Raw genomic sequence first — 103,229 nt, 5'->3', positions numbered from 1 at the left:
GGCTTCGCTTCGCCCGGCCTGGGGACTGCTGTAGCTCCGATAGCCCGCGGGACCGCCATTTTGGGCCTCAACGTCGGCAGTGTTTGGAGTACCCTGCCACCCAGACGACGCTCCGGATGTTCACCCTGCTTCAGCGGGCTGTATGTAAAAGCTTCGCCTACCCGTGAGTTCATCACACCCCATTTCAGGAGGGGCAAAGGTACTGTTTCTGTGTTTTTTCTTTGTTTTGTGTGGACCGGAGAATGGACATTCTATTCCGGCTGTGGAAGTTCTGGACAGCCTAACAGACTGTAACTCCAGTTAACGACACCTACCCCTAGAACTATCTGTCCGTCCCACCCCAGAGACAATTTACTGGATTAAACTGTAAAGACTGAAATGTTCTTTTGGTGTGTCGGACATTGTAAATGATGCGTTGGGACTGTGTCAGCCATTTTAGACTGGATAATTGCTGTGTTAACTTTTACTGTTCTTCTGTATTGTGAGTGCTTTCTCTGTGACTAGGGTGGGTTGTGCGGAGTCGAGGACTCCTAACACTGGGTCCCACCAGTCTGTTTTGATTTATTTTACCTCATTTTATTTCTTTCATTTCTTTGGTCCTGGGGAGGCTCCTTGCTGTTTTCCCTTTGCTCTCCAGGGCCCTGTGGACATTGTTAACCAAGTTTGGTTTTTTTGAGGGCTCTCCAGATAAATAAAAAGAGCCACGTGGTTTAAAAAGTCGTTGTTGAATGCTTTTGTCCGACCCAGGTTGCCTTGGAGTAGGGGCACCTGAGTTATTTGGTTAGGCACAGGACGACGGAGTTAAGTGGGACCGTGCTAGTATTCCGTGTGCAGGTGCTGCTATCATTGCAGGTCCGGGCCTGGAGTCCTCCTTTTGTGCCTACTGTTGCCAGGTAACTAACCCCATTCTTACTGAAGTAAGTGTCCGGGTCAATCGTGCTAGAGGGGGTTACGGACTTAGATCCCACCACCCGCTAGTCGTTCAAGGCAGCCTGTGCGCCCTTCTACCCCTACATAGCAGGGCTAGTAGCCCCTCACAATTGGCGTCACGAACAGGATTCACCCATTGGCTCAGGGTCGTTATAGAGGAGGAATAGAGTTAAGGCAAACATGTCTGAACTAGAAGATTTGAAAAGGAGCTTTGATGAACTACAAGGGAGGCTTGCGGAGTAGGCGGGTGCCTTACAGCAGGCACGAGAAGAACAGAGAGAAGCTCTTTCTCTCACAAGGGCAGTGATTGATCAACAGGCCCAAGCTTTAAAAGCCCCGGCGGCAATCTATGTCCACCGAGACCGCAAACTGGCAGATTTTAGTGGTTGCCCTGGAAAGAGTGGAGATGATTGTGTGGAAGAGTGGATCGCGGCAATGCGGTCTGCGTTCCAAGTCATGAAGGTGCCAGAGGCGGACCGTGTAGAGCTGGTCAAACAACACATAAAAGATGAGGCCAGGGCAACTGTTAAGTTCATGTTGGATGGGGCAGGAGAGTCTGTCGAGGGCATATTTGAGGTTCTCCTTCAAACCTATGGACACAAGGTCCCCATAGGTACCAGGTTGAAGGAGTTCTATGAGAGAAGGCAGATGTCCAGCGAGACAGTCAGAACTTATGCCTATGACCTACAGGAGAAGCTGGCTTTGATTAAGAGGCGAGAACCCAACCGCGTTCCCGACTCAGAGACAGTGTTGAAGGAACAGCTAGTGCTGGGCTTGCGGGATGACCTTTTGAGGCGAGAGATGAAAAGGAGGGTCAAGGAGGAGAAAGGCCTAACCTTCATCGGGCTGCTGCAAGCCGCAGTTGACTGGTCGGAGGAAGAAGAAGCCCAGTCCCCTCTCGCCTCCCAAAGTAGGCTCAGAACTAGAGGTGCGGTGAACGCTGCAGTACCGGCCGAAGATAAACCATCCCCCCTGACCCTGGAGATGCTCCACGAGGAGGTTAGGAAACTTGCTGCTCGTCAAGAAGAGCTGTACTTAGCACTACAGAGCAGGGAAAGAGGGAGCAGCCAACAGAGTGCACAGCGCAGGCGAACACCCCTGAGGGACGGTGAAGGGCGCTATATTTGCTACAGCTGTGGGGAGCCTGGCCACACTAGCCGGCATTGTACCAAAAAGCTAGACGCAGGGGCTCTGGCCCCTATTCCCATAGACCCGGCGCAGGTGGCATTTTCTGGCAATCCAAACGCCAAGGGTGGGGCCAAGAAACACCCCACCACACCGGCCATAGGGCGCCAAGCAGCCGAGTGTCTTCTGACAGAGGTGGAGGAGAGCCTCCAAAGGAGTGCTCTTGGAAGGTGTCGCACAGTCCACCTTAAGATAGGGGGGGTGGACACCACCTGCCTCTGGGACACGGGGTCAAATGTGACGGCTATTACGGAGTCCCATTTCCGTAGGTGTTTTGGGCCACAGGAGTTGAAGTCAGCAGACTGGATTGAGCTCACAGCCGCAAACGGGCTTGATATTCCTGTCTTGGGCTGCTTGGAGGCCGAGGTTGAATGCGCCGGGAGAGTGGTTGGTAAGAAGTGCATTTTTGTACTCACCGACACTCACCCTCAGGTAGACAAAGCTAATGGGCTCCCAGGGATTGTGGGGATGAATGTTATAGAAGACCTCGAAGCGCTCTTTATCGCAGATGGGGGTCGCGTCCACATGGATCCCCACGCTCCAGACGAGACAGAGGCCACCATCCGTCGGTTGATAGCCCGAGCGAGGAAGGAGTTCCCGCGCACAGGTCCGGGTGGCAAAATCGGGTTCGTCAAGGTGGCTGGAAGGGAACCCGTTATCATCCCCCCGACGAGCGAGAAAGTGGTGGAGGGCCGTTGCGGGGTCTCACCTAGGGTTGAGTGCCAAGTGCTGGCAGAGGCGGCAAAAGAGATAGAGCTGCCGCGGGGACTGTTAGTTGCCAACACTATTGCGACAACCAGTGGTGGAAGAATCCCTCTCAGAGTGATGAACACAAGCGAGAGGGCTGTCAAGCTGATGCCAAGAGCCAGGCTTGCCGTTGTAAGCAAACCACGAGCTGTGCTCCCCAAAGAGGTTGTACGGGTAGAGGAGAGAGGGGGGGCACTCGTGGTTAAGCCGCTGGGTCAGGGTGAGAGTATAGCGACAGGCCTGTACAGGCTAACACCCGGGACCTCACGGAGCTACAGCGTCAAAAGCTTTGTCGGCTGTTAGCCCAACACCAAGACATATTCTCGGCAAGCGAAGTCGATTACGGCTACACCACCACGGTGACACACAGTATCCCCACCAAGGCACCCCCAATCAAACAGAGGCACCGAAGGGTCCCACCCCATGTCTTTCAAGAGTTTAAGAGGCATGTTCAGGAGCTCGTTAGCCAGGGGATCCTTAAAGAGAGCTCCAGTCCATGGGCCTCGCCTGCGGTGGTGGTTATTAAGAAAGATGGAAGTGTTCGATTCTGCTGCGATTACAGGCGGCTGAACGAAGTGACGTGCAAAGATGCCTACCCACTTCCCCGCATCGAAGAGTCGTTGGATGCGCTTGGCAATGCGCTGTTATTCTCGACCCTGGACCTGACCGCAGGCTACTTCCAAGTGGCCATGAGCGACGGGAAAAACGGCGGTTACAACACCATTTGGCTTGTTTGAATGGACTCGGATGCCATTTGGCTTGTGCAACGCCCCAGCCACTTTTCAGCGGCTGATGGGTATGGTACTGGGGAACCTCAGTTTTGATATACTCCTTGTCTACCTGGATGACATTATAGTCTTCTCCCGGGACTTTGACAGTCACTGCGAGAGGCTCGAGACAGTGTTTGAACGTTTGAAGCAGCACGGGTTGAAGTTGAAGCCGACCAAATGCTTCCTTCTGCGGCCGGAGGTTAAATTCCTTGGCCACGTGATTTCTGCTAAAGGCGTCCAGGTAGATCAAGAAAAGGTCAAGGCCCTGGAGGCATGGCCGGCTCCAAGGAGCGTGCGAGAGGTGAGGCAGGTGCTTGGATTCATGAGCTACTACAGGCGGTTTGTGCCAAGGTTTGCACAGTTGGCCAAGCCTCTGCATGCCCTGGTTGGGAAAGGGTTGAAAAACACGTCGAGGGGCACCCAGACGTTTGTTTGGACCGGTGAGTGCCAGGAGGCACTGGATGAGCTGAAACGGTGCCTGGTGTCCCCTCCAATCCTGGCCTATCCCAACTTTGGCCTACCCTTCATATTGACCACAGATGGGAGTCTGCACGGACTCGGGGCTGTGCTCAGTCAAAAACAGGAGGGCGTAGAGCGTGTGGTAGCCTACGCGAGTCGGGGGCTGAGAGGCTCCGAGAAGAATGACAAGAATTACAGCGCATTTAAACTGGAACTTCTGGCGCTTAAATGGGCTGTTACCGAGAAATTCAGGGACTACTTGATGTACGCCAGGTTCACGGTAGTCACGGACCATAACCCGCTGCGCTACCTGGCAACGGCTAACCTGGGGGCTGTCGAACAGCAGTGGGTAGCACAACTCGCTGAGTATGACTTTGAGGTGTGTTACAAGCCCGGGCGGCAAAACACGAATGCAGACGTCCTCTCCAGAATCCCTGACCAAGAGGAACCCGAGCAGGAGGACACGGGCAAGGACTTTATCAAAGTGGGCCCAGAAGAAGTGCGTGCGTGTCTGTGGCCTGCTAGGTTGGAGGAGGATGGTAGGGCTGATCTGAAAGCCAGAGTGCAAGCGACTGCTGGGAAAGCTCTTGGTGGGCACAGCTGGGAGGAGGTCGAAGTGGCTCAGAAAAACGACCCGGTCGTCGCGCCCGTGTATCGGGTGGTGGAGAGGGGCACGGAGATGAGCCATGCCGATCTCCACGCGTTAACACCTGACGCGAGGCGGCTTCACCAACAGCTTGACCGCCTTAGGCTTTATAAGGGTGTGCTGTATAGGCATGTCAGCGACCCTCGTGATGGGGAGGAGATCAGGCAGCTCATTGTCCCAGGGGCCTTACAACGTAGGGTATATGAGAACCAGCATGAGCATGGGGGGCATTTCAGTGCAAAGAGCACCCTCGCGGTAATGAGAAGGAGCTATTACTGGCCTACCATGAGTAGAGATGTTCAAGATTGGGTTCAGCAATGCAGGCGGTGTGCATTGGCAAAGGATGTCTTTCCCAACCACAGGGCCCCCATGACCTGCAGCAATGTCACCGCACCCCTGGAGGTCCTTGCTATGGACTATACGGTGCTAGAAAAGTCTTGTGGGGGATACGAAAATGTCCTTGTCCTTACAGACATGTTCACCAGGTTCACCGCTGCCGTCCCCACCAGAAACCAAACTGCTGAGACGACAGCAAATGCTTTGCTGAAACATTGGTTTACCTATTACGGGTGCCCGGCCCGGTTGCACTCCGATCAGGGGAGGAGCTTCGAGGCTAGTGTTATAAAAGAGCTGTGCAGGGCCTATGGGATTGCCAAGAGTCGCACCAGCCCTTACCATCCGCAGGGGAACGCGCAGTGTGAGAGGTTTAATAGGACCATGCACGACATGCTCAGGACACTGCCACCAGAGAAAAAGCGGGATTGGAAAACGTACTTGCCAGAGTTGGTTATGGCCTATAACTCTCGTGAGCACTCTTCCACGGGTTATGCGCCCTTCTATCTCCTGTTCCGGAGGGACGCCAGAATGCCCTTGGACCTCCTGGGAGGGAAAGACATGAGGGAACCAGAGGCGGACAATCTGGACAACTGGGTCCGGGACCACCATGAGAGGCTTAGGACCGCGGTGGAGGTAGCAAGCTCCGCTACTCAGGAGGCTTCTAGGAAGAGGAAGAGGATCTACGACCGGAAGTCCCGCGGCGCCCTGCTTCAGTCCGGTGATTGGGTGCTGTTCGCAACCACAAACCCAGAGGCAGGAATAAGATCCAGGACAAATGGGAACCCAACCCTTATTTGGTGGTGAAACAAAACCACCCTGACATTCCTGTGTTCACGGTCAAGCCAGAGAAGGGTGGCTCGACGAGGGTCGTGCATAGGGATCAGCTCAAATTGTGCACCTTCCAAGCGCCGACATGGCGGCCGAAGCAGGCCAATAGGTTGCCAGCCGAAGTGGAGTCCGATACAGACTTCATGGAGGTTGTTTGTGTTCCACCACTCCCCTGTGGGTCGAACCCGAGCGCTCTCGTTGCCCCAGGGGCGGATGAGGTTGGCGACTGTGTCACCCAGGGGTTGGAGCCGGATTTAGCGGGGGAGGTACAACCAGTTATGGCCCTAAGTGAGCCAGAGGAGAGCGATGAGGCCTCAGAGGCGAGCGATGAGGTGCACGAGGGGCGAGGGGAGGTTTTGCAGTTTGAACGCCCTTTGAGGCGAACCCGAGGGGTACCCCCTGCGAGGTATAGAGATTATGTTACGAAATGAAGCCATGGATTACTGTTATGCTCATTTGCAATGTAATGTGAGTCATATGTGAAAGGTATAGAGTGTTACTGAACATGTGGGTTAATATGTGTTATTCTGTGTTTGTTACAGGGATGAACTGCTTGAGTCGTCGCTGGTGTGGCAGGGTTTAGCTGGGGGGAAATGTGAGGGCACATATTTACGACCCTTAGAAAACGGTCACGGGGTTGTTTACAGCCTGAAGCAGCCAAGAGGAAGTGACGTAGCGTGAAGAGGACGGGCATGCGCAGTGAGAGAGAAGACGAGCGGAGCAAAACAAAACACACGTGTCCGGACGAGAGAGGACGCTAGGAAAGACCCGAACAAAGTGTAAACGAGGGGTTAGCGAGACAGTGTACGGTACCGCAGCGAGTCTAGGCTGGGTTTCCGTCCGTGTATGAACTCTGACTCCGGCTACAGCGGCCTTACGGGTGCAGCGCCGGGGCGAAGCGTCGGCGGAGATAGCGCTAGCAGAGGGGCTAATCGAGAGCTAAGGGCTAGCGGCCGCTCCCCTCCAATCTGCCTCAGTTTCCCGGCGTTACCGGTAGAGTTTGACGGTGAAGAACGTTTAGAAAGCGAGACAGCACGGCCGGCTGTCTGGCGAAGGACCAGCGAGTTTCCGAGAGAGGAATTGGGCGGCTTCGCTTCGCCCGGCCTGGGGACTGCCGTAGCTCCGATAGCCCGCGGGACCGCCATTTTGGGCCTCAACATCGGCGGTGTTTGGAGTACCCTGCCACCCAGACGACGCTCCGGATGTTCACCCTGCTTCAGCGGGCTGTATGTAAAAGCTTCGCCTACCCGTGAGTTCATCACACCCCATTTCAGGAGGGGCAAAGGTACTGTTTCTGTGTTTTTTCTTTGTTTTGTGTGGACCGGAGAATGGACATTCTATTCCGGCTGTGGAAGTTCTGGACAGCCTAACAGACTGTAACTCCAGTTAACGACACCTACCCCTAGAACTATCTGTCCGTCCCACCCCAGAGACAATTTACTGGATTAAACTGTAAAGACTGAAATGTTCTTTTGGTGTGTCGGACATTGTAAATGATGCGTTGGGACTGTGTCAGCCATTTTAGACTGGATAATTGCTGTGTTAACTTTTACTGTTCTTCTGTATTGTGAGTGCTTTCTCTGTGACTAGGGTGGGTTGTGCGGAGTCGAGGACTCCTAACACTGGGTCCCACCAGTCTGTTTTGATTTATTTTACCTCATTTTATTTCTTTCATTTCTTTGGTCCTGGGGAGGCTCCTTGCTGTTTTCCCTTTGCTCTCCAGGGCCCTGTGGACATTGTTAACCAAGTTTGGTTTTTTTGAGGGCTCTCCAGATAAATAAAAAGAGCCACGTGGTTTAAAAAGTCGTTGTTGAATGCTTTTGTCTGACCCAGGTTGCCTTGGAGTAGGGGCACCTGAGTTATTTGGTTAGGCACAGGACGACGGAGTTAAGTGGGACCGTGCTAGTATTCCGTGTGCAGGTGCTGCTATCATTGCAGGTCCGGGCCTGGAGTCCTCCTTTTGTGCCTACTGTTGCCAGGTAACTAACCCCATTCTTACTGAAGTAAGTGTCCGGGTCAATCGTGCTAGAGGGGGTTACGGACTTAGATCCCACCACCCGCTAGTCGTTCAAGGCAGCCTGTGCGCCCTTCTACCCCTACATAGCAGGGCTAGTAACCCCTCACAAATATGCAATTGTCATTGAGGGGAACTCTGTGTGCAGTTGCATCAATTCCTTCTCAATGACAGAAGAAAGTTTATAAGCAGAAAAGACTCCCAAATCATCGCCCCCAGCATGGATTACCAGTATGTCAGGTGGGCTCTGTGTGGATAGCTCCTCATAAAAACGAGGAAGGACTCCCCTCCAGCGCATTCCTTCTTTGCCAAACCACTGGACTTTGGCATTAAGTCCGAAATTTTCTCCGAAAATCTCTTTTGCTTCACCCTCGGCTCGTCTGATGTAGCTGGACCCAATGATCCACACGTTTGTTTCTCTCTGGTCTTCTGGCCTCTTCTTGTCTTTTGGTGTGTTTTCAGAGGTTTTGGTATCACCCAAGGCCAAATTGTTTGTTTTCTGACCTGGGAGTCGGATAGTCCTGGACCAGGGACTTTGTGGGATGCTCTGTGTCACTGCTGTGTTTTCAGAGGTTTTGGTATCATTCAAGGTCGTATCATTTGTTTCCTGAACTTGGAATTGGACCATGCTGGACGAAGAACTTTCTTGGATGCTCGGAGTCACTGCTGTTTCTTTCTTCTCAGAGTCTATTCTCATCCTCTTTCTCTCTGGAGAGTAGCTCTCAGAGTTCTTTTTGCTGCCTTTTGAAATCTGACTGTATCGTCTTTTCAACACATTTTTTTCTTCACAGATAAGTCTTTCTTTCCTTGGTGGAGAGCAGCTGTCAGCGCTTGTCGTGCAATTCTGTGCAGCATAATCTGGGCCTTGCATTGTCTTGAGTGGAAGCTGGACAAGTGCGTTTGTTTCCTGAACTTGGAATTGGACCATGCTTGACGAAGAACTTTCTTGGATGCTCGGACTCACTGCTGTTTCTTTCTTCTCAGTGTCTATTCTCATCCTCTTTCTCTCTGGAGAGTAGCTCTCAGAGTTGTTTTTGCTGCCTTTTGAAATCTGACTGTATCGTCTTTTCAACACATTTTTTTGTTGTTGTTGATTTTTGCCGTGATTACTCTGAGACATGTTGGAGTGTTGATGAAGCGACTGTGTTAAAGATTCAACTGTTACAAAATGTTTCTCAGATGTACCTTTGAATGCTGCAATCTTGAGTGTTGCAAATAAACTGACTAAAAGTTTGGGATCCCTACCCATATTTATAGGTTCCATGCCCTATGACATCATCTTCATGATGATGTCATATAAAATGTTAAAAGCTTTATAAAAATCCAAAAAAAGAATGAAACTATTATCTGTGATTAAATCTGAATGGTCCAAAATATCAATTACCAGTCTTATATTGTTAGTTATGTGTCTGCCCTGTTAATATTATGTATGTAAATTCACACATCATTTGTTAAAAAGGCGAGCTTAACAGTTACAGTAAGGGACAGTGCTCCATACAGCCTGTTAATTGGGTCAGAAACATGGGATGCGGGGCAGCTGGTAAGGATTTGTGTATTTCTGCAAAGTCTGCAAAGTCTGCAAAGTTGTCTTGGCTGATTTCAAAAACTTTGCTCGGTTTACTCATCAGAAGGCTGTAAATTCAGCTCATTGGTCAGATCAAAACGGTCCCCTGGTGTTTCAGTGGCTCAAGCAAGAGCCTGCCTTGCTGAAATGACTTTATTGACAGGTCTGGGAAGAGCTTGACAGGTTGAGCTTGCGGCCGGGGGTTACAGTCAGGGGCCTATTTCCACTAGGTGAGAGTCAGGCAGGCGAGAGCTTCCGATCACTTGGGGTCACTGGAGTTGAGCGAGGGTGGGGTAAAAACTCCCCAAACAGCTGATTCACACAATTCATGTCAATTCGCTCTCTGATTGGTCAAGAGAGTGCCTGCCTCTCTGAAACTGCTTTATTGATCAGTGGTTTTTCTCATAGGTAAACGGTAGGGCCACCTCTATTTTAAATTGCTTTATTAGTGGATCCCTGCTCGGGAGTGGCACTGTGAGTCAGAGAGCCATTTTACCCACACAGGCTGCTTTGTGAAGACCCATTTTTACTTTTCTCGGGGATCCTCGCTCTGGTATGATCACCTCACAGTGAGGTGGAGCGTTTGTAAGGCTAACTTACAACTCTTTTGGATTAAACAAACCAAAAAATGCAATAAAGGGTTGCACCCTCAGAGAGACATGACTCCATTCTCCTTTTGGCAACTTTATTCTCCTCAGTTCAGGTTCGGAGTTTACAGGCAGCATAGCATATCATCAGCAAACATTGCTCTCACGTCTTATTGTTTTTCTTTTTTCTGCGCTTACTGATGGCATCACAAGTCTGAACTCTGACCTCCTGGAACCAATGAACTACAAAAATTAACTGAAACTACAATAATTAACTGAAAATTGTGTCCAAAAATAAAACACCATTAAATAAGATTTTCCAACGATTCAGAAAATCTCAATTTTATAACTACTTTTAGAGCGCAACAAAAGCTTTTCATCAGGGCATGCAGCCTCCATCTCTCCACATCCTCACCATTAAAAGAGCACTGGTGCCATTTTTGTCAAAAAAGTAAACTTTTTGGCTTAAAATTACAACAAACTCAAACTATCACAAACATCCCATTCATCATCCTAGTCCACTGCCATATTTTCATGATCATATAACTTTTGGGAATATGATTATTGATAATTTCCAAGTATCATAATTTTATGACTCATAATATGATTCATGGTTCATAAAAAACTATGACTGCCATTAACTTTTATTACCTCCAAAGTCATAAATCATTTGACAGGGGCCATAAATCACTAGTTTGACACATATTATCCCTCCTGCTGTGCAGTTTCTGTTTTAAATGCATTCATTGTTTCACTGCTTTCCTCCATTTGCACAATATCTCTAAATTTAGAAATATCCTGTCTCAGGGTGATGCTAAAAAAATAGTTCCTTGATTTATTACTTCTAGGCTGGACTAGTTTAATTCATTATTATCAGGAAGTCCTAAAAACCCACTGAAAAGTCTTCAGTTAATCCAAAATTCTGCAGCAAGAGTGCTGACAGGGACTAGAACGAGCATATTTCTCCGATACTGGCTTACCATACGGAAAAGAAATAGAAAAAAACTTATAAAAGACTTGCATCAGATGTGGCCTACTTCATACAGTGAATCATATAAGGCTGATATGATTTACTCATGAAAGTGGCCACTTTCATATATTGTTTTAGTAAGAATCCAAAACATACAAGTTTCATTTACATAATTTTTATAGGGATCTTATATCATTTTTACTGTTGCATGCTTTTCATACAAGTTTCACACGAGACAGATACGAACTTTATAAGATTTATATGTCTTTTCCACATGGGTTCCCTTCATTGGCTTCCTGTTAAATCCAGAATTGAATTTAAAATCCTGCTCCTACAAGGTCTTAAATAATCAGGCCTCATCTTATCCTAATGACCTTATAGTAAGTACCATATCACACAACTCTGGCATATAATCAGGATAAGATCAACAAACACGTGGGCCTGGAAGATTTCTGAAGGAAGTTGTGTCTCAAAATCTAGGGCACATCCTTCCTAGGACCCGGCCTTCGCAGTCTACGTGGGCCGGGTCCTTCGACGACCAAGAAGGCCAGAAGTGCGAGGCTGTGAAGTGGGACATCTAGCCTTCGGATTTGCATCACCGCTGTGTCGGTGGAGTTTAATAAACTCGGCCGTCTGCTCCTTGCTATCTAAAATATAACAGGACACTGCCGTAATTTCTCGACCGTCTCATACTTCTGTTTAATCAGTTTTCTGTTTGACGTTTATTCAGCTGTGTAAAACCCCTGGAGGAACCCACCCAATGGATTAATAACGTTTTATTTAATCTAATCTAATAACTTTGATCTCAGCCAAACCGATTTACTCACAACAAATAAAACACAGAAAAAAGCCAAACAATAACATTTTTAAGTGATCTGAGTGACTTATATATATTGTTTAACCTGAGAAGCGAAAGACGGCCAGGGTCTGAAATTGATGTAGCCAGGAGTCCGCTGTTCTCGCCGGCTCGAGTGACCATTGAACCCCGGCTAGCTATCGAACGGGTGGGTAACAGACGTCTCCAAAAATGTTGGAGCACTTTTGCAAATATGCAATGTCTTGATAAACCAAGCAGATATTTGAAGTTTACACGGCTACTTTCTCGCCTGAAAATATGTTTAAAGTTTATTTTGTGATCCAGAAAGATTAATAAGAGTAATATTAAAACTTAGGCTCTTGACATTTCCAGCAGGTGTCATTGTCAGCAAGCTTCAACCTGACTAACTTACTGGGAGTCCAGTAATTTCTGTGAAGCAACTTGTATTGGATAAGCTGAGATAGTGCTTCAGGTGAGCAAAAATACCATGATGAAACCAGCTTTTTTTCAAGGTTTTTTTTCCCCTTGCTACCTAGCCTGACCTGTCTCCCCAATGTGATGTTTCTGTATTGTATGTACGGTCGGCAAGGTCTGTCATCTCGGTTGTGGGCAACTGCAACCGACAAATAAAGGCTATCTCATCAAACCACTGTGAACATGACATCTTTCGACAGCTCTTCAACAGCTTCCTGTCACGGCGGGGTTCGCTGGCGTAATTTTGAAGCAGACCCAAAAGCAGGACACAGAGGACGAGAAACTGAGATAAACAAAAGGCCAGCATTTATTATGGCTGAAACAAGGTGGCATGACAAAACAGCAGGGACAGTGACTAACTAAACTAGAAGCTAAACTGGAGAAACTAAGACTCTACTATAAACGACAATGACTGCGACAATTCTGACTGTGACAACGTGGTGGCAGGTAACACAGACGACGTGACAATGAACAAAGGGAGATGGAGAGCTTAAATAGACACATGACGTGATCAGGAGAAGTGAAGACACATGAGGACACAGCTGACTCGAATGAAACAATGACAACACAGGGGAGAGTAACACTGGACACACTAACATGAGATACGGACCTTCAAAGGAAAACAGGAAACATGACAGGCACAGACTAGACACTGAACTAGACCTTAGAACAAAACTCTTAACTACAATAACACTCAAACTTAGGATTATAACGTTCAAAACAGGACAACTAAAGACTCTGAAAACAAACCATAATACAGAAAAAAACACAAAAATACAAGAAACTGAAAATGCTAGGTCAAAATGACCCAGAACCATGACACTTCCCTAAATGTCGATACCCTGCAAATAGTTACTGATTTAGCCAAAAGAAGATGGTATCATCAAGCTGTGAAAGGGGGACCAGATTATGGAGTATCTACTCCTTGGTAGATCACGTACATGTATTGTTAAAAAAGACAACAATATTTTTTGGATAAACAGCTCTCCATCACTCTTGTAAAACCAAGCACATGATTCAGTTATCCTCAGAAAAAGAAGCAATTTATAACATCCATTGCAGAAGGACTAACACTCATTTAGCTGAGAACTTAACTCTTTGGAGAGCATCTGAGAATGACTTACAAAAATATATATAAATAAAATGTATCCAGTTGATACAGGACACCTGTCAGAGTTAAAATAACTGATTTGCTGAGATGAAGGGAATGTAAGAGGCACACGTGTTGCTCAACATGAAGTCTAGATAAACTACTTTGAGATTACAACATAAAACATTGATGAAATAAAAATTATTTCAGTTTTCCAAACAAAACTGGCCTCTTGTGTCCATTATGCCCGAGGACAACAGTTGTTTTTGGTACTCTCTGTTTGTAAACATTAACGTTCAAATCGACTCTTGGGACAGTTCATATGAGAATAAACAAAGTAAGATGAATGAAAAGTTGCTACTGATTATTATTTATTTTAAATAAAAAAGCTATAAATGTTGGGATTAATTACTAAAAAATGTTTTAGTTATTTTTGTAGCAGTGGTAGCAGGAGTAGTCTAAAGATGTCCACAGACTTAAAGTCCAACAATAAAAATCTGTATTTCCAAAAGAGGCAGTGGTTATTCATGTAAAGGCATCAAAATAAACAGCATAAAAAGCCAAAATCTAAAAACACTTCAAAAGGTTGCACAGGAGGAAGTCAACATAAGGAGCGACAAGAGAAAGAACTAAAAATCGCCCCCAAAATACTTCACTACAAGAAACACATCTGGCAATGAGCGGTAATTCAAAATGTGTGAAGGATAACAAAGGCGAGAGTATTCAGTGCGGGAAATACGAGCACAAAATAAGGAAAACTAACGAGAGTATAAATAGATATAGAATCACAGCACAAAACAATTCAGTTTAAACTAAAGCTAGCCCCTGGCACACACAAACCTCTGCACCATGGTAAAGCAGAGACTCATGGAGGGGCAAATGTGACCTGATATTTTACATCTTTGTACAGTACTTTCTATATGTTACCAATTTACATCACACTTAAAAGAATGATAGTTTCTAAGTTAAAAATCTTTTTGTAAATTTTCAATCTATAAATCATTAAAGTTTACCTTGAAGATCTTGCTGGATGTAAGCCAAATTCTAAGCCAAATCATTAACATGACCCAGCTCGACACACCTACAAAGTTTTTGTCAGATAAAGAAAGATAACATGCCTACATGCACACAAAAACATAACCTTTCTTTTTGATAGTAAGTGAAACAGTCACGCGCACTTGTCTTTCAGAATATTGCACATTCCCTTTCTGTTGCTTTGCTCAGCATTAACTGACATAATTGCTTCAGGGTGTAACCTGTTCTTTCACAGGTTGATCCTTGTTTCATAGGCTTGAATCATCTGTCTGAGGACAAGACTGAGTTGTTGTCCTTGCACCACCTGGTCAGCTGCTCCACCTAACACCTATAAGCTGATTTATTCCTGTCAGCAATGACTCCAAACACAATAGTGTCACCTGCAAACTTTGAGGTCTGAGACCCTACTCTTCTGGTATGATCCCGATACTCTCATATTAGACTACTAAGATTCTGAATCATTAAACTCCTCAAATTCCTTCAGTATCCACAGGTTCAGGTCATCAGTTTCAGAGCCACAGGCTGTTCAAATACGGACAGCTTTCCCAAGTGGTTAAAAGTAAGAATGACCTACTAAACTTCACCGTTCCATGGTTCATGCTTCGCTGAGCCAGAATTAAATATGTGAAGGTCCACGCTGAATCAAAATCATATAAGTGAATATTTTAAAACGGTCTAAGTGAAGAATTAATAATGGAAATAAATTCATGTCAACACTGTGCAAAAAGGAAGAACTTAAAAGAAAAAAAAAGTTTCTTGCAAATGCAATTAAACCTAATTTAGAAGCAGAGAAGCAAGAACACCGAGCCAGTGTTTAGACATAAGAGACTAAAGGCAGAAAGTTAAATAAAATCCCAACATAGAGTCTTTACTGCACAGTGCAACATCTACATCAATGCTGGCTCATCATCATTTTCCTCTTTTAACTATATGACAGAGCTCTTTTAATCACATAAAATCCTCATGTGAATGTTGCTCAGTCAGCATAAACACAAGAAAGAATTTTCTGAAAGACTAAAAATGAAACGGATGATAAAAAAAAATGATGACAACAGGACGGGTCAGGAGCAGAGTCATCGATGGTGAGGACTAGCTTTCATAAACAGCTTATACATTCATATCCACCCGTTCACTGATAAAAACAATCTGAATTTGTCAGTCTGTACTCCCTGGTGCAGTCTATGTCACTGTCCTCTCACTCTGCATCTGTATTTTCTATACAGGAAACACAAAATGACCACAACAACAGCAGCAGAGGCAAAAACACAAAGCGCAGTGGTTGCAGCATGTGTTGACTCCTCCTGCAACCGATCTGATACAGCTTGTTCACCTGTAGAATACAGTACAATATAGTTACACGACAGGTACACTGAATACAACGTGTTCTGCATACACGGACTTTAAAATTCTGAAACACACTCACCGCTGATTGGCTGTACTCTGATAGGACGGGATTTCTCCATACCACAGGTTGTCGAGATTTCAACTGTGACAACGTCCTTTTCTATCACATCTAAGATGGTCAGTGACACATAGGTATAATTATTCCATTTACAGCTGTATTTTACGCCATTGTCACAGAGTTTGGTGCCATTTGTGTTACGCCAGACATAACTGTGACCAACACAGTCTTCTCCTTCTAAAATCCAATTTATGAAACAGGTTAGAATCACATTTTCTCCAGCGGTAATGTTGACAGTCTCGTTGCACGTCAGTGACACGCCTGGAAGAGAAAAAAGCAATAAGTGATGTTATTCCTTGTTTATTTGTCCCAGTGTCTTAATAGTATAGTACAAGGGATAAAAATACCTTGATCTGATGATACAGTGCTTGGTAAAGCACAAAACACACTCAAACATATCCACAGGCAGAACATCCTGGAAGTGCCACAGTCTTTAGAAACTGGAAAAAAGAAGAAAATATCTGAGTACTTTTAAGTAAAAACATTCTCTACAGGAAAAACTCCAATATAAATATTCTTGTTTCCAAAACGCTGTAAAGACTTACATATAGCTGCTAAGGCTAACATGTTATCCAATCATAGCTTACACCTAGTGCACCAGACCTAAATAATGTTTAACACAGGCTTTCTTTGCATTAGATGCCTGGACATCTATAAAGGCTACACAACAGGGGTTACGCACTTTCTCTGTTAATCTGTTAACATGCTATCAGATGTTGATGATGATGATCAGGGCTGGACTGGGACAAAAAAATCAGCCGGGCATTTTGACTAGAGACGGGCCCACCAGGTATTATAGGAAAAACCATAAAGCCTTTGAATGAAAACAAACGTCGTTGTGACAGTGATGTACACTGTCTTGTTGGTATATATGTATCAGTCTAATAACCTTAAACCTACACCATCCTCCCTATTCTGCTATTCTAAACAGTACTTAGCTGAAACCCAAAGACTTGGTTGAGTTAACCTCCTGAACTATCTACAACACATGGTGGAAACCTGAAATGAAGACAGAGAAGACTAGAGGTGAGACATGATCATTACTGAATATTAAAAAATAATAAATGACAGATTTAGTGATATTTTCATAAACCATTCATTTGCCACATCAATAAACAGCATGGCAGGGCAAAATATTTTTTCTAACATGGCAACCTTTAAAAAGTGAAAGGAGACAGAAAGACAGGTGAGAAAGAATAAAACTTAACCAACTTTTTGATGGCATTTTACACACAGTACTGGTACAGAAAATACTGGCATCATATACAGTACTTACTTCTGAAGAAATTATGTTGGGACCCTCAAAAAATTACTATGTACAATAATGGATTTCTATATATTTGACATCAGATGAAAACTTTGGTTGTAAGATTTGGATAATTATTTGTTAAAAGCTAGAAATTTTAAATGAGAATAAGAAAGAAAAGTATTTCTTTGTGCCCCCCTCTCCCTGTTAATGCCCTACCTGGCCCCCTGGCAACACTTTGCTAGACCCGCCCCTGCACAGTTACCAGCTGTCAGCTACATAAAAAAGGATCCTGGTGTTATTTGTCTCTCAGAAACAGTTCATAACTTCCCTTCAACTCATTCATGTTAACTAAAAGGTAAACCTGTTTCTCAATCACCTGTTCAGCTCTGATGATCCAGTAAGGACATCTCCTGGTTTCATCTTCATGTTTCCCTCTCATCACATAACCAAACCGACATCATGACCAGCAGCTTTACAGCTGTGGCTCCAGCAAACATCAGCTGATACTAGAAATTAATTTTAAATAAATTCTAACAACAGCTGATCAAGTTTAAACGTGCTGCTGTTGTTTACCTCGACATCCGCTGGTTTCCTCTTTCTGGCGCAAAGTGGGAGATAAACAAGCAAGAGAGAAAAGCCGATCAGCTGATCATTGATCAGTTTCATGATTGAAGTAGCAACAGGAGAGGCAGGGGAGAGAATGAGAGGAGAAGAGGCAGCTGATATTGTAAAGACAGAATAAATCCAGCTTTGTGTCTTTTTTTTCCATTCTGAAATCACGTTTATTTTCAGCTCAATACGAAACGAGTAATATTAACTCTGAATACGAGACGATTCAGTTTTTTATGAGACGGTTGCCAACTCTACTAACTAACCTTATGAATAAAATAAAGTTCACTATCAATAACATCACAGCACCCATCCAGCTGTATAGAAACTCTGTCATGCTAGCTAGCACGCAGTACGAGTTATTGTAGCTGACTGTAAAACGTCAGCACAGCGAAAATAAACTAAACTTGGTTTATATCTGACCCAGACAGACTGCAGGTCATAACTTCTTACCTGAAGTTCAGTTCACCTGACAATCGGACCAGCCCCGCTTCGGGTCTCTGCTCCTCCGCCTCCCCTCTCCCTCATCCACCTGCTGCCCTCCACCACTTGCTAATGTTACTGAATCTGTGGAAGCTCCGCCATAGCCACCACCAAACAATTGAGTTATTTTTACACATCTGCCAGCATCTGTCCAATCCACCACCTTTCACTGTTTACACCGTTACGGAAAAAAAGACAACAACAAAAAAACATCGGCCCATAAAAACAAAAATTTGCCTGATGGGCCGATGGTCAGGCCAGCTATGATGATGATAAAATGGCAACAGAAAAAAACAAAAACATAACAATAGAATGCAATAATTTTACAAATAAGACAAGATTTAGACTTTAAAGATGCTGTGAATCAGTGGAAATGTGGGGCTTTCAAACAACCTGCTCTCAACAGTTTCAGTTGTTCTTTCAGCTGGAGACTCTGTGGTGTTTAAGAGTTTGAGAGTTACGATTAGTGAAGATTAAATACAAAAGCAGAATTCAATCCTAAGCTTATTGCACAAATACATTTGATATGCGATCTCCAAGTATGGAGTAAGTGTCCTGTTTTAGGATCATATATTGATTCTTATAGAAAAATAACATTTGTTGTAAAATTGTTTGCTGCCAACAGAAAGAAAGAGGTTTTTAAGAATTTGTATTACTCACTGAAGCTGATCAGGGGAACATGGAGACATTAAACACTGAAAAACTTTGAACCTTCCTACTCTTGCCACAGAGGACAACTCAACTGAAGGGCCAGCTGCATTTCTGAGCTCCTCTGCAGGTCTTGGCTGGACTTTTTCTTATTCTTAAGAACACGACTTTTAGATATTGTTCAGTCTGCTGTAGATAATCTTTGGGCCTGCCATTTCTCAATGACACACTGCACACCATGATTAATCAAGATTAGTTTTGAGCTAGTGGCTCTTTGGGAATCACCCTGTTGGTGCAAAAATACTGTTTTGTGTCTGTCAAACTGTATTGTCTTCACCATTTTTTATTTTTTTGCAACAGGCAGCTAGTAACAAAGTAGCTATACAGAAAATGTATAATGGTTCTTTGTTAATTTTTCTGCATAGACACTGCATTGGTTCTTCCTTGAGTTACGTAGCCTTTTTATCCTTGAATAGGGCGGCGTTTAAGTGGCTTACCAAAAACAAAAATGAATGAAGAAAACAGCCAATCTGAAAAGAAAAACGACAAAAGCTTGGAGAAATTTTGCGCTGTTCAGAAGAAATAATATATATAAATATAAATATAAATATAAATATATATATATATATATATATATTTTTTTTTTTTAAGTCTGGCTCCTTGGAAGCAAAATCTGAAGAAATGAGGGTTGGCTGAATACTATACAGTATATACAGCACTGCCTGACTGAGTTTGCTAATGAACCTCAGAAATAATGTCTCCACCTGACATAATGACATCTGGGTATTTCTTTGCTTTCTATCTTTGCCTTCAGAATCCTCTAAAATGAACCCATATTAAAATGACCCTCTCCTAATTCACTCCTAAAACACGGTGCAATATTAACGTGCCAAAACCCCACACTGTAAATATTTATTGTTTTCTGATTGTATATTTGTACAGCTGATATTGTTTGCAAACTGTTCATATGTACATAGTGCTGCAGAACTGTGCACCTCACCCCCCTTTTCTTTTCCCACATGTCCTCACTGAGTAGGAGCTACTCTGTATCTCACTGACACAATGTGTATAGTGACAATAAAAGGCATTCTACTCTAATTCCAGTGTTTGCCAAACTTCACACTGATGAGCTGTCAGTGAGTCATTAGTGTCATTTGTTAAATCATAGTTTGTTCGTTTGGTTTGGCATTAATACTTCAGTCACATTCCACACTGTACAGTCACTCTAACTGTGACTGTGTTCTGTGGAAATTCAAACAATTGAAGGACTAAGCCAACAGCTCCATTGTAGCTGTCACTATAGTCACTAATACAGTTCAGATTGTAGATGCTGATGAACAACATGGAATAAGTGAACAGAATAATCTCCCCGCTCATTTAGAGTTTTTGTTATGGGATATATTTTTGTACTCTACACCTCCGTATTCCCCTGACAGCTACACCTCTACTGTAAATGAGTACTGGGATTAAGATTTTACAAAACGTCCTACCAAGAATACTTTGGTAGTAGGTATGTGTGCAGTTTATTAGGAATACAGCTTGTCAGAAGATAATTTTGTATTGATCGACTTCTGTGTATTTGCTGTCACAATAAAGAGTTAGCTTACAGCTACAATGGAAAGCCTACAAACTCCAGAGCTCCATCCAAAATAAGTCACTCATGACTTAAAGCTAACATTGATTGTATTAGTTTGGTAGAAAAATCAAAATGACAAAATGTGACAGCATTTAAAGCGTCTTAAACAGTTAGATCAAAGTATTCTTATTCAAATAGTTGAATGAGAATTTCAAATTAAAATTGGAAAAAAACTTTATGTAATGCATACTTTCACTTTTTAGACTTAATATTTTTTCCTATGAACATTCACGTAAAAGTTACTTCTGAAGCTATTAGTTACAGGTTATTTTAGCAGCATCTAAACACATCTACTTACATTAAGCCAATTAACACATGCATGGACATGGATTTAGTTAAAATATATTAAATATATTAAGTGCTTACTTGGCAGAGAGCGTATCTCCTCAGAGAGCATTTGAGAATGAGGCACAAAAAACCAACAAAACAAACGTAACCTATCATATTATCAGTTATCCAACCGTGAGACCACACCCGGGGAACCTGTGAAACTGCCTTCCAAGGTAAGACACTGACTGACAGGAAAACAAAAGGAAGAAGGAAAGTGAGACAGATATGTTGCTTAAAATGTGTCAAAGGTACAAGTGAGCTTGTTTCTGGTTATGCTAAATTAACATTGTGTAAAATGTTTTCTTTTGGAAATAAATAACACCAGGACAGAGCTATGTACACTGTGAAAGGCACCTACTGTGTTTTTTTTGCAGGATGACACCATATTATGTTTTGGTATGTTTGGAGATGTTATGCACTTCTCTGCTGTCTGCTTCAGGCAATACTTAAGGCCCTGGTGGAGTGTTGATCCTCGCTGGATCGTTGTATTTATTCAGGTAGTGTAGCCCTGGTGCTATCCCGGGTATCTTTCCTGTCTTCATACAGACCTTCCTGGACCCCTCCGGCAGAACCAGGCTCAGGGAGGGGCGGGGCCATCTGCTGTGATTGGTTCGGGTGAGAGAAGGAAGACAGGATAACAGACATGCTGTGGAAGACAGACAGAGGTTAATAACAGATATGATTTGATGCAGAGAGGTCTATTAACACATAGTGAGTGAGAAAGGTGACTGGAAAGGAAAAACTCAATGCATCATGGGAATCCCCGGCAGCCTACGTCTATTGCAGCATAACTAAGGGAGGATTCAGGGTCACCTGATCCAGCCCTAACTATATGCTTTAGCAAAAAGGAAAGTTTGAAGCCTAATCTTAAAAGTAGAGATAGTGTCTGTCTCCAAACTGGAAGCTGGTTCCACAGAAGAGGGGCCTGAAAACTGAAGGCTCTCCCTCCCATTCTACTTTTAAATACTCTAGGAACAACAAGTAGGCCTGCAGAGCGAGAGCGAAGTGCTCTAATAGGGTGATCTGGTACTACAAGATCATTAAGATAAGATGGGGCCTGATTATTTAAGACCTTGTATGTGAGGAGCAGGATTTTGAATTCAATTCTGGATTTAACAGGAAGCCAATGAAGAGAAGCCAGAACAGGAGAAATCTGCTCTCTCTTTCTAGTTCCTGTCAGGACTCTTGCTGCAGCATTTTGGATTAGCTGAAGGCTTTTCAGTGAGTTTTTTGGACATCCTGATAATAATGAATTACAGTAGTCCAGCCTGCAAGTAATAAATGCATGAACTAGTTTTTCAGCGTCACTCTGAGACAGGATATTTTTAACTTTAGAGATGTTGCGCAAATGGAAGAAAGCAGTCTTACATATTTGTTTAATATGTGCGTTGAAGGACATGTCCTGGTCAAAAATGACTCCAAGGTTCCTCACAGTGTTACTGGAGGCCAAGGTAATGCCATCCAGGGTAAGAATCGGCTTAGATACCATATTTCTAAGATTTTCAGGGCCGAGTACAATAACCTCGGTTTTATCTGAATTAAGAAGCAGAAAGTTAGCGGCCATCCAGGCCTTTATGTCTTTAAGACGTTCCTGCAGTTTAACTCATTGGTGTGTGTTATCTGGCTTCATGGACAGATAGAGCTGGGTGTCATCTGCAAGCAGCTCTGACTCCTGCATTTGAGTCCCGCCTTGCAATCCTGACAGGAAAGTTTTAATTTGAATGAAAAGAACACCATTCACTTGACTTTTAAATGGGTTTGTTTGTTTGATTTCTTCATCAGAGAAAGTTCACAAAGACTTTGAACTACTTAAATCAAAGATTTCAGAGAACCCGATTAGGTCTTTCTTTGTTGTGTTGTGATGTTATCAACCAGTACTGGCCCAGTTTGACCGTATTCTTAGTGAATTTAAAGGAAATAAATCTGCTCATATAGGCACCTAAGGCTCACCAATCTGGTTGGTAGGGAGGACTGCATCAGAAGTCGGGCTTTCACAGTAATTGGTGCTGAGACAGTCATTACTAAAAGTTACTATGAATACTAATTTGTACTCAAAACAAAAAATGGCCAAAACATATATGTGCTAAAATACATTTCAAAATATGTTATAAATATATTCTAAAATGTATTTTAGCACATATATTTTTTGGCCATTTTTGTATATATTGAAATATATTTCAAAATACAAATGAAAGTTATTTAAAATCATTCATATATACCACACACCCAGCACGCCCCTGCAGGTGGTTTATCCTTCAAGTCCTCTACCAGAGGCCTGGGAGCTTGAGGGTCCTGCGCAGTATCTTAGCTGTTCCCAGGACTGCGCTCTTCTGGACAGAGATCTCCGATGTTGTTCCCGGGATCTGCTGGAGCCACTCGCCTAGCTTGGGAGTCACCGCACCTAGTGCTCCGATTACCACGGGGACCACTGTTACCTTCACCCTCCACATCCTCTCGAGCTCTTCTCTGAGCCCTTGGTATTTCTCCAGCTTCTCGTGTTCCTTCTTCCTGATATTGCTGTCATTCGGAACCGCTACATCGATCACTACGGCCATCTTCTTCTGTTTGTCTACCACCACTATGTCCGGTTGGTTAGCCACCACCATTTTGTCCGTCTGTATCTGGAAGTCCCACAGGATCTTAGCTCGGTCATTCTCCACCACCCTTGGGGGCATCTCCCATTTTGACCTCGGGACTTCCAGGTTATACTCGGCACAGATGTTCCTGTCCACTATGCCGGCAACTTGGTTATGGCGTTCCATGTATGCCTTGCCTGCTAGCATTTTGCACCCTGCTGTTATGTGCTGGATTGTCTCTGGGGCATCTTTACACAGCCTGCACCTGGGGTCTTGCCTGGTGTGATAGACCCCAGCCTCTATGGATCTTGTACTCAGAGCTTGTTCTTGTGCTGCCATGATTAGTGCCTCTGTGCTGTCTTTCAGTCCAGCTTTGTCCAGCCACTGGTAGGATATCTGGATATCAGCCACCTCCTCTATCTGCCAGTGGTACATACCGTGCAGGGGCCTGCCCTTCCATGATGGTTCCTCGTCTCCCTCCTCTTTCTTGGGTTTCTGCTGCCTGAGGTATTCACTGAGCACTCGGTCAGTTGGGGCCATCTTCTCAATGTATTCTTGGATGTTCGTTGTCTCATCCTGGACTGTGGTGCTGACACTCACCAGTCCCCGGCCCCCTTCCTTCCGCTTAGCGTACAGCCTCAGGGTGCTGGACTTGGGGTGAAACCCTCCATGCATGGTAAGGAGCTTTCTTGTCGTTATGTCAGTGGCTTCTATCTCCTCCTTTGGCCAGCCTATTACCCCAGCAGGGTACCTGATCACGGGCAGGGCGTACGTGTTGATGGCCCGGATCTTGTTCTTACCATTCAGCTGACTCCTCAGGACTTGCCTGACCCTCTGCAGGTACTTGGTGGTTGCAGCCTTTCTAGCGTCCTCTTAATGGTTCCCATTTGCCTGCAGGATCCCCAGGTACTTGTAACTGTCCTCTATGTCTGCAATGTTGCCTTCTGGTAGTTCAATCCCCTCAGTTCTGACTACCTTCCCTCTCTTTGGCTCCATTCCATAGTTGGTATCCGTAGCCAGTCTTGTTAATGATCTCACTGAGGGGGTTCAGGCCTATGCAGAACAGCAGTGGGGACAGAGCATCTCCTTGGTAGATCCCGCACTTGATGGTGACTTGTGCTATGGGCTTGGAGTTGGCCTCTAGTGTTGTACGCCACATCCCCATTGAGTTCCTGATGAAGGCTCTTAGGGTCCTGTTGATCTTGTACAATTCTAAGCATTCCAGTATCCAGCTGTGGGGCATTGAGTCATAGGCCTTCTTGTAATCAATCCAGGCAGTGCACAGGTTGGTCAGTCTGGTCTTGCAGTCTCGGCTGACTGTTCTGTCTACCAGTAGCTGGTGTTTTGCGCCTCTGGTATTCTTGCCAATCCCTTTCTGTGCCCCACTCATGTATTGACCCATGTGCCTGTTCATCTTAGCCGATAGGATGCCTGACAGGAGCTTCCATGTAGTACTGAGGCAGGTTATTGGTCGGTAGTTGGATGGGACCGGTCCCTTCTTGGGGTCCTTGGGGATCAGGACCGTTCGACTTTCGGTTAGCCATTCCGGGTGTCTCTCGTTAACTAGCAGCTGGTTCATTTGTGCTGCCAGACGCTCATGGAGTGCAGTCAGCTTCTTCAGCCAGTAGGCGTGAACCATGTCGGGCCCTGGTGCTGTCCAACTCTTCATACTGGAGACCCTTTCTTGGATATCTGCCACTGTAATGGTTACTGGACCCTGTTCAGGGAGGTCGCTATGGTCTGCCCTCAGATCCACTAGCCACTGAGCATTGCCGTTATGGGTTGCGTCCTTCTCCCATATGCTCTTCCAGTATTGCTCCATCTCCAGCCTTGGTGGTGCTGTTCTCTTATTGTTCCCTTGCCACTGAGAGTACACCTTTGCTGGTTCTGTGGAGAACAGCTGGTTTATTCCCCTGCCTTCTATCTCTCTGGTGTACCTCCTCAAGCGGCTGGCCAAGGCTGTGAGTCTTTGCTTGGCAGTTTCCAAGGCCTCAGGTATGGACAGCTTGCTGTATTTCTTATGCACCTTCTTTGTCGCACCTTTCTGCAACTCCGTTAGTTGGCTAACCTCCCTCCGTGCTACTTTGATCTTGCCCTCTAGCCTCCTTCTCCATGGAGGGTACTGCCCCTTGTGGCTGTTCAACTTGTAGCCAAGCATCTCACTGATCACTGCTGCCGTATTGTAGATCAGCTTGTTAGTGTCGGTAATCGTGGTTGTAGGTATTGTCCAACCTATATATATATATATATATATATATATATATATATATATATATATATATATATATATATATATATATATATATATATATATACTCAACAAAAATATAAACGCAACACCTTTGTTACTGCTCCCATTCCCCATGGGATGGACGTAGAGACCTAAAATTCATTCCAGATATACAATATAACCATCCCTCCCAAACAGTGGTCACAAATCAGTCCAAATGTGTGGTAGTGGGCACATCTGCTATATTGAGATAATCCATCCCACCTCACAGGTGTGCCACATCAGGATGCTGATCTGACATCATGAGTAGTGCACAGGTGTACCTCAGACTGCCCACAACAAAAGGCCACCCTGGAATGTGCAGTTTTTTGCGCTATTGGGGGTCTGGGGACCCAGAACCGGTCAGTATCTGGTGTGACCACCATTTGCCTCATGCAGTGCAACACATCGTCGCATGGAGTCTATCAGATTGTCAATTGTGGCCTGTGGAATGTTGGTCCACTCCACTTCAATGGCTGTGCGAGGTTGTTGGATATTCGTGGGAACTGGTACACGCTGTCGTATACGCCGGTCAAGCACATCCCGAACATGCTCAATGGGTGACATGTCCGGTGAGTATGCTGGCCATGCAAGAACTGGGACATTCTCAGCTGCCATCTGCCCTGAACAATGTGAACCATGATTCATCCGTGAAGCACACACCTCTCCAACGTGCCAGACGCCATCGAATGTGAGCATTTGCCCACACAAGTCTGTTACGGCGACGAGCTGGAGTCAGGTCAAGACCCCGATGAGGACGACGGGCATGCAGTTGAGCGTCCCTGAGACGGTTTCTGACAGTTTGTGCAGAAATTGTTTGGTTGTGCAAACCAATTGTTCCAGCAGCTGTCTGGGTGGCTGGTCTCAGACGATCTTGGAGGTGAACCTGCTGGATGTGGAGGTCCTGGGCTGGTGTGGTTACACGAGGTCTGCGGTTGTGAGGCCGGTTGGATGTGCTGCCATATTCTCGGAAACGCCTGTGGAGACGGCTTATGGTTGAGAAATGAACATTCAATGCACGGGCGACAGATCTGGTTGACATTCCTGCTGTCAGCATGCCAATTGCACGCTCCCTCATTGCTTGTGGCATCTGTGGCATTTTGCTGTGAGACAAAACTGCACATTCCAGGGTGGCCTTTTGTTGTGGGCAGTCTGAGGTACACCTGTGCACTACTCATGATGTCAGATCAGCATCCTGATGTGGCACACCTGTGAGGTGGGATGGATTATCTCAATATAGCAGATGTGCCCACTACCACACATTTGGACTGATTTGTGACCACTGTTTGGGAGGGATGGTTATATTGTGTATCTGGAATGAATTTTAGGTCTCTACGTCCATCCCACACTGAAAAAAAGGGACTGGCCATCTCTTGGATTTATGTAAGCATCTTGCATGTATTTAACACAATTACCTCATGTTTTAAAGATAAATGTAACTATATAGTGTAAAAACTACATGATATGCAGAAAGGGTGTATTAAATTGTTCATATCATGTTCAGGTGAAGTAAGTCAATAAGATAGCAACGTTAAATCTCGTGAAACCACGCGTGATTTCATCTTGCGGGCTTTGGATCGTGGTTCAAAAAAGGCATCCATCTCAGTCAAGTCGAGCAGCCAACTCTACGTTTTTGGTATGTCTTGATTTTTTGAATTAATATTTACCATATTTCAGCCAAATGTAGTTAAACGTCTAGAGTGTCGCCATGTAACATGCTAAAAAAGAGCCGTTAGCTTATTTGCTGTTTTATCTGTTGTCAAAGAATTGGCGCTTTTTCATTTGAATTTGTCTTTGGCACAAGAGCCGTAATATCACATTAAACCTAATTACGAGGCACTCATAACATAATTTGGTTTTCTGTGTGAATAGATTTGCCAACTGACTCTTCAGTTACATTGTGTATTTACTGCACCGTGGTGTTAGTGAGATTTTGGACATTGAACAGCTTTAGCTAATATCATTAGCGGCATTATGCTAGCTTACATCCCTACCCCTCCTGCCCTCACCTGCTGTCCTTTTCTTTTTGTTTTTGTTTTTTTTGCTGCACATTGAGAGACGACCTCTATTCTGCATTTCACCAGGAGTCAGCTGATGGATTGTGGGTTCAAGGTGTTATGGTAAGAAAGTATATTCTATTTTCGTTTCTGTAACTTAATTATAATAGGTTTTTTATAATTATTAGGTGCATGCATACTCACCCTATTAATACAACTGAGAAATCCAAAATCTGCCATAGGTTTAACTTATACCTGTATGTATTGTCAGAAAGGTGATTACTGGACTCGCATTAATGCACACTTGAACTAAAATGAGGTTGTAACTTGTGGGTTCTTGGGTTGCAAATCAGAAACAAACATCTTTGGATTTTTTTAATCCCATAAGATCTGGAAACACAGTTTTTATTCAACAAAACATTACTGATTAACCAAGCACAGTGCCTGCTGTTATTTCAAAATTTCAAAATGTTATTTCAGATAAAATGCAGCATTCCAGTGCATCCCAACCATGCCTTTACAGTCAAGGTTTCTGACGGAGCTGAGTTTCTCTCTGACAGTCTGCTGAAAGTGTTTGCAAAGTGATCGGGGGAACAGGGCACAAAGCTAAAGGATGTAGCTGCCATTATGACAGTAAGAACTTTAAAATTCTTTAACTACAAAGTGTATATGTATTGCATTAGGTCAGTAAAAGATTTTTATGCTGCATCCATTGAAACAGTCAACTATTACCTGTGAGTACTGATTCCACTGAAAGGATGCCATTCTTTTTTGTCATGCATTTACTGGCCCACTGAGAAAAAATTATCTTTTTTTAAAAATATATGTTCTGGAAACTATATATCCATAAAGTTGATGTCAAACAGGAATTTTTGCTATTGCTTTGTAGATGCTGGTGTTGCATGTTGACTGGTTTAAAAAGTCAAGTTTTTGTCTGGGATCATTTTCTTCTGTGCTACTGAAAAGTTCACAAATCTCTGTTTTCTTTGTTATAATACTTTAGGATGACATTAATGCTCAAAGGGAGTCTCATCAAAGTGCTCCGCATCTGTGTGAAAGACAATTGCAACATCTTGGTGCAGGAGTTCATGGTGAGTGTTTTATGAGTAGATTGTGGCTTTGCAACATTTAAAAATGCATTTAGTTATCCACTTGATCCTCATTGGACTGGTTAGGACCAGTAGTCCTCTTTAATAATTTGAAGTTCACATGAGGCCTAGTAGTGAACTCGGCCGCCGGCCCTTGAGGCCCCACCCCTACCCCTGTATTAGGGGTCACATCAGTGTGAAAAAACTTTAAATTTGTCATTCTAGTGAACAAAGAAAAATCCCCCCAATATTTACATTAGCTTTTGTTTGAAAAAAAAAAAAAAAAGACCAACTGACCAACAGCTAACCAAATTGTGGGGCTGAAAGTCTAAATTCTAACATCTTCTGAGTGACATAACCTGGATTTCTGATGGGCCGGTGTCTTTCTAACAAAAACTAATGTAAAGCATTTGAAATTATTATGTTTTTCACTCTCTCTTAGAAACTCTGTTAGACCATGAATGGCAGCATGGCAGGCCACTCTTTGGCTATAGCTATTTACTATGGTTTAAATTACTCTAACATTAGAACTGGTAGATTCAAAAGAGATGAGTTTAAAAGGGAATCTTAAAAAAATGTTTTGTGTTTAACCAGGACTTGACTGAGGCCACTGCACAGATTGAGAAAACCACAATGAACATCTGTCTCCAGAGATGCGCCAGGCAATGACTTTTCTGATGTTGGCATCATCATCGAGGGTATAGTAGTTCTTCAAGATCTGGATAACGTGACCTTTGCAGTAGCCATGCTGTTTGGACCTTTTTTATTCCTTCAATATGAGTTACCCATCACAGCTCTGCTACACTTTTGAGGTGATTCAATGGGTGGTAATGGAGTTGGAAGCAACTCAGCTCTCAAGAAAAGCTCACAACTGAGACAAAACTGCTCCTGCAAGGAAAGCTCACTGTTATGCATGCAAGCTGATCAGCTCTAGGTGAGAGGACATTTAAATCTCACACTTGTTCTGCTGCATTTTTGAAGCTCAATTCCAGGAACGGATCGCAGGGTTCATTTTTATATACTCTGCAACTGCCATGAGGACAAGCCGTTTTTGTTGTTGTTGTTTGTTTTTCCTTTTGCTCTGTACAAGTTCTCTGTTTGTCTGTTTGGCAGCATTTTTAAATTTCTCTTTGTATTTTTTCTTTCTTTTACTAGTGAAGAGATGTAGCATGAACAGTTATACAGTCTAAATATCCCATATGGGTCGTGTGAAATGGTATTTTCAGTTTCATTCAGTTGAAGTAAAGAACGTTGAATATTTCTAAGTGTGCTGTTTTGAACCAAGATGTCACAGTATGATCAGTGCTGTAATTTTTGACAGTCACTGTATCAATGTTATTTTTGCGTCTCTTGAATAAAGTTTTTGACCTGCAAGTGCTAATTTCTTTAGTTATTGGGGTAAAATGGGTAGTGTTAATAGGAAGGTGTTTGCCAATTCAGTAACCTAATTTAATGTTAATGGAAACTAACATTTCCTCAAATTGTTTAGTTATAATTGTTGTTTAACTGAATCTTGACGTCAGAGGCCTTAAATAGAATGTTTTGTATTGTTCTTTCCCAACATTTTTCAAAAGAAACAGTCCAATTTCTTTGCTGTGATTGATTCCAGAGAACACGGAAGAACTGACATTATTTAACTGTTGATTTATATAGATTCAGTGGAGGAGTAATGTCAGTTTAATTCTTTACCTACTGTCAATGCAGTGAAATTAGACATTTTGTTTTTAAAGGTTACTGGTGGATGCCAGCAACCATCTTGGAAGAGAACAATACAATCTGTTATAAGGCCTCCATTTGAAAATTGTGTATTTGATACTAGAATATAATAGCAAAATGTAATTTGAAGATAACGTAGTATTTAAGTGACCAAGTAGTATTGGGTAAAAGTTATTGAATCGTGTTGGGATAACGTGAGAAAATTGTGAAGGATTAAAATATTCCAAGAGCTCAAATTACTTCATCAAAACATGTTTAAGTCACATTTTATCAACACAAATTGCACAGGTTTATTGAACATGAATAAATTGTGTTAATTTAACTCAATTGTTTAAGTTGCTGCCAAAGCAAAACATCTGTGTGCAACAAATGTCCACCATTGAATTAAGTAAATCCAACAACATATTTTTTTCAGTGCATGGGGAATGGGAGCAGTAACAAAGGTGTTGCGTTTATATTTTTGTTGAGTGTATATATATATATATATATTAGCACCTTTTAAAAAGCATATCTTAACTAGTCGCTATCCTAAACACAGAGGAATATCTGCACAATATAATGACATTTTCCATTTTTATTGTTAATGCACAACACACACTTATTCCTCTGAACTTAATTTCTGTCATCACACACTTCCAGGAAGTGTAAACAGATAAACGCGTGCTTTAAAGAGTGTCTCAACTCATTGTCCTCACTGCTAAATGACCTGTGATTATAAGACAAGATACAGACACAGTAATCTGGAAAAGACTGTCACTGTTTTCCATTTACTTTTGCTTCCAAGCTCTCGTTTTGTCTTGTGCTTTAAATCAAAGAGTTTCGTCTCGTTTTAGAAGTCCAAACACTTGTTGTTTATTCATCTTGAGCAATAACGTTATGAAAAGAGACAGAGTATCTGCAGTCTTCTTTATCTGCGATTACCTGGTCTATTTCAGTCATTTTAGAGGCCATCAAAATCCATCCAGCAGCATCAGGCAAAATCTACATAACTGATATCTGACAGATGCCAGCTAGAAGATGATCCTGGTATAAATATGGAGAAGTTTCATTAGCACTCACTTGGTAGCACACATGTTAAGAGCTTTGAGAGTTTTACTCAAAATGCTGTATTCGCCGGTGAATTAATAATAATCTGATCTGATCTCGTTCTCGTTGATCTCCTTGAGATCTGAATGACATCAAACTTATTTTTGAAGTTTGCATTTACCCTGTTGTATTAAAAGAATAACTAAAGTTTCTTTTCCATTAGAGAATTTTTTGTTAACCTGTTTACTGGTCTTGATTATGCATCAAGTCAGAATCTGAAATTCATTTTTTTAAAAAAGGACGTAAAAACTCCCACGTTTTACAGCGTCGGCTATGCGGAGGCTGCCAGGCGTCGTATTTACACACCCATGGATGTTTAACTGTATTTATTGTGTACAAATAAATGTGAGATAAAGATAGCTTAAATGGAACAAGACTCTGTTTTAACTCTTAATTCCTGCGTCCACCTGTTTAAAATATATTATTTTAAAATAATGTGTTACATGACTACACAGAAGGATGTTTCAGCTCAGTATATAGCAAATATAAAAAATATAAATAATTCTTAATTTTAAAATAAACATTAATCTGATTATTAAAAAAATTATTGGACAAAAAGTACATGGAAAAAAGAACTCGGTGAAATAGAAAAAATAAAGTTCAATATCTTGAAAATCAAATAGAATACAAGCTTTGTTTTCTTCTTTGTTTTCTGTATTTATCTGTTTGTATAAGACAAACAGTTTATCATAAGTAACTGAAAGTCTTTCGGCTCTTCGAAGAAAAACTGATGGGATCCAACGAATAAACATAACTAAAAACTGCAGCCTCAAAAGTAAAACTCATTTGTTGCTGATAATGAACGCAAATCCAAAGTGCTGTTGTTCCCACCCGAGAGCAGCAGGTGGCAGCAGCACGATACAAAGGAACTGTACTGTACTGGGATTTTTGTTAGTTTTTTTTTTTTCCAAACAAAGAAGCCGTTTTTAACGTAAACTGTTGATTAAAGAGTTTTTTGTTGCAGTTTGACCTTCAGCTGAACTTAATGTTGGGTTTCTATTGATTTTAGAGAAGCTATTCGCTGAGAGGTTGTCATAATTCATGCATGAAAGGGTTAAAGCTTATCCTTTGTTTCATTTTTTAGTGAAACTCTGGTAGAGTAGCTTTGAAACTGATAATTCAGCATATACTAAAAAATAAAAGCCTTTTCTTACAGTATATTTGTGTGTATTTTTTTATTTTGCAATATTTCTAATTACCACACTTAAAAGTGAACAGCCTGTAATGCTATCATGACTCATCACTCAGATGCGTTTTCGTTTGTAAACGCATCTTTTTCTCTCCGTTTTGGCCTTCCGTCTACACTGTGACAGCGTTTTGAAAAAGCTCTCCAAAGCGTATACATTTGACGCCGTTTTCGCGTAGCATTGTGGAAAGCGAACTGGAGCCTTTTTAAAAACAATGATACATTGTAGACTACGTCCACGCGTACCCGGGTATTTCTGAAAACTGAGATTTTTCGTTTTTTTAAGAAATCCCATCCACACCTCAACACCAAAAATGAAGGAAAATGCTGCCAGGAGCATGCCAAAGCAACAGGTGGCGATATATTCCTAACCGTGTAGAAATGTTGGCCAATCAGATGTCTAGACGCCTGGGCGGGAAAGAGTAAACAAAGATGGCGGCGCAGAGAAGCAGAACTGAGTCCTATGTGTGGAGGGACAGTAACTGTCTGTGTATGTAAGGATTTAAACACTACAGAGAGTAAAATTAACAGTATTTTGTCTATGTCCGCCATTGTAGAAATTAATTTCACCGAAACAATAACTTGGCGCACACCTTTGACCCTGCGTTTTCCTTGTCCATAGTAAACGCAAAAACGGAGTTCTTGAAAATCTCCACCCAGGCAGGAATTTTTAAAATTTTCCCTTTTTTAGGAGCCGAAACGTGTGGACGAAAGGTACAAACGCATAGAAAAATCTACGTTTTCAAAAATACCCATACATGTGGACGTAGCCTAGTCAAGTGATGCAATCATGTGATAAATTGTGACAGCCCCGTGAAAGATTAATATCAGTTTGTACATTCTCCAGATAGCTTTTCTTCAAATTCTTTAATTCTCAATCGCTTTTGCAACTTTGTACTTTTGTATTACTTGCAGCAACAACTCCACCTCATTGTTAGTCCATTTAAAAAACTCGTCGTTTTTCCTCGACATTTTGCTGCGACGTTTCAAAGAGCCGGAAAGTAAATAAACGGCAGACAGAAATGAGGCAGGTCGAGTCACCTTGCGTTTCACGCATGCGCAGTACTGGAACGTAAGTGTTTGTTTCAATGTGGACGCACAACTCTGTGAAAACGGTAGTCTGGACACGGAGTGTTTTCAGACGAAAACGCCTTTTTCAAATTTATCCGGGCTAGTGTGACGTAAGATCACAGGCCGTTCCAATGACGTCACATATCACGACACTTCAAAGCACAAAGCCTGCGTTGTCACAGTAACGCATTCTGCGATAGGAGGTCATATATAGGAGTGAACTTGACTCTCACACAGCCTGAACTGTCTGCCTGTCCTCATGTCTGCAGTGCTGCTGTCTCCTGTCACCCTGCATGTTTCTAAGGTTAGTTTTCTCCATATTTATGTTCTTGTAGTTTTTGTCCTCTGGTTTTTGTCCTTGAGGTTTGAATATATATATATATATATATGTATATATGTATATATGTATATATGTATGTATATGTTTTTGTCCTCAGATGAGGTTTGAAGTGTCTGTGTGGTGCAGCTGGTCTGGTCTGTCTCTGTACAGTCGAGGCTGGACCCACCTATAAAAGGTGGAGGCTCACCAGGACATGCACACCTCGCAAGTTCCCGGCTCTCTCGACTCGGTTGAAGACGGGTTTCTTGGAGAAGGGGAGGGCAGTGAGGCACAGTCCCCCGTCCCCCGACGCCCCTCGCGATGCCCCTCCTTCTTCGACTAACCCTCTGCATAGGAGCCGTGAGAGCCAGGAACTTGTGAGTTTTGTTTGTCCACTCAGGCATCATTCATCCCTGGTCTGTAGGAAGTTCCTGTCAGAAGGAGGACGGACAGTGAACATTTTAAGCCCACTCGGCAGCGACAGATGGCCACCCCTTCTTGAGCCTGGTTCTGTCGGAGGTTTCTCCCCGTTAAAAGGGAGTTTTTCCTCCCCACCGTCGCCAAGTGCTTGCTCATAGGGGATTTTTTGGGCTTTTTTTTTTAAAACCAACCGCTGATAAGTTCACTGGCATCAAGTTCAGGACTCTGCAAATATTTAAATGGATAATTCGTCATCAAGTGAGGAATGATCCATTTAAATCATATTTGAGAGTCACATATATTTGTATATAAATATGATCTGTTGGACAATAAGGCAAATCACAGACTAATTTGGACAATTGGGAAAAATTAAATAAATAAAAAAAAATTGGATAAAATGCATGTGTCATTGTTTCATATTGATTTCAAATAACATACCATTTGATTTCAACATATTTTTGTTAGACTTGCAGTGGTGTTATTTTGTTATGATCCTGTTCATTTCAAATCTAAATATAAATCATCTAAATAGAAATGGAAAACTAGAAAAATTAAAAATATAGCTTTACTAATCTGAAAGTTATTTGTCATTGGATCCATCATTTCCACAGTGGAAACACATTATTTCATATTATGTTCAATTCAGTAGTTAAAAGTATAAAATTTAATAATGTCTAGTTTTAGTTTACTTTGTTAATAAACACATTTTTTAGTATTTTAGAAACACTAACATCATACATATCCAAATATGAAGCAATGTTTTAACCCTTGTGCACCCTGGACCAAAAAAAAAAAGGAGGGGGGGTGTCACGCAGATCCCGGCAGCGCGGACCCAGGTCTCGTCGCGAAACAGGGCGCCGGTTCGCGGTGGGGGCACATAGGGGTCAGGCGGACCCCCGGCTATAGTGGGTCTCGTCACAGCGTCGGACAAAGGCACCTAATTGGTTGTAACCCTCCATCGATCGCGTAAGTTACGATGGCAAACCTTGGGGTCTGGAGGGACCCCAAAGCGCCACGGCAACAACTCTCAACTTCACATCATCATCATCATCGTCTCCTTCTCGATAGTGTTCGCGTACACCGGCCTCAGTGAGGACCTCGGACTCTCCGTTCCTCCTCGACCTCCTTCCTCCTTCTCCCCCGTTCTCCTGCTCCCCGCCGGCGAGCGCTTAGCCGGATGGGCCCCGGGTTACGCGTAAACCGGCCCAAGTGGGGACCGCGGGCGCTCCGTGCTCCGTGGGTACTCTGTGACCCCTTAGTGATCATGATGGGGTATTTCGCCACCCCACACCACATTTGTAAGTTACGATGGCAAATACCGGAGCAAACATCTCTCAACTTCGCATAATCATCATCATCATCATCGTCTCCTTCCTCCTTCTCCTTGGTCCTTCTACCCTGCGCTTGCAAATGCTCAGCTTTACAGAGGGTAGTCTTCACGTAAACCGGCCCTCTCCTCAGTTCTCCTGGGCCTCGCTGTTGGACGCTTGGCTTTACAGAGGGCAGAGTTCACGGACACCGGATGGTTTTACCGTGGTTGTAGCTAACGACAAGGCATAAAGATAGTCGCTTGTCCATCCCTAGTGTGGTTATATTAAATATAAGAGAAAGAGAGAACTTTAAGAAATTAATATAACCACTACAGTGACCATCAAAACGATGAAAAAAATATTGCCGTAAACAGTTTATTTTGCGACACCTAGTGTAAAATGAATTGATAGACGTTTTTATATTATCATCTGATATATATATCGTTATATCGAACAGCCCTAATATGAACTTATTTAGAACTTACCAGAATGAAAATGTCTGTAGCCTAAGTAAGGACACTTACTCGGACACTCCCTGCCTCCTAGTCCTCCTTCCTCCTTCTCCTCGGTTCTCCTGTGTCTCGCTGTCGGATGCTTAGCTTTGCAGAGGGCAGTGTTGGCGTAAACCGGCCTCTATGAGGACCTTGGATGCCCCCTGCATCCTAGTCCTCCTACCTCCTGTTCCTCGGTTCTCCTGCTCCTCGCAGGTGAGTGCTTAGCCTCATGGGCCTCGGGTTACGCGTAAACCAGCCTTCGCGAGGACCAGGGATGCTCTCTACTCCATGATTACTATGGGGTCAAAGTGTACCCACCTTGGGGTATTTCGCAACCCCAATGCACATTCGTAAGTTACGATGGCAAACACTGGGGTATAGAGGGACCCCGAACCGCCGGAGGAAACAACTCTCAACATCATCATCATCGTCTCCTTCTCGGCAGTGTTCGCGTAAACGGGCCTAAGTGAGGACCTCTGACTCTCCCTCTCCTGCTTGTGAAGCTAAATTGAGTGTGTGGGCAAAACAACCAATGTGCAACCAGCCCGTTATTTCCACAGCTCGCACCATATTTGCAGCATTGTCAGTTACGATGACTGGAGTTTTGTTTGTAAGCTCCCATTCTTCGATTGCTTTGAACATAATTTCAGATAAATTAGCTGCTGTGTGGCTTGCTTCAGTGGTTCTTGTCTGTAAGACATGAGACACGAGTCGCCACTCCTGGTCGATATGGTGTGAGGTGATAGTCAGGTAGTTATCTGTTGCTCTGGATGTCCAGCTGTCACAGGTTATAGCGACTCTCTCTGCTGACTTGAGTGAGGCTGTAACATCGTGTTTCACTTTTTCATACATGTTTGGGATTACCACTTCACTCAAATGTTTGCGTGTTGGTAAAACATAGCGTGGTTCTAGCGTATTAATGAGGTTTTGGAAGCCATCATTTTCAACAACGCTGTACAGACGTATATCTTTACATATGAAAGTTGCCACAGGCTGGGTTATTTTTTGGGCACGTGGAGAAGTGGATGCCAACTTCACTGCAAATGCCTTTTCGAGTGAGCGTTGCTTGGTGTCGGCCGTTTTTGCTAGCGGGATATCTGGATGATGCCTCGTTAAATGATTTCTGAGATTTGTGGTATTTCCACAGTGCTTTACCTCCATTTTGCACATCTTACATACGGCTTTGCTTTTGTCCGGCTCTTCACTGTCTTCACAGTTCTTAAATCCAAAGTGTTGCCAGACATCTGCCTTTAGGCTCGGTGGCACATTCCCGGGAGTAGCCATGATGGTTCATGCAACCAGGTCACTTAACTCTCGCGTGACTTCCTCACGTTAACCGCTTACAAGTTTCATACGCGGCAAACTACATATGTATAAAAAAAATCGATTTCAGGATTTAATGAATTGATATCGTTTTATTCCAGTTAGAATCGATTTTAATCGATTCATCGATTTTAATCAATGAATCGATTTTTTTAAACCCACCCCTAGTGACAGGTACTCAGAGATAAGGGTGGTCTCTGCTGCCCTCTAGGCCCAACAGACTGTCAAAACAGTTTATTTGTATCTAATTATCATGCAGTTATAAGCATGGTAATTGTATAAAATGTGTGTACAAATATAAGTCTTTAAATACACTTACAAGGGAAATTGCAATGTTTTCTGTTTTGCACAAGAAGCTTTCTTTGACTAGGTAAAAGCTCTCTGAAATGCTAACTGGTTTCTCAGTGGGTATCTTCTCAGCAATAATTGGATTCCTGTCCATCTTGATACTCTCCAGTTTTTTCAGCTTCAAGAGGCAGCCGGGGAAGCGGGTGAATCTGTTATCAGAAAGGCCAATGTGGCGGAGCTCCTCCAGTGCACCAATGGAGGCAGGAAGAGCTTCCAGCTGGTTGAGACCCAGGTTCAGTGTTTGGAGTTTATTCAGGAGGCCGAGCTCGCTTGGGAGGCTTGTGAGACGGTTGTTGCACAGGTTTAAAACCTTAAGGTTCTGCAGGTAGCCGATAGCCACCGGGAGCTCCTCCAGCTAGAAACAATAACACATTTTTTAACAAATGGTGATTTTGGTGCACCAAACATGGACATAATTACAAACCATGGTACAATTTTGAAATGGGCAAACTACAGCTGCCAAAAGGCTAGTGACAGTTAGCGGGTCTCTAAGGTGTCCCCGTATGTTTGTGATTATTTAATGATTGGCTTTTGATGATTAGTACTTTAATCTAGAGATCGTATTTTTAAAAAATGGGCTTAATTTTAAATATTTGGAATATTTAATTATTTAAAATGATTTAAAATAGTGTGAATTGCACTTTTCAGTTAAAGTTATGAAGATGTAATTGCGTGGCAACGCCACAAGCAGGAAGTAGTTGTGAGTGCGATTGGCCGTTGCAACGCTTCTGTACCTCAGACGAAGAAGAGCCTGCAGACCAAACGCAACTCATGTCTCCTGTCTCTACTTTTCTGTATAAAAACAGACCCCATGGAAGGCCTGTAACACCTGTAGCTGATTTGTCCATATTCTTGTTATTTATCTCACTGAAACGCAGCTCTGCCCAGTACTTTGTATTTGCCACTTTGTTTGAAATGAAGAACAAGTACTGCTGCCTACATAACAGGGAATGTATACATTTATACATGAATGTGAGTCCCACAGCCTAAGTAAACCATCTATACACATAATGCTTACATAGCAAATGCTGGCAGCTAATGAGGCCATTCTTGCTTTATATCTGAAATAAAAATCTGACCTTTGACCTTTAACTCGGACTCGAATCATTTCAGGTCTTTCTCAAGCTTTGATGTGATTCTGCAGCCACACACTGATCTATTTCCCACAAACACAGAGAGTTGTGTCAACAATGAGTTTAAAGTGTCACATATTGCAGTTACTCTGCATCATGCATTGCTGACGATGTCGTTTTTGAATAACACACAATCTTACCAGCAGGTGGGGCTGTCTCCATACATATAAGTTCAAGATTACTTTGTGCCAAGAAGACAGGATGGATCCATGCTTTCATGTTGTTTATGTCAAATTCTGACCCCATCAATCTAACATCAGAGCTAAAATTGAGACTAATCAGATTAGATAACAGTTTTTCAATCTTCTATTATCTAATATTGATAGACCTGCAGAATCTTCCTCTTCTTTGGTGACAGAAGTGGCGTCCGGTGTGGTCTTCTGCAGCTGTAGCCAATCTGCTTCAAAGCTTGACGTGTTATGCATTCTGAGATGCTCTTTTGCATTGATTGTAACAAGCTACGTTTTCTTCCCATCAGCTTGAAGCAATCAAATCATTCTTATTTTACACAGAAAACTACCACTGGATATTGTCTCTTTTTCTAGTCTCTGTAAACTAGTGATGGTTATGTGGGAAAATCCCAGTATCAGCAGTTTCTGAAATAGTCCCATGTCATTGTCAAACTCATTTAAATCACCTTTCTTTCCCATTCTGATGCTCTGTTTAATCTTCAGCAGATTATGTTGATCACATCTACACGCTTAAATGTCCTCTGTTGCTGCCATAGGATTGACTGATTCGATTTACTGAGGAAGTGAACAGGTGCATCCAGTTAACTAAATCTCATTACTGTAATAATTTTAAAGGTATAATATTTCATATAAAGTCTTTGTGGGAAACCACTGTGTTCAGAGGTAAGTTTATAATATGTTGTGCCTGCAAAATATCAGGAATGGCCAATGAAAGGAAAGAAAATGAGAGGCAATTTTATGTCTATTAAGGTATTAATATTGTTGTCTGACTAGTGTGTAAGAAAAGTTAAAAAAGAGTCAAAGCAACACTGTGCCACATTGGCATATGTACGTAAACATGCACTTGAATGACATTCTTGGATATAATGATCCAGTAAAAAGAAGAACATCTTGTTAAAATGAATTAGCACCATTATATTATAGACTTTAGAAAATGCATAGCCACAAAAAGCCACTTACTTTGTTATGTTAAACTACAGATAAACACAGAAAACCTGTTTACCTCCTCCATGTTTGATCAAATCTTAGCTTTGCATTTGGTCAGTTCTTTTATTCTCCTGAAAGAGCAGGAAAATTTAGTAAATGAGCCTGAGTCATGTCCCTGTGGAGTGTGAAATACGGGTCAGGAAATGTGAAGCTCACACTGGAGGAAATGGTGCTGACCTAATTGCGTGAGGTACGAGTTTAGATTACGTCCAGTGATTAGAAATATGAGCTGTGTGTTTGTGGGTCCATTTGTGAGCATGAAAGAAAATGGCTACAGCTATACCCTGCAGACAGTAGCATAGCAGTATGGAAGAGTTTAAATTAATAACTTTAATAAATGATGTCATTCTAATATTTATCATTTCATTTCAAACTGTGCAAAAAATATGATCTCATTATTTAAAAAAAAAAAAAGAAAGAAAGAAAGGAAAAACAAAGTTCTGTAGCAAGGCCAGTTTTGCTTAGTATGGTTGGCATTGTTTTACTGAAAAGATCAGAGTTCCATGAAAACGTTGTCAGAATGGAAGCAGATGTTGCTCTAAAACCTGAATTATGCGGTATTAGCAGCGCTGATGCCAAGTAACAGTCTGTTCACGACTTATATTTACTGGGACATCTTATTTAGCACTAGCTAAACAGTTAGCCAAACAGTTAGCTATAAGTTAGCTAGAGGTTCAATGTTTGAAGCTAGTTAAACTAATAGTCTAAAAAATTACTTTTTCTTCAAGAAGAAGTTTGCTGTAAATTAAATCAAAACAAAACATTGTTAATAATTTTTGTGCCCTGCTTATGAATGCTAAATAGGTGCCTTTAACCTCCTAAGACCCAAACTCTTCCACGGCATGCATTTTTAATTTCTCTTTGATATTTGGGCTGATTGGGACCTGATGATTGTAAAAACAAAGAATTACCAGATTTTTTTTTTTTTTTACCTAATTTTTGTTTCTAAGAAAAATGAGAGCCACATATGAGGATATTCGTTTAAAATTTCGATAGAACAGTAGCAGTATAATGTCCTTGTAAGTGGTTATCAGGCCCCTGTAGAGCAAAATTGAGTATTTTGGTCTAAATTACCCAAAATGTGATGTCCACATATGTGGACGCCAGGAGGTTAAGGAACAAACATACCATTCACATTATCACATTGTCAAAAATGGGCTGTTTAAGCCTAGCATAGAGTCATTAATGAGGGTAGGCTAAAGGCAGCAAATCAAACATAGAGTGACAACACATAATCACACCAAAATCTAAACAAAAGCAGCATTTATCATTGACATCATCATCATCATTTGCTAATTTTACAGTGAGGATTTCCCGTCTTTCATCCACTCATTTCCTTCCTTCCTGTCTTCTTTCACAGCTGCTGGACAGCATTTTTAGCTGCTATCCTGTAGAGAACCACAAAGCTTTCAAACATACCATTATCGCCCAAGTGTCTTATCATTGTACAAATGATGAATGAAGGTTTGTAAAAAATCTACTTCTTAAATGTCTGTGTGCAAGACATTTGACGCAGTGAATCTGGTAAACAGAACTTCCGCAACTTGCAGTTAACACAGGATTTTACCACCTAAACCTCAAAAACAAAGCATCACATGCGACACATGTTGGTAAACTGTCACACGTTGCAGTTTCGTCATGTTGTAATGATTTTACTTCCCTTTAAAACTGCTTAGGTAGAACAGTTTCCATTGGAGGGAAAAAAATCCATGAACTGCAAAGGAAAGGAAAACAAATCTAGGGCTGAAGAGACACTTGCGTGAAGCCTCACAAAATTCTCTTGAAGGACCCTGAGCAAATGTATGACTTACATAAATGCCAAAAAGCTCCTATATTTCCTGCTTAGTGAGCTTTAGTAGACTGCAGAATGTTTTAAAATGCCTAAATGATGCCTGAAGGATGCGGTCTTCCTGCTTAGGATCAGACGCGTGGAAGGAGCCACAGGGCTGGGTGAAGGCTCCAGAATTTGTTTTTGGGATTTCTAATTTCCTGCGTGCCTCAGCATACTTCTTTACAAACTGTCCCTTAGGCCTTCTGATCCAAAACAAGAGTAAAGCCTTTTTTGTGCTGCCCGTTTAAGAAAGCTGGCACCGCAGAAGCAGAGGCGTTCAAGTGTTTATCTAAGCCCTGAGTGGACGTGGCTTTGCTTTCCTCCAAACTTTGCGACTGTAGGGTACTTTGCTTCAGGGCTGCCAGTTCAAAGTCTTTACCCATTTGTAAATGTTTGCCTACATCATATTAAAAGAAAAACCTCCTAAGGGCTCTCATTAAATGTTTACTGGGACTGTGGCAGTGTCTTTTGGTGGTTAAATCAATTAGTTATGATGGATAAAATCACTGAATCTGGATTAGTTTGGTATTTGAATGTGTCCAAAATTTAAAAAAAAAAGACAAAGTAATTAGCCCTTACATTTAAGGCCTCTGAATCATTTCCAACACATTATTAAACTCCATGAAGACGTGATAGAAAACACATTTTTACAGCTTGTAGATGATCATTTCTAAATCAAAATAGCAGAATGACTTGTTTCCTTGAAAAAAAGGTAATTTTCTACAGTTATGTGTCTGCAATACCTGACAGGTTCATTTCATAATTCAGAGACAGATTATGTCACCGTAACTATATAGACTGTAAATAAAAATGGACAAAGTAACATGGATGGCATCACCGATTGGTTTGTGGATTACAATTATATTTAATGACATATTTATTTATTTTATTTATTTTTAAACCCAAAGTAACATATTAGGGTACTGTGGGGATATGGATGCTAGCTATCTGCCTTTGTTAATAAAGCAACATGATTTTTTTTCCATCTTTAGTGCTCTTCAAATGTATAGTGGACTTGACATCCCATAATGCCTTGCGAGACGTGCCGTACAGTAATATTATAAACGAAGGAACCATCCATGGTGTTACTTTGGTCATGTGGTATATGGCAGCGGTCCCCAACCATGGACCAGTTTATGTCCAATAATATTTTCACAGATTGGCCTTTAAGGTGTCACAGATAAATACAACAAAATAAAACCAGTACCCAAAAAAAAGAAGATTTATTCATAACGCACGGGAAAAGACCCAGGGGAACTGAGTTAATGATAAAAACAATAAAAAACAATGCTATAAAGCGATAAAACCCCCGAAAACCATAAATTTCACATCCGAGCCTCATCTCTTGGGGCCCGGTACGAAACAACTCACAGACCGGTACCGGTCCGGGGTCTGGGGCCCGCTGGTATATGGTCACCTACTCACCCACTAAACTGGCATCCAAGATGCATCAGCGTTTTAAATGCTACATTACATGTTCATGCAGTAAAAATCTACACCTGTAGTAGCTCACTGGTCACTTTGTTAAGTACACCTGTTCAACTGGTCATCAATTGATGCGTTCAAGCATATAGACATGATCAAAACAACCTGCTGAATTTTAAACTGGACATCAGAATGGGAGAAAAAGGTGATTTAAGTGAGTCTGAACATGACATGGTTGTAGGCTGGTCTGAGTATTTCAGAAATTTCTGATACTGGGATTTTCCCACTCAGCCATCTCTTGGGTTTATGTGAAATGGTCCAGGAAAGAGAAAACAGGAGAATGGCGAGACTGTTTTGAGCTGAAAAGAAATCTGTAATTCAAAAGCCTCTCTGAATGCACAGCATGTCAAACTTTGAAGCAGACCACATCAGGTGTCACTTAAGAACAGAAAACTCAGGCTACAATTCATGGGCTCAACAAAATTGCACAATAAAACATGGAAAAGACTGGAAAATGGTCTAAATAGTTTCAGAATTGGACCTAATTGACATAAAAGCATGAATCTTGCCTTGTATCAGTGGTTCAGGCTGGTGGTTTAATGGTGTGGGAGGTATTCTCTTAACTAAGCACTGCTTAAACACCGCAATCTCTACCTGAGGGTTGTTCCTGATCATGTCCATGCCAGTCAGCTCATCTTCTCATGGCTGCCTCCAGCAGGATAATGCATCATATCAAAAAGCTCAAATCATCTCAAACTGCTTTCTTGAACATGACAATGGCAGATTTGCAGCAGCCAGAAAATTTGTTGTAGTGAAGTGATGCTATCATGTCGACATGGACAGAAATCTCTGAGGAATGTTTCAAACACCTCGTTGAATCTACAGCACAACGAATTAAGTCCCAACCCAATACTAGCAAAGTGTAACTACAAAGTTGATGAATATTTGCTACTGTCTTTAGCAGGGAGATGCTAATACTTTTCTCTCTCTTTTCTCTCCCCCTTTATTAATGGTTGCTTGCCAGTTGGTGTTTAGAACATTTATTTGGTGAAAAACAGATGCTTGGCGTAGCTGTGAGTGGTGTTTCTTTTAGTGTATTGCCTCTTTGAAATTTTTGACTAATGCCGTTTTCACATCTATGAACCATAATTGCCACAAACGAAATTTTCTCATTTATTCCTTTCATACAGAACATTAACTTGACCAGCTTTAAGCGTTGTATAATGAAAATAGATCTAAAACCTGGATGGAAGCAGAAGTCCAGAAAAGCTTTCTAACCTCGTTGTTGGGGAATCCTCATTCTGACTTCATCATTTACAACTTTGCACCCCTACTGTCTTCTTACTGCTAGTCTTTGGAAGTCATTGTAGTATGATGTCATTATTGTCAAGAGCTCAGAGGGGTGACAGGCAGCTGGCCGGTGAGCTTGGGCCCAAAAAGCTGTTTCACATTAGTCCTGCTTGGCCTTCACTTCCACACAACAGCAGAGTGAATCACAGCGCTGGGAATTGAAAGTTGCCGTGCAGACTAATAAATCCCATGGTGAAATGTCTCACCAGTAACTGCATGTCTGTCAAACACATCCAAGTGCAAGATGAAGATAAAAATAATGGTTACCAAACAAGAGCACATGACATCATCAGCTACTATTTTAAATACAAGAAGCCTTCCAGACTAACAGCAATTACCATCTTAACTGCTGCAGAGGCAAAAGACTTGTGATGTACTAACAGCTTGAGCCATCATAGTCTTGTTTTTTTGTTTTGTTTTTTAAAGTCTACAGAAGGAACCTTGAAATCAAGCGGTCACAATGGCAAATCTGGGGTAACGTGTTCACCCGCAGGCTAATAGACTGCTTCTTCTGAGCCAGCTCTCAGCAGGACCTCCACACTGTGCCAGTGCTTTAGTGAAAACTTTGAAGCCCTGTGGATACTGCCCTTATTTGTTGTACTTACAGAGGGGATTAAAGAGGACGAGATCACCCTTCCAACATGAACTGACTGTACTGGACACTGGATGTTGCTTACAGTTCAGAAGCTAAATCTTAAATTGTCCTTCCTGTGATTTCCACTTGCAGAAGTCTTTCATTACTCTTTTTTCCCTTGCCTTAAGGCCAGTGTAGCTATGCATTACCCTTACCACACAGGATATGTTGGTTGTAGACTATGTTTACTATGTATTGTATTTCTATGGACGGACATGATGGCATGCTTGGGATAGAACGAGCACAGACACATGCAAAGGTTTCTGCTTTAACAATAGGTTTTGTTTGGCTGCTTGACTGGTGACATCAGTTGTTTCTGTTTTAGGAGGTGCCTGCAAACGCTGCTGGCCCGTCCTCAGACATGTTACAAACATCGAGTTGTCCCACAGCTCATATGTCCTATATATCTTCCTTGCCCCATAAATATACATTTTCTCTCGTGTCTTCATTGAAATTCCTCCTTGCCACTCTACACCTCCATCTCTTTACTTAAACAATTTAAAATGTATTTTCCTTACTTATTATATTTTATTGCCATTGGATCGGTTTCCTACGAGCCATGTACTGACCTGTCTTTTTGTCAACGCCTTGTGTTTGCTCTGTGGGTGAGATATTTTTATACGACCTCTGGGGTTCCGCTTGTCTCTCTCACGCAGCTTCTTTTTCTAAAATAATTTGGAGGCTGCAAGTAAACTAAAGCTAACATTTAAACCTCCCCCTCTCTCATCACAACTCTTTCACCACCACAAGAGTAGCTGACACCCAGTCCCTAACGGCTGTGCCCCTTTCACGTCTACTTTCAATGCTTGCATGGAGGCAAACGTGTGAGCTTTAATCATAACAAGATGCCTTGCTGCACTATGAATTTGTCTACCATTGAATAAATACAAATTTTGTCCTAATGTCGTCACTGAAATCACTTCAGTACCCTTGGGGGTACTAAAACAGGCATTGTGGTAGTGACCTCTCATGCTAAGGTTATGCTCACCTCCAAGAATTAGCAGTTCAGGTTCACCTGCAGGATGCATGTGCATTTGGTTAATTGTTGTGTCGTGATAACAAATAGCTGTCACTCACACCAAAGCAGTTAACACCCAGTTTATATTAGATTTCATTTCTATTTCACTTATTTTTATTCAATATACAGCTGAAATGTACAAAATGAACATGAGTAGAAAAGCTTGAATCTTGATAAATGCAGAGATCAGTGGTAAGCAGAGAGACAGAGGGAAAAGGGGAGAGCACAGAGGCACAATTCACACACATGGTTCTAGTTAGCAGACTCCTATTAAGGACAGTGTGGTCTGGAAGAAACTTTACATTTCACAGTCGAAGGGCATTTTTAAGACACTTCTACTCACCGCTGAAAGGTCACTTTCAGTCATTTCATTTATGCAGGGGAAATGCTCGCTGTGCCATTGAAGCGAACATTAGAGGGCAACGTCGGGAAAGTTGGAGCGCTAACAAGAGTAGAGGTCAGCAGTGGTTTACATAGTAAAGTAATATATAGCCAAGGGAAGAAAACATGTCCGGGTCTATAAGCACCAGTTTGCCTTAGGAATGTGTTGTAGGTCTGCAGTGGTAGTTGAGCTCTTTAGATTTGTTTTGAATTGGCACAGCAGCTCTGGTAAGTCAGCCCTAGGGTTGGCTGATGATATGTATTTCTAATGCTAATACCACATACATGTTCAGCGTTGTTTTTGAAGTGATTGCATTCACCGTGCTATCTCAAACTACTGGTTAAAAGCTGGTACAGCCAACCTTTGATGGCTGGAAATGGAGCAAAACGCCACTTTGAGATGAACTTCAGAGAAGCTTAAAAAGTGAGACTAGCAGTCTGAATGCAGAGAACTCTGATAGCAGACGTCTTGGGGGAAGGGAGAGATCAGGTGCCTTTGTGTCTGGGTTTCAAGTTCACTGTTTAAAAAAGCTTTCCTTCGCTTTTCCATGCCTGAGTCCAAAGGATCATTAAATTGAAAAAAAAAAAGAAGGTCTAAAGCACTTTCACACTCAGATTCATGGAAAACGAGAAAGCAAGGAAACCTTAGTGTAGGTATGTGGGATCGTGGCCTAAGTGGCTTTTGGTTCTTATCTGAAACAGCAAATCACCTCAAGATTTAAAATCCGTGACTGGCGTTAATGTGAAACAGCCCAAACACAACTCTTAGTCTGACCCTGACCACAGATCAGGTGTCACAACTGCTGGCAGCCTTGTGAATTTACACTATGTGCCTGTGTAAGTCAGTGATGAGGGTGTTTAGCCTTCATGTAACTCCACCCTTGTATGTATATATAAATGAGTTCATGAGTTGCTAACAGCCTGCTAAGCCGATGTTGGCACCAGATGAAAAGAATTGTGTGATCTTAAGTGTTTGCCTGCGGGGGGAGGTCCGAGGGCTGATTACCAGTTTTGTGTCAACTCTTTGGGGCTGTGGTCAATATAAACTGCAGCTTGATACACAAAAACAGACTGAAGACAGATGCTGGGAAGCAGATAAAGCTGGGAACTCACTAGAAAGTAAATCACATTTGATAATGGTGGGCTTTGGGTTCACATTCATAACAACAGATGTCTTTAATTAACTTTTTCTCTCCTTTATAAATCCACTCACTTCAGAATGGGATTTCCAGCTATTCATTGTGGAAGGGAGTGCAGCTGGCCTAAGAAATATCAAAGGCTATCACTGGAGTCATTTTATTGTATGAAGCAAAGCATATAAAACAGGATTTCTTATTAAGATCAAGCCTTCATGTATTTCAGTTTATTCTAAATGACGCCGTTTTAATAAAGTGCATTAATGATTTCAAAGGAACACTTGGGGAAAGGCTTGGGTGAAAAAGACTGATGCTTTGCTCATGTTGTTACATTCAAAGCAGGGAAATTCTGGATTTGCACCCCACCTTGCTGACTACTGCTTTTGCGCCTTTGTCCACTGCCCTTCTACAAATGCATAACTATAAATCTGACTCAAGAGAAAACAATGGAGAAGCCAAGCCAGAATCTTAGGATGGTAAATGTAGCCCTAGCGCATGGCAACGCAAGCCAAAAGCGATGTAATTATTGTTAATGTGCTGACTGGACAGACGGGCTACGGAGAAGATGACTTTCTCTGGAAAATCATGAAAAACGTTGCCATTGTGTACGCACCAGAGGTTTCAGATTTCTTTGGACTGCATTTGAATTTGAAACCTGGTTTGGATCTCATATTTCAGAAACTGTATTTTTGAAAGTTTGTCTTTGCAGCTCAGGAGCTAAGTCACACTGAAAAGCAGAGAGCTAACAGGACCAGCCTGAAATACAACAACACGGGAGGAACAGGAAGTGCTCCTGTGCTCATTACTCTGCCGAAGGAGAAGACCAAAACCAGTTATTAAATACTGGGTGAAATACATGAATCACAAAAGCTGGCATAAAGTGTTTTGTTTAACTATTTGTTTCCAATGAATTCTGCAGTTAAGACGCAACGTTTGCTTGACATGAGCGTATCAACCTTGTTTGGCTTGAAACGACACTTCAAAAGTTATCTTTTTAAAGTCACAAACAGCAGCAGAGCAAACCTGACTGTCACTCGTCATGTCAGCTTCACAGCACCTTATTCACTCACTAACATGTAAAGTTTTGTCTCACATATCCAAACCTCCATTTTCCCTTCCGATTGTCATGACAGACGAATCAGGTCTAAATCAGCACAGAAGTCTTCGATTGCGTTCCCAGGCTCGGCTACACAGGTTTCAGTTGTGGGTACAAAAGAAAACAAGAAATAAGAAGTCCAGTAATAAAAAATAATCAGTTTGCACCGTGGTCTCACAAAAAGAAGTTATACAAAAGTTCATATAAAATCATATTTTGCCATAATTTTGAGACATTTTTTCCTTCACAAATCATTTAAATATAAAAAACAATACAGACTATAAATAGAAAGTACTTTTTTTTACACAAGGCACAGGTACTAGTGGTGTATGTGTCTCTCTCATAGCTGCTGTTCTTCGAACAGTATCTGGGCGTACACTGTGCCACTACGTGATGCCTTGGTCTCTGGAATTGGCTTCACCAGATCCAGCTCTGCGTAGGTCAGGTTCTCCTCCACTATCCTCGGCTAGAGATCAAAGAGGACAGAGAAAAATAATGATGGAGGAGAGGAGAGAGCTAGTTAGCGGTTAGCATGAATATATTACATTGCTAAAGATGCTGTAGGGTTTGGTAAATCACTGGTTTTGGTAACTTGGAGCATGCTGTGTGTAAACACCACCCTGCAGCAGTTCTGGGTTGAGGTAACCTAAAATTTAATTACCTCTTCAAGTATTTTATGACATTACCATACCAAGCTGCCACAGAGCCACTTCATGCCAACAGCAATAAAAGATTGGTTATGTGGCACAGTTTTTCTGGCACCTTTGCCCTTAGACATTCTGCTTAACTGTTCATTTAATTTCAAAGTTATATTTAAAAGTTTTTGTCTGCATTGTCTGGTTTTCCACTCTTTTTTCAGTTCAGTTCAGTCCTTGTACCTCACCTTAAACATGCAAAAAAGGACATTGCTAACTGATAATCAGGCATGAATGGTACTCACCAACACTACTTTTCTTGGTTGAGGTTTTAAAAGTTTCGGTTTGTGTGTTTTGTCTCCAATGGGAACTGCACAAGGGACAAGACAAGTTGTTAACTGAGCCAATAGAAGGTAGATACTGTTGTAACTGGGAATATTTGAAGGTCCCAGTTGCATTGCCATGCTTCCCTACAAAAAAGTTGGGATACAGAATGCAGGGATTTGCAAATAACTCAACCCCAATTCAAAATAGTACAAAGACAACCTAGGAACAAGAAATTTGTTTCAAATGGACAATATGTTTAGGCCTTCGGGGAGAACTGCATTAAAAACAAGGTCATTCTGTAACACATTACATGGATGCAGGAACACTTCTAAAAAACTTCATCATCTTCTGACCTAAAAAAAGATAAGAATCAGTTAACTTGTCAGCACAGTTCAGAGCCACTATCTGTATGGGGAGTGCATTTGTGTATTAGTGTATGGTTAATGGCCCCATTAATTCATTAATTTCTCTCTCCCCAACCAGTTGCGGCAGATGGCCCCCCCCCCACTGAATGAGTACAGATTTTGGAGAGAGATACTATACCATCGCTGAGACATTTTCATGGCAGACATTTTATATCACAGCAAGACAACCCTAAACTACGTTCATCTATCTTATAACAGTGTGGCAACATTGCTTGGTAATAAAAAAGCAGCAAAACCCACTGAAAGCATGTGGTGGAGTAGCTAACATAAAATTACGCAAAATTATTAAGGCACAAAAGACACAAAAGACACAAAAGGAACGCATTTCAGTTTTCAAAGTTACTATAATTTCTGTAATTTGCTGATAATTGTCCTAAAATGTTTCTAAACTAGGAATTCTGGTCATTCTAAAATCTTTTTTAAGACCTAGGCGGAGTGAAAATCCAGAATAACTTTTTTTTTTACCTATCATTGGAAAAATTATCCATAGAATTCCACTTGCTAATTAAGAAGTGAATTTGGTGTGACTCAGCATTGGTTTAAGAGTGGGAACATGTTCCCAGCTAATTTAAGGAAACCGCTCCATAACTAAGTGTATATGTGGAATGCCAGTGTATTTTCATATTTAGAAATCTATGAGAACAACATGAAGTCAGAGCAAACTTTTAAGTTGGGATTTTTCTTACAGTCATGTACAAAGAAACAATCTTCACACAACTCTGTACAGTCCTCTGAAAACATTATGCGCACCCCATGATTTAGCAGCTCGTGGAACCACCTTTAGCTGCGACAACTTGAAGTAATATTTTCTATATGACTTCATCAGTCTCTCGCTTTGATGTGGAGGAATGTTGATCCACTCTTCTTTAGAACGTGGTGACAGTTCATTAAGGTTTGCAGTCTTTTGTTTATGCACAGCTCTCTTAAGGTCCTGCCACAGCATTTACTGTGTGGAAGCCCGGTCTTTAACTGTACAATTACAATTCTTTTCGTTTTCAGCCGTTCTGTTGTATAACTCAATTTTGACAAGCTTTAGCTGTCAGGCAGATGACCTCCATTTGGCTCTAGAATACTGGTATATAGAGTTCATAGTCAACTCAACAAGTGAAAGCTGCTGTAAATAATTATTATAATATGATGTGTTAAATTTGTTTAGATCAGAGGAATAAGGTGTGTTTTAGTTTGGCTTAGCTGTAGGCCTGAGAGTGTGTGTAATTGTTTAGAGAGAAAGGAATTTATGGACACTGGGGGTCTGCCTGCCATAGAAGGAGACAGGAAGCTACAGTTGGGTGTTGCTGATGCTTGTACCTTTAATAAAACTCATAACTGTTATAAACTTAGAAGTAGGTTTGTAGGAGACTCTCCACCTTATCTGTAAATGTAAGACAACAAGAGGCCAATGGCCCAGTGGATGCAGAGTGGTGGTCTCAGTGTTTGTAATATGTTAACTCTGTTTTCTATGTTGTGTAGAGGAATTTGGTGTAGCTCGGGTGAGGAGATTACTTTTATGACCGACAGGAAGTCACGTACGCAGAGACACACACACAGTGCTTTGATTGTTATGACGCACCCACACCCACATGCACACTCACTCACGTGCACTCACATAGACACACGGGTACGCGCACACACAGGCACTCACGTGCTCGTGCATACACACAGAGACACAGAGTTTGCAGTACACCATGGGGGTTTTAGGATGGGGTCGCTTCTATAAAGCTGACTGTAACAAACAAAGGAGTGGAAGATTTGCAGAGGGACACTGGCCTTGCACGTCTCCCCTTCTAGAAGATGCATGCTTAAATGAAGATGAATAAAGGTTTTTGTGAAAATGACTACTGAGGTCCGGTGCCGTCTCTGGATGCCTTGAGGAATAAAAGAACCGGGGTGAAACTGATTTCGTAACACTGCCCAGACCCTGTAGTTACAAAACAAGTCATGACTCTTCCACCACCTTGCTTCACAGCTGGTATGTTTGGTTTTCTTTTGGCCAACATTTCCATATGGTTTAGTCTGTACAAAGGACATTGTTCCAGAAGTCTTATAGTTTGCTCACATGCAGCTTTGCAAACCTAACCTGTGCTCCCATGTTCATTTTAGAGAGAAGGCGCTTTCAGCTGGCAGCCCTTCCAAACTGTCAGAATTTTAACATTTAACATGCTCACAGAGGCTTGTAGAGACTAACATATAGATCTTGCATTTTTGGGAATTTGCTAGGATACTTGTTCCTGGGAATATTGTGATGTGTTACTAAAATGCCAGAATTTCTGCATTTCTAGACGTGGTCACAATTGCTGATCAGTTAATCAAATGTATTTAATGAGCAGAACGTGCCTGCTACCTATCTTCTTAATTCCTATGGGAGCACTAAGGGTCTACTTAGATTTTCACAACTATATGTTCTGCTATTGCAGAAATTATAATATAAATATAATATAAATATCTGTAAGACTAATTTTAAGTATTCACTCAAGTTTTCCAGCATGTTTTAGAAAACATTAAATCAGCAAACTTGTGATTACCTTTTGCCGGTATCTCTGGTGGTATCTCCTCTTGGTAGTCTCGGCTCCTTTTCTTCCTGTATCTCCTCTCCTTCTTTGGTAGAGCAGGAGACACACTGATCACACTGGTGACTGTTTCTCCTGAGCTGTAGTGGAATCACATTAGCAAAGGTTCAGTTTATGTGAGTAATAGTTGTTTTTTTTAATTATTATTACAATTTTGTAGATTTTTTTTAGAGATGGCTTGCTCTTAAACCTTTACCTGTTTTGCGGGCTTTTGACCAAGTGGTAATTGTCTGCAAAGACAATATCGGACTGTTATTTGAAAAAGATGAAATCATAGACAAAAAGAAGAAAACGGCAACGTCAGAAAGAGTTACAAGAAGACTAGACTTTAATGCTGCTGACCTTTTAGCCTCTTCTTCCTATGTATGTACTGGCAGGTCACTGTCACGGTGAACATGCACATGCACAGCAGACCCACTGAGCAGATCAGCACTGCACACAGGTACACATCTGAAAAACACAAACAGGCATGCACCAGTCCAACACTGCAGGAGCCTGTACTGTAACTTTAACTGTGCACAAAAATGTAAATGGAAGAAAAAATGAGAACATGTTTGGCCAAACTATTTCAAGGTACTGGAGTACATCCTTTGGGTTGGGCTATTTTTATCTACCAAGGACTATACAGTGCCAGTTCACCACACAAATGCAAACACACACATTCACAGACTAAAAATATCTGCACTTACCTTCAAACAAGCTCCACAGACTTTCTTTGGCCTTGGTGGCCGGTAGGACATGCACTACAGTGAAAATGAGAGAAAAGAAACACATGAAGTCCGTAGTCATCACTGTGGGTTCCCTGCTGCCTGATTACACACCGGCTCGAGTTTAAATAAAGCTAATTGCAGGAGGACAGGGAGTCTATTTTGGCCTCCTCCCTGCCTGATTTTGTCTCTGATTCACCGTCCACAGTTCAAAGACTAAACATCTTATTGAGTCAGACATTAGTGCAACAGTTATGCATCTTTGCAAACTTTCACCTCACACTCAGACATAATCCAACGTTAAGAAAAGGGCAACCTCTGCACACTTTGGCTAAACACGTCGCCTCAGGCTTGTTTCTTCTCTTACATGGGTTGTTAAGTTTCTCGTCTCCAGACAAAACATCACAATTGACCCAAGTAGCACCGGGCTTTGTGTGGCCAGCATACGTCATTGTATAAAAAGCTTTGAGTGCTCAGGTAGAGTAGAAAATTACTGTATAAGAACAAGTCCATTTAACATTGAACATATTTCTAGTGAGTATTTCCTGAACTTGATGATGGATCATGAAATAAAATGAAATGCATTGATCTATTCCGAAATTAGCATTTATCAGTAACCAGTATTATATCATTAGCGCAGTATTTAGCTTTTAGTTCCAGATTGGTGAATATAAATGTTAAAAAAGTATCTTTTTGTGAGTTCTTTGCAACACTCCATCCAATCAACTGGAAGCTTTTAGAAATTGTTGTTGCTGTGAGTAGCTTACATAAAGCAGCTGAACAAGTGAATTTAATGTCTGTTGACTTGACTAAGTTGATTGATTAGCTAGTAGGCTAATTAACATTAGCTCCATGAGCTAGAAACTTGGTCTCTGGGCCTTCCCAACTTAGCTCATTAAATTAAATAGTGCCAAGTATGTTTGATTTTATGTATGTGAATGTATGTGTAAACATACACACGTACAAAACATATATAGTAGGGGAGACCGGGGATAGTTGTAACATTTTTGACATTTCTGTCTGTAAATTGGAGCTCTTTTAAGGTAGTGGATTCAAAACGTAATGCAAAGTATTTACATGTCTCTGCTATTAAATAGTGCAGCTATTTTCTCTGCAGCACAATTACCCATTGCATGGTGTGGTCTCAAACACAAAGAGTGAAATGTTACAATTAACCCCATAGTCTGGGTTAGTTGTAACATATCCTGGGGTAAAATGTAACACAATGAAATAAGGGTACTAACAAAATATTAACATGTAATCTTTGTTTATTCAACACATGAATGCACTTACATCCATTAATGTAGCTACGTGTGTGTGTGTGTGACAGAATGCAGAAATCTAACTTTTGAACATATTCCAACCCCCCCCCAAAAAAGACAAATTATGGAATTTTCTGCAACTGAATATTTCATTAATTTTGGTTGGTCTTCCTTGAGTTTGGCCTCATTGGCTCAGTGGGCATTATAACCTACAACTCTTGCACCAATTTTGAACATAACAATGAAGCTGAAAAAATGTAGTTGTTCACCAGCATCGCAATTCCATTACTTTTATCATGGCTTCCCTTGGTGTGGTTTGCAAAGTGCTTCAGAAAGATGAGGAAATCTGTTTCTTGCACCCATCCTGATTTATTTCCACTACCAGTACTTCCTACTGGTCCATCTCTGACACAGAGGTCTGCATAATGTATGTGTGGGAACACAAACAGTGGAGGAATTGTGTTGCCAACGGCATTAACCGCATATACAAAAGCGACCAGTGGACCTCTCTCTGCTGATGTCGTTGCCCCAACTTGTTTAATATAAGTTAAAGTAATAGTGTGGTAAGTTGTAACATCTGCATTATTGTTACAACTAACCCAGACTGTTGCTGTTACAACTGACCCAGACTCCTGTAGCCATGAACTAGCTAACATTACAGCCAACGGCTAAAACACTAGCACTAAAGACTTACACAGAAGATATCCCCATAGACATACAAATAACATATGCAGATAATGCTATTAGAAATTGAAATAAAGTAGAAAAACTTACTTTTTGGCATACAAATTACTTTTTTTCGTGTTAAATTGTCTGTGTTTGACAAAATGTGCTGATTTTTCACATGTGATAGCAGAACTGAATTGGGCATGCACAGGATGAGTTACAACTATCCCCGGTCTCCCCTATTCTTGTACAGTATGGGGTTTACTCTTAATCTGTGTAAGTTGATGTAGCTACTGCGTCCATTCGTTCGTGAAATCCTTTATGACGTTTCCTGTTACTGGGTTGGTGATTTGAAGCAAGATGTGAAAAGTAAGGTGAAGATCTGAGTCTGAAACCAAATATTAATTGGCTTGTCGATCACAAGTCAATAGATGATAACTATATCCTGGACATTCTTTTCTGAAAATAAGGATGACTAATTTTTTCAAAATTAACTTAATGTTTTATTCCTTATTAAGTAACTGAGCCCATAAATTAACAAGAAAAGTGCTTGATAAACTCATCTTTGAGGGACATGTTTTGTAATAGATTTCTATAGGACAGGAAGTCCTTTTGAAGTCACAGGTATCGCCCCCTAGTGGCTATTTGAAAGGACACATCTTTAAGGCAGTTCCATCTTGGCTTTCATTTTCAAACCCGGAAGTTACGTCCATATTTGTTTTTACTGTCAGAAAATGTTACACCACCAAAAATTAAAAATAACCATGAATGGAGAATGAATGCATGTGTAATTTGAATCCAAGACGTGCTGTATGTGTCCAAGATGACAGAGAAAACATGTTTCCAATGCTCCACATGAAATTTCACCCCACACACTCACTCATTTCTCCTCCCCATCTCACCACAGGAGTCTTAACACTGCTGTACTTTTGCTGGGCTGGTGGCAGGAAGCTTGTGAAGTGACACCCACCAGTGTATCTTGAAATACTCTAAACCACCAGCAGCTGAGGACAGGCAGGCTCTCCACAGGCTTTCCCACAGGCACACTGGGTAACTGACAAATAAGCAAGTATGGAAATAAGCATACCTCAGATAATCCAGAAGCTAAAATATCTATATGCAATGTGTTCAGAATTTTTAAAATTTTATTTCTTCAGATTTTGGCTTCAGAAAATTCATAAATATTGGAAGAAGCAGCTGTGTGAGACAAAAAATGCACACAATCACAAATTTCACAATTAGAAGATGTCAAGTATGACAGAGTAATAAGAAGTTTACAAGAAAGTCTGAAGTCAGAGAAAAGAGTTTCTGCAAATGCCACATGGTTTAAGATCTGAATTTCTCTAACATGATACCTTTACAGAATGTAAAACTGCAGATGGCACAAATGTTTAAATGCACAAACCAGCCACGCTAGATCCTTCCCAGTCTGCAGTAAGCTGAACTGTGCTTTTCATGCCCTGTGTAGTCATTGAAGAGTTTGGACTGAAGCAGTGGTCCTCAGACTGTTTGTACCTTTGTATTTAGTCACCATCTGTGAACCCACTAATCCTAGACTGACCGTATGTGACCTACATTCTGCTGTTTGGAAACACAGCCGTTGAACTTTAAAAAAAGAAGAAGATTGGATAACTATTGGATTATAACTGTCAGAATCTAAACCTGTGATGAAAATAATAATATCAGACTCACTCTTCTGTCCAACTTCCTTTGACAGTTTCCACTGTTGACCATAGATATATTCATTCTGATACCTCGCGGGCTACTTTTAATGCATGAACAACGATATTAATATACAGCAGTCCCTCGTTTATCGTGGGAGTTACGTTCCAAAAATAACCCGCGACAGGTGAAATCCGTGAAGTAGCCACTTTATTTTTTACAATTATTATAGATGTTTTAAGGCTGTTGTTGTGATTTGGCGCTGTATAAATGAAATTGGATTGAACTGAATGGAGATTAACTCCTAAAGCAATCATCAAATGACCTGTTTGAGCTGCTAATGACCAAAATAATTACAATGAGACCTTCAGTGCTTAATTGTATATCTCTTCCACACCAGTTTCACCTGGTGACAACAAACAACCTCCCACAAATACTCACCAATTGGTCGTGACCAGTGGTCACCAGGGTGTTTCTGACTAGTTTTTAGGCCTGTGTGACTGGAGGTTAGCAATCAGTTCCACAGTTACTGCCAGTAATGTACACTGTACAGTTTGCCTCCTATGTAATATGCCATATTTTATATGGTAACACTAACACTAAAATTTAATTTTCCCTACTATCACCTTTGCTCATGACGAGCATAAAGTAGCATTAGTAAATAATGATAAATAAAACCAAAAGTCTTTGAGATCCAACAACAGCAAAAACGCTTATGAGCCAAAACAGCGTCTCACAGTGAGCTGCTAATTTTCTCAGTCAGATATTTAAAGCAGCCAAAATAAATGGCAGCTGATTTAATATAAATGCAAGCCCTGCCTTCATTGTAAATTATTCACAGGCTCAGTCTTGATAACATCTCTGACATTTATGTGGGTTTTTGTTTTTGCCTCAGGTTCGGTGTAGCTCTGTCAGTGCAGATGCACATGCTGGAATAATCAGAAACTGGATAAATCTAGAGTGCTGTATGCCATAAAACTGCCTTTTATCCTCATATTGAGAATGTCTTCATCCTAGTGCAACTTTTGAAAGGCTCCATCACGCTACAGTGGAAACATTCATCACTCTCCTTTTTTCGTCTCTCAGAGGCTCGGCGTTGTCTTCGGCTGCCAACTGTCTTTCAGAGTTGTGGCTCTTTTTGTGCACCAACAAACCCAACACTGTAAACATCAATACACAGACGTAGACCAGACTGAATAATGATCCTCTGTGACTAAATCCATCACAGAGGATAATTTACTGTATTATAAATGACCAGAGATGAATGTAAGTACACAGCCACATTGTGTGTCTAAACAAAGGTTTGAAAAATGCTTTGAATAATAAACCCTTTAACTTCCTGTTGTCTCTATGAATCTTTTCTTCTAAGAGTCAGTCTGTACACTTGTTCACTGTGTCCCCATGTCCCCTTTATGGACACAAACATAGACATACTTTGTTGGCTTCTTAGTCATATGTCCCCTCATAGAAAGAGCTATAAAAAGATGTTTATGGTTCTAATTTTCATTTTATTTTTCCTTCGTTCCGACTAAACCCATACCACATCCGTGTGCCATGTACCTCTAGTTAGCTCATATGGCCCATATGTTTTACAAAAATACCTAAGAGTACACTTAGTTAATGCCAAGACGAGACCGTGCCCACGTTCTACACTGCCCTAAGTTTTTCTACAAAACCCTGCAGCCTCTCTGGGTGTGTTCTTTTTAGCAGTATTAAGCAGAGTAATCGGGATTTTGTTTGTGTGAGATTGTGGAAACACCTGGTCACCTGATGCTATCCCAGCATAAGAATTCCATGAAATTTGATGAAATAGAAGTAATGGTGAGACTTTACTGAAATGTAATACACGATAAAAGCAGTGGGATTATTCTTCCTAAAAAGGAGAGTTTTTGTTTTTTATGTCAAGTCCACCACACCAGCAGCATTATGAAGCACTGCAGGCAGCCATCAAACTAATGGAATATTTTCTGAGTTTGCCAACGATTCTGAAGTGTGCCAGAGAGGAAAAATGGAGGAAGAAAGACTTTAATAAGTACATGAGTAAGTAGCAGCACCAGGAATCTACAAGTCTGATTAGCAAATTGTGACGAATGTGTAAATAAAACAACTTTTTTTGCTTGAAAGGGCTCCATTCACAGACATATCAAAGCTTGTTAGATGTCACTGGCTAGATGCGAAGAATAGCGCTCCAGAATAGATGAAGTATAACAAAGACAAAAGTCTACATAAGGAAGTTGAATGGACAGCAGAGGCATGAAGAGCCAAGAAGGCAAGCGTTTGTGTTGCATGTGCCTCTGGTTTCTGACTTTCAGTCACTTTTAGGTTAGCTATAAGCAACAGAACTATTAAGATTAATGTTTAGCAAAACATTTTTTCAGAACATTGTTGTTTGCCTTATTACATTACTGTTATAGAGCAATCTTCACCTTTGAGCAGGAAACGTTTCCATTTTATTGGTTCTGATTTATTGACAGCAGTGAGATAAACAGATCGAATCTGAGTACAGTCTATTGTTAAAAAAGAATTCTATCGAACTGCCCTGTATGCTGAAAAGTTTATGCTACTGGGTTTCCAGTGTCTTAAATGCCAAGAGTCTCTGGTCATATGTAACAAGTAAGGCGAGAGTCCACCCTAATGTAACAAAGTGGAGGCAAATGCATGTCGAGAAAACTGCCCAATGCTCATAAAAATTGCAAAAACTCATGGTCTACATCTCAGTCTCTATGGGCCTCAGTTAGTATGTTAAACATGACAGTTTATGACAGCGTGCTTAGAAAAAAGCTGAACAAGTATGGCTTGTTTTGAAAAGGATGCCAGGAGAAACCCTGTTCTCTCTAAAAAGAACAGGACAGCACAGCTTAGCTTTACAAAGCTACACCTGAACAAACCACAAAACTTATGGAACAATTAACTGTGGATAGATGAGACCAAAGTGGAGATGTCTGTCCATAAGGGACAGCACCACGTTTTGTGCAAGCCAAACACAGCATATCAGAACAGCCACCTCATACAAACTATCAAGCACAATGATGGATGGGTAATGATTTGGTTTTTTTCTTTTTCAGCCACAGGACTTCGGCACCCTGCAGTCTCTGAGTCGATTATGAAGTTTTATGTATGCCAAAGCACTCTAGAGTTAATTGTGAGGCTGTGTTTCCAAAGCCAAAACTGGGTCATTGAACAGGGCAATGATCTCAAGCACAGGATCAAATCCTCACAGGAAGTGATGCACAGCTAGGTGGTGGTGAGAGATCATAGAAGGTAAATGACAATCCATGTCTTCAGATGACTATGGATGTAATAACCATTGATGATTGAAAGGGGGCAGAATTCAAGATAAACTTTTCTCTACTGCCAGATGAGTATGTGAAGTGACTACCAATGACACTGAAGAAAACCGGGTCATAAATACATTAGACGGTTACTTTAGCAACCGGAGCGACCAGCCGTCAGCTTCAAAAGCGAAGTGCAAAGAGTTCCAGTGTTCACACTGCTTAAGAAAGAAAAAATAACACATTTTACTGAACTGAAGTCATTTCTAGAGGAAGAGTGGTCGAAATAATAAATTTATACTAACTTTACATTCCAGTATAAAAGGCCTTTAGGTGACTGCTGTGTTTTGGCACTAATAAAAAAAAAACTTCATTTAAATCGAGTCTCATAGAAAATGGTCACTTATCACAGTTACTGCTGCTAAAGGTGCTTCTACAAGCTGTTGAATCATGAGGTGTACTTGCCATGTCCTAATTGCAGTATTGAAAAATGACACAGTAAGCTTCTTTATTATTATCATCACTCAAACCATGATGGAATGGAGCTTCCTTGGATGAAAATAGCTCCCCACATCCTCAACCACAAAAGGTTAAGAGCCCAACACGAGCCTGCTGCCCACTCGACTGTCATTGTAAATGAATATTCAAGCTCTACCTTCCTGAGCACAGCTATCTCTTGTTCCATTTCTGCTGAGTCTCTCTGGGCTTCCTGTCTGTTCTACTTTAGGGAGGGAAACTCAATCTCAAGGCCAGTGTCAACAGCTCTCAATAGGGACTCCGTGTCTGCTTCGCCCCAGACTTGGCCACAAAAGTCACAGCCTGTAGGAATGCATTCATGGAAAATGCGGTGATCAAAATGTAAGGAGGAAGACACCGTATGGTTATAAATTTAAAATGGAACTGTATTCGGATTGTTGCGAGGATAAAACACTCTGACTCAACTAATTATTTCAATAAACTATTATTTTCGGAATGATAATTTCAAGTGCTTTCTGTAGCCATTAGCATTAGTGACACTATTAACGAATACTCTTGCACTCTGAATGTGTATTGTCCACTTTTATCAGACCATGAAGAGTGGACGAGTGTCGACTTGCTAGTGCAGCCAGTAATCTTTTCCCAAACTCTCTTGAACTGTGAATCATAGCTTAGCGACCACAACAAAGCACGAGAGGTCACTCAAGCACTGAATTTCTCCACATGACGAAGCAATGTCCAAAATGTGGTCTGTGGTTTTAGCAGGTTTTTCAAGCAAAAGTGTGTTTACCCTCGCTTACATAGGATACAAATATTAGCAAACTCGGCTAACTAGGTACTGTTTGCAATACTATAACATCCAAGTGTTATTTCAGATGGTAAAGATTACAGGTCATATTACAAAAACAAGTTTATTTTTCTTTATGTCCTTCTTCCCTTCTTCTCTTTGTCACGTCTTTTTTCTTCTTGCCAAGAAAATGTGTTTGGCACAACAGTGCATTCAGATCATGATTCTGCTTGCTAGCACTACCAGACAGGTAAAAGTTTAAAAAAGGTTTTAGGTACATACAGTATATTTTTACATCCTTTGTAGACATAACAGTCTGATCTACCATATTTCTAGAACTAACTCACTGAAACTGATGAAACACGAGTCATTTAGAAACATCAGCGATAACATTTTTATCTTCTAGATGAAACGGTAGCATTAGCTCAATTATTAGCTTCCTTTTCAACAACCAAAACCACGATAACTGATCACAAATCTGAAGGCTGATTTTCTCTACCTGTGCTTGCGATTGAGGTCATATCTAACCCCTTCTACTAAGATCTTATTATTAGACTTTTATGTATGCTACACTTATTATTTACAGTATATTGCTATATTTAGCTTATAGATGTCGCAGGTGAGACAAGAACAAATAAGAGATCAACAGAAACTGCTGAACGGTTTCTGCAAATCTGGCACAAATTAAAAGCAGGGAAGAAAAACTCCTTTTAAAGATGCTTCTGGTTTTTATGAAAGCGAGTGGATTTCTGAGCAGTATCTGGTACCACTGAATGTGTCATCCATTCCATTATGTGAACGTCTCATGTGGTAGCAGTGGAAACCTCACTACTTTCTTGCTGCTCTGTCTCCACGATCATTTAGTCAGTCACAGCCGCAACTTGTTGAGACGGAGGATCGGATCCTTTAATCGGCAGGCTTCTTCACTAACCAATGACATTCCCCCTCCCAAATCTAAAGCAGGATTATGTTTTTGCTCACTAAACCCACTTCAGCAGCCTCCTCAGCCTGATGCATTACATCATCCAGCTATGGTCACACACTACTGCTACTGTTGACACATAATGACCCCTTTAGGTCAAATAGCTATCACAGTTGACATTAACTTGAGTCTCTTAAAGTCTGTAAGTTTATGAATGTCACCAATTTACTTTAAGCCCTTAGTTGGAGGCTTTTGTGACCCCTTCAATTTTCTGCCAGATTCAGTCCAAGGTAGTGACAGTGTTTTGCTGCTGCCAGTGGATTATCTTTGTAGACAAACCTACAACAGCTTAAACATTTTTTTTAGATGAACTATTAACAAACCTGCATTTCTCATTGCTTGTGTTGTGGTTGTAGAGATAGCTGTCAAGCCTCCACCCTCCACTATCAGATTTGAAGACTTTCTAAGAGAAACTGTGCCGTGATGCTGCAAGCCACATACATTCCCAAATGTTTTAGGACAATTTCCACATCCTCCAAAATTTAAAGATCATTTATTTTTCCATCAAATACATTCGACATACTGTAATTTTGCTAATCCTTTATTCCTTAAACATAAGGGGCACTGTGTGTGCCCACTAAAATGGATGGATGTACAAAGTGGGCATTCAATTTCAAACTCTGGATTCACAAATGGTTGCAGAGGAGTCTTTGTGAAAGCATATGCGAAACTGGTTTAACATGCACACGTGTTGAAGTCTACAACTTTTCAAGGATGTAGACTGTAAATGCAGCAATATGCTTTTGTGAACATCACCTAGTGTTTTCAAGTGTAACCATTTCATCTGAAGTTGATTTGGATCTTCAGTGTGGCAGTTTTAACAGGCCACCCAATGTGAAGTTCCAGCCCAGAGTTACACAGTTTCTTAACAAACCACTAACTGAGGAACGACTCAGACGCCTGTGTCTCTGCCTGCTAATGAGTTGCTTGGACCATTTTCTGAATCATTTGAAGTTTATGAATCGCAACTAAATACTAGCTGTTAGCAGTGTCTAATGATAAGTTACTATATTCAGTATAGGACTACCCACTTTTTGCTTCCAAAATTGCATCTGTCTGTCCTATGTATTTATTATGATTATTTCAGGTAACAGTCCCGGGTCTTCTTTCTCATATTTTTAGTGTAATCATGCGGCACATGTTTTAAGTTGGTGAAAGGTCTAGAACACAAACCCAGACTCAGTGTCCGGATAGTTCTACAGTGAAGACATGCTGTTACAATAGCTGCAGTGTGCAGTTCAGTATTGTCTCACTGAAATATGCAAGACCCTCTCTTAAAAGGATGTGATCTAGATGGGAGCATACGTTGCTGTAAAAGCTGGATATTTCAGCACTCATGCTGCCTTTCCAGATATCCAAGAAGCCAGTTCTATAGGCACGTACATCCTTATCAGAGATGCAGGCTCTCCTCTTTGGAATTTTAAACTTTGATTAATCTGACCACAGAACACTCTTCATGTTCAGAAACAGTGATTTCTGCACGTCTGTGGAGTGATTTGCTTGACAGAATCATGTCTGTTTTTAATGCATTGATGCCTGAGGTCTCGAAGACCACAAGCTTCTAATATTGATTTTCAGCCTTGTCACTTGTGCACAGAGATGGATGTTCTCCAGCTTCTGGGTCTTTTGATCATAGTATGTACTGTAGCTCATGAGATATTTAAAGTCTTTGGAATTTGCAGATACATTTGTCAGCTATACACTGATGAACCTGTTCCCATCTTTACTTCTGAGAAACTAAGATGCACTTTTCATACTCAGTAATATTACTGACCTGTTCCCAGTTAAACTTTTTAGCTGCAAAATATCCACTGTTGAAAGTTATTGTTATCCATATGACCTAAAACTGGGTGTTACCATTGGGAACCATAGTTTGGATTGGAGCATCCCTTTGATTAAATCTATAAGCACCACTCTCACATTTACAAAGGTCCATATGTATTGACTCAGTCAATGGATCTGATTCTAATATGGTGGTTTGTAAATCACTTATAAATTATCAAATCTCAAACAGTAACTATAACTACAGGGAAGTTCAAAGATAGCAAACCAAGCCCTCACCTCTGAGCTCAGTAGCAGCAGTGTAGTTGGATGAAGCTTTCCAGCGAGCCTGATGCTTTTTAAACTCCTGCACCCGGCACATGTAGAGCCCCCGGTCCCCCTCGGACACGTTCAAGATAACCAGCTCAAAGATCTTCCCCTGTTTCACCACTGTCAGCTTCATCTTTGGCCATGGGAAACTTTTTGTGTAGTTGCCATAGAAACGCTCCTTCCTCATATTGACACGGGCGATGAGGAGTTCGTCTTCTGGTTGATCTGTGCCCGCCGGTAGAAAGGTCCATTTAACCACAGGTAACGCTGTGTTGCGACGTCGCTGGGAAACAACACAAGTAAGTGTGATATTTTCTCCCTCCTGGGCCACCGTGAAGGGAGAAGGGGTGATGGTGGCGTTGATGGCCAAACACAGATCTGTAGAAACGAGTAAGAATTACAGCATATATTATTTGGACTGTTGGATGCCATTGGCTGCAGGTTGTTTAACAAAAACAATTGTGGCTTCTGTAAAATAATTCAGAATTTAAGTGATTAAGATTAAGTTAACGAACATGGTGCAGAATTCAAGTCTTTGCAGAGATTAGTTGTTCTAATACTTGCTTACTTATGAACACGTTCAAAAAGCCATCTTTAAAGTAAACATTTCAACTTGCACCAATGCATCTGTAATCTTTTAGTAGCAGTATTTCTTTAATGTGCTGTAATATAAAACATCACTTCATGGAATTACGTGCAATTTACAACATTTTAAAACTTTTTTTTGCTGTTTTTTTCTCTGTTAAGCCACTCAGCACTGACCCATGAATCATTCGAGCATAAAGGAGGCACCTGAGCCACTGTTGTTTTTATGTGTAACACCTAAGTAAGTTTAGGCACCTTGGTACCCATAGCAACATAATTTGTTCCCATTTCTTTAGCTAAACCTTGCTTAGCAATGATCTGAAGCAGATGAACGGTGGTTCAACGGTGGCTGTGAATGTTATTAATTTGGACCCAGAACTGACTAATAACGTGAATCTATTGTGAACAACTTTTAAAATGAGACGCTCAAAGTCACTGCATCGCATCAAAAGATCATAAAAGTGCTCTGAAAAAAGTTTTAGTTTTGGGGGGTCAAAGCTGTACCGTTCACAAAAAGTGTAAAAAGTGTCCATATTGTATCAAATGTAAGTGTGGGCAGCCTAGTGTTATTCATCAGTAGAAGAATACATCAGTGCATAGTTGGCTTGAATTTAGCTTTTGATAGTAAATGCACTGAGAAAGAACAGCCATGAGCATCACAAATCAGAGCTAAATATCTACACACTCCACGGTGAGTTTGTGAGTTTGTTGTTGCTCAGCAGCTTTCTTCCCTCTCAAGCTGACAGCAGTGTTGTTTTTGGCAGCTGTGATGACATACGTGGGATGATGGTTGAGGAACAAACTTTACTGCTGCGCGTGTTGTATGGCATTATATATGACACTTCTGCTTTTGTCAACTTTGGGCACATTTCACAATCCCCATTTTCCACGACACGCAAGCGTTTTACTGTCAAACAAGTCGCATGCTTTGAGCGCAGTGCATAATTACAATCAGGGCTTTTCCCCCCAGTTTTGTCTTTTATTTGGTCTTGAGTGACAGAACAAAACAAGGAAAATATAGCTTAGAGACTGTAAAGTGCAGCTGCTGTGATGAGTTACTTAAATCGCCTGAAAAGAATGTGAAGGTGAAACTGTAAAGTCTGTTTTACTTTCAAACACACACACAAGGAAAACCACCAATTTTCACTCTGGAATTCCCTCCAATCTGTGCAAAGATATGCTGCGTTGATAAACTGTGTATTCTATTGATAACACACTCTCTAATCACACAAAGCTGCAGAAACTGGACAAAGACATGCAGTGCTGACTTTGAGTCCACAAACCTTCTGAGATAAACGGGAATATTTTTCACCACCTATTTATCCATCACTCTAAAATCTTTCCCGATTTTGAGATGTTTTCGTCTAAGTTTCTCTGAAAAACAGTGGAAAGCATTTTGTCTCCACCACATCCACTTTGACATGAAGCAAAGTAAACTTTTTCCTACCTGCAAACAGAACTCGGGTCAGGAAAGCCAAGACCACAGAGGAGATCTTCATTTTCCACAACTGCAACCTCCATAAACTCTCAGTTAAATGCATGTGAAGAAAAGAAGCCCCAGGTTTCCTCCTCCTCTTCTTCTCCTGCGCCTCCGCCTCTCCAGCTGAGGCGTGTAACATGACACACTGGACTCTCTGTTTCTAGTCAGAACCTCCCCTAATCCCTCCCACTTATGTCACACTCAGTGGGACCACATTTGGCAGGCTCACATGAGCACATTTGCACATATAGAAACAAGCAGGTGAGCATATGTGTGTGTGTGTGCGTGTGTGTGTGTGGGTGCATGTGCATGCACCATCTCTGGTTCTGGTAGGAGGACTGGGAAATGTAATTTCCTGTGCAGGAAGGAGGGTGGGGAGGGGAGTGTTGTTTAGGTTGACGCTGAGCAAATCACACTTCCAGCTGTGGAGGACAGTAGCCACAGACCTCAATCAGGGCTTTTATTTTAGAACACACACACACACACACATGTGCTGACACAGAAGAAGGAGGGGGAGGGTTGGTTGCAGACTCTGTGTGCGGGAATCTTTGCATTAATTCAATTTTTCCTAAAGCGCTTCACTGGGGCAGTAGTTCGTCCTGCTTTCACAAAGATCCCCAGACACTCGTGTTTAATATTGTGTCTTTGCAGGTCTGTGTGTGTTCATATCTCGAAATTCTGTAATTTTGTGCTGGTAACAAGATCGCCTATGAATTTTTGTACATCAGTCTTTCTGCTTGTTTGCACTGTTGGAACACTTTGCCGGCTTTTATCAAACCTCAGAAAGCAGCGCTAGGATGATCTGGGACATTTCTGATTTGTAGATAAAGGACTGAGGCCTCTTTAAATGCTCCTGGTCTGGCGACAGTTTGACCAGCCTGGATGTTCCTCTGACAAAGACGTCCCCACTTTGCGAAAGCTCTAGAAGCTCCTGGAGTCAAAATGTTGGCCAGTCACAGAATATGCAGTAAAATAAACAAGTACACACATATAAATAATCTAAAGATTTATATTCTCACAAATGTCTAAAGTGTGAATAAAAATATTGCAGTGGTTGAGCCAAAGGGAGAACAAAGCAGACCATCCAACCCAACCCATCAGCTGGCTTTGTTGAGTATGCTGAGAATGATGAGTAAGAGCTTCAAATGTGTGAATCTCTGCTCCATAGAGAGTGATACAGAGTATCAAGTAAACAAGATGCATACATTATTAGAACCATGCCACAACCAGCAGCACATCTCCTTCTAATCTTAATGGAAAAGGTGTAACTTCCAACACTTTCAACTTTTTCCCCCCAACAGTTTCTTTATAAGAACTGAAAGAGCTCAGTCACACTGGCCAGGGCAGTTTAGAAACAAAACAAACAAATGGCTCAAAGACCCTAAAATGGATAAACGGATAAAAGTGGGTCCATTTCTGCAAACAAACCCTTTCACTCACCAGCCCTTTGATTCAGTTCATTGCCTGTTAGCAAACAGACAGAGTATAAGCATACGGTGCAGGTCTATAAATGATATGTTTCTGCAGAGTATTGAATAAATAGGTGAAATGAGAGCTCAATATTCTTATGTTCCAGATGTTCCTAGTTTTCATCTGGGTGAAAGTGCAAAAGTAGTTCAGTGACTGTGTAGTAAACATTGTGACTTCAGGATTGACAACATCTGCATGTTATTACTCCGTGTCTGTGTGTAAGGTTTCCAGGATATTAGACGGGGTTTTTAATGAGTTCTTCATGTGTCTCTGAGCTGGAAAAGGCAATCCCACAAACTTGGCAAAAGACTCAGACTTCTGATTTGGGTGATATGGATCTTATAGTATGGACATGGAAAAATGCCAAAGTAATGGATCTACAAACTGAACACTAACTCTGCTTACAGTGAGTGCAACAATAGAAGACGTTTCACCTTATACATAATCTAAAGTGTTTACAATTTTAATATTGACATGTTATAATAATGATACAGGTCAGATATTCAAAAACAAATGTATCATATGTTATTTTATTTATATTCCTGTGCCTGTGAGAGTTCACTGTGATTATAGTCCAGAGACATGGATGTTAGGGTAACTGGTACCTACAAATTGGCAGATGTAATTGTCTTTCTAAGTTAACCCTGCGACAGGCTAGAGTCCTGTCCACGCTGTAGCACAGTCTCTTCCCTCCTTTGCAACCCTGAACTGGGCAAACCTGGGTGATGTGGTGTGATTAAATTTAAGCAACTAGAATGCCAGAACTCAAGTGAAAGCTCAGAAACAGCATTTCATCATTATAATTTCATTACTTTTTATTATTTGTTATTACCCAGCCACTCGAGTGCAGTACTGAAAGGCTCCACTGTGGTTGTTGGCAAACATCGCCCCCTTGTGGAAAAACTGCCAGCTGCGTCTTTCCGGGTGCGTGGTGTTACATAATTTTTGTGCAGCTTGTGTGTCAGTGGAGCCTATAAATGATCTGAACCTATTTATAAGACCTTTAAAGCACACCAACGTTCCACAGACAAATAAAACACAACAAAAGCACAAAGCCAGTCTTCTTTAGATATTTTTTTTTATGAACATCATTATAACAAATGTTACAGAACAAGTAAAAGAGGTAAAACTCAGTGTTGAAATTCTGCAACAATTCCAACACTGAAAAACAAAAAAAGGCCGCCAGGTTGATGTTTCGCTTTTAGCAGGGTTGACAGCATCGTCACTGTGCCGGACCTCTGTCATCACACGGCCCTGGACACCGCTGCATCAGAACGTTCTGATTGGCTGAGATGGCTCAAAGAATGCAACTGAGGCTGTGGTTGAGAGCAGATAAAATTTAAGGCCATGTGCACCAGTTGATGCAAACATTTCTCTTTTTAAAAACTATTTAGACTCAATCATGTCTTCCTCACTGACATTTATAAAACACAACAGAAGACAGATGAGCTACACTGTGTTTATCTGAGGAGCTTGAAAGAAAGTGAGTGGACTTGTTTCCTTGAAGACGTTTCACCTCTCATCCGAGAAGCTTCTTTAGTACTGAGACCAAATGGTGCAGAGTCCCAGCTATTTAAGCCCTAGTGGGAGTGGGAGTCACATGAGTGGCAGATCTACAGCCATCCCCTCTGTTCAAAGATCACAGTGGACATACATGGCATCTTTCACTCTTTCAAACCATCTGTCCTCTCTGAACATTGGCATCTTTGAAAAATTGACCTTTGACCTTTAAATGCAGCTGAGACAGCTGAGTCTTGTACTGTCAAGGTGGCTCTTCTATGTTGTGCCATGCATTTATGAAGTGGCTGTTGGGTTTCTCCAATGTAGACGTCTGAGCACTCCTTGCTGCACCGCACAGCATAGCATACATTACGTTGTTTAGTTCTAGCAGCTAGATAGTGTGCTGGTAAGACTACATTCCTTTGGAGTGGGAATTACAAGTTCGATTTCCGCCCGGTATACAGTAAGGGTCCTGGCTTGACCCCCCCATGCTAAAAAAACCAAACCCTGGAATGGCACGGCTATGGCTGCAGCTCGGACACAAGCATTACACTATATGTTGTACTGTGTATGTGATAAATCGTGATAAGTCGCTTTGTCCCTGGGATGTACCAGATTTTGCCTGAGGTTGTGGCTGGGTCTGAAGTGCACTGGGGTGCCATGAAGAAGCGTTGTAAGGTTTAAATAGCTCGAATGAAAGGTGAAACGTCTTCAAGTACAGACGCTTTTCTTTCCAAGCTCCTTAGATGACCATGACCTGGATGACTGAGAACCTACACAGACATGCGTTGTGTTTAGTCTTATTGTACACAACTAATTTATGAGGTTAACCACCCTACCTCTGAAAATCTTCTCATGTTGACATCTGTAAGGAAGCAGGGGGGAAAGTTGCACATTTTAAAGATGCGTGATGCATTTAATGTGGCATACTTTTGCATTGAAAGATTATTTTTGCAAGTAGTAAGTGGCTGTAATATAACCTCACAGTCCATCTCACCTTCATTGTTTTGACTCACTTGCTTCCTAATGATGCAGATCTTTGTTATAATGAATACAGCAACTAACAACAGGCCGATCCCACCTCCGATCAAAACATACTTAATATCTGAAAGAACAACCAGAGGAAGCCAAGCAGCCATTAACAAACAAGGTAGTGATGAACGATTGAGTAAAGGAATCCCAGTTAGAAAGTTTAACTATAATTTAGAGAAGTAAAACCAAAATCCCTCACATGAAGACCGCTAGTACTGCTTTTTACTGATAGTCACTAAATGGCTCTCATTTTATAGACAGCTCTCATTCAGCTGTCTACAAAATTAGAGCTCAAATTGAAAGCTAATGCTGAATTACTCTGAACGGGGAATGATTCCTTTGAACTGTGCTTGGAAATAAACAAACCCACGAGACCTGGGTCACTCCAGAAAGCAGTTACACTCATGACTAAACACCTGCGAAGGAACAAAACACAGTTTGGGGAATGCCAGCTCATGTTTGCCCCTCCTGATATTCTGAAGAGTGTGTGTGTGTGTGTGTGTGTGCGCATGTGAAAGAGGAGAAGGAAGAGAGTAGATGTTTGATTTCACAACTTGTTTACTTCTTGTAGGAGTAAAGATCTGAGGGTCACGCTCCTCCTGCAAATTAAATTGCATCATCGGCGTTTGCAATTTGAATCCTGAACATTTCTAGGAAGCATTCAGGGAAATGGGCTACTGCTGGTCAGAGTGAGAAATCCCTCACAGGCAACTTCAACTTTACTGCCAGTTACTGGTACAGATGATCACTGATTCAGAACCAAAATGATGGGAAGATTCAATTGTTTAACATTTGAAATCTGACAAAGATTCAGGTGAATGTGCATGAGAAGTTCAACATACATCAGTAATAGTTCACAATCAACTATTAGGGAGCTGCAAGCATTGCAGTTTATTGTTTTTGGGGCTGCATAGTCACAGACTAGTCTAAAAAGCGCTAACAATGGGCATGTGAGCATCAAAACTGGACCATGGGGCAATGGAAGACTGTGGCCTGGTCTCATGAATCATGTTTTCTTTTACATTATGTGGGTGGCCGGATGCCGGTGCAGATTTGTCTACATTCCCTGCCTGGGGAACACCTGGCACCGATGTGCACCATGGGAAGATTTGGGCAATGTTCTGCTCGGAAACTTTGGGTCCTGCCATCTGTGTGGATGTTACTTTGGCACATAAAACCTACCTAAACATGGTTACAGACCATGTACACATTTTCATGGAAATGGTATTCCCTGTTGGCTGTGGCCTCTTACAGCAGGATAATGCTCCCTGCCACAAAACAAAAATGGTTCAGGAATGGTTTGAGGTGTTGACTTGGTCTCCCCAGATATCATCTTGAGCTTCTCTGGGTAGACAAAAAAGTCTGATCCATGGAGGCCCCACATTGCAACTTACAGGACTTGAAGGATCTGTTGCATATTAGTGGAGATACCACGGCACACCTTCTGGGGTCTAGTGGAATCTATGCCTCAATGGGTCGGGGCTGTTTTGGCAGAAAAAGGAGGACCAACACAATATTAGGCATCAGTGGTCATAATGTTATGCCTGATTGGTGTATGCACCCATGTAATATATGAACTAGAGTAATCAAACAAAACTTTCAGAACTTCGAAAGTTTATGTAAGTGCAGCCAGAGAAGAAGTTCAGTTTCTCTCCAGTTAATATTGCATCAGACTAGAATGCACATCAATGTTTCCATCTTAAATATCAGCTTCAGATGACATATCACTGCGACTGATGCAAAGAGATAAATACTGAAGATTGATCTTAGGCAGATGAGTCTGATTACACACTTGATGAACAGACATAAGTATCATGTCATCACATCCTGCTCATGCTCACAACAGCAACGATGACAGAAGAATCAGCAAAAACACACATTTAGGCTCAATGAAAGCAGCAGAGCATATAACCTGGTCTCCATAACGAGCTGATCTAAACCCATATGGGATAGGTTGGGTTAGACCAGAGTTTAAGAGTGAAGAAAGTGTCCTTCAATTGACATTTGGGAAAGCATTTTAGGTGAAATCCATGTGAATTCTCTTGCGAGAGAATACTGTATTCACACCGGCAGTAAAAAATAAGAAATGGACTAAAAGTCAAGAAGGGGCTTTGTGAAACATCCTTTCGTGTCAATCAAAGATGAGCTGGCCTCAGTTGTGTTTTTTCTTTTTGTTTTGCTTCACCGCTGCAAAGCAGCAGTGAAGCATCAGTAAGCTTCAGTGCTCTCCATGCTCTGTAACTTTGTCACTTGCGTGAATTGAGCTGAATTAGGAGGGCATGAAAATATCAAACGGTGGATGCTGGAATCTTTTTTTGTTTGCACTCTTGTGTTTGCTATATATGGCTATTTTATGATTGAGATATTTAAAAAATAATAATTTTCTGCAATCCCCAAATAGTAGAAATAAAGAAAAGCCACAAAGTGCAGATGTGTCCAGATATTTGACTGGTACTGTAAAATCAAAACAATCTGAATGGGTAGACTGGGTAAATAATTACTGGACAGACTGACTCTTAAATGATTGACTGTGAAATATAAAAAGAATGACACATAATTTAACATCAGTCAGAGAAATCTGCAGGTGTTTTGCGGTCTTTAACTTGAGCTTCAACCATAATCCACCTTAAAATTGTTATGTTGTTATTGTTACCCACCTAATGTTTCTGAATCTGCGCCGTCTCCTCTCACACTTGTCAGCAAAAACTCTGAAAAACATTTTTTTCCAGTGAGATTATTTTCAGGTCACAAAAACAGGCCGCTCAAGACAAACAGGAAGGCAGTAACGCCACAGTGAGGTCGCTTCTATCAGATAAGGCGTCTCAACGTTGTGTGCAGTTTACAAAACAAGCAATTGCACAACATTCATAAATTATGAAGTGTGTTCATGTAAATGCAGTGCTTTAAAAATAACGCTGGAGAATAGGAAATGCATTGAAGGCCAGTCTAGAACTTTGACTTGGGTTTTAACCGTTGAAGATATGAGCTATTGTCTAGCAAGCCTGCAGTGGTTAGAGAGGTTAACCTGACTCCTTCCCTCCTGCTTCAGATAACATAAGCTGAGTGTTATATAACAGATGTACTTTTAACAGAAATGCAGTCATTGATACTAATGTGAGGGGCTACAATGTAGCTTGCCATCACCAGTGTGTGAATGGGTGAATGACTGAATGTAGTGTGAAGCACTTTGGGGTCCTTAGGGACTAAGTAAAGCACTATACAAATGCAGGCCATTTAGCATTTTACTTTAGAACAAAAGGATAAACTTTAAATACCAGATTTATAATAGTCCTTTAAATGTAGTAGGACTACAACATGAACATGATAAAGGCCCGTATGTGCATCAGACAGTTTTTGCATAGCTGACTGATGTTTGTCTATCACCAAATATGTTTCACATTAGTAACAGTTCGGAATTTCCCAGTTATGAATGCCCTTTGTCCTGGCATGGCCTAGGCCTCAGTTTGCTAGATTTGATCTGTTACCTATATTAAAACCACATTTACCACTTTGATTGAAAAACCTTTTTTTTTCCAGCTTAGGCTGAACCAAAGCTCTTATTTCCACAAAAACAATAGAAAAAAAAAACCAATTACTGAGTAATTCTTTTTGTATTTTTGTTTTTAGGGTTCATAAAAGTTCACGAAATGTCAAAGCATAGGTGATTATTACATGCTAGCACTGTAACCAGTCAAAGATAAGTCTGTTGCTTTGCACTAAGTAGCAGGCATAAGTATACAAGCTTGGGCTCCAAAGAAACTACATGGCAGCAGCCAAAATGACAACACTTAGGCTTATCTATATTTTTTTCGGTAGCTGGTTGTGTGCCCATAAGTTTCAGTTACCCAATTCCTTCACAAAGTTTCAGGCCAACAGAAGGAGTGACATACATCATCCCTGTTTGGTGCATTAAAGCTGCAAGACCAGACATGCAAGACCAGACATGGGCAGAGCACAGGAAGAAAACACTGAAATTTATGACACCCCTGAGCCAGGCACTCAGTCTCCAGCTGCTCCTTCAGAGGCCAAAATAAGTGGAATGGTGCTGTGTGAGGTTAAGTATATAACTGCAGCAGAGTGCTGCTGAAACAGAGCACACATGCTCAGCAATTGGCTCTCTTACAGATTGGAACCATGAGTCACATTCAAGGGGCAGCTCTTAGACTCGGTCTGCTGTTACCATAAGCCAGATGATAAATGAGAAGCAAAGGAAATAGATTTTCAGCAGAAACCAGCAAGTGTGGGTTAAATGCCTTGCTGAAGGACACAAGCAGTAGTTGGATGATTGTACGACTGGCTGTTGCTGGGGTCAAACCTGTGACTCGTCAGGAAAAGATCTATGTGTTATTTATCGGTCTATGGCAATTGCTGCTTAACACATCCTGAGTGCTGCAGGACTGAGTAAGATAAAATTTCAAGTGAACAGACTGTATGACCTCTTATATAATGTGCCATATCCAGTAGTTACAGGAGGCACAGTCTGACTGTTCACTAAGGGTTTGACTCAGGTCAAATGGCTGAAAATATTAATACCATGTACATTACAAATTAATATAAAAAAAAACATTGCGTGAATATATCATAAAGGAGTAGATGGAGCAAACAGCAGAATGTGTAAGAGATATTCAGACTGTAATATTTCAAACTGAGACTCAAAGGCTATTTCATGGGCAGAAGTGGGCAATTCCTTCGTTATGTCATTATCAATTAAGTAGGTAAAAGGTTTTTGAGTTAATTTGAAGTATGTTGCTTGCATTTAGAACAGACAACATGTAGTCAAAGGAGCTCTCCATGCAGGTGAAATAAGCCACCCTCAAGTCGTGAAAACAGAAAAAACCCATCTGGGGAAATTGCTACAATATTAGGAGTGGCAAAATCTGTAATTTGGTACATCCTGAGCAAGAAAGAAAGCACTGGTAAACTCAGCAACACAAAAAGAGCTGGACGTCCATGGAAGACAACAGTGGTAGAAGATCGGAGAATCATTTCCATGGTGACGAGAAACCCTTTCACAACAGCCATCTAAGTGAACAGCACTCTGTCTCATCTATGGATGCACCCAGTTAAACAAGCTTGTAAACTTTAGCTGATACCTCAGCACTCCAACTTTCTATCCAAATAAGGTCAATTTTGCCTCCAACAAATACTAAGATGGTAAAGGACGAAGTGCAAAATCAAGAATTCACAACCCATCTTAGCAGTGCACGACTAATAGTTGTCCTGTGGACAGATTCCCCCACCTGAGCTGTAGATCTCTGCAGCTCGTCCAGAGTCACCATGGGCCTCTTGGCTGTATTTCTGATCAGCGCTCTCCTTGTTCGGCCTGTGAGTTTAGGTGGACGGCCTTGTCATGGTATGTTTACAGTTGTGCCATACTCCTTCCATTTCTGAATGATGGCTTGAACAGTGCTCCGTGGGATGTTCAAGGCTTGGGAAATCTTTTTGTAGCCTAAGCCTGCTTTAAATTTCTCAATAGCTTTATCCCTGACCTGTCTGGTGTGTTCTTTGGACTTCATGGTGTTGTTGTTCTCAATATTCTCTTAGACAACCTCTGAGGCCATCACAGAGCAGCTGTGCTTGTACTGACATTAGATTACACACAGGTGCACTCTATTTAGTCACTGGCACTCATCAGGCATGGCACTCATGTCTATGTAACTGACTGCACTCAGACCAAAGGGGGCTGAATAATTACGCACACCCCACTTTTTAGTTATTTATTTGCAAAAAATGTTTGGAATCATGTATGATTTTCGTTCCACTTCTCACATGTGCACCACTTTGTGTTGGTCTTTCACGTGGAATTCCAATAAAATTGATTCATGTTTGTGGCTGTAATGTGACAAAATGTGGAAAAGTTCAAGGGGGCCGAATACTTTTGCAAGCCACTGTAAACAATTCTTGGCCCGCTGATACTAAAGAGCCCAAAGTGTGCCAAGAAAATATCCCCCACACCATTACATATCACTACCTATACCTACACTATTCATGCTGCTGAATCCCTGATTCATGTTGTTTCATAACTCTTTATCTACATCAAATTCTGTTCCTACCATTGTGATGTGGCAGCAGAAAGACTCATCAGACCGGGAAATGTTTCTCCAATCTTCTGTTGTCCAGTTTTGGCGAGCCCAATGCGAGCTGTAGCCTCAGTTTCCTGTCTTAGCTGACAGCAGTGACACTTGGTGTGGTGTGCTGTAGCTTATCTGCTTCAAGGTTTGCATTCAAAGACTTACTGTTGCCTTCCTAGAAGCAGTCTGTCCATTCTCCTTTGATCTCTGATCGAAATACTCTTCACTTCAGCACGTTATCTTAATCAAACTACGCTGTCTGATTAAATACTTGCATTAATAAGCCGCTGAACCTGTTCAGAGAGTATACATGTACAAGTGCATACAAGCATGCATTGTACTCACCAGTTAAAAAGATAATCCTGATTGCTGCCAGCAAACATCCACGTGTCTTAAACACTCTCATCGTTCTTGCTGTCTGCAACACACTCACTGACTTCTTGAATTGCCTTTCAGCCTTTCATACAACAACAAAGCATTTCCTGAGCTTGTGGGCTTCAAAGCTTTGCTGACTAAAAGATTACATCTATCTTCCTTCTTTTGTATGTCACATTTCCCTGTGCATGTTAAATTGACAAATACAACTTCTGGGTGTTATTAGTTGCAGTGTGCTGTATTTCTGTTGCTTTATAATGCAAGTTTGCTACAAAAGTTTCATAAATTCCTCAGATGTGGTCAACAGTCTGTGTTTGTTGTTTGTGCAGTCAATTTGATATTCACACCCGTCTGTTTATTAATGAACATCATTAACTGTGTGGCACTGATCCGTTTGATACGCGTTGGCAGGTATTGTTGGTTGTTTGCGTCGAGAGATGTTGGCACGGTAAGCATGATGTTCCATTGGATTTATTTCTGTCACCAAGATATTACAGGTCAAGGTGTCCGCTCAGACCAAACTGGCACCAGACCAGCATTGACTTGCAGCGTACCATGAAGTCATGAAGTTGTCATGAATATTTTGGTAGAGCCATGGTTTAGCCATGTCTAACAGCTTCACGTCTTCTATGATGATGATTCAAGTGCATTTTTAAAATCCTTTTGCTTGAAAGTTACTTGCCTTATCAGCATTGGGGGTTTACATTACTACAGTAGTGGTGTAAGTCCCCCTCTGGGTAAGTCCCCCTCTGGGTAATAATGATAGTCTGTTGAGTCATTTCTTCCAACAGATCAAAGCACATTTCTAGCCTCAGCTGCAGATGAAAAAGAAATGTTTAACAAAACACCTTTAATGTCTATTATAATAACAGAGCAGCTCTGTAGTTTGCAGAATTTCCTTTCTGCAGTGACCTACTTGACTCTTTTATTTTCACTATGCAAATTTTCTTGAGAAATCAGTAGTCTTATAAATAATTATCTTATTATTAATTATTTATAATAATTATCTTAGAAATAATTATCTTATTACTGTGACAAAACAAATTTCCCACATGTGGGACTAATAAAGGTTATCTTATCTTATCTTATCTTAATTGTTACACAATATATTCCCTGTTTTAAGGGATGTCAGACATAGCAGTTACTCAGTTTGAGTTTATAATCAAGATACGAATGTAGCTGGTAAAACAACAAGTCATGTATCAGGTCTTTCTTGATGCTTTTTACCTATTTTTACCTTCACTGCACCTCCACTGTACATGATCTGTCTCAGCTGTCCTAGAATTCCCATACCTGGGTTTATTAGCCTGCCAGAACTTGAGGCCGGTTACCCCCTTTCCCTGCCTGTCCCAATTCTCAGCAGGCATGAAGAAGCATGATCCAGGCTGGTGTCAGATGTGGGTGTCAGTCATAATGGTAAAAACAAAGCCTGGATCTGGACTGTGAGGCACTGATCTTGTTTATTGGTTGTTGGTTTTTTTCCATTCTCTTTATGCACATCAGTCAATGCCTCTGATGTTCATATATATCCCAGTTCGACATATTTAAATAACCAGAGATAGGATTCTCATCAATGTGTATGCATAAACATTGTATACTTTGAACAGCACCACAATGAAAAAGTGTCTTTTTTAAATAATTTACAGTAATATTCTTCTATAAAACAGGCAGACCCTTGAAGTACTACAATTAACCAGAAATAACTTCTATGCAAGGGAAACGCATAGATGTGGTGGTTAGCACTGTTGCCTTACAGCAAGAAGGTCCTGGGCTCAGATCCACTATCTGGGTGTGGTCTGGAGTTTGCACGTTCTCCCTTATTAGTATGAGTTCACTTAATGGTGTTAGTTTAACTGGTGATTCTAAATAGCCCATAGATGTGAATGGTTGTCAGACTCGTGACCTCTTGAGGGTGTTCTCCTCCTCTCGTCCTATGACAGCTGTGATTGGCTCCAGTGGATAAATGGAAGAAAACGGATAGTTAGCTTACATGGATTTTGCATAACTGGTTTTCAGTCTCTGATATCAGATTTCTGACAAGTTTGAACAAACTTTCATGGAAAATTCCATCAGTTGCAAGCTGTCCAACATTCCCGTGTTAATTCCCACGTGTGCATCTATGCCAGGTTAAACAAATGTGTATGGAGTGTATGTATTTGTGGAAGTGCTCATATTTACTGTAGATTGTTTAGCCTAATGCTTTAAGACATTGTGTGAGCTGTTTGTCCATTTATCATAAATGCATACCTAAAAGAAAGGCTGGCAAGTGCATATTCCTTACAGTTCCTTACTATTGCAGGTCTCTGAATGCTTGAGCTAGCCAAGATGACAGCAGATAAAAAGTGAAATAGCCATGTCTAAATTAGCTTACTAAAATTACTTGATGTTTACCAGCTGCTGAAAAAAGTCAAAATTCCAGTTAACTGAGTTATTCCACTTAAAATAGGTGAAGCTATGGCTGTTGCAAAGGCTACAGTTGACCTATTTTTGGTGACTATATTTTCCCGTATAAAATAAATTTGAGCTGCCCAACGTTTCTCAAACACTCAACTTCCTCCATTTTGAGACTACACAAGGTTAACCACTACATATGACCTCACCTATCGACTTTCTCTGCCTCACAAAGGGTAACAAGTCAACAAAATTCCAGCTCTGTCTCATCGTAATCTCACAGCAACAACAGCTGCTGGTCCTAAAACTAGATTACTCAGTCACACAGAGTCTTGTAAACAGAGCTTCAACAACAAGAATGAGCCCAGCTCCGCCGTATCAGTCAGCAGACGTCTGCCTCCAGCTGCCAATCTCCACTTCAGGGACTTTGTGATGCAATATCAGAAAGCTTGTTTCCCCGGGAGACAGTAGCAGAATTAGTCAGCTGCTAAATGCTAGCGAGTGGTATAACCATAAAAGTGTACATCATTCGTCTTTATTGTCCAAGGATAAACCCAAACAATGGCTAATCTCTATTGACAGGAAGGCCTTGTCATGTTTTCAGGGTTGGCAAAGGTAAAGAGTGGGCCCATGTCTATCAGCCCTCACTGCCTTGTTATAAAAATAACCAATGACAGTGTTCATTTCATCCTGCCCCTCTGTCTTGCCCTGCCACTCGACACCCACTGGATATTCCAATGTGAGCAAGCTAGCTGGGCCCTCTGTTGCTGCTCAGTTTGGCCACACCGACTTGTGCGTCTATTTTGGTATCATTTGAGTTCACAATCAGAAGCCTGGCGACACCAGCGCATTCGAACATGGATCTCAGGGCTTGACTCACTTTGGTGAGCTTTCTTTATTTCTTCATCCACACCAGCGATTGACAACATTTAACTATAAACGTGTTCTCGACAGGCGGATCCTTGGATTCTACATTTTGGACTTGGTTTTATGCAAACCTCGGACTCTTAAACTCAGCATGAAAGACCCATCACCAAGGTGAGGGAGCAGTGTGATTTTTATATAAAGACATGTACCTTAAAACCTTTAAACTTTTCAAAGTTTTGTGCTAAACATTAATCTCAAAAATCGGACATACATTAGTTTTCTTACTCTAAAATAACCGTGTTTATTTATTTTACTTTCACATCAGATATACTAACATTGAGAACAATTAGGACAACTAAAATTACACTCCAGTGGTTTTTGCCTTTATACAGTATAGGTGACTTGGATAACTCATTCCTTGGGTATAAATACACAGGCAGATGCTGGGAAAGTACCGTGGCGCTAACTGATCTCTGCTTTAAGATGGTTGGCAAGTGAAGAGTCCTGGAAAGCCAAAGTCTTCTGTAAGTCTAGTCTAGGATACAGTAAAGCGACACAGTTTTGGATATTTAATCTGTTAGGTTCAGATAATAAAATAAAAGTAAATATCATAATATTCATTTATCTTATTTTTCTCTCTGTTTTAAATGTATCCACCTTTCCTGAAAATCATTCTTGACTGTGAATGTAAACACTTCTTTGGAGAGAGACCTGCTTTCCATTTATTCCATTTCAATGCGCTAAACATATCTATAATTCATGAAGTGTGTACGGTTATATTTGTCTCAATCAAACCTCTTATATGGAGAGAAATGGTTGTGTGAATAGTTGAAGACTTGAGTTATATGTCTGTGGCTATGCTCCCAGGTCAGGCCGTATAAATAGGTTAATGAGCTATTCTAAAACCTCACCCACATAGCTCAAGGAAGCTACAGTAGAGCAGCTGCTGCTGATCTGTGACACTGACTGACGATTTACTCACATTTCCTGCCTTCTTTTCTATAGATTCATGTCAATATTGTCATGCATCTAAAGCTTAGCAAAAAATATATCTAGATAACAGCTGAACAAGTGTTTGACATTTAAATGAAAGATCTTCTTCTTTTAAAGTGAATGTTGCATGTGAAGAATATCATTATTTCAAATATGTGGACACAAATAACAGAAATCTTCATATTATTCCTAAAAAAGGGAAGCATTTATTTTCATCCCATGCTTGGTGCTCACAGCTTAAGGCATCATGCGATGCTTAAAATAACTGCATGGTATGAAGTGTTTGTCTACTGCCTGCATAGTGACAGCATGGCTGTAGCCAGCACATGTTGTGTACATAAAGGTCATCAGTGCAGCGAGTTCAAAACCATTTAAAGTAATCATGTCAGTCAAACAACCATTTTTGGATTCTTGACTTGCACAAATGCTAACAGTTAACTGCTTAAACTGTGTGACAGTTAAACGGTTTTAGAAAAGCTTATGTGAAAACTAACACTGATTTCACTGGCTTGTTTTTTAGGAAATTTACGTAACCCACCGCTTTCCAGATGTCATCCTGAGCTGGAAGAAACTGGAACCTGCAGAGGAGAAGCAGCTGTACAGGAGGCACAGCTGGTGATGCAAAGACGCAAAGACAGTCGCTGACATCATGAGCTGCGTGGAAAAGCGACACATGAGCCATCGGGCAGGGAGCATGCTCCACCACCGCTTCCCCAATGGCTTCACGGACTTGTTCATGGACGAGACCGATCGGGAGGTTAGCACTCTCACCGATCGAGCCTTCCGAAGTCTCTGCGTTGGAGATGATGCAGTTTACAATGATGACTTCTTGTGTGGATACTCGCCTTTCAGCTGCCACAAACCTCTGGCGGAGGAGCCACTTAAAAAGAATCCTATTAAGGAATCTAAAAAACAGGGGCAAAGCAAAAGTGAGAAAAATCACACCCAGCCATGGAAACACCATCAGCAGAAAACTATATCCCACATGTCATCTTTCCTCAAAGCTTTAAGCGCCACAGAGGAAAGCTGCAAGGGGATGTTAATCAAAAATGGAAGCACGACTGATGCTAATGGAGAATCGTGGGATAAAACGGCACTTCGCAGCATTCAGAGAGAGCTGTCAGAATTCTCCTCAGATTATCACACCAGTCTCACAGATCATCATTACAAAAACTCTCTTAAGCATCAGTCTGCTGATGGCTCATCCAACAAAACTGGCAAAGACATCGGCCTTCCTACAGGAAAATCCAAAAGGATTAAAAATGGGAAGGCCACTGTCAAATTAAGAAAACTTAACATTAAAAACTTTTTTCTCCACAGTGAGTTTAGTCCTTTTCAGACATGGACTGATTTTAACCAGTTCCCCTTTGTCCAGGGGGACACAGTGAGCTCCGTTCTCCCCCTAGATAATATCCCTAAAATGTACGAGTTGCCGCTGTACAAGGAACTAACCAAGGCATGTAGAAAAGAAACTTTGCATGCGGAGAAGCCTCTGTCATCTCAGAAAGAAGAAGCTCAGCCTTGTTCTCCCACTGCTCCTAAACCCATGCCTCCCCCACAACCACCAAAGGTCCTACCAAAGCCCTCAGTGGCTCCAGCTGAGAAGAGGTGCTCATCCGATGGAGGGAATGGAACTGCTGCCCCCTGGAGGCGCAACAGGTCCAGAGCAACAAGTGCTGTTCTGGTCAATCAGCCTGGGATGACTCCTCCAGAAAACCATTTGAAAACAGTGGATGAAAGTCTTTTGTTGGTCAAAAAGGAAGTCATATCTGTGGAAGTCAAAGCAGTTGAGGAGGTCAGCTCTGTAGCTTCTACTCCGTTCAACATCTGCCAGCTGATGACTCCGCTCATTCCCTCCAGGCAGCCGACAGAAACATCAGAAATCCTCCAAACGGTCCTCTCGCCTTCTGCATTTGACCTTCCGCTCAGACCGCACTCTGAGGCCAAGGGGACCCCTGAACCTCAAGTTAAGCGGGACAGCTACAAATCACTGGCCTCCAGCATCCTCTTCAACCTCAAAGACAATAGGAAAAGGGTGAAGAGCCGCTACAGTCCCCCTAAATTCAAAACTGTGGAGCTGCCCGAAGGCGGCACAGACGACAATCAGAAAAATCCACGAGCTGGTTCTGAAGGCAGTGGATCTGGTTTAAGCACACCTGCCATGACGAAAGATGGACTGACAGTCTGCAGTCCTATTTTGGAATCCCACGGATCCCCAACTGTTGATCTTACAGAGGATAGGTCTGACAGGCCTCTGTCAGACGATTATTTGTTGTCAAATCTACTTCAGAGCAAAAGGGAGGCTCTTGGGGAAGAAAACTCCACGCCCCCCTTTATATACCCAAAGAAGAACAAGAGCTCAATGGCTAAAAAGCAAAACTACCCTTCTTTGAATCTGTACAAGAAAGCCAGCCCTGTTGACGGTGATATAAAATATCTTCAAGTCCCTCAGAGCACACCTGCACATACAGATGCACCAACCGAGATGCAGAAAGTTTCGCCGCTTATGCTAAACAAAGAGCTTTCCCCTAAGGCACTGCCAACGAACACGGGGCTTTCACCAAACACTTCAAATATCATCAAAGATTGCTTACCCCTAATTTCACCCCACACGCTTGAGAATGAGGGTCTGCCATCAGTAGGGAAAAGGCCCCCAAATGTGCCAGAGAAAACAAAGTGTCCAGTGAAAGACAGGAAGGATAAAGTCTTTGGGGCACAGCAGATGTCTAAGGAAAAAGAGGCCAGTGGCCAAATAATAAGCACAGTGGATGTGATCAGAGCAGCGAGAGAAGCAATTAATGCAGCCAAAAATAAAGCTCAGTCAGATAGCATCAACAAGCACGCAGCAGACAGAGAAGAACTGCGGCAGAAAGAAATTGATGAGAATGTTTCAAAGGAGGTGTTAGGCAGCAAGAAGGAGAGTTTGGTGGCAGAAAGCAATTTTTTATCCCAAAACAGGAATGAACTGAATAATGGAAAGCAGGTTAGCAACAGTAGTAATGTCAAGAAAGAGCCACCACCTGTTCCAGTGAGAAATATTGCTAAATCTGATATTAAACTTCCTCTTGATAAACAGCAAATGCGTAATGATGAATTGGAGGAACCAAAACTAGATTTGCCACCAAAAGAAAATGATTCCATCCAGAAACAAGGCAAGCTAAAATATATATTCTCAGCCAGACAGAATAACTATATAAAATATCAGAGATTTGCAGTGACCGATGATGAACAAGTCGAGGAGAATGAAGAGGGCAATCCGAACGTGAATGCAAGAGGGGAGTTGGATGAGGAGGCGAGAGAAATTAAAGACAGCGAGCACATAATTAATGATTTGAATGCTTTGAAAGAGCTGGAGAGAGCTAGGCTTGGTAATCGCATTCTCGAAAACGCGAGGAGCAAACTGGAGGTGGTTAACATAGACGAGGAGACGAAGGCTAAAAATGATCTGATCTCAAGGGAGCTTCGAAATATAAAGAGAGGCATGCTGTCGATAAGAGGCAACACGTCAGCCAAGAGAGAAATGTTTGCAAAGAGAGAAAAGGAGCAGAACAAACAGGAGGACTTCGCAAAGTTAGATAGCAATGTAATCGTAAACAAAGCGCTCATAAATGACAACTATGACAAAGCCAAAATGGCACTCGAAGAGATCATCTCAGAAAGGGAGAGGAAGAAGAATAAATTAACAGAAGCAGATGCAAATCCACAGTTAGATGAGAAAGTTTGCAGTGAAAGTTATACAGCAAGGGCACAGCAAAGTAAAAACTCTACAAAAGATGCTATCACAGTGAGGAGAGAGAAAGAAAATGACAGCACTTCTGCGCTTAAAGAAAAGGAACTAAAAGAAATGTTGAGTGATCTGAGAGACCACAATCACCTGAAACAGATTTTGGCACAGACTGAACCTAGACTTGGAGAATCACACAGATCAGGCGGTAGGGTAGCACTACCTGGCTTGAACAAGATTAGCAGTGAGGTGAACACACTCCAAAAATCTACAGGCAGACATTTGAATGACAAACTTACCGATCGTTCTAGTCACGATAATCCAGAGGCTAATTCAAAACAAGTTGCTAGACAGGTGTCTGAGGATAGCGGAGATTCCCTGATGAATGAAACTGTAGGCAGCAAAGTCGACACTCCTCCTGTTCCTCCTAGGATCAAAAAAGGTGGTAATAGGAGACGTGGAAGCGTCGCTAGCGAGAAAGACTCTGTGGATGAAAATGTCTGCAACAAAGATGGGAGATATGAAAATCTTGAGGTACACCTTAACGCAACGGGGAAAGATTTAGCTGTACAAGAGGTAAATACTGATTATGCTGTGCCCAGTCAGAGTGAAATCAGCTCCAGTAACGAGAGGTGGAATTTGGAGAAAAGTCTGATATCATCACAGTTCAGTGCAACTTGCAACAACTTGCACATAAATATGAGCCCAAGGAGTGCGTCAGCTGAAAACAATGCTGCTAAGGCACAAGAGGCATGCAGGATAAAGCGAAAGGCCCCATTAAAACCAGATCATTTAATCACAGCAGATGGGACGGTGACTAAGAATGTAGTAATGGATGAAGAACCTACGAAAATACATGAACCGACTGAGGATAAAAATGTGGATTCAGAAGCTCATAGCGAAATCCCCAGAGACATAATATCGCCCTTGCTGCTGGTGAATGGTGTTAGTGTAACTCAGAGCCCGCCCGATCAGGCCAGCTTGTCCTCGAAATCCTCGTACTTCTCTGTGGAGAGCACACTCCACAACTTTGAAAATGTAACTGAAGAGGTGAAGGTGGTTAACGAGGCAGTGCGAAATGTTTCGCGGAACACAAGAGGCGATTCGGACAGGGCAGAAGTGGAATATTATTCTTTAAGTGATCACGAAAGCGAGCCAGATGCTATAAAGCAACCCGTAAAGTCTCCTCAACAAGAGCTGGAAGTATGGAAGGCTAGCAAAGAGAGAGAAGATGCAGATACAGATGAAAGATTAAGTAACAATGAAAGTAATTCAGCAACTCTGTCACCTGTTAATACTTTCTCACCGACCTTGGGGATCCCTTCCCTGTTTAAAGTCAAAGACAACACTTTTAGTAACAAATTAAGGAAGACCATACAACCCTGGTCGCCCAGAGGGAGTCTGAGTGGTTCAGAGAGGGGAGAGGATGAGCTACATCATGCAAAGGAATGTCCAGAGCTCACACTGGCTAATGAATCCAGTGCTACCACCAGTGGGAGGGCCGTAATTCTAGCAGACATTCTTACGCCTACAGAGATGACATCGATTCAGTCAGCACCCCAGCTGGTTTATCCTTCAGATCTTCAAGATGAAAACCCACAGAAGTCACAAGCTGGAGGGTTCCTCACTGTGCCACAGGAGGAAGACAGATTTTCCGGGTTAAGCCCATCATCAGAAGGAGTGGAAAGTCTAACCACCAGCACAGCTGACACATCTGAGGAGACGGTGTTAAACGCTGGGCTGACAGAATATGATACGACAATGGGGTTCAGCCAAAGTGGCGGTGATAATGAAAGCCAAACAGGTCTGCTGAAGCCACCGCCCGTCCTACCTAAATCGGAAAAGGCAGTTCTAAAAGCAATCAAGCTTGCAAATAGAAGGATAAAGAAAGAAGAGGCCCAAAAGTCACCTCACAGGTCTTCTCAAAGCAGCAGCAACAGTAGCAAACACAGAGCAGAAAGACACAAGGCTGATAAGTCTGAGCACAAAAGCAGCACTGGTAACAGAAATGGCAGGAGGAGCGAGAAAGAACACAGAGGAAAAATTGAGGACGATCACAGCAGAAGCCACCATAGTAAAAACAGCAACAGCCAGTGTGAGCAACTGCTAAACAAGAAAGAAAGTCCCAGCTGCAACAAATCAGAAGTCAAGCATGAGACTCTGAGACAGGATCACGAATCATTGGAAAGTAACAACCAGAGGAGAGAAGCCCTACCCAGTATGGCATCGGAAAGACAAGGCCGCAGCAGCCGCAGACACACTGGAGATAAGACAGAGCAAAGACATTGCAGTAGCGACAGGATCATCAGTAACGTGCCCGTCTACAAAGCTCACATCAGTGAGAAACAAGTGCCAGACAGGGCTTTGCATCGAACACAAAGCACTGACCGGCATTTAGGAGATAGAGCCGAGCGCAGACTCAGCGCCGACATGCCGGTCAATGAGAAGCTTGATCCCAGAACCCAACGCATTGAGAAATCCATCATGGATGAGCTTCAGCAGAGAGGCCGAGCCAGAAACAAGTCTAACAGAGACAACCCTCTGAGACGGAGCCACAGTATTGATGCATATGCCACAGAAGTACCTCGCCCTTCACCCCTATCAAGCCACACCAGCCAGCTGTCTCGACAGTCTAGCATGGAGCATGCTATCGTTACGCAGTCCTTCCCCATGACCCAACGTAAGCTGCTCCAGGATCCAGACTCAGGACAGTATTTTTTTGTAGACGTGCCTGTACAAGTCAAGACGAAAACCTTCTTTGATCCTGAAACAGGAAGCTATGTGCAGCTGCCAGTCCAGCCACCAGAAGGTGCTGTCCCTAAGGCATCCCCTATGGAGGTCTTGAGCCCTCCTTTGGTTGTTTACCATGGCTTTGTCCCAGTGCCTCTGTCGCCCATGGCTCCGAAAGCTACAATTCAGGCACCTCATTTGGAACCAGAGGACTTTGAGCAGAGGAATATAGAGAGATCAATGCAAATGTACTGTAAAGATGCACATCCATATTTGGAACCTCTCTATGGTCAGAACGAACACATGTTAGGGGAGTTCATAGGCACTGAGGAACTCGACTGTCCTAGCTGATGGGCCAGAGGGTTTAAAAGGAATGCTGTTTTATATCACTGAATTGTGGTGTTTGTTGCATTCCAGGAGTTTTTTAAAAAATGCTTTTGTCACATTAAAACTCTTTCCCAACCAACTTTGCCTTCTTATACTATACCGGCATTTGACAGAAGGACTATTAAAAAGCAACAACACTGTAGTGATGGATCTTTCTCTGTTTGGTTGTTGAACGCTGGTACAAAACAGCAATCCCAGAAAGAAATAATTGCTCTTGTAAATACTTTTTGTTGTACTGCTACATTTGGCCTGTTACAGACAGAATGAGGAAAAATGCACCACAAATGTTCCCAGGAATGTAAAGTTCATTGCCAATGCATATTTCAGGGCGTTTTTTCCCTTCAGTGTTGACTGTTTTTGCAGTTTAGATCTGTGATTGTGGTTTTGTTTTTCTTGCCTTCCATTTTCAGGAGGCACTGAAGTTGTGTTGGATTTGTAAAGCTACTGAAGCCATTAATGGCTTTGTGAAAAGAGAATGGCTTTTAGATGAGCATAACCTGACAAAAGATGACGACTTATTGGATGAATGATGTAGAATGTGCTAATTTAAATGTGGTTGAAAGGGTTTGCGTAAGATTTTTGAGTAAAATGGACATGGATGTTCCATGTACATAATGTATTTAAGTATAAACAGAGAGGGTGGGCTTCACTGTAAAATGTTTATTTATTGTAAATGCTGACAGTTTGTTATATATTACAGTTGTATTGGGTCTCCACAACTGTGTAGATATTGTAGCATTTCTTTTACTACCTGCAAGGTTTGTTGTCTTGAGAGTTCCTTTTTCACCAGACATATACAGTCATTTGTCATTCGATATACTTGAACCAAATCTTATTGATTTTAACTATCTCCATACCACAACATTTTGGAAACCTTTGCATGCTAAAGTCCAAATTGCACATTTTGATTATGTTTGCATTTATACTGTCTGAAAGCTTCAACTGGTATTATTGGAATTCATGTTTTGTATGGAGAGGATATGAGGGAGAATTTGTTTTGCAAGTTTGTAGAATCAAGCAGGGCTGTCTTGTGTCTGTGATGCATTCCAATAAAAGAAAATAACTACTGTTATGGGTATTTGCTTTAAATTGGATTAGTGAATGGTTAGAGTACAGGCTGAACCAGCAACATAATACTAAGTGTTCTTTTAATATAAGCTTTATTCATCAGTAACACACAGATTCATACAAACATATCTTTTGACTTCCTGTTTGGGGGACGAACTGCTCTTCGACCTGAGTCACAGCAGCACCACTGAACAGCCATTCTTCTACCTTTTCTAATTATCATCCTGCTGCTGTTTAACTTTAGTTTCTTTTTAGCCCAATCTCTCTCAATCTTCCTTGCGGGGCTGAGCCTTTTTCGCAGGCTGCCTTTGTAAATAACAGTGAGTACTTTCGCCTGCTTAAATGAAGGTTACATTGACTTGTTGCACCATCTTTTGGCACAAAGTGGTATTGCATGGAAGTAAAGCCCCAGCCATAGTTCAGCTTCTGTTACTTATGGAAGCTCATCTCTGCCAGTGGGGGGGGGGGGGGGGGGGGGAATAAGTAAAAGGAAAAAACTTTGAGTTAATAAGTAGAAATTTCACATAAATAATTTGAAATTCTGAGAAAGTAATTCAAATTTTTGTTTTAGTAAGTTGAAATTTCAAGTTGCCTCTGCCAATTGGGAAGATCTTTGAAGGATTTGAAGTCATTTCCTTGTCACCCAGAAGCAGATGACATCGTTTACAGAGTTTTCTGATTTGCAGAGCAAACTTGGAATTTTGAGTTATTTTCTCAAAATTTCAACTTATATACTCAAAATCTTGAGATACCTAGCTCAACATTTACAGGTTACAGTACAAGCTGAACTCCAACCTGCTGCTGACCTTCTACCGCTCGTCCATTGAGAGCCTGCTAACCTACTGCATCACGGTATGGTACGGCAGCTGCACCAAAGCAGATAGAGTGAGGCTTCAGAGTGTGGTCAAGACAGCACAGAAGAGCATCGGCTGCCCTCTCCCCTCCCTGATGGACATTTATTCCTCCCGCTGCCTCAGCAGAGCAGCAAACATTATCAAGGACAGCTCCCACCCTGGCTTCAACATGTTCAGCCTGCTTCCCTCAGGGAAGCACTACAGGCGCATCAACACAAAAACCCACAGACTCAAAAACAGTTTTTTCCCCAAAGCGATAACCACCCTGAACTCACACATGCACAGATAACACAGCCCCCCCACTTCCCACTTCCTCTATGGACCACCACTGTGCAATACCTATTCTATGTGCAATAACTCAACTGTATATAAATAACACTATTTATTACATATTACTTACGTCTTGTATATTGTACATTTTATATATATATATATATATGTTTTTCCCTATGTTAATACTGTCCATATGTACATAGCGCTGCAGAACTGTACCCCCCAGCATGTTTACACTGAGTAGGAGATGCTCTGTATCTCATTGTACAACTGTATAGTGACAATAAAGGCATTCTATTCTATTCTTACGCATGGCATTTTTTATTCCAGTGGCAGAAACAAGCTTCTGTAGACTCCCTTTAACACAATACACAAATGTTTTGGACATACAGTGCAATCAAGTGTTTTTCTCTGTTGACAGTTTAAGTAGACTGTTTCTAAAACACTGGAATTTAAAAAAAGCAAATTTAAAGAATTTGTATTTAAAAACACTGCAGTTGTCTTTAAAACTGTTTTATTAAATACAGCATCAAATATTAGTTTGTATTCTTTTTAAGCACATTAGCAGCTTCCAGCTTCACCTCTGTCCTACCTACCTGCTGACCAATTTATGCTAAGACACCGAACAATAGCAAGAATGTTTCTGGGCACTGATGTGCTTCTTTTATTTCCTGTGTGCTCTAATATAATATAATACCATAAGAACTTGAAAACACAATGCAGGGTCTTTTAATTTCCCCCAGTTCATTCAGCATAGCCCCCCTGCTTTTAATAAAACAAACATGTAACATTGTTTCTTACATTACAGAATCAGGTTGTAACAACTTGCAAAGTCCTTTTTTTTTTGGCCTTGAAATCAACAGCCAGAGCTTTTTTTTTGTACATCACACTTTTTTAATTTTTGTATTTGTGTTTTTGAAAGATATATATATAAAAAACTTTTGACACTGACTCATTACTCAGTCCAAATCCCCTTGTAAAACATTGATATTTGGTACTTAATAAATAATAGTCCCTGGAAATCATTTTCAATCAGTTTATCCAAATGTGTTTTTTTAAATAGCCAATTACAAAATAAGTTACTTTAAAATGTTGGAGTAGTTCTTTGCTTAAATGTAAAAATAGTTTTAATTTGATGTGCTCCTGAACCAAAACAATGAATACTTGAAAACATCACCTTTAATTGTAATTTTTGAGCATTTTAGTGGCAGCTACCACAGTCTGCTGAGAAACAGTAAAAGTTAATTCCAAATAAAAAGTAATGATTTTGTAGGACGGACCACATGGACATATCAGTGTCACAGAAACATTCAAATTACATTCCAGAAGAAGAACCTGAAGTGGGCCTTTGGGCCACAATATAAACTATATAAACAATATTTTAAAAAAATGGAGAACAACAACAGGCCATTGGACTTGCATCGTCAAAGGATTAGCAACAAGTAGCTATGAAATAGCTCTTTCAGTACCTCAGTGAATACCATCAAAAACACAGGAACTTAACCCTCACTGTTTCATGCCCATGTGTTGACCAGTGTTAAAGAATCCAGGAGACTCACAGGCAGCTAATGACAACCACAGCTTAACGCCATCATGTCGTCATACTGCTTTAAAACCACATTCTCCTCATCGTCAAAATACAACAGACTCATAGACTGGAGCGTGTCCGGCACGCAGCAGGGCGCTTCCACCTCATCGCTAGTAACCTTGAGTGCATGCATGATAGAACGCACTGTGGCGTGGTTGGTCGCCCTGATGCCTACCCCCAGCGGGAACGGACAGGAGCCCGTACAGTGATAGGCATTGTATCCACGGGGAGAGATGATCCAGCCCGACCAGCCGATCTCCTCGAAGTCAACAAACAGAGAAATGCGCTGGCAGTGCTGGGAGCTGTCGAGGGGCATGACACTGGAAGATGCACGAGGCCTTCTGCTGCGGTGCTCGGGGGCAGCCGGTTCAGGTTGGGCTTGTCCTGTGATGAGGTTAGGATAGAAAATTATGACCATTTTTACATTTCGATCACCTGCCTAATATTGAGTCAGTTAGTCTGCTACCAAAACAGCCACTAGACCCCTGAAGGTGTGCTGTGGTATCAGCACCAACATGTTAGCAACAGATCCTTTTAAGTCCTGTAAGCATGGAGGTGTGGCCTCCATGGTTCGGACTAGTTTGTACAGCACACCTCAGACACATGGTTGGATTCATATCTGGGGAATTTTGAGCTCAAACTTGTTGTTGTGCTCCTCAAACCATTCCTGATCCGTTATTGCTTTGACGCAGCTGAAAGAAACCAGAGCAATCAGGGAATATTGTTTCCATGAAAGAGTGTACATGGTCTCCAGCAATTCTTAAGTAGGTGGGACATGTCAAGGTAACATCCACACAGATGGCAGAAACTAAGGCTTCTAAGCAGAACAAAACATCACATTGCCTATGCAGCGTTGCCTTCTTCCCATAGAGCATAGTGTTCCCTGGGTAAGAGACACACGCACCCTGCCATCCAAGTGATGTAAAAAAAAAAAAAAAAAACCCAAACGTAATTCATCAGACCGGGCCACCTTCTTCCATTCACCATAGTCCAGTTCTGATGCTTGCATGCCCATTGTTGGTGCTTTTGACGGTGGACAGGGGTCAGCATGGCATGTGTATTCTGACAAAACCAGCATTAAATTTTTCAGCAATTTGAGCTACAGTGGCTCATGTGTTGGATCGACCACACCAGCTAACCTTCACTCCCTATGTGCATCAGTGAGCCTTCATCTCTCACGACCCCGTTGCTGGTTCCTTCTTTGGACCACTTTTAATAGATACTGACCACTGCAGAAAACAAAACTGCTGAGGATTAGACCCGGTCGTCTAACGATCACCATTTACTGCTCCTCAAACTCACTCAAATCTCACTTTGGCATTTAAATGACATAATGCTAGAACTTTACTCACTGATAAAAACTAAGCCGTATTTTTTATAACGTACTGTAACTGCATTAAAATGGATCCACACGAACAGCACACAGTCAAGAGACGGGTTAAGTGAACAAACTGTATTGATCGGTCAACTGGTGCTAAGCAGACTAGCATGAGATGTGTAGATGCCTCACTTTTTTTCTTTCATGGTGATCATCTGCCCTGAGACTTGATTAGCCCAAGTCTAAAAGACAAAAACAAACAAAAAACCCCACCAAGCATGAAACCAAAGCCCAGATGAGTTGCAGGAGTCCAAATATTCCACTTGCAATTTGCTTAGAATTTCTTATTAAGTTAAAAATGGCAAAATCATCTTGCCTGCCTAAATCAATCACTGTTATAACAGAGGAAAGGTCACACTGTGCAATATGCCCACATCTCTCTCACCACCTTACCAAAGTATGACTGGTTTGATGCTCCTGTCTGTTTGTCGTGTGAGAATATGACCAGGTAGGCGCTTGTGTCTGTCAGCTCTACATTCTGTTTAGATGAATGCAACACCGACTCCAGCCAGTTACCGGAAGGAAGTGTAGTCATCACCAGGATGCCGTTGTCCTCCTGACTGTTCTGGATCCACTTGGATACCTGACATTTAAAACAAGCATGACATCATCCCTCCAATCTAACACAAACCATGATCGTCATCATTATGAGACGTTTTTATTTGGAATTGATCATCTGACTTTTGAAATAATGACCAATGATTTAACTTAAAAGGAATTATTTTCTCACAACAAGCCTCAAACATTCATTTTAAACAAAGAAAATGAAGTTATGGATTTTTTTTTTTTTTTTTACTATTTGAGTGACATTGAAGACTTCCCATCCTTGTGTGTATAGTGGAACCAATCTGGAGGTGATGAGGTTTCCTCGCCATGGCTTCACAAGGTTCTCCAGCACCTCATACAGAGCCACCTGGAGAAAAAAAAAGAGAGGAAAAAACCCCACCACCAACAAGCAAACAGAAACTATCACTATTTGTTTTCAAAAACGTCAGAATCCCTGTTAAAGGCCCACGATTATCAAATGCTGCAGACAAAGAAACCGGGCGAGTACACTTAGTTAGTGCGCCAAAACATTGCCACAATGTTTCCTGTACAATATAAGAAAAAAGTGAAAATGATTTGTCTTTAAAAGCAAGCAAACAAGAAGCATTTACTTTGTAGAAATGAGGCGTGTGAAAGCTTCCGGGATAAAACTTCCTTTTCTTTCGGAACCAGCGGAACTGCGCTTTGATCATTCTCTCATCTCTGCCGAAAGAGGACAAGTTGAAGAAGTGAAAACTCTCTCCAGGTTGTCCTGCAGACGACAAAACAATATAAAAATATTTAGAGAAATGATGAAACCATACACTGGAAAAGCGCAGGCTTTTAAACAGACACATAGCCGTGCGCGATTGCGTCTTTACGCACTTATACGCATACTACTTCTTATTTTTGTGCGCCCTAGATGCAAACTCATTGGAAGATATTCTCGCGGAACAGCCGCTACTGTTGCTTCTCACCTTTATCGCTGAAACTCCGCACCGTGTTTCCTTCCAGAATGTCCGTCTGGCTTTTCGGGGTCCCATCCGTGACAGAAACCACGTTAAAAAGATCCAGCATGAACTGAGGAGCCTTCTTCTGAGGAGCCACCGCTGGTCTGGGGATATCCTTAAGATAGAAGAGACGATCCAGCTTCTGCCTGGCCATTTTCGTCGCGTCCAAACCGTCCTGCGGGATCGCCAGCGGGGTGACGCATCTTAGCAGCAGGAGAGCGAGGAGGCAGAGGCGCGGAGCTCGTGCCGTCATCTCCAGACTGGACTGAGCTCTACACCTGTGTGAGGGTAAGTAATAAATGAGGGGGTGCCCTTGTATTTAGCAAACAGTAAGAGGTGATTGGACCGTGACTGATGACAAAACACACACAAAAAAAAACCCAAACAAATACACAAAAGTATGGGTGGAAACGAGCAGAGATCCAGCTGTAAAGAAAAATAAACACACCACTAATTTGTCCGGCTTACTGTAGTTTACAAGACGCTCCTGTTCATTTGAAAAGTTAATTCAGACATGCTGTAATGCACGTTTTACGACAGATTGACCGCATGTGTTAAAATACGTTCAAATGTATTGAAGAGAATAACTTTCACGTATTTAGTATTACACCCCTCGCCCTTCGGTGCCACCGTTTTATTCGCTGGACCAAATAAAATTATCCGATCATGATGTCTTGTCACCTTTGTCCCACGTCATGCGTTATCAGTATGAGGCCAGTCGCTGGAGAGCAAACGAACAACCGAGCCGTGACGCAAATGAAGCGCGTTTTCAAAAGCTGCCTATTAACGCGGACGTTTTCACAAAAAACTCTGCCAGTGTTTGGACAGTGACTCAGAGTTAACAGCGTGACGTGTTTATTCCTCAATTAGGGCGAATCCCCGCTGACCTCTGATCAATCAAGTACAACAAAAGGGATCAAACTCTCGGGTTCGTCACGCTGATCGATGGCTCAATCTCCTCTCCCGTTGTTAATCAAATCTACGACCATTACACGGGAATGATGATCCCCCTCATTACTCACATTTAAGACCATGAAAGAAAACGTATCACTGAGTAGCCACCCAGTCAGATAAGCCTGAAAACAGACAAAAGCAATAAAGACTAGCAACAAAGAGGATCAAATGATTGGATTTACTGAAACAAGACTTGGATTTAACTGCTTTGACTTCTTTTTAAACTGCTTTCAATAAAAATGCAAAATTCATGTTTGGATATACAACCTTGTTTCCAAAGGGCTAGACAGGTGTGTAAAAACCTGAATGCAATAAACATGATTGAAAAGCTGTAGATTGCATAACTAATTAGTTTCATTACTAGCTTGGAGATGGCAGCACTGAGGTGAAAGACGAAGACAATGGTGAAGATGCTCAGATTTTGATTGGGAGTGACCAGAATAGACAGGACTGGAAATATATATACATCAGAGGGTTAGCGCGGCAAGGTTGAGATGGTTTGGACATGTGTAGAGGAGGGTTAGTCGACATATTGGACAAGGGGTGCTGAATATTGAGCTGCCAGGCAGGAGGAAAAGAGGAAGATCTGAGAGAATATTTGTGGATGTAGTGAAGAGGATATGGAGAGGGCTGATGTGACAGAAAAGAATGCTAGGGTGAGATGGAGGCAGATGATCTTCTGTGGCGAGCCCTGAAGGGAGCAGGATAGTATTAAAAGAGCCTCCCAGAGAAGCTCAATCTTTCAGAATGTAAGGTAGGGTGGTGTAATAGGAGCAATGGCTGTAATCTTAAAATTTCAAAGAAAGGTCAAGGTCAAGTTTATTTATATAGCACATTTCAAACAGCCGATGCTGCAAAAAGTGCTTAAAAATATAAAAATGGCATTAAGAAGCAACAATGTAATCCAGTAATAACAATATAAAACAATAATAGGACAATGAAAGAATTAAAACAATAACTAAAACTATTTCCAATAAGACCAAAATGCTTGGGCCATAGTGTGTCAAAAGCCAGGGCATAAAAATGTGTCTTTAGTAATGATTTAAATTGCTCAAGTGTTTGTGCAGATCTAATATTTAGGGGGAGACTATTCCAAAGTCTGGGACCTGCCACAGAGAAGGATCTATCACCACGAGATTTGAGATAAGTCCGTGGGATGGACTGCATTAATTTTGGGCTACACGTCATGGTTTTTCCTGGAGCATAAGCAGAGAGGAGCTCAGATAGGTAAGGAGGAGCTCGGGCGTTAAGTGACTTAAAAACAAAAAGTAAAAGTATAAATTGGATCCCAAAGGAGACAGGAAGCCAGTGTAAAGAAGCTAAAACTGGGGTTATATGCTCTCTCCGTTTGGTACCAGTTAGCAGGTGAGCAGCTGCATTTTGAACCATCTGAAGACGATGGATGGTGGCCTGATCTAGACCATAATACAATGAATTGCAGTAGTTCAATCTGCATGTAAGAAAAAGGTGAATAACACGTTCAAAGACGTTAGCCGGGAGGTATGGCTTTACCTTGGCTAGCTGTCTTAACTGAAAGAAGCAGGACTGAACTACTGCACTCACCTGCTTATTCAATTTAAAAGAACCATCAAAGTAGACACCGAGGTTTTTTATGCCAACCACTGTTTGTCATCGTCAAGGCAGCGTAATAAGAGCTGGGGATGGTCTGACCCTGCTTTTAAAGGTAGATAAACTTGCAAATCATCAGCAAAACATTGAAATGAAATGCTGTACCGCGAGAAGATGGAGCCCAATGGCAACAAATAGAGTGCGAACAGGGCAGGACCCAAAATAGAGCCTTGAGGTAGACTGTATTTAAGATGGGCGGTTTTGGAGTTGTGGGGGCCCATATCAACATGAAAAGACCTTTCTGACAAGTAGGACCAAAACCACTGTAGGGCAGATCCTTTTAGGCCAGCATGAAATTCTAGCCGTGATAACAGGATGTCATGGTCGACCGTGTCAAAAGCAGAGCAACAATAAAAGGGCAGCAGGGCTGCCAGAGTCCAGAGTTAAAAGAATATCGTTAAAAATCCTTAAAAGTGCTATGAAGTGATTTAAAACCAGATTGAAATTTTTCAGAGATCATATTAAAGTCAAGGTGGGCCTGCAACTGTAAGTAGACCACTTTCTCCAAAACTTTAGACAGAAAAGGAAGCTTTGAGATTGGCCTGTAATTGGACAGAACAGTTGGGTCGAGGTTTTTTTTTTTTTTTTTAAGAAGAGGCTGAACTATAGCTTGTTTAAAGCATGATGGGACGCAGCCTGTAGCAAGGGACGTATTAATTAATCTCAGGATAAAAGGCCCAACAGTATTAAAAGTGCTTTTAAGCAAGCTTGGAGGGAGACAATCAGAGGGGCAGTGTGATGATCTTAGGTTACCAACTACCGCAGTCAAGTCATTAAGGGAGACGGGATCAAACTGCTCTAAGTGCACATAGGAGAAAGACTCGGATCTGAAGCAGCGGACGACGAGACAAGAGCCCTAATCGATAGAATCTTGTCATTAAAAAAAGCTAAAAAATCATTGCAAATACTTGGTGGAGGAATGGCTCCGGCATTATCACGTAAACCAAGAAAGCGATTAAGGACATTAAAAAGTACCTGAGGCCTGTGACTGTTTACTGACACTAAGTTTGAGACAAACTGTGTCTTTGCAGTTTTTACAGCTTCTTGGTGAGCAGAAAGACGAGTCCTTAAAATCTGTAGGGAAACCAATCTGTCCTTTTTCCATCTCAGTTCGGCGGCGCGTCTGCAGTCGCGTATGTTCGTTCAACCATGGGTCTGATAAATGCTTAGCGCGCAGTCCCGACCGGAGCAATAGAGTCCAAGATATCAGTGCAGGAGGAATGAAGAATGTCCGAAAGGTCCTCAACACTTTTACAGTTGGAGTTCATTATTCCAGAATCCATAAAGGCAGCAGAAAAAGCGGCGCTGTTAGAGCATTAAGCGCTCGCTTTTTGCGCGCTGGGGCATACGGCTTATCTACCGAGCAGCGCGTTAAAGTCAGTTTTTCTCCACAGTCACAGATGCAATTTAAAACAATACAGACATACAAATAAGACTCAGCAAAACTATCATCTTCTCTGGGATCAAACTCAACCGGCGGGTGGTCTGACCAATCAAAAATCACCCTCAAAAAATGAGGCTCATATTTGCTGTGTGTCTCCAACACAGGAGAAAATGGAGTGATCAGCGTGATAAAAAAAAAAAAACAAACAAAAAATCTATATTCTGAGAATTTAAAAAAAACCCAAATAAACAAGATCATGAGGAGAAAAAAGACAAAATGCATTTTAAAAAAGTCAGAATTCTGAGAGTAGAGAAAGAACTTTCCCCTTCAAGTCTTTGGAAAATAAAAAAGTCAGGCTAATTTTTTTTCTTTCCCCTAGTGGGCAAAATCCTCTCTTATAATAGTACAATGTTGGCTTAACATCACTAACAAAAACAAAAAACAAAAAAAAACAACAACACACAACTACATGATCTAAACATGGAAAATGAACTGGTACTGGTTTTCTATTCTAATTGCACACTGAAGGCACTTTCTACTACAAGCCTCATTATGCCTTTACTTTATGTCTTTCTTCTTACTTACTCGGAATAATCACTGGTTTGGCTTTTCGATCAGTTGTCTTGTCTGTATGTCATTGATATACAATAATGCCCAAGAAAAAGTCCCCTCTCTAAAAATTCTGTTGTTCTAGACATGTGCGCTGTATATGTAAAAGCTTGTGAGACTAGGATACCCTTGGACGTTTACACTGACTTAAAGCAAGGCCAATGTTCTCATAAGCAGTTCAGGAAAGATGGTAAATGGACTGATTCTTATATAGCGCTTTTCTACTCTCCCGGAGTACTCAAAGCGCTCTATACAATATGCCTCATTCACCCAGTCACACCCACTCATACAAGCACTTCTAAACTCAAGTGCAACCTAAACTACATTCACACACATTCATACTCCGATGGATGCATCAGGGGCAACAAGGTTAGTATCTTGCCCAAGGATATTTGAAATGCAGACTGGGGAAGCCAAGGATCGAACCACCAACCTTCCGATCAGTAGCTGATCTGCTCGACCACCTGAGCCACAGCCACCCTTTCTTTTCTTTCACATAAAGAAATGTTTTCTGAAATAATCAACTTAGCACAAAACCATCTTTTCAGTGAAGTACATGCAAACCTGTAAATGCAAACTTTGTTGATCATGAAAAACGTTCAGCACTGATATAAATGATCTGTTTTGCGTTTCGACCCAGTGTTTGTTCCTGATAGATGCTAAAGACCTTATTTTGACATCTGGACTTCACGTTCCTGTCTTAGATTTGCAGACTAGAGGTAATTCTAATATCTGACATTTGAATTTGAAACTCCAGCTAGTTTAGTGTAAAGTCAGGCGAAAACAGGTAACCAGGCTCAGTTTGAAACAGGTCTCCAGGAAAGCCGCTGGGCTGGGCTTTGTGACCAAACATCATGTAACCTTCACACCATTTGCTCTGGTACAAAGAAAAGCCTCTGTAGTTCAACAGAAGTTGTGTTTCTATCCGTTTCTTGGCCTGCAGCAGTGTCTTCTTTTGAAGTTTCTGCTGCCTGGCACCTTCATGACGAGGACAAGCCTAAATAAAATCATTAGTCCTGCTCAAGGAATTTCTTGGAATGTATAACAGCCTTAAAAATCTTTGTTATGGTAGCACTAAAGCAGTGAGACATACTGTTTTGTGAGCCTTTGCTATGTTTACAGGTGAATTTAGTTACCTTTGGACAAAATCAGCTGCGCCCCCTTCTCCAGTCTTGCAGTGCTAAACTAAGCTAACCAGCTGTTGGCTGATTGGTAACTGTCAAAAATGATTGGAAGGTTTCCAAGCCTTCTCCTTCTTCTTTTGGGTCTGCTTGCACTTAGCAAAGAAGTTTAAAGATTCATTATCGCCACCCACTGGACGGGAGTGTGGATCAGACACTTGGCAGAGGGAGAAAACAAAATCAAAACCTCTCCTGTTCTTCTTACCAACTTTGGCAAAGTAGTGACACATCAGAATAACATATACTTATGTGCAGTTGTTTGAACTAATTATTTTGGAGTCTTCTGAATTTTTTGTTTTGTTTGTTTGTTGTTTCCTCCACATCCTGGATCTCAATTGTTTTTTAAAATTATGGTACTGCTTAAAAGCTATGGAACGCGTTCCATAAAAAGCAGGGTCCATACCGCAAACCCCAAGAGTTTAAATTAATTCTGCCAATTCTGTCCAGAGAAACTGTCAAACATCCATACACTTAGCATTCTGTGGCTTAGAGAAAATCCAAAATAAATGTGAACTTCTTCACCCAATTCTTGTTTTTAAAGTCATTAAAGAAACATGTTATACAATCGTTCAAACCTGGAAAAAGAACAATTCAAAGAAAAAATTAAAAGCCACAATAACACACAGTCTGACTCCAAATCCTTGACATTGCAAGACAACTGTTTTTGTATTTTCCTTGTCCACATGCAAACACAGATATGGAGTTTGTTAAAATGTATACACTATAAGGAACTTTTCCAAAACCTTTGTTTTCAGCGACCTAAAATGTCGTATACGTGTGCACGAAGAGTAGAAACAGTTAAAGCTTAAAAAGCACCCCTGTACGTGGACAGGGCCTTGTAGTCCACTTTATATTAACCACCTATGTTAGCAATGTACTGGTGAGAAGAGATCTAAAAGATAAGCAGTCTTTTTTTGGCAGTTTTTTGACATCTATGTGATGTAACTGTATCACATCTGACGTATCTCTTTGAATATTTTTATATAATCTTCATATAATATTATCACATAGTATCTTATCATAAGTGTTTTCTGCTATAAAATACCTCATAATCACACGCAGTTTAAAAGAACTAGCAAAGCATTGTGTGGAAGTATTACAGTTTGCATGTATAAATCCTAACAGCTGTTACCTCAAGGCAATTTAAACTTTAAGTTAAGCAACCTACAATATTACAACACTACAGAATTCTTTGTGTACCCAAAATCATCTAATTCTATAAGTGACCGTTCAGTTTCTACAGGCTAGTTGTCAAGGCCCTTGCATGTTTTTTTGAAGAATCAAAAACAACAATTGGTTGATGCTCATTGTTTTATTTAACATGACTTAAACCTAACTGTTGGGTGGCCCAGATGCCTGGCACCTTGTTCTCGGCTCATGCCAGGATAGCCAGCCTATGAAGGAGTACGCGTCGCTTGCTTCTGGTTCTCTGGGGCTCTTATCCTTCATCTTGGTGTCTCTCTTTCTTGGGTGGGCACATATTTGTTATCAGAAATGTGTGGCCTCAGCTTGTAGACAATCTAGAGGTTGTCTTGGATAAACTAATGATTGGCACAACAGTGCGTTCATATCATAATTTGCAAAAGATGTCAGGCAGGACAGGCTGAAATCAGGGAGGGCCAGCCATCTGTCGTGACCGTTAGAGCGGGTGAGGGGAAAGTGAAAAAACAAAACAAAACACAACAGCACAACAAAACAAACCCCATAGTGATATTTGTTGGAGTAATCTGGTAATTCATTTTTAATTAAAATACTAATAGTAAAACAGTAAGACAGTGTAATCAGTGCAGTATTCAGGTATACAGCCAGATGATGGACACTGCAGTCGATGTTGTGTGGTCTTTTTGTTTACCAGCAGGAAACCTGATGAGAAACCACAAGGTTTTGGTCCTATGTGCTCTTCTTTTCAGTGCAGGTGTCTCTAGGGAACTCTTAGAGAGGCTGGGGAAGAAGGGAAGCTGGAGAACTGGCTGGGTGTGATGCACTGGTTTGCATTCAAGCTCAGCATCCTTTAAATTAGACTCACCAACAAATGCTGATCACTGTGGCTTCCTGTT

General features: G+C 41.6%; 3 protein-coding genes and 2 long non-coding RNA genes across 6 annotated transcripts; 1 reads left to right on the top strand and 4 right to left on the bottom strand.

Moving 5' to 3' along the window:
• Nucleotides 1-12,611: 12,611 nt before the first annotated feature.
• Nucleotides 12,612-21,019, bottom strand: LOC113027669 (uncharacterized). 2 transcript variants are annotated; one of them, XR_003273114.2, is made up of 4 exons: nucleotides 20,906-21,019; nucleotides 16,262-16,354; nucleotides 15,876-16,175; nucleotides 12,612-15,782 (listed from the first exon to the last, which is right to left on the bottom strand). It is a non-coding gene; the product is annotated as an uncharacterized LOC113027669 (long non-coding RNA). The 2 variants fall into 2 exon arrangements; XR_013911039.1 differs by lacking the exon at nucleotides 20,906-21,019 and adding an exon at nucleotides 18,226-19,416.
• A 6,093-nt stretch (nucleotides 21,020-27,112) lies between these two features.
• Nucleotides 27,113-30,173, top strand: LOC145430462 (uncharacterized). Its single transcript, XR_013911038.1, has 4 exons — nucleotides 27,113-27,834; nucleotides 28,192-28,344; nucleotides 28,715-28,802; nucleotides 29,394-30,173. It is a non-coding gene; the product is annotated as an uncharacterized LOC145430462 (long non-coding RNA).
• Nucleotides 30,174-48,302: 18,129 nt separating this feature from the next.
• vstm4b (V-set and transmembrane domain containing 4b) lies at nucleotides 48,303-67,289 on the bottom strand. Its single transcript, XM_026177334.2, has 8 exons — nucleotides 67,147-67,289; nucleotides 65,085-65,492; nucleotides 53,898-53,951; nucleotides 53,551-53,658; nucleotides 53,405-53,438; nucleotides 53,164-53,288; nucleotides 50,195-50,259; nucleotides 48,303-49,720 (listed from the first exon to the last, which is right to left on the bottom strand). Exons 1-8 carry the CDS (start codon nucleotides 67,238-67,240, stop codon nucleotides 49,595-49,597), a joined length of 1,014 nt encoding a protein of 337 aa, XP_026033119.2. The 5' UTR covers nucleotides 67,241-67,289; the 3' UTR covers nucleotides 48,303-49,594.
• A 2,421-nt stretch (nucleotides 67,290-69,710) lies between these two features.
• On the bottom strand, nucleotides 69,711-77,747 carry LOC145430461 (uncharacterized). Its single transcript, XM_080305624.1, has 5 exons — nucleotides 77,598-77,747; nucleotides 73,839-73,889; nucleotides 71,147-71,254; nucleotides 70,989-71,014; nucleotides 69,711-69,965 (listed from the first exon to the last, which is right to left on the bottom strand). The coding sequence occupies exons 1-5, from the start codon at nucleotides 77,656-77,658 to the stop codon at nucleotides 69,894-69,896; spliced, it is 318 nt and encodes a 105-aa protein (XP_080161750.1). The 5' UTR covers nucleotides 77,659-77,747; the 3' UTR covers nucleotides 69,711-69,893.
• A 13,664-nt stretch (nucleotides 77,748-91,411) lies between these two features.
• LOC113027667 (bone morphogenetic protein 2-B-like) lies at nucleotides 91,412-101,274 on the bottom strand. Its single transcript, XM_026177332.2, has 6 exons — nucleotides 101,128-101,274; nucleotides 95,383-95,693; nucleotides 95,038-95,177; nucleotides 94,677-94,793; nucleotides 94,274-94,463; nucleotides 91,412-92,886 (listed from the first exon to the last, which is right to left on the bottom strand). The coding sequence occupies exons 2-6, from the start codon at nucleotides 95,666-95,668 to the stop codon at nucleotides 92,480-92,482; spliced, it is 1,140 nt and encodes a 379-aa protein (XP_026033117.1). The 5' UTR covers nucleotides 95,669-95,693; nucleotides 101,128-101,274; the 3' UTR covers nucleotides 91,412-92,479.
• Nucleotides 101,275-103,229: the final 1,955 nt, after the last annotated feature.

Source organism: Astatotilapia calliptera, chromosome 8 (genome assembly GCF_964374335.1).
Source record: "Astatotilapia calliptera chromosome 8, fAstCal68.1, whole genome shotgun sequence".
NCBI classification, from domain to species: domain Eukaryota; kingdom Metazoa; phylum Chordata; class Actinopteri; order Cichliformes; family Cichlidae; genus Astatotilapia; species Astatotilapia calliptera.
Note: the sequence above shows the minus strand (reverse complement) of the source record. Positions and strands in the feature narration are given on the sequence as shown.

Excerpts from the sequence above, each read along its gene's own strand:
- LOC113027667 (XM_026177332.2), bottom strand. The coding sequence starts at position 95,668 with ATGACGGCACGAGCTCCGCGCCTCTGCCTCCTCGCTCTCCTGCTGCTA. Across the intron at positions 94,464-94,676 it reads TCTTCAATGTCACTCAAATA|GTATCCAAGTGGATCCAGAA; the intron begins GTAAAAAAAAAA and ends TTTAAATGTCAG. Across the intron at positions 92,887-94,273 it reads ATCAAACCAGTCATACTTTG|GACAAGCCCAACCTGAACCG; the intron begins GTAAGGTGGTGA and ends ACCTCATCACAG.
- vstm4b (XM_026177334.2), bottom strand. The coding sequence starts at position 67,240 with ATGCATTTAACTGAGAGTTTATGGAGGTTGCAGTTGTGGAAAATGAAG. Across the intron at positions 53,439-53,550 it reads TAGGAAGAAGAGGCTAAAAG|ACAATTACCACTTGGTCAAA; the intron begins GTCAGCAGCATT and ends TTGTCTTTGCAG. Across the intron at positions 53,289-53,404 it reads GTCAAAAGCCCGCAAAACAG|CTCAGGAGAAACAGTCACCA; the intron begins GTAAAGGTTTAA and ends ATTCCACTACAG.
- LOC145430461 (XM_080305624.1), bottom strand. The coding sequence starts at position 77,658 with ATGAGAGTGTTTAAGACACGTGGATGTTTGCTGGCAGCAATCAGGATT. Across the intron at positions 71,015-71,146 it reads AGTGAGTCAAAACAATGAAG|ATGTCAACATGAGAAGATTT; the intron begins GTGAGATGGACT and ends GCTTCCTTACAG. Across the intron at positions 69,966-70,988 it reads ACATGAGAAGATTTTCAGAG|CCTCAGTTGCATTCTTTGAG; the intron begins GTAGGGTGGTTA and ends TCTCAACCACAG.